Genomic DNA, 135285 nt, shown 5'->3' on the forward strand with positions numbered 1-135285 from the left:
CCCTCCGCTGCCCAGCGCCCCCGCGCCAACGCTCGGCGTGATTACGCGCGCCGGGAGGCCACCTGGGAGAGGATTCCCGGCGGGATGATCCCGGCGGGAGGGGCGGCGCTCCCTCATCAGGGAGTGGAACCCCGGGTCGGACCTCCTTCCCTCCCACCCACTCCCCCCTCCGCGAGGCGCCGCCATGGCGGCTCCCGGCGGCGCGCGCGGCGCGGCGCGCGGAGCATGGCGGGAGCGCCAAGATGGCCGCGCCCGTGTGAAGGAGCCGCCGGTGCCGGCCCGCCCGCGCGCCCGCCCCGGTGCCTGCGGGAGCCGCCGGAGCGTCCCCGGAAATAATGAGGATATCGGGGCCCCATGTCGGACCACTGTGACGAGAGGGCGACGATGATTGCGGCCGGCGACCTGCAGGAGTTCGCGCCGCGGGGCCGCGAGCAGAGCCGGCGGCACCCCAGCGCCCTGAGCCTGCAGCTGCGGCGGCTGCAGCCCGCGCCGGAGCTCTGCTCCTCCGACGGCGCCGCCGGGCTCGTGGGGTCCCTGCGGGAGGTCACCATCCACGACCGGCACCGGGTACGGCCCCGCCCGAGGCCGCGGGGAGCAGCCTGGGTGGGGAAGGGAGCTCGGAGCTCGCCCAGTGCCACCCCCGGCCGCGGGACGCTCCGGGCACCGCGTGGCTCCGAGCCCCGTCCGAGGGATGCGGCGGCCACTGCTCCTCTGGGCAACCTGTGCCGGGGCTTCACCGCCAGAATAGGGAAGAGTTCCTTCCCGATATCCCATCTGTCCCTGCCCTCTGGCAGTGGGAAGCCATTCCCCCTTGGCCTGTCCCTCCATCCCTTGTCCCACGTCCCCCTCCATCTCTCCCCTCTAGGCACTGGAAGGGGCTCTGAGGTCTCCCTGGAGCCTTCTCTTCTCCAAGTGAACACCCTCTGTGATGCAGACCGAGCCTAAGATTGGATCTATCCACACCCCAGCTGCTCTCTGAGAAGGAGTTTAGGAAAGAAGGGGATTCACTCTGAATGTCATGGCTCAACACAGGGTCTCTCTTATCTGTTCCTCCCTTTCATATCCTTGGCTTCCATAGAAATCACTCTAAATGGATTCTGATTGTCCCTTATCAGGAATCACAGATTGGCTTGGGCTTCAGGGACCTTAAAGCCCATCTAGTTCCAGCCCAGGTTGCTCCAAGCCCCATCCAGCCTGACCTTGGACACTCCCAGGGATGGAGCATCCGCAGCCTCTCCGGGCAGCCCGTGCCGGCTTCTCCTTACCGAGCCCCCATTTTCCAGGAAAGCTGGCAGCTGAGGAAGGGCGTCAGCGACGTGGGGGAGGAGGTGGACTACGACGAGGAGCTGTACGTGGCCAGCAACGTGGTCATCTGGAGCAAGGGCAGCAGGAGCCAAGCGTCCGCCGTGTACAAGGCGTTCACCGTCGACAGCCCCGTCCTGCAGGTGTGGGAACCCGGGAAGAGGGAGGCTGAGTGTGAATCCAGGTGGTGTTTTGGTTGGGGTTGTTTTGGGAGATAACCGGGAAGACGGTGTGGGGAGCGTCGGCTCGTTTGGGGTTAATTAATTGGTCTCTGCGTTGGGTTTCAGGCCCTGTGGTGCGACTTCACCGTCCCCCAGGAAAAATCCGAAAAGGCTGATGGTGAGTGTCCTGGGCAAATGCTTGGAATCGTGGAATTGCTTAGGTTGGAAAAGCCCTCCGAGGTCACCCAGTCTTACTGTTCCCCCAGCACTGCCAAGCCCACCACTGACCCATCCAGGTGGGTTTTAAACCCCTCCAGGGATGGGGACTCCACCACTGCCCTGGCAGCAGCAGTGCTGGGGCTGGACAGCCCTTTTGGGGAGGAATTTTCCCAATATCCAACCTAAACCCCCCCTGGCACAGCTTGAGGCCGTTTCCTCTCACCTGTCCCTTGTTCCCTGGGAGCAGAGCCCGACCCTCACCTGGCCCCACCCTCCTATCAGGGAGTTGGAGAGAGTGAGAAGGTCCCCCCTGAGCCTCCTTTTCTCCAGGCTGAGCCCCCCCAGCTCCCTCAGGGATTCCTTGTCCCCCAGACCCTTTCCCAGCTCCATTGTCCTCTTCCAGACACGCTCCAGGAGCTCATTCACCAAGCCTTGCTATGTTAAAAGCTTACTTCTTGTGTATGAGGGGTGTCTGAAAAAGGGAGGAACTTCACTGTGTAATTGTTTTTTCCTTTCTTTCCCCTCCCAGTTTCGGGTAGTGAGGAAACAGTAGAGAAGTGTATCTGCATTTTGCAGAATTCCTGTATAAACGTGCACAGCATGGAGGGGAAGGATTACATTGCAGCTTTGCCTTTCCAGGTGAGTTCTCTCCTACTTTTTGTCCACACAAATGCACCCTTTTGGTTCACAAATGGCTCTGATTTATGTTCTCCTGCTCTCAAGAAAAAACCCAAACATCTCATTTTGCTGTAAAATCCTCAAACGTAACCAATATAGAAAATACTTGATTTTTTTTTTTCTTAAATCTATTATTAAATCTAAATTCTTAAATCTATTTTTTTCATAAATCTATTTATCATCATTATTTTATAGGTTGCAAACGTCTGGCCAACAAAATATGGTTTGTTATTTGAGCGCAGCAGTTCTTCCCACGAGGTGCCTCCAAGCCCACCCAGGTATGGGATGAGGGGTCTGGGTTGTTTCCTGGTAGATAATCTAATTATTAATCTAATTATTCCTGTTGGATAATCTGATAAGGAGTGGATTTGTGAAAGGAGCTGTGTGTTTGTGATGGGAAAAGGTGGGATCAGGTGAAAAAAGAGGAAGCGGTGGCTGCTCCATCCCTGGAAGTGTTCAAGGCTGGATGGAGCTTGGAGCAACCTGGGGTAGTGGAAGGTGTCCCTGCCCTCCATGGCAAGGAGTGGAACTGGATCATCTTTAAGGTCCCTTCCAACCCAAACCATTCTGGGATGTTGATGTGATTCCTCCGGGCTTTTTATCCCATCCCAGCGATCCTGAGTGAGAACGCCCAAAATGGAGTGTTAAGAATTATTTGGGAGTGGGAATAGGATCTGGGAGGCACAAAATGGGTGTCACCGGCCTGATTTCATTAAGGTTCGTCCTGGGAATTGATTCCAGGCTGTGATGGTTGGGGAAGACTCACTGAGGGGTTGTCATTGAGACATTTTCTATCAGCTGCAGGATCCCAGTCCCTGTGGAAGCCCTCTGTGGATCCCAGAGCAAGCAGTTGGACTGTATGGGTTTTATGTGTCCATCCCAGGCACTTGAGATTCTGTAGTACCCAGCTGGGATTAGGAACAGAGGCCCTGAAAAGGTCGAATCTGCTCAGTTAAACCAACAAGCTTCTGGGAATGGAATAGATGTCCCTGCTGTCAGATTCCAGGCTCTGATCTGTTTGGTTTCTCCCTAGGGAGCCTTTGCCCACGATGTTCAGCATGCTGCACCCCTTGGATGAGATCACTCCTCTTGTCTGGAAGTCTGGAGGTATTTTCGCACCTTCAGGGGTGTCACTGGAGTCCCTCAGGGTGGGATCAAATCTCAGCGTGTGCCTTGAGCATTTTCTGTGTTAAAAAACATGGAAATAATCACCTCCAAGTGACAAGTTAAAGCTGCTTCATGGGCAGGGAAACTGTCAGGAACAAAGCCCGGATGGTGGAGGGAAGAGGGTGTGGAAAATGCTCGTGATACTGTTACAGAAACAATCCTTCTGCCCTGACCGGAGCTGACTCCTGTTTCCCAGGTGTGTTTGGATCTTCCAGGGTGCAGTACGTGGCTGACCACACCCTGAGGATCGTGTTCCTCAGCTCTGACCCTTCCATTGTGATGACCTACGACACTGTGCAGAGCTTACACACGGTCTGGGCTCTCCGGAGGGTGAAACCAGAGGTACCAATCCCACGTGGACTAAGTATCACTATAAAAACCCCTGTGTATTTCCATTTCCTGGGTGTAAGAAGCCCCTGGTACTTGTGATTTGTTTGATTTATAAGAGTAAGGTGTTTGTTGGGGATGGTTGTTTTATTTTTCAAGTAGTTTCTTGCGTGGGTTTGCCTGGAGCACAGCCAGGGAAGTCACATGATGGTGATGGTCATGGAACATGCAGTAATTAACATATTATTCCATACATTGGAAGGTTTGGACTCCAAACTGTTGTGTTCTGTAAGAAAAGTGGGAAATAACTTAGTGGGAAGTAACTTAGTGCCGTGAAAACTCATTACTATGAGGCTGGTGGGGTTGCCCAGAGAAGCTATGGCTGCCCCATCCCTGGAAGTATCCAAGGCCAGATTGGGCAGGGCTTGAAGCAACCTGGGCTAGTGGAAGGTGTCCCTGCCCATGGCAGGGGTTGAACTGGATGGGCTTTAAGGTCCCTTCCCACCCAAACCTCTCTGGGATTCTATGAAAACCATTGGAGCAGTTTCTGTGGGAGTGGGAGAGTGTCGTTGGCAGGAATAACTCTGTAGGCTGAGCACCTTCCTAGGCAGAAATTAACACCCAGCTGATGGAAAAAGCTCCTCCTGCCTGTTGGTTTGTGCCCCAGGAGCAGAGCATGGTGCTGAAGTTCCCGGAGCAGGTGGGCACTCCCCAGCACACGGCCACCAACAGCTCCCTGACTGCCCACCTCCGAAGCTTCTCCAAAGGAGACTCCCCTGGGGGCTCCCCTTTCCAGAACTACTCGTCCATCCACAGCCAGAGCAGATCCGGGTCCTCTCCCAGCCTGCAGTCCCGCTCCCCAACCATCTCCAACATGGCTGCCTTGAGGTGGGCACTGCACAGCACATCCCAAAGGATGGCAGCCAGGGAATTCCGCGCACATCTGGGTTTGCTGCTTGTCTTTCTCTACCCTTAGAAGTATGTCCTTCCGAGGTGCAGGTGCCTCTTGTGTTGCAGCACCTGAAAACCCTCTTGGAATCCTCTTGCTGTGCCATTATCCCGACAGCACAGCAGGATAATCCTGTGCAGGAGCCAGGGAGGCTGTTCTGTCACGACACAGCCGGTCTGTCAGGGAGTCAGGGAATATCTGCAGGTCCCAGGAGTGGGTTTGGGTCACTTTTCTAAAGAAAGCCACAATTGGAGGGAAGAGGTTGGGAGAGATTTTTCATGGAATGGACCATGCATTGAAAAAAGTTGGGTTTCTTCCTCCTGAAATCTCATCTGTTGGATTCTGGCAGGGATGACTGGAAATTAATTGGAGAAATAGTTTCACGTGCTGGGATGTGTGTTGGTAAAGGAATCTAACATTAAACTAGTTACTAGTTTAGGGTGGGATTTTGTTGCTTTTCAAAGTCAGGGTGTGAGCTCCCCGGGATTCTGCCCCTGATAGTAAAAATCCACTTTCCAGCCACGTCCTGTGTCTTTTGATCCTGTCCCTGATTTTGAAGGTCCTCTTTCCAGCCGTGTCCTGTGTCTTCCCCTTGCAGCCGCTCCCATTCCCCAGCCCTGGGAGTCCATTCCTTCTCGGGAGTGCAGAGGTTCAACTTTTCCAGCAGTGCCCAGTCCCCGAAGAGGCACAGCCTCCCCCACTCCCCAAACAGCGCTTCCAACGACTCCTTCCTCGTGCCAGAAACAGAGCCCATCGTTCCCGAGCTGTGCATCGACCACCTGTGGACAGAGACTGTCACAAACATGAGGTCAGGAGCTTGTGTTGGGATGGGAGGGATTCCCGTGGCGGGAAATGGGGAATAAAGGGAAATCACAGCTTGTTTCTGCAGGTGGAGCCTCCTTAGGGTAGATTTGTGGATTGTACTTCCTGATTTTTTTTGGGGAAATGATGCTCCCTACGTGCCTGGCTCCCTTCCAAAGAGAACTGGGCACTTGGAGCAGTTTTGCCTGGTTATTCCAGGCCCTCTGGATTGGTTTCCTGAGGTCTCTAAAACCAAGCAGGTTCTAAACTGGTCCTTGTGTCTCTTTTGACAGAGAGAAGAATTCCCAAGCATCCAAAGTGTTTATTTCCACTGACCTTTGTGGACAGAAGTTCTTGTGCTTTTTAGTGGAATCCCAGCTCCAGCTGCGGTGAGCATTCCGACCTCGGGGGCAGGGGGAGCACTCTGGGAATTACCAGCTGGAAGTACAGCAGGGCTTTTAATTGGACTAGAAAAGTAAAAACAAGCTGACTTATTTTTGGGCAAAGCAAGGGGAAAAGGAACCAGATATTCCACAAAAAACTAACTGCACTGTTTTAAATTCTGCGGTTTCTTTCTGTGACAGCACCCAGGACAATCTTTTTGTGTTTCCTGTTGTTTTCCCTGATCCTTAGGTGTGTAAAATTCCAAGAGAGCAACGATAAGTCGCAGCTGATCTTTGGGTCTGTTACCAACATTCCAGCAAAGGACGCGGCTCCGGTGCAGGTACGTCCCTCCCTGGGGACTGCTCCCCTTGGAATGTCCTGCTGTGACACTTGTCACCCAACTGGAGTGTCCCTAATTAAATATGAGAAGCTGAATATGCTGCTTGATTGTTCCAGGGCATCGACACACTCCTGGTCCTGGAAGGCAGTGGGAATCTGGTGCTTTATTCTGGAGTGGTTCGGGTGAGCCACAGTTTTCCCATCCCTAATTTGTGTGCAGTGCTGGAAAGGGAGTTCTGTAAAATCAGTGGCACCTTGTGGCATAATTAAATCATCTTTTGGGCTTATTTTCAGCAAAAAAAAATCAACTATTTCTTTTCCTTTTTCCCACCAAAAAAGGTGGGGAAGGTGTTTATTCCCGGGCTTCCTGCTCCGTCCCTGACGATGTCCAACCAAATGCCTCGGCCAAGCACTCCCTTGGACAGTGTCAGTACTCCATCCAAGCCTTTGAATAAGCACCTGGGGCCCCTGGAAGAGGTAAGGAGTAAGGAAATATTCCTTGGAAAGGATTTAGTTGTAACAGCTTCAAACGATTGGTTGATCTTTTAACTTTCAAGGAATCTCTTGGAGCTGAATCTTTTCTTCTCGTTCTGTAAATCCCCTGATTAAACTGTGTTTAAAGAAGATCTGTTTAGTGCTGTTTATTTATTTATGATTTCCATAAACCCAGTCATTTTTACCACTTTTCAGGGTGTGCTTTTGTCACCAGTTCCAGAGCTAAGGGATTCTTCCAAACTTCACGACTCGCCCTACGTCGAGGACTGTACTTTCCAGCAGCTTGGGACTTTCATTCAAGCTCTCAGAGATCCTGTCCACAACAGAATAACTCTAGTAGGTGTTTTCCTGTCATTCGAGGCCACACTTTGTTAGCAGAGATTATTTCAAGATAATTTCAGGCTCCATTCCAAGAGTTTCACGGAGCTGGCACCTGAGGTTGCAGATCTTCAGTGCAGCAAACAGCCAAGATTTGGGAATATCTTAACACAAAAACTGATTCTGAGTTCGTAGAAAAGGACTCTGCCTTTACTTGGTGCATTTCCCAATTTAGCTCTTCCCTTTGTTGATTTTTTTTTTTTTTTTTCAGGAGCTCAGCAATAACACCATGGTCCGGATCACTATCCCCGAAATTGCCACTTCGGAATTAGGTAGGACTCCAAAGCTTTGCTCTCTGCTATTGTGTGTTTTATTCCTGGGGAAGAGCTGAGATGCCAGTTCAGCAATGAGCAAAAAAAAAAGGAACATTTTCCCCTGGTTTTGTACCCCACCTCAGCACAGGAACAGCTGTTGGAGGCCGTGGGGCTTTCGCTGTGAGTTCCTAGAGAGTTAAAAGCAGGTCCAGTGAGAGGATTGATACATGACGGAACAAATTCCAGGAAAATGCAGCTGCTTTGTTATTTTCCCTCTTTTCCCGCAGTGAGGAGGTGCCTGCAGGGGCTCAAAGCCATCCTGCCCAAGGAGACAGCTGTGCAGGTGCTGGTCAAGTGGTACAACGCCTACAACGCCCCGGGAGGGCCCAGCTACCACTCCGAGTGGAACCTGTTTGTCACGTGCCTCATGAACATGATGGGATACAACACGGAGAGGCTCTCCTGGACACGGAATGTGAGCAGGTTCTTCTGGTTGGCATTGAAGCTGCTGGTAGCTCTTCAAGGTTCCAAATGGTTCGAGAGAGGTGCTGGAGGTTGTGCCTTGTCTTGAATCACAAAGTGCCCTGGAATCAATTCTGAAATGTTTCTGATTTTCGGGTCTGTTGTGCTCTGTAGATTTATAAGGGGCTTGTCTGACCGTGGCAGTTGGTTATAAAAATAAATGATGAATCACAGAATGGGTCAGGTTGGAAGGGACCACAGTGGGTCATCAGGCCCAACCTCCCTGCTCAAGCAGGAGCACATTACACAGGATTGTATCCAGATGGTTCTTCGAAATCTCCGGTGATGGAGACTCCACAGCCTCTCTGGATAATCTGTTCCAGTGCACAGTCACTGCCCAGCAAAGAAGTTCTTCCTCATGTTCAGGTAGAACTTCCTGTGCATCAGTTTCTGCCCATTGCCTCTTGTCCTGTTAGCTGGCACAGTCCAGCCCACACCCAACACCAATGCATTAAAGATTTGGTTCATCTAATCCACATTAAATTTACTCTCATTTTGAACACAGATCACAGCTCAGATTGTTGTTTCCTAAAGAGGATGTTGAATTCCAGTGTCTATGGGTTCTTTCCCAGCAAAGTCTAGAAGTACCTCGAGTTATGTCATGTTGTGCTTGGTTTGAATTCAGGTTTTATGATCAGTGATTCACTTAGGAAATCTTGGGAGTGTCACAGCTGAGCTGTTTTTGCTCCTTTTATTTCTTGCAGCTCGATTTTGAAGGATCACTTTCCCCAGTCATTGCTCCAAAGAAGGCAAGGCCCTCAGAAACGGGGTCAGATGAGGTAAGAAAAGGTTCTCTCTTACGAGTAGGGGGCAGTGGGGTTTGGTGTTGGCTTTTTTTAAAGGCAACACACTCTGCATGTGGAATTTCATCTGAGATGGAAATTTGGGGGAAAGAAAAGTTTTCCAAAGCTGCATCATGTGACCCTACTTGTCAGGGTTCTCACTTCCAGAGGGAATTAGGATGGACTAAGGAACGAAGGCTTTGATTCTTTTATGGGAAGGATGAACCTTAATCATTGAATCTCCTGTGCAGCACCTTTTCCATTCAACAGTCACATTGGGATCCGTTTTTTGGGGAGAAAACTCCTCTGTAGCAGTGCTTTGGCGTTACTTTGCTGGAATCTCTGCCTCTCTTCCCTGTTTCTTTGCTCCAGGACTGGGAATATCTCTTGAGCTCTGACTACCATAGGAATTTCGAGTCTCATCCCGTTGCCAAAGCTTTGCGACTGGACCCCCTGGAAGTTTCCCCTTCCAAGGATGACTTTCCCCAGAGCCTTAGTTTGGACTCCTCCACCCTCCTTTTCAGCCACATTCCTGCCATTTTCTTTGTCCTGCACCTCATCTACGAGGAGCTGAAGCTGAACAGCCTGATGGGAGAAGGGCTCCGCTCCCTCGTGGTTCTCCTGGTCCAGCTGGCCAGGTATGTCCACCTGGAAAACCACAGGGCTGTGCATCATGCTCTGGCTGTTCATTATCTACATGGGAGATCTGGGAATTGCACAGATTAGAACAGACTTCCCATGTACTAAAGAAGATGAATGTTGAAACCTTTTATTTTTCCTATGACTGATCCTTCCCCAGTAGCACCTACTCCCAAAGGATTCCCGTCCAGGAAGGTGGAGAGTTTTTTTGGTTTTTTTTTTTCCTCCCCCTCTGGGACTCACCTCTCTGTCATTCCAGGGATTTGAAACTGGAAGCTTACATAGATTATTACTACAGAGATTACCCAGCCCTGGTCAAAACCTCCAGACAGACCTGCATCATTGACCAAGGTGAGTTCAGGAGGATATTCAGTGATATTTGGATATTCCCTTTGGTTTTGATGGTCCCCTGGGGGTTCTGGACTGAAATTAGCCCACTATAGCCATGAGTTGGTGCTTCCAGTGTTTCGTGGGAACCTCCACAGAGCAATGAATGCTGGTTTCATCTTGGCAAAGTCCCAGCTCAGGCTGGCTGAGAAAATCTCTACCTGTGGGAAAAGCCTGGTAGTGAGAAGTACCTCTCTTGTGGAAAGTATTGCTGGGCTGGTGGGCTCTCGGTTTCGAGTTCAGAAGAACCAAATCAGAGCTAAACCCACAAAAAATTCACATTAAAATCAGGTCACACCTTGTCTGTGTGTCTGCTTGGTGTCCTGCCAGCTGGATTTTAGGGGTTGTGTAAGAAAAAACTTACCAAAAAAAAAATCTCCTGAAATTGCTCAGGCTTTGCTACTCAGGTTTGTGGACAAGGAAGGCAAAGAGGTTGTAGCTCAGTTTAGTGCTGTTAACTTCCAAGGCTGTTCCCTATGGCAGGAGGGAGAAATCTGTAAAGTTCTGAGGGAAATGCTGGATTTTTGTCACTCAGGGAAGTTCTGTAGGGCTTCCTTTGGGAATAATGGGGAATTATTGTGCCTTTACCCTGAACTCACTGGCCTTGCTGTTCATGTGGTTAAGTCCAAACAGGTTTCATGCTCCATCCCTCCTTTTTCTCTGCTGAGCCTCCAAGTATCTTCCAGTGGCTGAGTTCCTGCCTGAAGGGAGAAGGAGTTCAGCCTTATCCCTATTTACCTGGGATCTGTGAACGGAGCAAACTGGTGGTGCTGGTACGTACTGGGGCACAGTGTGCTCTGTTCTGTCAGCACAGCAGCTCTGTGGGCAGGGTTTGCTCCAGCTGGCAGGGAAATATCCTTCATGGAAGCTGAAGTGTTGATCCTGAGGAGAAAAACAAGGAGAAGAGACTCTTATTTTCTCCCTCCTCTACCTGACCTGCCTGTGCAGAGCTCAGAGTTGGAAGGTCTTCATCAAAAAAACCCCACATAATCTTTTTCTGAGTGTGATTTTTTTTTTTCCCCAGCTTCTCTTGTCTGGAAGCATTAAAAAGTAAATGGGGGGCTGATCCCTTGGATTTTGCTGGCTGGAAAGCTGGAGTGGGAACAGCTTTTCACTTGGAGCCTCCACAATATCCAAGATGTGGAGGAAACCAAACAGTGTCTATAATAATGTGTGTGTTCTGCAAGAGAAATTAAATGTGAGCAGGACGAGAAGGATGAGTGGGGACACGTTTCATCTCTTCACCTTTGCAGCAGTTATTAGGGAAAATTCAGGATGTCTTTTTTTTTCCCAAACTTTAAATATAAAGCCTCAAAGTTTCTTGTTTGTTTCAATTGTTTCAATCTCCTTTTGCTGACAATAAACTTGCCCTGCTGTGGAGGTTGTATTACAGTTATTTCCTGCCTGTTCTGCTGGGAAGCAAAGCAATACCAGCCCCCAAAATGACCTGTTTTGGTGTCTCTTCCCTGTCCAGAGCGTGGCTCTCTATATCCTTGGGGATGAGAGCGCCGTGGCAAACGAAGCCTCCCATTACTTGTACAAGATCACATCAGGTAAGGACGCCTTGATGCCATCCTAGGATTGTGCTGTGCTTGGAAAAACGTGGAATTAATGCAGCCTTGTCTTTCCTAGGCCAACGGAAGCAGCAGATGGAACAGGATGACAATCGGTACGAGGGGTTTTAGTGGTGTTTTGTTGAGTTCTTGGCTTTCTGCTGACTCCTGGATGAGCTTTATTGGCTCCTCCTTAACTCTCCTCCGTTTTCCAGGTGCAGTTTCAAGCACAGCTCATCCGTTTCCAGCCTGGCTGAAAAGTTAGTTCTTTGGATGACAAGTGTCGGTAAGAGCGGAATGAAAATAACATCATAACATGAGATACACTTGCTCCAGCTTTGATCACACAGTCTGTTTGGCTTCTTTTCCCCCTTAATTTTAAGGTTTCACATTGAGAGACCTGGAATCTCTTCCCTTTGGAGTGGCCCTTCCCATCAGGGATGCCATCTACCACTGCCGGGAGCAGCCGGCCTCGGACTGGCCGGAAGCTGTTTGTCTCCTCATCGGGCGCCAGGATTTGTCCAAACAGGCCTGTGAAGGGAACCTGCAGAAGGGAAAATCCGTGAGTGGGGCCACAGATGGGTTTCACAGTCCCGGGGCTTGGGCAGAGCAGCCGGTTCAGGAATTTCAGGGCATCCCAAGGTGTGGAATCGCAACGAGATCGAGGGTTTACACACACGAGGGTTTCGATATAAAGTCCAGGATCCAGCACAGGAATAGCTGTGGGAACTCAATATGAAACACATTTTGAACTTAATTCAGGCAAAAAAAAATTGCCTCCAAACAGATTTTTGCCAAAATATTTTGCCAAGACAATTTTTTTCCCTCTGGAAATTTTTTGCCTCCAGAGCTGTTTGATTCCTCCTCCTCCTCTTGTCCTGTGGTGCTTTGTCCAGAGGCTCTGCCATCAAACTGTGACAGAGGGAGGAGGAAGTGGGTGTTTCTCAGTCTGGCATCTCCCTCTCCTCTGGAAGAGCTGGATTGGGAAATACACCTGCCATATTTCGAGTTTTAGTTACTTTTATCCTGAGGTAAAATGATAAAAAAAAGCGTGTGGTGTTTTTCTCTTCGGCATTTTCTCCTCTTAGGTGGGAACCATCAGGATCACAGGGAATTTAGTCTCGTTTAAATGTCTTTTATTGGAAGCCGAAAATCTTGTTGAAAGCTGGCATAAAACCACTTCAGGCCAGCAAGTTGTCCATAACTTTTCCCAAAGTCAGGAAGAGGGATTTGTAATCTCAAATACATCTTGGGCGAGATCTTTTTTGCTGTCTTGGCTTTGAAAGGATATTAAAATAATTCCAGTTTTTATAACAGAGGGCTTCACTAATAATTTCACATTAAAAACCTCATTGATTTAGCAGAAAAGTAAATTAACCACGTGTCCAAACTCCCACGTTAAAAGCCCTTTTTGTTTTCTGCTGGTGACGTTCTGCCCAACCGAAACCCTCGCGGATCACAAAAATGATGATAAATTTGATTTTATCACTGACTTTATAACAATGCCTCGAATAGATGTTGCCTTAAAAGGGCAAAGTGCTCTTCAAACCCCAAATTGTTTGTCATTTCTCGGAAGGGCAGGGTGGAGTTTCCTGTTTCAGAACGGACACTGGGTGGTGCAGTTATGAATTGAGATTTACTGTGTATTTATCAGAAGAAATTGGGTTTCATTCATCTGCTCCACATTTATTTGCCTTCCTGGGGGTCATGTGTTCCCAGAGAGCCACGGGCAGCCGTTCTTTCTGGTCCCCTGCATCACTTGGGTGATGAGAAGGAACAGGAGAGCAGAGTTTTAAGAGAGGATTTCTTAAATCTTGCATGGGAAGAGGGTTTGCCAACAACTTTGGGGCTGTTCTAGTCATGTAGCTCTGATGGTGAAGCCCAGGTTGGCTGACAGCAACAAATATTTGGAGTTTTCTGCTGTACAGGCTGTTTGTTTTAATAGGTAACCTGCTTTCCCAAGGTTGCTGCAGAGAGAATCCAGATGGAAGCTCTGATTGATGAAAACATCCACGATTAGAAAAATAATGCAGGTTTCTTGGGCAGCACCTGCAGAACAGAAGATCTGACTGGGCTAATCCCAAAGTAGGCTAATCCCAAACTGGGCTGATTGTGGAGGGGAAAATTCTTTCCAGTTGCTCTGAGACAAGAAAGAGTTTGGAAAGAACAAGAACTATGTCCCATGTCACCTCCTCAAGCTCAGCCCGGTGGTCCTTGATGTATTTGAGGTGTCGCCTTCTCTTCTCCTGATAGTTCTTTATCCCATTTCCATGGGCAAAAGTACTTGATTTCCATGTTCAAAATTCCTCCTGGCCTTTGAATTCCTGTAAGGAGCACGTGATTGTGGGAGTATTTGAGGTGGCTCCAAGTTAAGTAGACCTGATCAATGCATTTGAGCCTGAACTGAGCATTAAGTTAAGCCTGAGTGCAGGACACAGAGAAAAGGGTTGGATTCCATAATCCAAAAGTGGTGTGGATGCTGCACAAGCCAGTCCCTTGTATTCACAGACCCATCTCGTGGTCGTGCTGGGGTGAGTTCAGCCCGTGGTGCTGGTATTTCCAGCCCTGGAATCATGTCCTTCCCTTTCCTTCCTTCCCCTCTCCCTCGCAGTCCATGGGCTCGGTGCTGTCCTCGGACATCCCCTCCGCGGCCGAGTCGGAGGAGGACGAGGACGGCATGAACGACATGAACGAGGAGGTGATGTCCCTGATCTGGAGCGAGGATCTGAGGGTGCAGGAGGTGAGGAGGCTCCTCCAGAGCGCCCGGCCCGTGCGGGTCAACGTGGTGCAGATGCCGGAAGCGAGCGACCACGAGTACATAGAGGAGAAGGAAAACCGGTAAAGGAGCGTGGAATCGTGGAATGCCTTGGGCTGGGAGGGACCTTAAAGCTCATCTCGTTCCATCCCGCTTCCACCAGACCAGGTTGCTCCAAGCCCTGTCCAGCCTGGCCTTGGAACTCTCTCTGTTTCCAGCTGTTTCTCATTAATTTGGCTCTGAAAAGATTGTCTGGGTGTTTTCAGTGGCTCAGAGTTAAGTGGATCTGAACAGGGCAATATTAGGACTCATAGAAAAGGGTTGGATTTCATAATCCAGGTCGTTGGAGCTCCATGAACATCAGAGCTCTGCTGTGTGTGAGTTGGAGGGCCCCTGGGATCAGCAGCAGATGGGAAAGACAGTGAGTCTCAAACCCAAACAGTTGGGATCAGTTGGGGGTTGAAAGCAGCTTGTAGCACTTTTTTTCCCACCTAAAAGATGTGATATATAAGCAGGACCTGCTCTGTGGAGAAGAAAACATCATCCATCCCCTGCCTAAAGCTGGAGAACACTTTGTTCAGGGCTGGTCTTGGCTCAGGGGACCTCGTTAATTCTGCACAAAACACACTCAGTGTCCCATCCCTCTGTCTTTTGAAACCTCCTGTGCCCAGTGGCCTTGTGATTGTCCCCCATCCTGCTTCTTTAATCACTAATTTTGGGGGTGTTAAAAGTATCTTCTTTAAAAAGAAAACAGAGAAAAAAAGCTAATTTCAGGACACAATTAGCAGGCAAAACCCTCTACAGGAGTAGGAATTTATCAAATTATTGTGTGAGCTACCAAGCTGAGTAATCTGACGAGTCTAGAAAGTGTTTCCAGAGTAAATCATAGAGAACTGTGGTCAGGGTTCTTGGAAGCACCTTATGAACTCTCTACGTGGGTTTTACACCAGTCATAGCAAGATCCCACCAGCTCTGGTTGGCTTTCTCCTGTCACCTCACCTCTGATATGGCTGGGAAATGTCCACAGCAGAGGTTGATTTAAGCAGCTTTAGGGCAAATTGGTGGCAAGTTTCAACGAGGTGTCAGTAAAATGTGTCTTTGAGATTAATCTTGTGAAGACCAGAGGGTGGGGTCAAAAGAAAGAGGGAAGACTCGGGGGGAAAAAGTGGTTTTGTCCCGTGCCTGTTGCCTGGAGGTCTGTTTTGTGCTGTGTAATTGGAAAAGTTCTCCGTGCTGAGCACTTGGCTTTGGTTTCATGTGCCCACCAGGTTGTTACAGCTGTGCCAGCGAACCATGGCACTCCCAGTGGGGCGAGGAATGTTCACCTTGTTCTCCTACCACCCCGTTCCAACGGAGCAGTTGCCCATCCCGAAGCTGAACCTCACCGGTACGTGGGTCAGTGGTTCCTTCCCGACCAATCCAGTGTTTCACAGATGGCTGGAGATTCTTTCAGTGGTTATCCCATTTCCTTCTGAACTTCTGAATTTTTGTAGCATCTCCTGTGCTTTTCTGCAGAGAGTTGCGTGGCCGAAGTGTGATTTTTGTGATGTGGCAGCTCTTGGGGTTTGAATCAGTGTTTTTTGTTACCAAACACTGAGACCTGACATCAGGTGCACTCTGAGAAACACAGGGAAGTGAAAAAATTAGTGCTGGAGCCACAAAGGACAGAGATCCTGGGAAGTTGCTGTTTGATCTGTGCTGTCCTGGCGTTCCTGAAGGCACCGGAGGGCGACTCTGATCGGAGCCGTTCCCTCCCTTGGCTGGTTTGGATGTTCCTGGTTGCTGTTAACTCCCTCTCTCCTCGGCAGGCCGTGCCCCTCCCAGGAACACCACCGTGGATCTGAACAGTGGGAATATCGATGTGCCTCCCAACATGGCTTGCTGGGCCAGCTTCCACAACGGGGTGGCCGCCGGCCTGAAGATCGCTCCCGCTTCCCAGATAGACTCCGCCTGGATCGTCTACAACAAGCCCAAAATTGCAGAGCTGGCCAACGAATACGCAGGATTCCTCATGGCCCTGGGCCTCAATGGGCACCTCACCAAACTGGCCACGCTCAACATCCACGACTACTTGACAAAGGTGAGGCCTTCTGGAGAAATCCCTGTGGGATTTGGGCCCTTCCAGCAGAACGAGAAGGAAAAACCAACAGGTTCCTCTTGAACCACTGGGGTAGAAGTTTTCCTGCTGTGGGAGGATAGCAGAGTGGCTGCATGTTAGTGGTTGTGGTGCAGGACTGAGGATGGTTTGGGCTGGAAGGACCCTTCCTCAACACGAGGAAGAACTTCTTTCCATGGGGGGAGCAGAGCACTGGGACAGCTGTCCAGGGAGGGTGTGGAATCCAAACCTACCTGGCCTCATTCCGGTGTCACCTGCTCCAGGTGGACTGGGTGATCTCCAGAGGTCCCTTCCAACCCTAAATATTCTGGGATTCCCTGAAATTAAGAAACTTCACTTCCACTCAGCCATTTTCAGCAATTCCATCACTAGGCCCTTCCCACGGTGCACAGCCCTTTGGGATATGGGAGTGGGTCCCTGGGACAGGCGTCTTCCCATCTCTGAAGGTTCCTGGCGTCCCTGTTCCCTCCCCCAGGGCCACGAGATGACCAGCATCGGGCTGCTGCTCGGCGTGTCCGCCGCCAAGCTGGGCACCATGGACATGGCCATCACCCGCCTGCTGAGCATCCACATCCCCGCCCTGCTGCCCCCCACCTCCACCGAGCTGGACGTGCCCCACAACGTGCAGGTGGCTGCTGTCATCGGGATAGGCCTGGTCTACCAGGGCACGGCCCACAGGCACACGGCCGAGGTGCTGCTGGCAGAGATAGGTGGGTTCCAGCATCGGGAAAAACGGGATGAGCGCCGGGAAGGGGCACCGGGGAGCTTGGAAGGATTGGTTTGTACCTCCTGCCTCTGGTTTTGCAAACCTGGTGGGCCTGTTTTCAGGGGAGCAGGAGCTCCTGTGAGCTGTTTGAGCGGCGTAAAACACTCATTAGGGTGTGGAATCCAAACCTACCTGGACTCATTCTGGTGTCACCTGCTCCAGGTGGCTCTGGACTGGGTGATCTCCAGAGGTCCCTTCCAACCCTAAATATTCTGGGATTCCCTGAAATTAAGAAACTTCACTTCTGCTCAGAGATTTTCAGCAGTTCCATCACTGGGCCCTTCCCGTGCATAGCCCGTTGGGATGTGCGCTTGGATCCCTGGGACAGGTGTTTTCCCATCTCTGGGAAAACCTGGGAATTTTGGTGTTCTGAGTTCCCCTGCTTGGAATTTTAAGGGTTTTTTAACCGCCAGTCTGGTTCTGAACAGCAGATTTGGGATCTCAGTTGCGTCCTCCTTCTGTGCACGTCCTGATTTTTATTTGTAATGGCCTTTATCCATGTTTTTATATGGAGCTTTACTGGGAGACTCTGTGGTTTATTAAATAGGGAATGGGATGAATTTTAAGGGTGGAATTGTTATGCTTTTGGTAATTAGGGATGTGCAGTCTCTTTTAGCAGCAGCATTTGGACAAGTCCAGGGATCTTAAAGCGTTGGCATACTCACCATGTCTCTGAACTCCAGCCACAACATTTAGGAGGGGGTTGCCATTTAGAGATGGATGGATGGATGAAGTGCCAGTTCCTTGGAATTCCACTGAGGGCTTTCTTGAGAAGGGGCAGATATTTTTTCCCTCCTCTCATTAGGAACGTAGCTCTTAATTAAACCACTGTTTGCTCAGCTGGAGTTTTAAAAGATGGATTTTGCCGGTTTGTTTTATCCAGGGCGTCCCCCCGGGCCAGAGATGGAATATTGCACCGACAGGGAGTCCTATTCCCTGGCATCTGGGCTGGCCCTGGGCATGGTGTGCCTCGGGGTAAGTCAACTGCAATTAGCAGAACGCTCGTTATCCATTGGGATGGGATTGTAGGAGCTGTTTCACCCCTGACTCCCGGCTGCCGTGGGCCAAGAGCAGGGGGTTTTCTCCTCGAGGAAGTCACTCCCATGTTTTTCCTTCTCCTCTCTGCTCCTCAGCACGGCAGTAACCTGATAGGGATGTCAGACCTCAACGTTCCCGAGCAGCTCTACCAGTACATGGTCGGGGGCCACCGGCGATTCCAGGCGGGAATGCACCGGGAGAAGCACAAGTCTCCCAGTTACCAAATCAAGGTGCGTGCTGCTGACTTTGGTGGAAGCCTGAGCAGTGTCTCAAGCCCTGGGTGACTTTGGGAGCGCACACACCCGGCTGGGGTCATTCCCTTCCCACCTGGAGGTGTTCCCTGTGTTTCCACAGGAAGGCGACACCATCAACGTGGACGTGACGTGTCCCGGTGCCACCCTGGCGCTTGCCATGATCTACCTGAAGACCAACAACAGGTATGGACCTTGGGATTGCTGCTCTTTGAACCGCTGTGGTGTTGGCTCTGCCCTTTGGGAATTGCTGGGGTGTGACCTGTTCCTTCGCCGTGCTCCGCAGATCCATCGCGGACTGGCTCAAAGCCCCGGACACCATGTACCTGTTGGACTTTGTAAAGCCAGAATTCCTTTTGCTGAGGGTAAGATTTCCTTTGGTTTCATTCCTCAGTCCATTTAACCGATGGGTTTATTTAACTCTAGCCCTTATTCCCATCGCCAAGAATCCCTGGGATCACTGGTCTCCCCTGTTACTCTCCAGCCCAACTCACCCCTTCCAACAATTTCTCCTTGTGCTAAGGCAGCTTCCTTGTCATCCAGCACAGAATTCAGGGAGAAATATTTGAAAGACACATTTTATGTGCAATGTTAAATTTTTGGGTGCATTTCTATAGCTTTTCCCAATGTTACAGATAAATGGAGTTAGAAGTACATAGGGAATTTTCATCTTGCCCTTGCAAGGATTTCTTCTGGGGTTTCTTTTTTCTGGAAGCAGAATTTGCACATCTTAAAATAAAAGCTGTTTTCTCATTTCTGAATGAGAAAACATTTTATTATTCATTATATGAATAATAAAAAAAAAACAAAGAAAAACAAAAACCTGTGGAGAACAGGCAGCTGGATTGTCTGGTTTTTGGGGATGGAGTAAGGACATGAAAAAATACCATTGTTGTTTGTGTGGTTGGGGTTTTCCTTCCCTATGTTTTGGCTTTCTCCCTTTTTTCAGACCTTGGCTCGGTGCCTGATTCTGTGGGATGACATCCTGCCCAACTCCAAGTGGGTCAACAGCAACGTGCCTCAAGTAGGTGTTTATTTATGTTTGGGGTCTTTTGCTTCCCAGTTTTCCACCTTCCCAGGGTTGTTCTGGGTGAGAGCAGCTCCATGGCCACGTGAGGTGCACAAGGAAATGTGCATTAACAGAGGTGCCATTGGATCCCTGGAGTGTTTGGGGAGTACTGGGGACTGGAAAGAAGGGGATTGAGGAGGGATGTGACTGTTCAGGACAGAAAGTGATGTCAGGGAAAGGAAGGGATTAAACTTTTCCCCACATTGCCCAGGAAAGAAGCCGAGTGCAAAACAGCTGCATTAGGAGTAACTTCTCAACAGTGAGATCAGTGATATTCCAAGATATTGAATGGAATTTTTAAGACCAAATTAGATCAATACCTCTGAGAAATATACAGGGTGCTGACCTGGGAAGAAAAACCCAACAGCTTTTACGTGCCTGTGCCACGGATTTGTTTTATATCACTTCGATGGGCCAGAATTTCAATTAAAAATAGGTTTTCCCAGGATGAATTTTTTTCCCCTTATGCTTTTTTACAGATCATAAGGGAGAACATTATCTCCCTTCACGCCACGGAGCTGCCTTCCTCCGAAGACCTGAGCTTGGAAACGCTGGCGTGAGTAACATCCAAAAAAAAACCCAAACCTGCAGCCTAATTCTTTTCCTGCAAAAAAAAAAAAAACCTTTTTATTTTTTACTGATGGAGGAGTCTGTGGCCCGTATTCCGAGGAGGAGAAGAGAGGGGTGTGTGGTCATTTCCTGTTTGTGTTGTTCCTTAGGCAAGCCCACGTCTACATCATCGCCGGAGCCTGTTTATCCCTGGGATTTCGCTTCGCCGGCTCGGAAAACCTGGCAGCATTTCAGTGCTTGGTAAGGGGAGGGGTTGTGTTTTCCCCTTCCACCTCCAGAGAGCTTTCACTTTTCTCCTTAGGATCTATATTTATATTTAGGATCTGTATTTAGGGTGCGTTTCTTTGCTTTCCAGTACAAGTACGCCACAGATTTCCTGAAGTGTTTGTCGGCTCCGACAGCATCCATAGTAAGTCCTTCCTGGTTTTCCTTGCTTTGTGTGGCACACTTTGATAACCCTCAGCAAAACCTGGATGCAAACAAACCCAGCCCTTTCACCCATTAATTATAGGATGGAAATTACAGGCTGGGAGTCATGTTGAAGGGCTTCACTGCTTCTCCCTTTGGCTGTGGGTTGTGGTTTCCAAGCTCTGAGGTGGAAAGCAGCAGATCAGCACGACCACAGGAGTAATAAAAGCTCTGCTCTGCTCCCAGACAGGTCACTATAACCTGGAGACGTGCCTGAGTGTCCTGCTCCTGGCTCTGGCCATGGTCATGGCCGGCTCTGGGAACCTCCAGGTCCTTCAGCTGTGCCGTTTCATGCACAAGAAGACGGGGGGAGAGATGAACTACGGCTTCCACCTGGCTCATCACATGGCTCTGGGGCTCCTCTTCCTGGGAGGAGGAAGGTGATTTGCCATTTCCAAAGGCAGGGCTCATCCCTTCTCCCAGTTTCCTTCATTTTCCTGGGTTTTTTTCCCCTACATACTGATGCATGAACACATCTTCTGTGGCAAAGGAAGTGCCACGGGAATGTTTCTGACTCATAAACTCCTTTCCTCATCCCTGGGACACCAAAGTGTTTTGAACTCCTGTGTTTTTTAGCAGGGAACCTAAAAGATAATGTTGTTTTCTCCCTACAGATACTCACTGAGCACTTCAAACTCTTCAATTGCTGCTCTCCTTTGTGCCCTGTACCCTCACTTCCCTGTCCACAGCACGGACAACCGGTAAGGCTTTGCTGGGGATCCCGTATCCTTAGGGATTCCTATTTCCCTAGGGATCATGTTTCCTTGAGCTAAACCATCTCCTTACAAAAGACAGATTGTGAGGTTTTACTTAAGTGGTCTGTAAATACATTTTTGGAGGTTTTCCACCAAAGGGAAGTGGAGAACAGAAGAAATGAGTGACAAGTGGTGATCCTTAATCAGAGAGGAAACACCAACAGGTTTCCTGAGGCTGTGCCCCTGTGACTTACCTTCCCACCTGGAAAGATTTTCCTGCAAGATCTCTCCATATATGACCCTTAATCTCTTCTAGTTCCAATCCATTAAGTCCCGGCCTGTCAGTTAACCCACACGTGTTAGAAAACGTAAACCGTGGCCACACATTTCCCTTTAGTTTCACCACCAGCTGGATTTGGTTGTGGAGCCAGGCGTGGTTTGGTGTTTGGGGGTCATTCCCTGCCTGTGCTGAGCTCCTGATTCCCACCCCCAGGTACCACCTCCAGGCCCTGCGTCACCTGTACGTGCTGGCGGCAGAGCCGAGGCTCCTCACTCCCGTGGACGTGGATTCCAACACTCCTTGCTATGCCCTCATAGAGGTGACCTACAAGGTAACGTGGCTGGGAGGCCTTGAGGAAGGCGAGGGAGATGCCTGGACACTGGGATTTACCCCAGTTTTCATCGGTGTGGCCTCCAGGGTTAGGTTGTTTCAAACTGTGGTAAAGGCGAGCTGGATTCCCTGCAAATAATGGAAGGGTTGGGCTCAACCCACTCCCACCTCACATGTGCTTTGATGGCAACTGGAGGGCAGAAGAGAAGTCACCACAGTGTCTTCAAACAGTCAGGGGGTGTCATGGCTGACCCAGGTTCTCCTCCCTTTAAAGAAGGACTTCCAAAAGCACAGGGGTGGCTGGAACCACCTGCTTGGGAAAGGATCAAAGGAAGGGTTCCTGGGATTTTCAGGTGGTTCTGGCAAAGAGTTCTCCACGTTCACAGCATACTTTACTTCCCAGACTTTCCCATTTCAGACTTGCCCACGGCTGGGTGTTGATCCATCCGTGGGAAATTGGCTTTGTTCATGTTTCCTGACATGAAGGGCAGTGCCGAGTTCCGAGTCCTGCATTTACTCAGGGCTCGGGAACAGAAACCCCCCCAAACTGCTGCCAGGGGAGTTGTTCCCCATAAGATGCCCTTTTTCTTCCCTTTTCCCATGACAATGAGCTCTCCTAACCTGGGAATCCTGTGGCATTTTGAAGGGCACCCAGTGGTACGCGGAGGCCACCGAGGAGCTGATGGCACCCACGCTTCTTCCAGAGCTTCACTTACTGAAACAGGTAAAGGAACTCTCCATTTTGATGGAAAACCACCCATTTTTGTGTCACAGAGAGTGCAGGAGCAGAGATTTAGGGATTTTTTGATTCCCTGCCCAACGCTGTCCTGTTGCAATGACTCCAGGGAGTTAAATTAAGCCACGTGCTTCTCTTTGGTCTTGACCAAGATCTTCCAAGATCTGATGGGACAGGGGAGTTCCCTGTGCCAGAAATTTCACTGCAGGAGACACAAAGCTCCTCCTCCTGAATTTTCTGGCTGAGCAGCAGAAAAAGGGCCCAGAAAAAAAAAAAACAAACTGTCAAAGCCCCTCTTAATTTAACGCTTCTGTTTCTATTTAATAAAAAAACCTGCTTCTGTTGACAGATCAGAGTGAAGGGACCACGGTACTGGGAATTATTAATAGATTTGAGCAAGGGAACCAATCACCTCCAGTAAGTATTTTTAATGCTTCACCGAATAACGAGCTTGTAGTAATTTTTACTGAATGTTTGGGTTGGTTTTTTTTTTTTTTTTTAACCCCTCCCACGGATTAGAAAGAAGCCTGGCTTTGCTCAGGTCTTGCTGCTGTGCATTTGGCAGCACTTTTTTTTTTTTTTTAAGGGGGGGGAGGTGGGTTTGAAGAAAGAAACTGCGTAGTTGGTTTCGCCTATTGATGTGAATAATTCATGCAAAAAAAACAGGGGGCAGGGGGAAAACCTGATAGTAAAAACCACAGAAATTGGGCAGCGGGATGGAGCAGCACCAGAAAGCAGCTTCGCACTCATGGTTTTGGTTTGGTTTTGAGTGGCTGTGATGTCACGTTTCCCAGACTGTTGGGGCTGTTACTGCTCTGTGAAAATGCTATTTTGCTCGCGGTGCAAAGCACTCACTGTGTTTTTGACACGCTCAGGAGGTGTTGGGCAGCTGTGGGAACCAGAGATTTTACCGGAATACAGGATTTGGGGTGAAATCAGTGTCAGCTTTGCACTTTAACATGGGTGGTAAAGGAAACCGGCTGCGCCTTTGCTCAGCCACGGGGCTCTTTTAGTTCGTCTGAAAGCCATTAATGAACAACTGAATCACATCCAACCTGCCCCTGAACACTTGCAGGAATGGGACTGGCAGGAATGCCCAGCTTCTCTGGGCAGGGTTTAAATACTTAGGACAAAGCCTGAAAGGGAATGTTATTGCCTGGGAGCTGTGGGAGCTCTGTTTGCTCTCCAGGCTGCCTGTCTGTGTCCATTTAAACAAGTCCCATTGTGCTGTTCCAGGTCGATCCTCTCCAAGGGTGGCATCCTGTACGTGAAGCTCAGGGCTGGGCAGCTCTCCTACAAGGAGGATCCCATGGGATGGCGCAGCCTCCTGGCACAGACCGTCACCCACCGCAACTCTGAAGCGCGGGCCTTCAAGGTATCCCTCCTGGAATGGCCTCCTGCCAGGGATACTTCTGTCCATGATGGGCGTGGTCATGGAATCATTTAGGCTGGAAAAGACCTCCAAGGTCATGGAGTCCAGCCTTTAGATCGTGGAGTCCAACTTTTAGATCAGGGATTCCAACCTTTAGATCACAAATCCAACTTTCAGATCAGGAATCCAACCTTTAGATCAGGAATCCAACCCTTAGATCATGAATTCCAACCTTTGGTGTGGGTTACAACCTTCTCACTCATGTTTTGGAAGGTTTGGTTATCGATTGCTGCTGCCTTTGTGCACCAAACCAAAAAAGTTCATTTTAAGGGTGTGTTTTAATCTCTTTTTTTTTTTTTTTTTTATTTCCCAGCCAGAAGCCATCTCTGCTTTCACTTCTGACCCCGCTCTCTTCTCCTTCGCCGACTATTTCTGCAAACCAACTGTGGACATGGGCCAGGTAGGGTGTGTTGGTGGGGACCAACACTTCTGGCGTGGATAAAAGGTAGGGAAAACCTTCACTAAACTCTGGAGCAGAGTCCAGCCCTCCAAGCAGCAGGAACAGGGAATATTCTACAGGATGTTTTGTAACACAAAGGTGTAAAGGGGTGGTGACCCTCTAATTTTTGTTGGTTTGGTATTGGGGTTTGTGTCCCATTCCTTGAGGAATGTGTTTAACAAATCCAAAGTGTCCTGAGGCATTTCGGGGAAGTCAGGGAGGGGTTTGGGTGTTTTGCTTGGAATTTCTTTGCACAGGGTGACTTAAGGGAGGGAATAAAACACAAGCTTAACAATCAAGCTGTGTGGCATCACTGACATCCCAGATTGCTGCGATGTCAGCAACGTGGGGCAACTTTAATGGAAGGAAACACGAGTAGGAACCTGAATAAACCACATCTGACACGTGTCCTTGATCAGAAACAGGAAATCCTGGACCTTTTCTCTTCCATCCTTTACGAGTGCGTCACCCAGGAGAACCCCGAGATGCTGCCCACGTACATCGCCATAGATCAGGTGCAGTCAGCTCACAGTTCTGCTTTAGGGAACGCTTTGGGCCACTTTTTTGGGGGGGACAGAGTGTTCACCTTGTGTTTCCCCCTCTCCCAGGCCGTGAGGAGGTTGGAAAGGGGGGAGATGTCGGAGACGTTCGAGCTGTGGCAGATCAAGCTGGTGCTGGAGTTCTTCAGCTCCCGGAGCCACCAGGAGAGGATGAGCAGGAACCCCAACCGAGGGCTCTTCATGAACTCGGAGTTCCTGCCCGTGATGAAGTGCACTATAGACAACACTCTGGATCAGTGGCTGCAAGGTAGGGAGGAGAGCTCTCCAATCCAGCTCTTCATGGAATTCCAGGCTGGTTTGGGTTGGAAGGGACCCTAAAGACCCTCTCATTCCATCCCCTGCCGTGGGCAGGCAGGGACACCTCCCACCAGACCAGGTTGCTCGCCTGGTTCTTGTCTTGCTGATCCAGGTTGGCAAGGGAAAGGTGGGCACTTGGATAAACCACCTTCTTTTCAGTTTGGTTGGAACCATTCCCTGAGGAATTGTGTTTGCCTGTAGCGGTGGGAGGTTTGGTTCACAATTTCCAGAGAAAATGCCTTCCTAATTCTACACTGGGAGAATTTTCTAGGAGGGGTGGCCACAGCAGGGAACAAGGTGTAGGGTGGCCATGGCAGAAGGAAGGAGGTTGGAAAACAACAAGCCCCCAGCCCACCTCCTGTAGGGAGATGGAGATTTTTCTGCAGAAACCCAGTTTCCTCCATGAAATGCTTCCTGAATTTCCCTGGTGTGCCTTGTGTCTCGCAGCTGGAGGGGATGTGTCCCTGCATTCCTACCTGAGCGGGCAGCCCCCAGAGGAATCCCAGCTGAGCATGCTGGCCTGCTTCCTGATCTACCACTCTGTGCCCACACCAACCCAGCTGGCAGCTGGAGGCTTGGAAGGTGAGTCTGGAGCTGGGATCCAGGGAAATCCTGGCCCCTTTCACTGGGCAGCTTTTCCTGCCTCAGCCCAGCCTGGGATACACCAGTGCTCTGCTCTCCTGAGGAAACTCAGCTGGTCTGCAACTTTGGGAGCTCTGTGCCCTGCTTAGGGCCGTGACAGGAATGTCACCCCCTCCGTGGGGAGAGGGATCTGGGGCTGGAGGCTTCCCAAGGAGTGCCCATCCCAGGAGTCCTGTGCTGGCCACAGCCCTGAGCATACACATTCCTGTGTCTGGGTTTGGATGATTCCAGTCAGATGCCTGCTACACACCTCTCCTCTGGGTGTTCTCTTCGCGTTCTTCTCCCTGATGGAATTTGGGATTTCTTACAGTTTTTATGTAAAAATTGATCTTATAACCAGCATTGCAACCTTGGGATCTCTGGGAAAATGCCTCCGGAGGCTCCACCAAGGGAGCTCTGCTCTATTTGGGGCAGAGCTCTGTTTGGGGCAAATCTGACCCCACTTTTACCTCATTTTCTTTGTCTTGGATGGTTTTTTTTTTTAGGGAGCGGGAGCTTCTCGGAGCTGCTGTTGAAGTTCAGGCGGCTGCACATCCCGGTGCGGGCGCTGCTCCGGCTCGCGCCGCTGCTCCTCGGGAACCCCCAGGCCATGGTGCTGTAGGACCACCCCAAACCCGCTTTATTTTGTACCTTCTCAACCACCAAACTCACCCCCAGCCGTGGCGACGGACAGGAGTTATTTATAAATAGTTACCACGAGTGGAAAAAAAAAAAAAAAATTATAAAAGTGAGGTCATAATAAATTTACTTTTGTAACGAAGGGTTGTTTACAAATATGTCTTTTTTTTTTTTTTTTTTTTTGTGGGGAATTCTGAGGGGACCTCGGCTGGGAGCTGTGCCTTGTCCTTGTTTTTGTAACCCCTGCGCTTGTGATGGATCTTAATCCGCTTCCACGAGGTCCTGGAGGGTGGAGGCAGCTTGGAAAACTTGCTTTCCCTGGAGCGCTGAACTCGGAGCGGGGCTGGTTCCGTGTTGGTTCTGGTGCTTAATTTGTCGTCAAACAGGTGGAATTCCTCCAAGAAAAGCAGCCAGAGGTTGAGTGATTCTTCAGCCAGAGCCAAGGGGTTGGATCCTGCCTTTTCTGGTTTCAAATTCAATCACATTCCATGGGGGGGTTGTCCTGCTCTCTCCCTTTTTTGTCCCAAACCCTCGAGGAGGGGAGCCAAGGGCTTTTGCAGATGGACAGAGGAAGACAACCAGGGGTCACTAAAAAGAGAACAAAAGTAGAAGAATTTTACAAACTGCATTACTATTACTGAGAATGTGTTTAATGTGTGTTAACTGAGGTTTTCCAGTTGCTTGAGACGTCCTAAAGGAAGCAGAGCCCGTGACAAGTTCCAACCCTCATCCCATTTTTTTTATGCTGTTCAGAAGTTCCATTAATTTAATTGTATTAATTTAATTTAACACACAGGCACCTTCTGTATGTGAGTTCAATAAACGCAGGAACAGAGGGAAAACCACAGGAACTGTGAGGTCTCACACTGTCACCCTGGATGTTCCTTCCCCTGGGAAGTGGGTGCAGCTTGTAGAAGTTGTTTTCTTCCTTCTAAATTGGGGAAAGGGGAAGCATGAAGTGCTCACTCCCCAAAGGGAATGAAATGGAATCCCAGACTGGCTGGGGTTGGAAGGGACCTTAAAGATGATCCAGTTCCATAGGCAGGGACACCTCCCACCAGACCAGGTAGCTCCAAGCCCCACCCAACACTTGCAGGCTTGGGGAATGGAATTTCCCCCTGACTTTTCCCAGGACAAATTTTTTTTTTTGCCTCCTCAAGCCCTTTCCCCAACCCTGGAATGAGCCTCCCGGGTTTATCTCAGCTGGAAAAAGGGGCAGAAAACACAAATGCTGGATTTGGGGTGAAAAGCTGGGAAAGCCGCAGGTGTCCTAAAGCCTCTGGCTCTCCTGAATGGATCCGTGGGGTTCATCCCACATTCCAAAGCACTTGGGGCGGGATGCTGCTGGGTCAACCCGGCAGCTGGAGGGTGAACATGCACTTGGCCACAAACAAGACGAAAAAAAGGTGAGTGAGCCGACAAAAAAAAAAAAAAAAGGTGAATAAAATGATGCAAACCAGCTTCAGCAAATCCCCACGAGGAGCTGGGGGTCGGGATGCTCCCGGCTCCCTCCGGAGGCCGGGAACACGCCATTCCCGGGGGGTTGGCGGTGGGAGGCGAACGCGTGGGCGCCGCGAGAGCCTCTGGTGCAGAGCTTTGGGGCTTCCTGTTTCCTTTTGAAGCTCGAGCAGAATTTGAAAGCAGCGGCTGCCGTGACCTGGACCAATGATCGGGGCAGAGCTCGGCGCAGTTTCGGCGCCCGTTACGAATGCCAGGGCTGCGCTTCCAGCCGCTCCGCTTCCAGAGGCTCCGCTCGCTCCCAGGCGGCTCCGCTCCCGGCGCCTTCGCATCCCGGCTCCACATGGAGTACCCCCCCTCCCCGTGTGCCCCCCGTCCCAGGGGGCTTCCCGCTCCTCGGCCCCCCCGGCACGCAGGGTAAGGTGATATTCCCTTTGCCAGCCTTTGGCTGCTGCCGGGAATTGCAAAAACCAGCCATGGAAGGGTTTGCAATTCCTTACGCCCCGTGCGCTGCTGGGTCCTGCTCGGGACAGTGGGAATATTTTGGATTTTGCGCTGGCTGCGGGGTGGGTTTGGGGTTTAGCTTGTCCCGCAGCTCCCCCGGAGCAGGAGCTGCCCTCAGGGCTGCTGGGGGGGCTCTGGATGCGATGGGATCTGGCAGGGATTGAGGGATGCCCTGGGAGCCGCAGGGCGGGAGCAGCTCTGCACAGGCACGGGGATGGGGGGAGATGGGATGTGGAGGTTCCTCCTCCCACCCCGGGGTCCTGCACCCGGATAACCGGATTCCCCATCCCTGGAAGTGTTCCTGGCCAGGCTGGACGGGGCTTGGAGCAACCTTGGATGGTGGAAGGTATCCCTGCCCGTGGCAGGGGTGGAACGGGATGAGCTTTGAAATCCCTTCCACCCAAACTATTCCGGGATTCCATGATAAATCCCGGCGGGAGCGGCACAGGCAAGGACGGCGCTCGGGCTCCACTGTTGTCACGCCTCGTACCCAGAGTGCTTAGTCACCTTGGGGGGGGATTTTCTGCTGCACCCACGAGCTGTTTCCGTGCTCTCCCCTGGGCTTAGGGGCTGGGAAAGGCAGCTGCGAGTTCTCCTCCTACCGCTCCATCCAGGACCCGCCAGCTTTTCCCCTGGGAAGCGAATACATCCATCTAACACCTCCCAACCCGCACTTGCTTTTGGGACCGCCCGTGTTCCCCCCCCCGCCCCCCCGGCTGTCCTGGAGCCATGTGGCTCCCTGAGGGGTCGAACAGCCCTGGGCCGCCTCCTTTCCCTGCCCTGGCTCGGCTTTCCGCCTCGGGGACATCCCGCGGGAGCGCATTCCCGGCCCTTTCCCTTCCTCCTCGTTATTTTTAATCCTTTAATCTCAGCTGCCCGGCACCTTGGGCGTCCCGCCGCGGCCGTGGGGGAGAGCACGGCTTCTCCAGCCCATCCTGTGGGTCACGATGGGATCTCCGGTGCATCCCCCGCAATTTTCCAGCTGATCCCCGCTCCTCGGAAGGCGGCTCCCGTTCAAACCCGGGCCCCATCGCCTCCTTCCCCCCACCAAGCCCCGAGTTCCTTTTTTTTTGGCTGGGACGCCCAAATTTTCGGCAACAGTGACCTCTGTCGGCATCGGCACGGGGCCCGACGGCAGCGGCCTGGCCCCGCTGTCCCCGCCGCCGGCACCCACCGCCGGCACCCACCGCCTCGCTCCTTATTCCACCGACGGGACTCGGTTTTTGGGAGCCCATCCTGCCCTCCCGGCTGCTCCAGAATCCCAGCTCCGGCGTTTCGGGAAGCGCCGGCGCCGGGAGGCGGCTGCCGGCTCTGCTCAGAACCGGTGACAAGTTACCGAAAGGTCTCCCGGGGACAACCCCAAAGCCGAGAAGACGAAAATTCGGGGTTTGAATCGGCGCGGCCAGACCTGCGTGACTCATGTCAACAGAGGCGCTGCCGCCGGTGACTAATCCCGGGAGCACTTTCTGGCCGTGCTTGGGCTCCAGCCACCTTTCAAACGAGGAGTTTTTTCACAATTCAATAGCGACAATAAAAAAAAAAATGCAGGTGAGAGCACAGCAGAGAGGGGAGAGGAGGCGCTTTGGGTGCCGCCGAGCGGGGGCCTGATAAGCCGGTTTTGGTGTGACCTCAGCTCCTCCATCCGCGCCTGCTGCGCGCTCAGAGCGGCTTTCCCTGCTGGAAAACGCTTCCAGCTGCCCTGGAGCAGCGCGAATTCCGAGCGCGGACCGGCAGCTCCCGGCCGGCTGCAGGTGGCGGCGAGTTCTGGGTGCTGTGGGGCCGTGGCGGCGGCCGGGGGAGTGACTCAGAGGCGCTTTGGGGCTCTGTGGTTTTGCTTTCATGGTTTTGCTGTGACTTAGCAACTTGTTTTTTCGCTCTGCGGGAAGGCAGGTGCCGGCATGCCCGGCAGAGCCGCCGGCCCCGCAGCATCCCGGCCATCCCGCGGCATCCCGGCCATCCCGCGCGATCCCGGCCGCCGCCGCGGGGGTTTGGGGTGCCGAGCGTGGATTCCTGCAGCCAAGCCCCGCGGGGGATGCGGGCGCTGGGGTGGAACGTGATCCCCTGGGACCTGCGTCCCCTGGGGCACCACCAGCAGCTCGAGATCCCGGCGGGAAAATCCGGCAGCAATGCCTGCCTCGAGTCTGGCCAGATGGATTTGGAAGCTGGGCCAGCAAACTGGGTTTTTTTTCCGGGGAAATGCTCATGACTGCCAGCACATTTTCCAGTTTTGTCACAATACTGGGGGGAAGAGAGGTGGGAAGGGAGCAGGTTGAGTGTTTTCTCACCACAGTGGGACATCCCTCCTCCGCCTCCTCTTTCTCCTTCCCACGAGATGTTTGTGAGGTGATTTCTTCCGCTGTCCTTCCAGGCAGGACATTTCCCACCAGCTTGTGCTCTGCTGGGCTGAGCTCCAGGGGTGTCCCTGGGAAGCACTGGACAAAGAGGAGCATCCATCCCCTTGATTTTTTGGAGGGATATCCAAGCATTAGGTGCCACTGTAGCTGGTGTTGGGCTCCAACACCCCCAGAGTTCTGCACCTCCTGGGTTCATCTGGGGACTCGTGATCCTTCACATCCCAACCAAGGGAGCGGCTGCCGGTGTCAGGGGTGGGAAATGAGTGAAAGCCACGGATGAGGGCACAGAGGGGAGAGCTTTTGGTGGTTTTCCCTGGCTCTCAGCTGAGCCAGAGCATCCATCACCCATCCCACAACAGCTCCCTCGGGCAGGGCCGGGACTGTCCCAGCGCTGTGGGTTGTCACCGACACGGCTGCGGCACAGCCAGGTCAGGAGCTGGAAGGGTTGAAGCCACCGGGTTGAGGGATTGAGGTTGGGATGCTCAGCTGGACCCAGGCACAGCCGTGGAGCACCCAGTGCCAAATGCCTCCGGATCTGAGCCATAAATCCAAGTTCCCCCGAGCCACCCGCTCCCAGCCCCCCCTTCCCGCTGTGTCAGCCCCTCCCGGGGCTGCTCGTGCCGACTGAGTCATCCCTGAACTCCAGCTGAATCCGGGAGCACGGACCTTCCCACAAGCCATGTGTGGGGCACACACTGTTTTCCCGAAACCCTGCTCCTCCAAAATCACGCTAAGCAGGAATTGAGTGGGAAAAACCTGGAGCGGGGACACAGGCAGGGTGACAACCACCCCCCTGCAGCGGGAAAGAGGGAAAGGGTCCCTCAGCTGGGAGGGAAAGGGCTTGGAGTGGGGTGAATATCTCGGATGCGCTTGCCGGAGCCGTTCCCTGGGGAATGGGGATGGTTTCCATTGCCCGTGTGCAGCCAGAGCCTTTCCCACGGGGTTTGCGGGGAGGTCACGGCCCCAAATAGATGGGGATGGGGGGGGAAACAGGGGGCTTCCCAGAGAACAGGCTGGAATAGCATCCAGGAGACCCAGAGCTTGGGGATGCATCACCTGGGTGAAAGAGAGGAGAGTGGGGGATCCCTCAGCAGAGCCTCCTGCCACCCCCAGCCCATTCCCAGCCCCCTCTGCCCCCGTTGTCCCCGTGGATTTGGCTCCAAGCCCTGGGAAATGAGACCTTTCCCAGCAAAGGCTCTTTCTGATGAGAAAAACTCCCTGATCCTTTCCCCTGTGGGTGTAACCCGGGGGAAGTGGGAGAGCCCATCAGCCATGGGAAAATCTCCTTCCCCGCATCCCAGAGGGGGGAACGGGGCCATATAAACCCCCGGCACATCCCGGGGCTGGGAGCTGCAGCAAGGAGAGGCCAGGTAGGATATGGGATGGGTTTGCTCTGGTCTGAGATCCACGGAGGGATCCCACTGCAGGGGATCTGTGGGTGGCTTTGGAATCTGGTGTGCATGGGGTTTTCTCTGGGATGCTGGGGGCTCTGAGCTGAGGGAATGCCAGAACCTGGTAAAACCAGACTCTGGAATCAGTGGCATTCCTACAATTTTCCCTGGCTGATGGATTTTTTATCCACCCTCACCCAATGTGGATCACTCCCACAGCCCAGGGAAGGACGCAGGAGCCAAGCTTCCCTCTGTCATCCCAACATTCTTCCCGTTATTCCCATTAATACTGAAGTGTTAATGACATTCCAGCGGAAAGTGTGCAGGTTGGGACTGAGGTTTTCCCGGGGAAGCTGATCCTAAACCCTTGCTATAAAATGCCTGTGGAATGGGAAGTGTGGGAAGCAGAGGGATGAATCCCTGTGGTGGAGCATCCCACTGGGATACAAGGTGGCACAAAGCCCTGGGCGATTCCCACCCTGTGGCACAAAACCCACCAGGACAAACCTGGAGCAAAGAGGCTCTTCTGCTCCTGACTCCGGAATTCCCAGTGCTGCTTCCTCCCTAGGTGATCCCCCTGTTCCTCCACAGGTGATTCCCTGGCCCAGCACCGGAACACAAGAAGCAGAAGAGGGTTTTTTTTAAGCAACATAAATTTTTAAAAAGTCCATTTTTCCTATTTTTTTCCCCAGGGAAGCCAACAGGGTGAGTCGGCAGGAGCACGGCTGTCCCGCTGGGATTACGGCTGGAAGGCAGGACCTTTTTCCCCCCCCTCCATCATTTCAGACACCACTTAACGGTGGGAAATAAGTGACATTTGTGCAGTCAGTTTTTCCCATGGAAACATACCCGGGCCTGACTCCTCCTCTCCCGTCGCTGCTCCGCGGGACGTGGGCTCCGGGTGAGTGTCTCCGTGGGATGGACGGCACGGCTTCGGGATGGGCTTCGGGAATGGCTTTGGGATGAGGTGCTCGGGGTGCAGAGCACCGAGCCGGGGGGACCCATCCCTGGGTGCCAGGGGGAGGCTGTGGGTGCCACTGGTGCCCCGAGTGTCACCAGCACCCCGAGTGTCACCGGCACCCCGAGTGTCACCAGCCCGGCTCCCTGGCTGCAAACTGGGGGTTGGGGAGGCTCAACAGCATTCCAGTAAGTGGAGGGGCCACGTCACGGGGCGGGGGGGGGGGTGATTCAGGGCCTCCTTGATGAGGAAGGAAAGGGAAAACCCCACGGAGCCACCGCGGGAGGGGCTGGAGCCCGGGGGCTCCCCCAGGATGAGTCAGCGGCGAGTGCTGCGGCTGCTGGGGCTACTGGGGGTGCTGCTGCTACTGGTTGTGCTGGTACTGGTTGTGCTGGTACTGGTTGTGCTGGTGCTGCTGGTACTGGTTGTTCTGGTGCTGCTGGTGCTGGTTGTGCTGGTGGTACTGGTGCTGCTGGTGGTACTGGTGCTGCTGGTACTGCTTGTGCTGGTGCTGGTTGTGCTGGTACTGGTTGTGCTGGTGCTGGTTGTGCTGGTGCTGGTTGTGCTGGTGCTGCTGGTGCTGGTTGTGGTATTGGTAGTCTTGGTGCTGGTGGTGCCAGTGGTATTGGCAGTACTGGTGGTACTGATGGTACTGGTGGAACTGGTGGTACTGGTGGTACTGGTGGTACTGGTGGTACTGGTGCCACTCCTCAGGGCCGTGAAGGATCGCAGGGTCCCCTCCCAGCAGCAGCCGGGAGCTCCTGTGCAGGGAAACAAAGTAGATCCGGGAATTCCATCCCATCATCCAGACCCTGCGGCCAGTCCCAAACCTCTCCAGAGCCCATGGAATTGCTCCTCCACGGACACCCAGTCCATGTTTGTTTTATGGGTCTGGGGCCTTCTAGGTATTCAAGATTTATGATCCTTTTGGTGAATTTGCCATTTGGGATCAAATCCTGGCACGAAGGTCCTCGCTGGGCTCTTCCACCCACTTTTCTGTGGCATTAAAATCAGGGAGGGCGATTAAAATCAGGATGGGGCAATTAAAATCCATCAGGGCAATTAAAATCAGGAAGGGAAATTAATCAAAATCTGGCAGCTCCAACCACTGCGCTGCTTTCTATAGTTAAATAAATACTATATTTGTATATGTATATTTATATATTTATAAACCTATTTTATATAAGAATACACTGTATATAATTCTGTAAATATTTACACACAGATAAATTTGTTTCCACTGAAATAAAGCTATTGAACTTATATTTACATATGTAAAACGTTTCTATTGAATTCTTCCTCTTATTCCTACTGAATGAACTGGTCATGAATAAATATGTAGAAATATAATTTATGTTCATTAAATAAAATGGAATAAGAGAATTGGATAGAATAATGGGATAGAATATGGGGGAATAGGATAATAGATTATATTTAATAAAATAGATATATTTTATTATACCATTTTTATATTAGTTATTATACCATATCTTATTATCATATTCTTAATTATAATTTATTATTTATTATTATTTATTATATGTGGGATAGTAAAATATTATATAATATAAAATAATATAATAAAATATAATAATATAATAAAAGGTAGTTGAGGGAGTTAATAAAAAAAAAAAAAAAGAAGGGGAATGGACTATTTTAATAATAAAATGAACAATAAAATACAGCCACTTTGGGTGTATTCCCAGGATGCTGGGGGTGTGGATGCAGCAGGAATGCCGGGATGTGGGATGGATGCTGGGGGGTGGGTTAGAGGCCACTGAGCTGCAGTTCCACCTCTGAGAGTTCTGGCATTTCAGGAGCAAAGAATTTGGTGTTTACAGACAAATACAGGCATTGCAAATAAATACAGGCACTGGAAAGAGACACAGGCTTTCGAAATAAAGGGCAAGGATCGGGAATAAATGCAAGGATTTGGAATAAATAAGATTAATTCTTAAAGGTAAATTCCCAACCCCTGGGAAAGGCCTGTCTGATTTGCCAGGTGGGTTTCTTGATATTAAATCTTCCAGATTAATTCTTAAAGGCAAATTCCCAACCCCTGGGAAAGGCCTGTCTGATTTTCCTGGTGGGTTTCTTGATGTTGAATTTTCCATCTTAATTCTTAGAGGCAAATTTCCCCACCCCTCCCTGTGAAATTCCTATAGGATTTTCCCGGCGGTTTTCTCGACACTTCATTTTCCAGACTAATTTTCAGAGGCAAATTCCCAACCCCTGGGAAAGGCCTGTCTGATTTTCCTGGTGGGTCTCTCGGTATTTAATTTTCCAGCTTAATTCCTAGAGGCAAATTCTGACCCCCGGGAAAATCCTGTTTAATTTTCCAGGGGGGGTTTCATTTCCAAACCAAGTGTTCCTTCCCATTTTTCCAGGGTGAAATCCATCCCTCCTCAGGCCGGAGTGATCCCCCCTCAAACACCAGCTGAAAACTTATGGCAGAGCAAAATCAGACTGATCACAAATTCCCTTTTCCCCCCCTCGTTTTCCATCCAGCTGCTCATGGAATGCTCAGGGAGCACCTTTGGCCACGGGGGCAACTACAGCCCTTGGATGCCCAGAAATGCTGGGAAATGCAATCACAAAATATCCCAAGTTGAAATGGAGCCACAAAGGAGCATCAAAATCCATCTCCTGGTCCTGAAATTGTCCAAAATTCCCGTTTCTTCACCCACGCTGGGTGCAGGGGGAGAAACCTGGAGATTTGGGGCACTCCCAGGGTTTCAATCCTTCCACACGAGTTCAAACCAAGTGAGGTTTATCTCGATTTTAGGTGTGGGCTGAACACTCCTCTCTGCCTGACAGCAAATATTCCCAGCATGTTCGATCCCCAAGCCCCCAAATTTATCAAACCTCTCACTTTTTTGCCCCCTTTTGACTCTGGTTTAATCGATGACGTGGAGGAGGAGGAGGAGGGGGGAGCGTTTGACTCAAACAGCAGCGAGACCAAAATAGCAAAGTGGAAATTCACCTCAGCTCGAGATTTGAAACGAAATAACAGCTCGAAATCAAAGAGTTCCTGCCTGGTTGAGGGAATTCCAGCCTGGCTCCATCCTCTGCCTGGGGAGGGGACAGTGTGGGAAAGGGGGCAGGGCCCTGGGGGTTTTTTTGGGGTGCTTTTGGTCATTATTTCTCTGCGCTAAATAGAGGAAGAATAAGTTTCAAGCGAAGCGTGTTTTGTTTTGTCACAGGAAGTGGAGAGAGCTTTGGGAGAGCCCTGACACATTGCCTTTAAAGTATAGATTTGAGTGTTTTCCTGGCCAAAACAATAGGATGGATTCGTGCCCGGCGTAAATAGGGGGATCATTTGGGGGGGGGGGAGTGGGGTGGTGGGACCCCCACGCTCAGGGATCCAAAAGGGAAGAGTTTTGGGGCTCTGGGGGGTCCGGGGGAGGAAGGCAGCCCTTCCTGGGGGAGCAGCCGGCCGTCATTCCCTGTGCCAGGGAGCCCGAAATTGTGGGGGGCGAGGGGCGAGGGCCGAGCGAGCCTGGGGCGCCCCGTCTTTGGGAAACCGTTTGAGCTGTTTTTCGGGCAGGCTTTTTGGGCTCCGGCGCCTCCGGCAGCGGCAGCCTCAGGAAAAGGAGCCGGGTTTCACAATGGCTCAGTCCTCCCCCAGCCGGGCTGCCCCCGCCGAGCCGCCTCATCCTCGGAAAAAACCCGAATTGGTTTTATTTCGGAGCCCGGGCGTTCGGCGGGGACGCGGCGCCGGCGCTTCTTCCCCTCTCTCCGGGCAGCCCGGAGAGCATCGCGGGGCTCCGCCGGCACCCAGCCCAGCCCGCCGGGGCCGCGGCTCCCAGCCTGTCCCCGCAGCCCCCCAAAAAAACACCCCCGTGTCACCCCCCCCCTGCTCCGCCGGGGCCGGCGGGGGGGCCAAAATCGCCTCCACGCCGAGCCCGCCGCGCGCTCGGCGACCTTCGCCGAAGTTTTACAACTAAATTGCAGAATTCCTCCTCGTCCCGCGGTATTAATTTGCTTTTTGGTTTCGTTATTAATATCGAATCGGTGCGAGGTCGGCGGCGTCGGCTTTCGGTGGTAATTCGCAGCTCGAGTGATTTAATCCACGTTACGCTCACAGAAGGAGGGCTCGGCCGGCGTGGCTGGGGTGGATCCCTGCTGCTGGATGGGGAGACGCGGTGGGAAATTAGCTGGGAAATTATTTGGGACCGGGAAAAATCCCACCGGGTCACGCAGGGGTGGGTTTGGCTTCTCCTCTGGTGGGGAGCTGGAAATAATTCCAGCTAAAGTGAGGATGCCCGGAGGGGTGGGCTGGGCTGGCTCGGGCTTGTCCATCACTGCCTTGGGACTCGTCCCTGCCTCGGGCATCCAAATTCGGCCAAAGAGGGATTTTGGGGTTAAATGTGCCCTTTTTCTCGTTGTGCTGCGGCTCTGCTCTGCCTGTCCTCGAGGCTGTACCCTCACTGAAAGGTTGCAAACAGTTTTGGGAACACGCTGTCTGCCTGAAACATGACAGAATCGGCCACAAATTGCAGATGAGACTGATAACAAAAGCCAACAACAGAAAATAGGTAGAAAAACAACACGATAAAGGCTGCGAGACCACTGAAGGGCTTTTTTGTGTGTTTTTTTAACCAGTTCTCTCACAATGGAAGTGAAAACACATGAAAAGAGAAATGTCTTTTGTTCTCCCACTCAAATTAAGATGCCCCAGCACCAAACCAGGCTTGAACCCAGTGGCCGGAGCTGCTGCCCAGCCCGGCGACTCTTAAACCAGCATTTTTGCAGCCAAAGTGGTTGGTTGTGTTTTTGGGGGGAGTTCTTATGTTTTTTGAACCTTAAATATCCTCCCCACGCAGCCCACTGGCAACTCAGTTTATTTTCTCGACCCAGCCTGTTGTACCTGAACGTCTCTTCTCGAATAAATCAGGCTCGAGCTCAGAAATTAGGATGAGGTTTTTGTTTTCGTTCTACTTATTTCATCTTTGTTTTTATAAATAAATACAAATCACTCAAACTGAAACTCGATGGCTTTGGTGATAATCAAAGAGCAGCCCTGGGGAAATTTTTCTTCATTACCATGTTCTTTCACAGCCCACACTCGGGGTTTCGGGAGGAAAACTGTTTAACCTTTGCAGCAGCACAGCCCCGACGCTTTTTTGAAGTCCCGTCACGCTCAAACTCGGGGTTCACATCGAGGAGCTGCCTTGGCATCGCCTGCATTTTAGGGGCCACAGGTCCAGAAGGAATCCTCTCATCCCCCAGCCCTTTCTCCCCTCGATTCACCCCTTCAGGATAACATAAAACCCCCAAGAAAACTTTCAAACCCACCCCCCCCCCCCCCCCACCACCACCACTGCTTCATTCTTGTTGTTGTTTTTTCGGTTCTGTGGGGCAGCTCTGTTCTCTACCAGCTTTGTACAACCTGTTTTAGTATTTGCAGCTCACTTCCTGTATGAGGTTAGTTTGTTTATCATAAAACCCCTATTTTTAAACCCATTTCTGCCAATAAGTCATTTGAATGTCAATGGCAGGCGCTCGTGACTGTCCCCGGGCTCGGGAGGGGACTCCGCTGCTGCTCTGGGCTCCGGGAGGGATGGATGCTGGAATCCCACTGGAATCCCACACAGGGTGAGGCCTGAGGGTCTCAGCGCCCCCACTACTCCTCCCTCGGCCCTCAGGAGGTTTATTTGCATGGTTCAGACCCGAAATCAACGGGATTTCTGGGAATCCCGGCTTTTTTAGCCCGGGATCCCACGCCGTGGCCGGGGCCGTGGTGAGGCAGAGCGGCGGCGCTGGGCACCCTTTCCCTCCCTCGGGAACGGCCCAGTCCTGCCACCTTCCAACTTTATTTCCCCCTAATTAATAGCCAAGGCAGCTGTGGGGATTGTCAGACAATTGTTTGCTCGGCCCACGACGTCCAGAATCGCACCGAGGTGGTTCAATTACCAGCCCGCGCGGCCGGGAAGCGCCGGCTCCGTGCGTGTCCTCCCGGGAAAAGGGACGGACGAGCCTGTCAAAAACCCAGCGAGGAGAAATCCATCAAACAGGGCAAGAAAAGGCCCCAAATCCCCACGAGGGCTGTGGGAGGTTCCCAAGGCTACACAGGACCGGCCTGTGCCGGCGCGGCGGTGTCACCGCCAGGGATAACCCGTTGCCTTCCTTCCCTGGGGATGGAGGCCTTGATTTTTTTTAAAATTCCACAGAAAAGAAGCCAGAATAGGCTTGGGATGCTCAGGAAAGGCAGCAGGAAGGTCCTCATGTTCCAACCATCCTTGGGCTTGTCTTACACCACATGAAAGCCCTGTTAGAGCATCTATAATGTTTCTTTACTGCTTTTAGGGGCCTCCCGGTATCCAGCTGCTTCCCATCCCTGTCTCCACGTGGGTTTGGCCCATCCAAGACCCCGCCAGAAACACGAGAAAACCCCACTGGAAACAGTGAGCTTTGTTGCAATATGAAAATCAAATGCAAAGCTCGGGGGGTATTTTTAGCTGTTTAGGGCCTGAACAGGTGTTTGAAAGGTCAGCAGCGAGTCATTGGAAAAAAAAATAAATATATATCTCTAGATACGTGGATGGTGAGGGCCTGGCAGTGCCCAGGGGTCACTCCCATGGCACCGGTTGGCCGCCATCTCATCCCGGGCTTTGGCTGCTCGGCATTCCCGAGGCTGGCAGGGGCTGAGGGATGTGGGAACATCCCGGCCTGGCACCTTGTGTGTCCTCAAAGCAGCCAATGGACATGAGGTGCTGTGACTTTTCCCGTGAATAAAATTCAGGGCGCGGTGTGTGTGTGTGTGTGGGTGGGTGTGGGTGTTCGCCTTTTCAAGGAATAAAGGAAGTTTGGCATCCTTAAGACAAAGTGGGTGTTTTAGTAGTTCCCAAAGGAAAAATCTGAGGGCACGGGAAGAGCTCTCGGGGAGGAGCTGGGCGGGGTGTGTGTGGTGGCCCTGGGCCGTGACCACCTTGGACTTGGCCATGGCCAAGGGAGATGGTGGCCAGCCTGGGCCATGGCCACCTTCCACTTGGCCAGGATCACCCTGGGCCATGACAACCTTCCACTTGTCCCTGACCATCTTGGATATGACAACCTTCCACTTGGCCATGAGCACCTTGGCCATGACCAACCTGGGCCATGACCACCTTGGACACGACCACAGCCAACCTAGACCTGGCCATGGCCAAGCACATGCCCAGAAGGAATCTGGTGGGAATCTCTCCTTGGTTCCCCTGGTGGGCATCTCTCCTTGGTTCCTCTTCCCAAGCTCACCAGGTTCGGGCAGATCACGAGCTCCTTCCAGTATTCCCGAGCTCCTTCCAATAAAAGTCACAGCGGGGTCACATCCCAGGTGTGACAACCCACGGGCTCCCAAATTCCATGGGGACCGGAGAGCCACAGGACCAGCTGCTGCCACAGCCTTGGCTGGGGCAATACAACCCTCTTTTTTTTTTTTTTTTTTGAGCTAAAGAAGCCCCCGAAATAGCACCTGAAACCAATAAACTTCCCTTTCAGGAACTTCTGTAATTTGAAACACACTCAAGAACAAAAAAAAAAAAAAAAAAATCCAGAATTTTTTTAGGTTGTTTATCAAGTAGGACTTTTTGGGGGGGGGGGTTGTGTTGTTTTTAAATCCCCTTCAGGTGCCTGGGCATGGAGGAGTAAGAAGAGCCGGAGGGATAAAAATAGGATGGAAGGTCAAGGCAGCAGGAGAGCGGGATGGGAATTTTTAGGAAGATTTTGCTTCTGCTTTAAAATGATAAAATAATAAAATAACCATGTGAAATAATAAAGGGAGAAAATGACACGGTAATGTTCCATTAAAAAAATATATCAAAATCCTGGTAATAACAGCACTAAATAATAAAAAGCATTAAATAATAAAACAGTAACAAACCAAAGCAAAAATAATAAAATAAACCCCCAAACTTTGTCAATACCCATGAAAACCAACTGGGGACAAGGAGTGCATGGGAGGTGCCCAGCAGTTGGGTTTGAGCCCATGAATGTGGGGAAAAGCAAAAAGATTCCAAGGAAACCCCAAAGCATTCCCAGAGGGGGCAGCTTTTGGGCTTGGGAACACTCGAGGCAACACTTTACAAAGGTGTTTTGTTCAACAGCTGCATTTTGGGGTCCCAGGAAAGTCTGAGGGAGATCTTGGGGAGAATGGGTGAAAAGTGGGGAGAACTGGTGATAAACAGGAAGATAAAGAACAAACATCCCCTTCCCAACCCTTGCCAGGTGCTCCTCAACCCCCTCCCCTCAAAAAAAAAACAACCTCCAGCACACGTGACAAATAGTTGAAAGTTTTTATTCATATAAAACTCATATTAAAGAACATAAAAGATCGCATCTGAAAAAACCAACAAAAACAAACCCCCCCCTCGAAAAAAAAAAAAAAACCAACCCCCCCCCCCCCAAAAAAAAAGGATCTGCGATTATTTACAGCAGTATTGCACAAGTAAAAAAAGTGGCAATTACCCTGTCCAAAATTCATCAGTGCAAAACACAAAGGAAGGGCAGGGAAATTGCAGTCAAAAATGCTACATCCGCTGGGTCCTGCGCCGCGACTTTAGAGTGACCTCACGGGATGGCTGCTCCCAGGTGGAGGAAAATCCGGATTGAACAGTCCCAGGGGCGTGGAGAAGCCAAATTCCCACTGGATTTTTTTCCACTAATGCTGAAGTCTTTGACGTGCCTAAATCCTGGGAAGTGGGGACTTAGGCACTTGGAGCAAAAGGATTCGTTAATCCACCCCCACGATGGCTTTTGGAAGGTGATCCAACACTTATGGCAGGGAGAGGAGAGAGAGAGACAGAGAGAGAGAGAGAGAGAGAGACAGAGAGAAAGGGGGAAACCAAATCTTCACAGGAACTTAAATAAGCAGAAAATAAATACACAACGTTTCTACAAGTTACAGCATTAAACAGTAGAGTGCATTAATTACACAGAAAATTTAAAAAAAAAAAAATTAAAAAAAAAAAAAAGGCCCTACAGTATTTACCAAGTTCAACTCTAAAAAAAAAAAAAGTTTAGGAAAAAAAAAACAGGGTTTTTTTAATAATTTTTTTTTTAATAATTTTTTTTTTAATAATTTTTTTTTTTAATGTATTTATAAGCTGTACAAAACTTACAGGAGAGAAAGGAGAGGGAGTACATTGCACACAGATATTTGGCTCAGATGATGAAAATACGGTGCCCTACTCTAATAAATATTTGGGTATTTACAGTTGGGGGGGAAAAGAGGAGAAGCGGGACCGGGAATAAATCCGGGAATAAATCTGGTTTCCCCACATCCAAGGAAAACTCTTCATCACATCCTTTTGGTGCAACACAGAGCACAGGTTATGCTTAAAACAGCCCAGAGCCAACATGGCTAAATGGGCATAATCCCTATTTTATAACATCACTCTTCTGGTTTGAGGCTTCTCGGGGGGGTAGGGGAGGAAGTTCCCCCTAAACCTGCTTTTTGGGGGTTAATTTTCCTATGCCTTTTGGTTGGGAATTCCTCCTGTGGAGAAGTCCCTGGGAGACTTTGCCAATGTTTGGAATTTTTTTTTTCCTTAAAACGAACCTATGTTTTTCGTCTCCATGGGAGGAGGGGGTAAAGTGCTCGGTGATTCTTTGGTGTATTCCAAGGGACACATTCCAGGATTCCATAAGGCTGGGAGACCCCAAAGCACCATTTCGTCCACCAGCAACGATGAAACTCAACTGGGAGAAAAGTCTCACTTGGGTTTCCCCCCCCTCTGCTGCCGAATTTTACTTATTTAATTTTATCAGCAGCCGTGGAATACCACATAGGTTCCCATGGGAAATCATGAGCCAAAGCCAGAGCCAAAATCCCATGGGATGAGGAGCAGGATCTGCCCCCGGCCCAGCTCACCGGTTATCGAACCCCTCGCTCTCCACCAGTGCAAAGGCTCCCCCTCACACACCCTCTCCAAAAAAAAAAAAAACCCTTCCTAAAACATTCCCTGCTCCCCCGACCGACGCCCACCTTAAAAAAAAAAAAAAAGAAAAAAAGGGAATAAAATTGGCAATCGAGGTTAAAACTCGCTCCGTGACCCTCCAGGAGCACAGGGGCAGGTCCCACTGCAGCCCATCCATAACCATCATCCATGGCACTCAGCAGCTGCTCCCTGTGGGCACAACCGCTCTCGGGGGGGGGGGGAGCCTGGGATTGGGGTTTCCTTCCTTTTCTTTTTTTCCTTTCCTTTTTTTTTCCTTTTCCTGTGGCGCCGGCAAAACCGATGAGACCAGAAAGGACCTCGCACGGTGTCGGGACGTGGGGGGTGGGACCACCTGCACCCTCCAGAGGGGAAGGGGCACGAGGTGGGTGGGTGGGTGGGGGGGTTGTGCATAGATACGGGGTGGCCGGAGCAGCCACTTCCCCCAAAAACATCCGAGGTCCACCGGAGGCAACGGGGCACACACCTGGGTCTTCCATGGCCGTGGCGTGTCCGGGCGGAAGGGGAGATCATTCCCTGCGAGGTGGGGACAGACCCCCCCGTGGCCAAGTCCTGCAGTGGATCCACGCCAGGCTGGCTCCTTCCAGCTGCATCCAGGGGGGGCTTCACGGCGCCCGCTCATCATCCCTCTGTGCCAACACAGAGAGGATCCCAGGAAAACACTGTCCAGCACCTTGGAAAAATCCCTCCTGCGGGCTTTGAGAACAACTCCGCTGTGGTGGGTCCTGGGAGCTGCTCCTCCTGCCTCCGGGATGTTTTATTGCTGAATTCCTCATCTCCCCCCCCACCTCCCCGCCTTCTATATATTATATTTTACACTAAGGAAGCGTTTTCACACGTTTTATAAGAAAGATTTTCTCTTAAAAAAAAAAAAAAAAAAAAAAAAGGCAACCTGGTGGATCGGGGTTTGTTGTTTGGTTGGTTGTGATGGTTTGGACCCTGGAGTTCGACAGCGAAGTCTTGAGAAAAATTCAGAGTGTATAAAAAAAAAAAAAAAAAAAAGAGAGATACAAAAACTACCAAAAAAAAAAATAAAAAATAAAAAATCATCAGTCAGCAGGAAATAGGCGATTTGCATGATGCAAATGAAGGTGGATCTGGAGTAGCATTAGGTATTTACAGGTAAAAGAAGTGCTGATTTAAAGCCCTCTGCCCTTCTTCCAGCCTTTTTTTTGTCGGGCAAATGCCCTGTAGGCAAAGGGAGAGGGGAGGAATCTCAGTCTCTCGCCCATCAGCTGGCTCAGGTTTCCCAGAGGGTTCCAGGAACGATGACAACAAATTGTCCCGTGTTTTCACTGAGACTCTTTGGGGGACAAAAAAAAAAAAAAAAGATGATAAAAAAAAAAAAAAAGTAATAAAAGTTGAAAGACTAAGTAAACACCACTCTGGGATAAAAACACTGCACCGGAGCCCGGCAGGTCGGCGTGGGATGAACACCCTCGTCCTGCCACGTGTCCTGGGGGAGAAGTAGGGTGGGAGTCCCACATCCATCCATCTGTCCAGTCCTTCCCGGGCTTTCCCAGCGAGGAAACAAAGTCCTGGAGCCTCTCGGGGCGCGCCGGGCGCTCACTGCAGCCTCCAGATGAGGCGGACGATGTAACGCAGCAGGCGCAGGATGACGACCTGGGGGTTTCCCACCTGGTGATCCCAGAAACCCTGAAACAAGAGAGGAAGGGAGGGGAAAAAGAACAACAACAAAAAAAAAAAAAAAAGGAAAGAAAAACCAAATAAACCAGTGAGTTTGATTTCCAGCAGGAAGGCCCTGTGTTATAAACACCTGGAAGATATTCCGGAGGTGCAAAAATCAAGCCTGTGGCAAAGAATGGGGATAAACCCAGTGACCTTTCGTGTTTTAACCCTCCTGCCTTTGACCAAAGGGTCAAAGCTGCCCTCTCCCAACCACAAATGTGGATTTTGGGATTGAGTGGCACCACCACAGTGCCACATGCATGTGGGCATGGGAGTCGTGCAACGTTGCCGGGAGGTTTGAAACATCCCAAAGGAGCCCTGTTGGGGCATTTAGGGAGGGTTAAAACCCCAGGGTAGAGGGAAAATATTCAAAATGAAATGAAAATCCCCCTCAGAAGAGAGAAAAGCAGGTCCAGGTCCTCCCCCACCAGCCCAAGGCTAAGCCCACCACACTGCCCAACCCTCAATATGACAGAGAGCAAGGAAAAAAAAACAAACAAAAACCCCATCAGGCTTAAATGATAGAAGCAAAATGATAAAATTAGGTTCTGCTGAATAAAGAGGTAGAGGAATAATTAGGGAGCTGAAACAAGGCCTTCAGGGTGGACATCCAGAAGAATTCCTTCACGGGAAGGATTGTTAAAGATGGGAAGGGGATGCCAAGGGAGCTGAAACAAGGCATTCAGGGCTGACATCCAGAAGAATTCCTTCATGGAAAGGATTGTTAAAGACGGGAAGGGGATGCCAAGGGAGCTGAAACAAGACATTCAGGGCTGACATCCAGAAGAATTCCCCCATGGAAAGGATTGTTAAAGACAGGAAGGGGCTGCCCAGGGAGGTGGTGGAGTCCCCATCCCTGGAGGTGTCCAAGGAAGTTCTGGACATGGGCTGGGGGATAAAGGTGGGCATGGGGCACAGGGTAAGCTCCATGGGTCTGGGAGGGCTTTTCCAACCTCAGGGATTCTGCGATTCCTTCATTTCCCACCCTCTGCCAGCAGAAGCCTTGGTCTGGTGGCCACTGGAGCACAAGCTGTGCGAGGCACAGAGGGGTCGGGGTGAGGAGCTGCCCCACTTCCCGCTGCCTCTCCTGAGCTGATCCCCGCGGGTGACGCACGGACGGGGAACGTGACGGGGGGAACGTGACGGGGAACGCGCGGCCCCAACCCGTCCGACAGCCCCGACCTGCCCGGCGAGTGCCGCTCTGGCACGGCCCCCAGTTCCCCATTTCTAACCTCAGCCTCGAAGGGCAGAGCCCAGCCGGGCAGGGCCCGGCAGGCACGAGCCGTTCCCACCTTCCCCTCCCACCCCCCAGGGGCTCCGGAGCGGCTGGAACGCTTCCAGGAGGAAGAGACACCTTCCCCACGAGGCAACAGCTCCGCGCCTCGGGGGGGATAATTCCGCAGCCGCCGCTGAAAGGCTCCGAAACCTCCCCGGTTCTGGGTGCAAGGGAGGGGAGAACTGGGCAGATGCTGACTAAGGCAGGTCCAGAGTGTTTGTAGGGTCGTCCCCTGCTCGTGCCATGGAGCGAGCAGGACGTGTCCTCGGCATTCCGCCTCTCTCCCCAGGGGCGGGGGGCTGGAATCTCAGGATATGCCTGGAGCGCATTTCCGGCAGCGAGGGGGGCTGGTCCCCACGGGATAACGTGGGCAGGACGCTGCTGTTCCTCACAAACCTGTTCACACGAGGTGCTCCTGTTCCTCACAAACCTGGTCACACAAGGTGCTCCTGTTCCTCACAAACCTGTTCACACGAGGTTTGCCAAACTTAAGGCACTGCTCTGGGAGGCAGGAGGGAGATGGGAGAAGGGATGAGGGCGGCTGGGCGCTGGCACAGGGTCCCCAGGGCAGTGGTCAGGGCCTCAAGGCTGGCAGAGCTCAAGGAGTGTTTGGACAGTGGTCTCAGGCACATGGTGGGATTGCTGGGGTGTCCGGGCAAGGCCAGGAGTTGGACTTCTTGATCCTTGTGGATCCCTCACAGCTGAGGATATTCCATGATATGGCAGGGCTTTCCACATTTCCACCAGTTCTTCTGGATCAGCTGACTACTACCGGGTGCCTCCAGCTTCCTGAACAGCCTGGTCCCTCCCTTTCCTTGGAAAGATGTCCTTTCTAACCCAAAAAGTGGCTTCTCCAGGGATAAGCCTGGAGGGGGGGGGAAGGTCAGAAGATGCACATTCTGGATTCAGGATAAAGCACAGCTCATCACAGTTTGTTGCAGGTCTGAAGAGCCAGAGCATTTGGAAGGAGAATGGAGCAGATGGAGACGATGCAAAAAGCTGGATCGTGGCAGCTGGACCCCCCTTTTGGGGGAAAGCCAACCCTCCGGACCCCGGGAGAGGTGAGGAAACACTGCAGGAGTGACTCAGGAGATGGGGAGGGCGGATAAGGATCCAGGCAGCCGGCATTCCGTCACCAACACTGCTCCCAAACTGCGCTCCCGGCTCCTCTTCCCACAGATCCACGGACCAGGAACCACAAGCACGGACACGCAGCCGTCGGGAACGCTCGGAGTCACCGCCGGCGAGGCTCCTCTGCAAACTCCTGTTGCTTCACCCCCCCAGGCTGGGTCGGTTTGGGGTTGGGTCCCTGCTTTTTTTTTTTGGCATTAGCGCATCGATTGCTGTTGCAACACTCCGAGGTGAGCCGGTTTATGGTCTTATAAACACCCGTCTTTCAAAACAGAGTCTTTGCAAGAAAAATAAGTTATCGGACCAAGTTTCCTCTTTGCAGCTTCCCAGCACGGCAGCAGCAGGGATTTGGGAGCTGGGATTAGAATCCCACTGGGCTCACTCCCTGAAAGCAACAGTGCCTGACGCTGACACCCCCAAACTTCCCCTGTCTAACTCTCAGAAGCCCGTTCCTCGCTACCATCAGGGTCCAGGCCCGAGCCACCGACACCGGCCCCGAAAAGCTCCTGCCAACTTCTCCCTGCAAAGGGCCTCCAGCCCCAACCTGAAGGTTATTTCTGATTGATTCGACACCGTGGCAGCCGCAGACGCCGGGCCGACACCGCCACCCGCGCAGCCCTTTCTCCATCTGAGCGCACCCGGCGCTCACCGCAGCAGTTTCCAGAGATGATTAAGCTTTTCCCTTTCAGAGAGAAATGTGTAAAAAGAAATGGAAAGTAGAGAGAAAGAGAGAGGGGAAAGTTACCCTTCGTGGACAATAGGAGGCATTGAACTCGTCCCCGATGCGCCGCAGCTCCTGCGCGATCCAGACCTCGGGCTGCACGTCCTCGGCCACCGAGTGCCACCGGGAAGCTGCACGGGGAAAAACGGGAGTGTTGGGAAGTGAGGAACAACGACACTTCACAGCGGGCCACCCAATCTTGCCGTTTTATTGCTGCTTTTTATTATGGCTGTGCCTTGATTCTTACATCCAGGTGCCAGGTGTTCGGCGGCACAAACGGGACTTGTCGTCACAAGCCAGGTTTTTATTCCCTATCATTCCCATTATTGTTATTATTATTATTATTATTAAGCATTTATTTACTTATTTATTCATTATTCCAGGCTTTCCCTGGGAGCACCTCCAAGCTTTGGTCCCCTCCTGAACAGGGAGAAAAGCCAGGATGCCACTCTCCTGTTTACTTCCCTCACCAAACCTCCTCTTCCCCCTCCTTTCTCAACTACTTTCTTTCCTTGCAGACACAGCAGCAGCTCCTTCCCTAACCTTAAAAACCCTCTGTCTGGATAGTTTCAGCCAATTATCACATTTCTGCTCCCAGTCATCCCGAAGTGCCCAACAAGGAAAGGAAAAGGGTTTGTCACAAGGAGGAGAAAGCCACAGTTGGATTTGTGTGTGGAGAAACCACATTCCCAGCAAAACCAAGTGCTGGCTTGTAAGTGGAAAAAGAGTTAATGTATTAACTATACTGTGTGATACATAATTATTTCAGTCTCCATCTTAAGAAGTTATTAAACACATGATAAATCCCTCAAACAGCCAGGGGAAAAAAGGAGGCAGGACCACGTACAGTACTGGCACCACCTAATCCCCCCTCCTGCAAGCCCAAGTGCAGGATCCTAGCAGGAATCACAGCCTTAAGGAAAATAATAATCAAAAAAAACCAACTAAAAAGAAAATAAACAAAAAAAATAAAACAACCCCACACAATCAAAAAAAAAAAAACCCAAACAAAAACAAACCCAAACCAAAAAAAACCTCCACTGCACAAAACAAAACAGTGTTTTGGCACGACAGCTTCGGAGGAATCACAAGGGAACAGGGGAACAGCTTCCAATCTCCGAATATTCAAAGGATTAGCGGGGCAGTAAAAAAAAAAAAAAAAAAAAAAATTAAATAAAAAGCCTGGCTCCGACCTGACTGGAAAATGTCTCTGGGAGCCAAGGCAGCGCCGCTTGGCTCGGGGACGTGTTTTGTTTTCACGCTGTAGTAGCGCAGGAGTAGCACCCGCCGCCTGCCCAGGGACGGCCCCGCAGCACTGCTGCTCCTCGCCGCTGAATGAAACACAGCCCTCGCGATATTCCAGCCTCTGGATCTCTCCGGGAAGGCAAACAGGGATTCCGGCCGGGGCGGAGCGACCATCCGAAATCCCACCGCCGTCAGCAGAGCCGGCCCAGCAAGGGAAACAAAAACACCACGGGCAGACACGGGACAAAAAGATGCGAGGAGATACGGGGATCTAGGAAAAACCACGCGGGGCAGAGGGTCTGCTCCCTCTCCATCCTTTCCCCTCCTTCTCCATCCTTTCCCCCGCACCCCCGCCCCAGCAAAGCGCCCACGAGCTCATCCGCCCCGAGAGGCGAAGCCTGGGGTTGGTGGCTGAGAGCGAAATCGGGCTGAGGTTTTCAGAAAGGACTTTCTGTGGCGCTGCGTCAAAAGGGTCCAGTCATAACTGGTCCCCAAACCAGTCAGAGGTGCTTTCGGGGGCGGGGGGGGGGGGTGACACAGTCATACCGCGACACACCGAGGGCGACACGGCCGCCCCGGGGACGGGGACAAACCCGGGGGCCACCACGTCTCACTCCAAACCCATGGGATGCTCCAGCACGGCGGCGCTGCAGTCCCGGCTCAGAAGGGCAAAAAAAAAAAAAAAAACAACCTCAGATTGCACCTCCAACCCCCGGGCTTAGTTATCCAACCCCCCTGGAGAAAACCTCCTCCGAGGAAATGGCAGCAGCAGCTCCACCGGACACCCCCACCAGCTTCCCGGCTTGAAGTTTTCCCCTTAAATCCACCTATTTCCAGGGGGAAGATCTCCTTAGTGGGCAACAAGAGGTTCATGATGCTTCTCTTCCCATGGGAAAATTATCAGGATCAGAGCAGCCCATTTACAGAGCACTTGCTCCAAACACATTCCCAAAAGCCACGCAGATGGAAAACCCAACGGAAGGACATGATCCTCTCCCACCGGGACACAAAACATCAGGCAAAGAGTCTCCCAACCTCCCCCCAAAAGGTGAGTTTCTTGTCTTTGGGTGATTTATGCTCCCAGTAGGGCACCCACCAACCCTCCCAACCTCATCCCCAAAAAGCAGGATCATCATCCTTTTCCCCTGCACCTCCCCTGGCACAACCAAATCGACTCATCCCTGCTCCTCTCCTACCCATCCCCAAAAGCATCTTCCTGGACATGCCAAGCCAACAACACAACCCTTCCTGCCTCCCATCCCAGAATCCCAGAACCTCCCCTCGCTGTCTTATTTCCAAAATAAAAAAAAAAAGACTTTGGAGGCATCCACCACCTCCCCACCAAGGATGACTCCTCACACAACACGAGGCATCCCGGCATTCCCAAGGGCTGCCTCCACCTTTTTTTTTTTTGCCCCCACCATAAACTTTGGGGAAGGTTTTTGTGAGGTTTAGAAGAGGGAGTTTTGGGGCAGAGCACGAGCTTGCTGTGCTGGAGCAGCCTTGGAGCAATTCCCTGCTGCCCACGGGAGAGGCTGGGAGCATCCGTCGCTCCTGCTCGCAGGAAGCGCCTGTTTATTATTATTATTATTATTATTGTTATTATTAGAGGCCACTTGCTTGTGCTTCTGAGAGAAACTCTCCACCTCACGGCCTCTGCTCACCACAGATAAAAATCAGTACATAAAAGCACAACAAAAATATACCCTTTGCTTCCTTCCCGAGGGACTGACCCACTTCCATGCGGAAAACTTAACGGCACGCATCCGGCGGGACACTGCCAAGGCAAAGGGACTGAGGGAGAGGTGTGCAGGGCAAAGCCAGGGATATCTCTCAGGGAGAGCTGCCTGGGAAGTCACAGCCTGGGAGTTGTGGTCCCAGACAGGGATAAAACAGCTCCACACCTACACATTCCCAGTTTAATCGCGTTTGGGAACATCCAAGGGTCCCGGTCAGCCAGTGCCAAGAATTTTCCATTTGCTTGTAGTTGTTTAGGATGATGCCCCTGGCAACACTAACAGAGCACAGGCTCCACTAAAACAGTTGATGAGAATGCAGGAACTTGGGAAGAAAAAAAAAATAAATAAAAAAATCAGGGAAAACATCCATTTCTTCCCGGGAAAAAGAACCTGAAGCTGTGGAACTCCGGGAGCATCCTCGCCCCGGCCGTGCCAACGTGAGGTTGTGAAACTGCATTAAGCTGTAATTACTGCAATAATGTCCCAAAATCTTTCCTAAGGGCACGTTCCAGCGAGGCCTCTGCAGCCATAACCACAGCCCGGAGCCGGGAGGAAGCAAAAACACCGCCGACAAAAAAAAGACGGTGTTTTGATCCCAGAAAGCTGGGAGTCGGTGTTTGTCGTCCCCCCCACCTCGTCCTGGTTTCACCCGGTGGAAGTCAAAAGGTTTCTCCCAGCTAAGGGGAATTAATCAGGAGAGGAGAATGCTGGACACGTGGGCAGGTTTTCCCCGCCCGAGAGGCTTTACCTGGCAAAGCCACATGTAAACACCCCCCCCCCGCCCGCCTCCACGCCGCTTCCCAGTGGGATTTTGGGTTCCGTGACCCCTTCGCCTCCAACACTGAGAGCCCAGAGAGAACCAGGAGCGACGCACGAGCCAGAAGCCACTTGCTTGGCAAAACAGCCCTGGAAGAGCAAGCCCAGAGTAGGAAGCTGGACTCGACTCTGTCCCCTCCTCCCTTGGCAGGGACTGACCCAAGCCCGGAAAAGAATAAACATCATAGTAATCAAAACCCCGGCGCTGGACACGCGGGAGTTCCCCGGCACAGGGTTTGCTCGGCGGGCCCGGCCAGCTCCCACAAATCCCAGAGTGCCGGGCCAGCGGCCAGCCCACGGCCAGCTCGGGACAGCCAGGCTTCCAAAATCCAGAGGGTGGGATGCGGGAGGTGCTGCTGCAGGTGTGTCACACAACCGGGAGAACCCGCGGCTTCCATCGTGCCAGGGGAAGCCGAGGTGGGTGAGGAGCAGGACCCCTCGTGCACTTATGACCCCCTGGCACTGTGTACTCACACCTTACACACCCCTCTGGCACTCACACCTGTACACAACCCCCTGGCACTGTGTACTCACACCTTACACACCCCTCTGGCACTCACACCTGTACACAACCCCCTGGCACTGCGCAGTCACGTCCTTGCACACCCCTACAGGAACCCGTGTTTCTCCATCATTCCGAGGAAAACCAAGCCAGGCGAGGAGCAAAAGGTGAGGGAAGCCAAGGCAGGCGAGGAGCAGGACCTCTCATGCACTTCCAACCCCCCTTGCACAGAGTATTCACATCTCTACGTATTTCTCCTTGCACTGTGCACTCGCACCTTTGCAGACCCCTACGAGAACCTGCCTTTTCCATGATTCTTAAGGAAGAGAAGCCCGGCCAGGTGAGGAGGGGAAGGGAAGAGAAGCCCGGCCAGGTGAGGAGGGGAAGGGAAGAGAAGCCCGGCCAGGTGAGGAGGGGAAGGGAAGAGAAGCCCGGCCAGGTGAGGAGGGGAAGGGAAGAGAAGCCCGGCCAGGTGAGGAGGGGAAGGGAAGAGAAGCCCGGCCAGGTGAGGAGGGGAAGGGAAGAGAAGCCCGGCCAGGTGAGGAGGGGAAGGGAAGGGAAGCCCGGCCAGGTGAGGAGGGGAAGGGAAGGGATCCCGGCCAGGCGCGGAGGGAGGCAGAGGATGCGGAGCCCGGCCGCAGCCCTTACCCATGGCGCTGAGGCAGTGGCTGAGCGCCTGGCAGGGCGGGCTGGGGGTCTGCGTGGCCTTGTCGCAGCACAGGGGCCCGGGGCTGCGCTCGGCGTCGAAGGAGAAGTACCCGCTGGAGGAGCGCGGCAGCAGCGGCGACCTCCGCACGAAGATGAAGAGCGGCGAGCGGGTGGCGAAGGGGCCGGGGCTGGCGGGCGGGCCCCGCGCCGCGGCCGCGCCGGAGCCGTTCCCGTTCCCGTTCCCGCTGCCGGCCCCGGGCAGGGCGGCGGGAGCGCCGGGGCGCAGCTGCGCGCCCGGGCCCGGCCCCCCCTCGGCCGCCGGCAGCCGCCCGCCCTCGCCGTCGCGTCGCGCCTTCACCTCGGGGGGCTGCTTGGCCATCGGGGCTGCCTGCGGGGAGCGCAGCGCGGGGAGCGCCGTCAGCGGGGCCGGCCCGGCCCTCCGCCCGCCCGCCCCATTGTTCTGCCGAGCGCCCAGCCCAGCCCGGCCCCGGCCCCCGTCCTGCCCCGCCGCGGCCCCCCTTCCCCCCCGAGCCCCGCGCTCCCCCGGCCCCCCGCTCACGGTGCTGCCGCCGCTGGAGCGGCCCCGGCCGCCGCTGCGCTCGGGTGTGCGCGGGAACGGCGCCGGCCACGACCCCGCTCCGCCCCGTGTTTACAGCCCCAGCACCGCCCCGGCCTCCCCCGGCCCCCCGGCACCGCCCCGGCCACGGCACCGCCCCCGAGACGGGCCACGGCACCGCCCCGGCTGCGGCTCCGGCACCGCCCCGGGGACCGCCCCGCAGTGCCGGCACCGCCCGCGGGGACCGCCCGGCGGCCGCCGCGATGCCCCGGGCACTGCGAGCCCTGCACACGCACTGTGAGCGCACGTGTGTGTGTGTGTGTACGAGGTTGTGAGTGCACACGCGTGTGTGTGAGCCTGTGAGCGCACACATGTGCGCTCACAGGCTCACACACACGCGTGTGCGCTCACAGGCTCACACACACGCGTGTGCGCTCACAGCCCCCCTTGCGCTGCGTACCCACACCTTTACGCGCTTCTCTTGCACTCACGCCCTTACACACGCGCTCCTTTCACTGTTTACACACACTTTATCCACACCTTTACACACTCCTCTTGCATTCACACCTGTGCACAACCCCCTTGCACTATACACACACCTTTACGTATCCACCCTTGTCCTGTGCACTCACACCCTCAGATACCCCTCGTGCACTCAGCTTACACACACACACACTCCTTGCACTGTGCACACACCCCTCATGTACCACAGGCTCACCCCTTATTTGCAACACTTCCTCTGTACGTGCACAACTTGCACACTCCATGGAGAGAAAGGACTTCCACGTGAGGAAGGACCACGGAGAGGAAGAAGCACTGTGGAGAGGAGGAAGGACAATGGAGAGGAAGGATGATGGAGGGGAAGGACCACGCAGAGGAAGAACCCAGCACAGCCGCTGCAGGGGCTGAGCGCTGCTGACGGAGACGATGCTGGGGACCCCGTCCCACCCAGGATTCCCCCAACACATCCATGAGAGTCCAGGGTGGTCCCGCACACTACTGGAGCACCCCTGACCGCCACCCTGGCTCTGTTCCCGCCCCCTTCACTTTGTTCCAACGGGATGGAAAGGAAAACGGGGTGCAGGTGTTTGGGGGGAGGCAAAAATAATTTGGGAAGTTCATTAGGAAAACTCATTAGGTAAAAATTTGAAGGCAGGGACAAGCAGTAGAAGGGAAAGGCTCGAGGGTCCCTCCAGCCAGTTTGGCCGCACCGTCACCTTTCCACACAGGGAAAGTGAGGGAGAGGCAGGGCTGGAAATCAGGCTTGTGCCTCCTTTCCCAGCCCTCCGGCAGCGGTGCCCGCGGCACGGAGCCGGAGGGGCTCCGTGAGGGATCCCTGCTTCCCTCCGCTTCCCTTGGATCCGGGAGCCACTGGAGGCGGAGCGCGGGGGTCGCTCCGCAGGCACCGGGGCTGTCGGGACCAGCCGGCAGATGCTGCGTCTGTTTTCTGCTCCTGGCTCGGTTTGGTTTCTGTGTGGGCGGCTCATGCGAGCAGAAGGTGATGGGGAACAGCCAGTCCTTCTCAACCCCCAAACTGAGCCGGCCCTTCTCGCGGGGCTCATCCTGCCCTCGGGTTTTTGGAGAGCCACCGGCGTCCCCCCTCCCCTTTCTCTGAGCGCATTTTCCCCCCGTGAATCACAGCACCAGCCTCCTGGAACAAATCCGTTTCGACGGTGTCCTCGTTCCTGTTGTTGTGAGCCATCTCGGAGGTATTTGCACCGAAGCCACAATCCCAAAGGTCATGGATTTTCGGCAGCCTGGCACCGTGCCCGTCTGCGGGCACGGAGGGAGAGAGGGGGCCTTGAAACCTGCCCCTCGCCGCTGCCTCGGGCTCTGCAGCATCCACTGCCCAGCTCCCTGGGGATGCTCTTTTGGAGATGCCACATCCCAGCTCTCCTCCTGCAGCACCGACAGCTGCTGGTGGCCTTTAGCAAAGCTCCCCTGGACCCATCAGCATCTGTGTTGTAGGGGGGCTGTCCTGTCTCCCACATGGAAATAAGAAGAGAGAAAGGAGAGGGGAGGTGGAGAGGGATGGAGAATGGGAATAGTGGGGATCCCATGTTGCTGCAGCTTCCTGGTCTCCACCATGGCATCTCTCAGCCCTCCCTCTGTGCTGTCATGGAATCATTTAGGTTGGAAAAGACTTTCAAGATCAACCTGTCCAGCCCAATGCCAGCAGGCTGTCCCTGACACTGGGAAGCAGGCAGGGAGGAGGATGGAGGAAAGAAGAGTGTGTCTGGCGAAAACCCACAGTATCACAGGGAAAACCCCCCCTAACAACCCCCCTCCTTCACCCGGCAGCTGCTCACCAAACGCATTTTGAAGTGAACAACACAGCAACGGAAAAAAAAAAAAAGATGCCTTGTTCTCCTCCTTCTCCTCCAACCATCGTGACAAATGGTATTTCACTCAGGCGCTGGCAGATAAAATCAGGTTTAAGCCACACACCTCAAACACGAGGCTTTATCTGAGCCGGGCTTGGAGCCTGACCTTTACCACGGCGCGGTGCCGCCGGCTCGCAGCCGCGGGAAGGCGGGAGCTGCCGCGGCGCCCGGGGCTCCTCCGAGGTGGTCCAGGAGCCAGGGGAGAAGGGAGAGGAGGGAGAGGAGGAGGTTTTCCCGATCGGGGAGAGGAGGGAGAGCAGGGAGACTCAGGGATGCTCAGCGGAGCGGGACAGCACGTGGGTTACAGAGCTGGGCACAGATGTGGGGACAGCAGCCGTGGGACGTGCACCGAGCTGCCACCAGGCTCAGGCACCTGTGGGTGACATCACCAGCACCAAAAAAACCCCCAAACCTGCCCCCCCAGCCCCTCTCCCATCCAGAGGGAGTTACCAGGCATTACTTTCCCTGCACTGTGGCTCCGTATCCCCCGTGTCAGGCAGGGAGCAAACCTGGGTTTTTCCCATCCCAAGTGAGCAGTGAGGAGCTGAATTTAAAATAAACCAACCCCAAATCAAGCCTTTGCTCCCTCATCAGCGTGTTCTGTGTCCCCAGGGGCTACTGTAAACAGCAAAGTTTGGCTACAGATAAAAATACGTTGATTTTGTTAAATAGATGAATATTTTTGTTAAAGAAACACCTAAACCCTCATGTAGGGTGTCACTGCTTCCATCCATCTGCAAGATGATGTGGTGACAGACCAAGGGACAGAAGAATGGTCCTGTCATGACCCAAGTGGCCCCCGGAATGGATTCACTGCTGCCCCAATTGAATTTGGTACCTGTTAACACATATTTGAAGTCATTTGTTGTTCCTAATGGAATGAGTGACATCGCCTTGGGTGGCTTTAATGCCTCACCCGGATGGGAACCAGGACCACTGCTTCATTAGCGTGAGTCTGACTAATTAGTGAGGTACCTGCAGCTTTTAACAACCTCTCACTACTTTTTTTTTTTTTTTTCCATGCATTGAAAGCCATAATTTGGAAATCTGTCCGGGAACTGAGGGGAGATGCTGACAGCAGAAAGGTCTTGGCCGGGGCTAACCAGTTGCCACCAGCAAGGGATGGAGGAGCTGGGAGAGAGCCCCAGACCCCAGTGGGGGGCCCCGGGCTCGGTGGCAGAGGGTGAAAAATGAGCAAACTTGGGTTTTCTGCAGAAGAAAAAAAGCAGAGCCACCCACGCGCCAGGAAATCTCTCCTCTCCGTGTGGGTGGCGGAGGCCCCAAGATGAGTTATCTCTAAAGGGCGACTCTGGGGATACCTCGAGATCTTCACCGGCGTGGATCCGGCGCGTGCCAGGGAGGAAATATCACCCGGGGCCAGCTGGGGCTTTGCCTCCTGGCTCCTGGTTTTGCAGCAGCTTGGTTTTTAAAATCAGCCAGAAAACGGGAGCCTCCATCCCCCCCTCCCCAACGCGTCGCTCCGTGGATCCGTTTTCGCGCCGCGCGACCCCTCACGAGGTGGTTTTACCCCCTTTGTCCTTCCTGCTTCCCATGGGATGATCACTGGGGAAGGAGGGTGCCCAGGGACAGATGGCTGGTGCAGGGAGTTCATTTTAAGGGTGTTTAATGGAAAATGGCAGCGTTTATGAGGGGAAAAGAAGCAAGTTAAAGCTCCATCGTGCTCGTAAGGCTCCGCACTTTTCGGAGCAGCCTCTGCGTTAGGAGGAACTAAAAATGCAGAATTTACAGTATAGATCTAAAAACTTGAGCCTGGCAGAGATTTTGGCCTGGCCAGAGAACAGCTGGCTCCGGTTCAGCTCGTAAAAAAGTTAAACTGGGGAAGAGAGGGAACAAAAAAGCCACCCCAGCATTGAATGTTTATGTTTCCAGCAGCTCCGAGGTCGCTCCAGCTGATCTGCCTCTCCCTGTGCAACTTGCTCCGGCTGAGTCAGGAACCAGCTGCTTCGGATCAAAGCCGAAGGCTTTTCCATATGCCACAGAAAGCCTGACAAGAGGGAAAGCAGGCTGCTTCCAAGGGGAATCCGAGGGGTTTTGCCACAAAGGCAGGGAAGAGGAGCCCCAGCTGCAGGAGAACAGCAAAACCCTCTGAGAACCAACACATGGCTCCGTGCTGGATCCCAGAATCCCTGCTCTTCCTCACTAGCCCTGGCTGTCCCAGCTGGGCTGGGCTTAGCTCACCTTGGTTTTCCAGTTGAACAAACTTGAAAGATACCCCTGAAATAGAGGCAGAGGGAGGGAGATTTAGGAAAGGCCGTTGTCTCCCTCCTGTGGGGAGATGCACAAATGAAATTAATGCCCTCTCCTCCCCCCCCCGCGTTGTGTTGATAAAATATTCCTTTTAAAGGAGCACTTTTCCTGTCACTTTCCCGGTGTGTTTTCCCAACATTCTGCCACAGCAAAGGCAAAAAAAGAGGCCCTTTCCTCTTGGTTTTCCCCCCGAGCCTCAATAATGACATTGTGGGAGGTCAGAAGTGAGAGTGTCCAGGGTGAGTTCAGCCCTGTCCAACCTAAATCTGACCTGCAAACCTCTATTTCTTCCATCCCAGAAGTTCCTAAGAACAGGTAGAGCAGGAGTAGCCTTTACTCAAAGTCTCCCAAACCCGGGTGAGCTAAACAACCCATTTTAGTGTATTTTTTCTGCTTAAAGCACAAAGAGGTGCAAGTCACCACTGCTGAAGTCAACGCCAAAACCATTTATTTGAAATCAAGTTATCATAGAAACATCTCGCCGCCCTAAAACACTGAGCCCTCGGTAACTGTGCAAAACAAAAACAGACCCTCATTTTCGGGAGCGTTTGTTTTCGATGAGCAGCACAACCAGCCTGTTCCGAAGGAACCTTATTTCCTTTTTGTAGGATGTGCAGAACAAGTCCCTCAGCTTCTGGCGCAGGGCTCCGAGCGAGGGCAGGCTGTGGCAGCTGGGGATGTTCAGCAAGGTCTCAAAGAACTCCTTCCACAGTTCAGCGTTGGCAAGCCTGTGAAAGGAGCACCAAAAAAAAGAAAAAAGCTAAATTAAACTGTTAAAATAGGAATTTACCTCCCCCAGTCAGAGCTGTGATAGAATCAACAAAGCAAGCCGGGGCTGACAACAGGTCTTTCTAGGCAAAGGTTTGGGAAGGGTTTTTGACACTGACCTCCTGAAGGTTCCCTCAGGCTTCCAGACTCCATTTTCATTCTTTATTTGCATGTAGGTGCCGAAGATCATGCAATAAATCGTGGCTGCGATGCCAAAGTAGTCTGTCTAAACGAAGAACACGCCGGCTTCACGTTAAAAATACACCAAGGCCACTAAAAACGAGCTGGAAAACCCCTGTGGGCGGGACAAGCTCTGCAAAAGGAGAGCTCGGGAGCGTGCTGAAGGCACAACTCTTGCAGTTAAAAGTCTAATATTCTGAGTGGGAGGCTCCAGGGAATCCCCTACCTGGTAGTTCCAGGGTTTCCGCGTCAGCATTTCCACGCACTGGAACCCAGACGTCTCGCAGCGGGCGGTGAACGCCGTCCCCTCGGGGAAGAGCTTCATGTCAACGCTCTGTCCAAAGTCAATGAGGGTCAGGCCATGGGACAGCCCGTCTATGTCGCAGGTGTCATTGTCCAGGAACCTGCAGGCACGACAAGAACCAACCCACGTTAAGTCGAGGCTCCGGCGCCGCCCCTCGCGCGGGGTGAGGAACACTCGCCTTTCCCCGAGGATGAAGTTGTCGGGTTTGATGTCCCCGTGGATGATCCGGCAGCTGTGGAGCTCCTCCACCATGTGGAGGATTTTCACGGCGAAGTAGATCACCAGGGCTTGGGGCATCACCTTCTCGGGAATCCTCTTGTAGAGGTTGATGGCGTTCTGTAAACCCAGAGGACACAACAGGGGTGACTTGATATGGGTTAAAGGCCTGAGGGGATGGACAGAGATGCTCTCCAGAGCAGAAGCTGATGCCACTCACCAGCAACGTTCCGTAGCTGTGGAGTTCACCCACCAAAATGCTCCCATTTCGGAAGAAATGAGCGGAATAAAAGTGGGCGTAGAGGTGCTGCAGGCTGGGGTCCAGCCTTTCCACCAGCTGGGTTGCAACGTAGAACTCCCAAGGGTTGGCAGGTTTCTGGACCTGGAAGTAAGAAGCGGATTTACTGGGAAAATCTGTGAGCGTTGAAAGCAGAAGTTCCTCTCAGGCTGGGTTTTTTAGTGGGAGATTTGGCATCTTCCCTTCCCAAATAAATATATATGATAGGATCATGGGATCCTGGTTTGGGTTGGAAGGGACCTTAAAGATGAGCCTATTCCAACCCCCTGCCATGGGCAGGGACACCTTCCACTATCCCAGGTTGCTCCAAGCCCCGTCCAACCTGGCCTTGGACACTTCCAGGAATCGGGCAGCCACAGCTTCCCTGGGAAAACTGTGACAGAGCCTCACTCCCCTCACAGAAATTAACCTCAGCTCAATATACTTGATGATCAATCCTGTCCTATCAGGAATCCAATTCCATGCCACAATCCCATTCTGGCCACACACTTTGGTGTATCCCTGATGCTTGAAAGAAAGAGTAAATCACCTTTTTATCCCCAAAAGATCTCACATAAGGTGTTAACACAAAGAAGGCTTTTTCCTGAAAGCCCAAATGCTGATGAGAAGATCCACAAAAAGGTCCCAAGGACAGATCTGAAGTGGGAAGGCCAAGGGGAGGTGTCAGTACTGTAAGACTCCAGAATTATTCCAGGGGAGCATTCCTGGCCCAATCCCACTGACCTTGAACACCACTTTCTGGTTGTTCCGAGGGTTATTGGCATCGAGGAGGGAAGCCTGATAGACTTGGGCAAAAGCTCCCTCTCCGACCAAGCAATCCACATGGAATGAGCTGGAACCTTAAAGAGATGAACAACATCAAATCCTGCTTGCAGACTCCAGGAGGAGAATCACTACACAGGGAAAAAAAAGGAGAGCACCAGCCTACATGGATTATTTAAGCCCCGAGCAGTTTTCTTCCTTACAAGTCATCCCTTCCCTAGGAGAAAGCCTGGACTCAACTCCTGAAACCAGGAGTGCTGGAAGTGCCACATGCTAAAAAACCAGCGTTTCTATTTTTGGTCTGACCCCCCTGGAAGGGATCAAATTCCAAAGGCCGTGTCCTCGAGAGTAAACACCAATGTTTGAGTCCCACAAGGGTGTTGCAATCCTCGTCCCTACAGCTTTTGTTGACACGGGACCGCTGCTGCTCCACACAAGGCTCGAGGGTTGTGTCCCAGATTATAAGGAAAACCAGGAAAACGACCACTCAAGAGCCCTGCATCCAAAAGGCTCATGCTACAAAAGACAAACAAACCAACCCCTGGTCTGACCCCACAGCTGAGGTTGGGATAACCTGGAAGGCATCCGGATATGTGCACAAGGAAGCTGAATTCCAAAACATTTCCCGAGAATTTTTCCCAGAAAAAAACACTGAGAAATGCTTGCAAATGGAATGCCTGAAGGAGCTCTTACCCAGTGGGAGCTCAGCCTTCACTGTGATCAATGGAAGGAGAGATTTCCACTCGAAGTAGTTGGTGTAGGTGTGGAGGGGTTTGGGAAGCTCCGACAAGAACTTGGCAATCAATGCCTTATCCCAAGGGTTCTCCACAAGGACTTCATGGAAAAAAAAAAAAAAAAAGAGAAGTATTTAAGCAACAAATGTCATTTCAAAGAGGTCACACAAGGTTGCACTTGAATGAGCATCACTGATTCGAAGGAAATATTACAAAACATAAACCCCAAGAGGGATAAGTTAAACATCCCTCCGTTTGGACATTCCAGGTGTTACACCTAATAAAGATGCCCAGAAAGCTGGATTTTTCCAAAGCATTTGGGCCCTGATGAGCGCAGAACCTGCGAGTACTCCAAGTATTCCTGCACTTTGGAATATCTTTGGCATCATCCAAACACAGGTACAACCCACAGCTGTCCCTCCTCACATCCCTTGCAGGTGATATTCCCTGCTCCAGTCTTGGAATATATAGCACAAAAAAACCAGGGAATGCTCCATGCCTGCAGCTCCCACTCTCTGGGCTGTGCCACCTCCACACAACTTCTCCTGGGAAGTTCTCTCCAGCCCTGCACAGGAAGATTCAGCTCTGCTCGTGGTTCTTTGCTCATGTTGTTGTTGAGAAGCAGCTCCAACAACTCCCTGAATGCCATTCCCACGTTTCAGGATGTTTTCCTGGAGCTCCCTTGGCTCTGTGGCGTGTTCCAGAGCGAGGCTGTAGGGATTGAAACCAAAATATCATTAGCTGACCCTTCTGCCATGGGGGTTTGGCACCTTCAGGAAGCAAAAAACTTCCACACTCACAACCTTAGCTGACACTGAGATGAATAAAATGGTTTTCTTAAGATAATAATATTTGGTCAAGTCCCATTCCCTGATATCTAATAATTTTTTCAAGTTCATCAGCCAACAGGGAAGAAAGCAGTGGATTTTTGGAAAGGTAATTTTTGATTGAAATGTGGCAAAACTTGAATCCTGGAAGCATTTTTTGGGGTGTTGTCGCCCAACCCAGGTTCATTTATCCCCAGAGTGCTGAGAAATATCCTAAGCAGAGCCAGGCTCACACAAATACCTCAGAATTCCTTGGAAAACTTGCATTGGGATGTCCTGAAATCGCAGCAAGTCACGACATACCTTAATTTCTTGGTTTTTGTCTGTTTGTGCACTTCTCCAGAGAACTCCAAATCCATCTGTGGCAGGTCATCCCCACAGGCTGCACACAGGGAGCAGCAACAAGAGCAAATCAATGTTCATTTTCCCCAAAGACAGGAACATTTAGAGAATTCCCACCCACAGCTCCCCACAAAAACTAGAACTCCACACTCTAATTTAAAACATGTGAGTAAAGATCAGGGCTGGATTTCTCCAGGGGGTGTATTCCAAGACTAAGGAGGGGCAGAGCAGCATAAAGGTGGTGCTGGGATTCAGCCACTGTTTTGATCTTCACAACCCCTTGGAATTGGTTGGACACACCCATTGTCTTATCCCTTAAATCTCTCATCCCTCCAATTAGAAATCCTTGGAGAGCTGATGTGCTGGGCCAGCTCCCAGCTGGTTTTCCCACAGGCCATGTGGGCTCAGGAATGGCAGCAGTGGGAGGATTTGGCCAAATCCTATCCCCTGGGTAGGATGTGGCCAAAACTGGAGTCACGAAGCACCAAATTCAAACGCCCTCATCCCAAAATATTCCTCATTTCACCTCTGTCCCCCAAAGGTTGTAGGGAACGAGCTGCCAGGTAGTTGAAGGGCGTCGAGACGAGCTGGGCAGCTCGTGCAAAGTCTCTGGTGTTGTTTGGACTGGCAGCCAAGGTTTTGTTGCTGCACTGGATGTTCCACACCGTGTAGTCATCCCTCAGGAATTCCGTGGTCCCCGTCTCTTCCTACACGGGAGAAAAGAGATAAAAGATCTAAAATTAAACCATCAAATTGTCTGCATTGGAACCTCCAGCAGCCTAATGGTGAGTCAACTTGTAATATTAGAAAAATAAAGGGTTATTAGGAAAATACAGGAATGGCAACATAAAGGTTGCATCCCAGGTTTCCATAGTTTTGGACCAGACCTGAATGTTGACAATAATCAGCAGCAGAGAACAAAAAAAATTGCCATGAGAGCCTGGAAGAACCAATCTTATGATGATACAGGAATCACTTATATCCAAGCATGGATATAAGTGAGGTTTTATGCATCTCCTTGGCTATGGAATCTGTGAGGCTGGAAGGTGAAATGCCTCTTCCTGCCCCCCAACTGATGCTGAATCCACGCAGGAACTGCAGCTGGATTCATTCCAGGGGAGGAGGTCTCCACTCTCAAGCTCCCAGAAGTTTTATGAGAATTAACAATCCAAAAAAAAAAAAGCTCATCCCATTGGCAGGGAATGGGAAAGGGCATCCAGACTTCAGCCTGGCAGCCTTCCCAAGAATATTGTGGGACTGGGAGAGGACAAAAGGTAAATCTGATAACCCCCACAACTCCATAACCCACTTCCAAAACCAATCCTTGCAGGATCACCACTCACTTCTGCTGCACAGTCAGTCAAGTGTTGTTGTCCAAGACTTCTGGGCTCCTCTGGCTTGTTCTTGTGCTGTGGGATGCTGAAAAACAGGAATTTTAGAACTCCTCTCCCCGGGAGCTTTCCCAGGCACGCTGATCAAAGCACACTTGTTCGGTTTTAACTTCGATTTTTTTATATTTCTTTTCTTAAGAGTCCCGTTTGCAGCTCCTTGGAGAAGCTGCAGCAGCTCAAAGAAACGAGTCATCCCCAAATTCCCCAGAAAATGAAGCCTCCCAAGCACTGTCCAAACAGGGAAGTTGGGCAATTCCAGGGTAGCAACTACAGCTTTTCTCGTGCCACTCTCCACACAGCTCCTACCAGTTGTATCCAAGCCAATCCCGACTGGAATCACAGCCATGGCAAAGTTCTATGGAATGGAATCAATCCCGCATGGAATTTTTCACGAGCTCAGCTCAGCTGTTCCTTTTTCCCTCCTTACCTGCTGTTCTCCTTCTCATTCTCATCCTGAAAGATGGAAAATGCAGGAGTGGCAGGGACAGCACCATTAGTTTTCAAACACCCATCAGGCTCTGGAAAATAAGAGATAACCAATGTTATCTTCACCCAACAAAGATTATTTAAACAGCTCCATTTCCCCCCCATCCAGGTCCCTCCACCTGCAGAATTCCCATTCAAATCCCCTTTCCAATAAATGCTTGGAAATCAGATTTTTCCAGCCCAAAGCCAGTTGGGAAACCTCTCTGTGTTCACTCCTGTAAAACCTTGGGTGTCAGCCTGTCCTAACTCTTACAACAAGGACTGATGGGAGGTAGAAATGGGAAATAAAGGATGGAATAGCATGGATTGGGAAAATAAATAGCACACACCATTTTTCCTGAAAAAAGCTTCTAGTTCTTCGTTGCTGTTTTCCAGGGGTGATGGTTCAGGTAAGATGGGTGTTTGAAACACATCCATGAGAAAGCCTAATAAATGAAGAAAAATGGAAGGGAAAATGAAGGGAAAATAAAGAATAAATGAAGAAAAAAAAAAGTAAAGGAAAAAAAACTCCCCACAGGAATAACATTCCCAGCAAAAGAAATTTTCAGAGCTTCTTCCATTGTGTTGTAGACAAATCAAATGCCAATTAATTATAACAGCATTAAAAGGTAATTAATTATAATGGTCTTATAATTTATCAAATGCCAGTAACAATTGTTCCTCCCAGATACATTTAAACCGCCCCCCAGACAACTGAACAGACACAGGGAGGTCCAGTTTGGCCACCACACACCTTCCAAGGCCTCCCAAGGGGGCAAATTCTCCTTTAATTTCCAAGATTTTTGGAAAACTTGGATATTTGGAAAACTAAAGAACACCACAAGTTTTGGGGGTTTATTTTTTATTTTTCTTTTCAGGGAGATTTATTCAGCTCAGCATCAACCAGAGCTGGCAACTTCCAAATTGATCTGCTGCCTACAAACAGGAGTCCCTGACAGCAGTGACAAGAGCAGCTCAGGGACTCCCCAAAGAAGCCTGGCAGGGACTTCTCCAGGAATTTATGGGATGTGGCAGCTGGGATGCTGTTAAAGCACCTCTTTTTGGCCCAAAGTTCTGGGTCATCCAAGTCCCGACAGAAGGTTGATGGTTTAATATTTTCCTCGTTGACTGAACGGTGAACTTGCCCACCACTAAAGAACTTCCTTGGCTAGTGGAACACTCAGATTTCCAGGCCAGATCCCACTAACTCCAGAGGAAGTAGGATGTTATTCTAAAGATCTTACCCAAGGCTTCCTTCGTGTGCACCGTGGGCGACGGCTGCACTTTGAAGGGCGTCGCCTGCGTCCCTCCTGCCAGAGAGGTGTTCGGGGTGGCCTGGGAAGCATTTCCAGAGGCAAAGGAGGAATTTCCACCTCTGGAGGCTGAAAAAGACAACAGGGAGATCAGATCATTCCTGAAGGAGCCTGGGATTGTTTACGGACATTCCAGCGGCAAGAAAAATGTTAGCGAGGAGAAGTAAACAAGGAGAGTGGAGGAATGACGGCGTGGGATTTTGGGAGGGATTTCTGGCTTGTTTACAGACCTGCAGGGCAGATTCCCAAGGGGAAACCACCCTGAGAGACAAGAGGGACCTGGGACAGCTGGGTGGCCCCTGAGGAACCTGCCTGCAATTCACAGGAATGATCTATCCCAGCAAGGACAAACAGGGATCTCCCGACTGCACTGGGAAAGGAACTGCATGGAAGGTGGGAACAGGGGCTGGATGCGTGGAAGGGAGGGAGAGACCTTGCCCAGACACACAGGGATGGAGTCAGGGAAGTCAAAAAGCTTTGCTAGGGTTGGAACCAGTGTCCACATGCAATTATTGATCCCCAGCCAGGAACAGTCACACCAATAGCATCAGCGTCCATCCAAACTAGGCTCCTCACCTTCCCTCACATCCACAGTAGGAGTCAATCCAGTGGATCTCTTAGGGTGCCTTCAGAGGAAAGAGTGACAACATCAGCTTGGAATAAAAACTGTTTAAATCCCATTTTAATCCCTATTTAAATGAAGTGAGAAGTCCTTTAGAATATTATTAAATATCAACCTCTGGAAGATCCTCCTACAGCTGCCAGTGAATATGAAACCTGGAAGGTAGCAGAGTCCTTTAGAAAGGTTAAAATGCATTCAACACTCCTGGGACAGTTTGCCTCCAAGGAATTCCGTGATATGAGTGAATAACTGATTCCAACTTGGCCAAGCCTACTCAGCCACCCTCCCTTTGCCAGCCTGAGTTTCTCCCTCTGCCCCCCAATTTTGCATCCTCTATTGGCCCAGTCCCACAGCAGAAGTGCAGGAGAAAAACACCAACAATTTTATCCTTCTCTGGAGACCTCGGGGTGGGATCTGCACGACCAAGGCATTCCTGGTGTTTATTCCAGGGACAGCCAGGCAGTTACACACCCAATTCCCTCTTATCATAATTAAACCACAGCGGGTTAAAGGAATTAAACACTGCAGCGAGGACTAAGTTTGCTCCGTGCCTAACAAACACCAGTTTCCATAGGCGACTTCAGGTGGGTGGGTTTGTTTTTTTCTTTCCAGAAGGGGTAGAAAGACTCCTTTTTAGTTCATTCCCAGCCGGTGTAGGCGCTGAGGACACAAATTGAAGGAGCCTGTTCATACTCACTGTTGCAGAGCTGAGTCGGGATGTGCCCGTTCCTCAGCTGAGGCACCACTGAAGGGAGGGTGTACCAGACTCTTCTGGAGCTCCCCAAGCTCTGGCTGAGCTCCGTCTCTGTCCTTCTCCTCCCTTCCTTCCCACAAGGAGGCCGATGGCACCCGGCAGCCGAGGGGCTTGGCTGGCAGCAGGGTGGGAGCAGGGGCTGGGCCAACACTGGGCTGGGGCTGCTCTGGCACCTCGGGCACACCTGAGGTTGGAGCGGGTGCCACACGGTTCCCTGGTAGGGCTGTGCTGGGCCTGGCACGCGGGAGCACCTTTAGGGGTGAGAAATGACGCTCAGACATCCCACAAAGTCCGGCCGAGAAACGTCCCTCAACACCCAAACACCCCCCAGGCACAGCCACTGCCATTTGCCCTTCAGTTCTGCACAACTAGAGCAGCTTTTCACACTTTGGAGAACTTTCTAAGACTAGATTCTAGAGATGCAAACCCAAACTTTGGGGTGCAACCACTGAAATCTGAGTATTCCAAGTTGCTCCAGGTGTCTGTGTTAGTATTGCAGCCAGAACTTCCAGATTTGGTTAACAATCCACTCTGGTTCCTCAAGCATGGTTAAATTTTGTGGGACAAATCCCCTGCCCATCCCAGGACACACTCACCACCCTCTGGATTGGTTCAGCTCCTGGTTTCAGCCTGGTTTCCTCCAGGCTTTTGCTGAGCTGGGTGAGCTCTTCCAGCCTCTTCTGCAGGGCCTGGAGTTCCAGCATAGCAGACTCCTTTTTCCTCATGGTCTCTCTCTCCTCTTCCTCTAAGGATTAAGCAACGATATTCAATGGAACAATTCATCCTGGGTTCCTCAATGTGGTCGTTACAAGCTGCTTGTATTTATAATATAGATATATTTGGTCTGCACCACAATATTTAGCACTAATTGCTCACTGTTCCCCTCAGCAGAAACACCACCAGGACAACCCGGGCTCGAAAAGACCGACCCAGGGGATGAGCTGAACCGGGAAGGAGTTGTTTGGAGAGGTGGAAAAAAAGAGGGATACCCAGTTGTTTCTGCCTCCTGAGGCGCTCGTATCTCCTGAAGTATCTCTTGGCCCTCAGCTCCTCGAAGGAGAGCTCGGAGCCCTCACACAGCAGCAGGTCCTTGGCGTACATCGGGACCTGCTTACGCTCAGCAGCACCAGGAGAAGGTGGCTTGGGAAGCACCTCGGATCTGGAGATGTAGGTGATGTACCTCCTGGCAGGAAAAAAAGCAGGAAAGGGTCAGGTTTGCTGGATTTTATCCTCGGGGCGAGTTCGCTCTCACACGGCGTGGCTTTAAAAAAACCCCACCCAGACACTTACACTTCTTCCTTTCCAGCAGGACAGGGCTGAGAAACAGCAGCATCAGGACCCTAAAGCAGAGCAAGGGGGGATAAAACATCCAACTGAAAAAGGAAATAAAATCCAAGCAGCACGACTGGCACAGAATCCATTGATAATATTATGCCTTCCAAGAATAATGACACATTCCTATGGAGATGTGGTGCAGCAGGAAAACATCAGGAACAGCTTTAAGACACACCACACTCCTGTATTTTATCTTTCTTTTTCAGCCAAGCTCCTCAATCCAAAGACTTTTTATGAAGCATCTTTCCCCCAATGCCCAAATTCTTCATAATTTACCTGATTTTTGCAGGGATTAACATCTGAACCCTCTTTTTGAGGAGCCATTTGATTCACATTATTGGAAGTCTGAAGTGGTTTTATGACAGCAACACCTGGGACAGGAAAACACAATATAAATATTTCTACTCACTAAATGAGCAGAAATCATTTGCTCACTGATGCATTTTTGTTGACTGGAAGCATTGGAAAATTAGTAACTTGTTTTGAATACAGTCTCCTCAAGAATTTTTAGTATGGTCAGGAAAACAGGGGGAAAACGAAGCAGAAAACTTGTTTTCTTCAACGGCAAAACTGATTGAGCTAAAGGTTCATTTAGTGGAGTTACAACTCAGACAGGTGTTTTCAGCCTCACCTTGCAAAGGATGATTCCCAGGGTTGGAACTCTGCAACCAGCTAAATTGCAAAAAAAAAATGCCAGTTATTACCATGAAATCCTCTGCCTCCCTCTCCTCCCACCTCCCAGGAATCTTGGATTTCCTGGTGCCATCGTGCCCTGAAATGTAACAGTGACAACCAGGATTTTTATTCTACATGGACATCTCCTGTTCCCTCCACAGCTACAAAACTAAAAAGGGCTGCAAAGGGCAGCAGGAAGAGAAACTGGGGGGTTTGCTTTACATTTTACATTACATTTTACATGGTTTCTTGCATTTAGCTCCTCCCAGTTAAATGCTGAAAACTCCAAGACTCTGAGCTCAGGGATTTGCTTTCTGGGCCCTATTTCACTGAAGACACTCTGGGGCAGTTTTTCTCCATACACCTTCCAAAACACCCAACAAATATTGAACAGCAGAGAAGTATTTCATTAATATTTAGTAAAAACAACCATCAATCTGCCTCTGCTACAGCACAGAAAATAACCAGCCGCATGCCATGTCTGGTTAATTAGGAGTAATAATGAGCATTATGGGTGAGGAAAAGAGGTCTCAGAGTTACCAGTGGAGCTGCTGCAGCTTCTCCTGGGGCTCTGCCTGGTTGTGGAGCCCTTTCTGAAGCACAGCTCCTGCCCCCTCCATGTTGCCTTCGCTCACCAGCTGCTGAGCCCAAGCCACGTAGAAATCCGAGGACTTCGCTCCAATTCCCTGCCCGTGGAGGTACTCAAAGTACTGGCCAGGGGGAGAGATGAACTCTGCCTGCACAGGAGAAGGTGCACAAGCCGTAAGAACTTCCAAAAAAAACCACCCAAGGCAAAAAAAAAAAAGAAAAAGCAACAATTTCTTAGTTTTCGTCGTAGGGAGGTGTAACGTTTTAAGGATAAAAGCAGCTAAAATTCCTCTCTCAAGATACAATGAGGCAGCTTAAAAACACACTGTCCCTTCAGCAAGACTCAGGTTCTGCAGGGAATTTCAATTCCATGACCTTTCCCGAGCCCTCCCTCTCCTCCCACAGCCCTTTGCAGCCCCAGAACTGCTCCATTAATACTTTAGGACGGTTTAATTCCCGAAAAATGTAGCTTTACCCACCAGCTTGATGCAGTACTTGACAAACCGCGGGTCCTGCTGGTACCTCGTGTCATCCAGGAATGTCTTCACCAGCTCCTCCAGGAGCCTGGGCCACAGGGATTGCTTCTCCTGGAGCGGGAGACATCCCTCTGCCCACTGAGCGTACCTGGAAACGTCCCGGGGTCAGCACCGAGCCAGGGAACTACCCGAGAGAGGGATGGGGTAGCTCCGGAGTCAGGGATGGGGGCAATTCCTGAACCAGGGCAACTTTAGAGTCAGGGGTGGGGCAATACCTGGACAGGGGCAATTCCTGAGCCAGGGCAATTCCTGAGCCAGGGTGGGGGCAATTCCTGAGTCAGGGATGGGGCAATTCTTGAACCGGGGCAACTCCTTAGTCAGGGATGGGGCAATACCTGGACCGGGGCAATTCCTGAGCCAGGGTGGGGGCAATTTCTGAGCCAGGACAATTCCTGAGCCAGGGTGGGTGCAATTCCTGAGCCAGGACAATTCCTGAGCCAGGGTGGGTGCAATTCCTGAGCCAGGACAATTCCTGAGCCAGGGTGGGGGCAAATCCTGAGCCAGGACAATTCCTGAGCCAGGGTGGGTGCAATTCCCGAGCCAGGACAATTCCTGAGCCAGGGTGGGTGCAATTCCCGAGCCAGGACAATTCCTGAGCCAGGGTGGGGGCAATTCCCGAGCCGGGACAATTCCTGAGCCAGGGTGGGGGCAATTCCCGAGCCGGGACAATTCCTGAGCCAGGGTGGGGGCAATTCCCAAGCCAGGACAATTCCTGAGCTAGGAATGGGCAACACCAGGGCCGGACCCGCGCTTACCTGTCCCAGGGCTCCAGAGGGTCTGGACCTTGGTAATTCCGAATCTGAGCCTCGTAGTTCCTGCAGGGAAAAGGGCAGGTCGGGTTGGGATCGTGGAGGAGCGGGAAGAGCCCGAGGGGGACCAAGCCCCGTGAGCCCCCAGCACAGCTCCGTTGGCCGCGGCACCCTCCCGGTCTCGTTATCCCGATCCCGACCCCATTAATCCCGCTGTCCCTCTCACCGCCCGTTCGCAGCCATCTCTCTCCAACCGCTCCCGCGATTCAAACTGGCCGCGCAAACGCGCGGCGCCTGCCCATTGGCTGCCCTGATCTGCGCACCGCTCTCCCATTGGTCACCGCGCGGCTCGTCCCGCCCCCCATCGGCAGTACCATGTCCCATTGGCTGGATCGCCTGTCAATCTCGCTCGGTCTCCAGGGGACCCGCCGGCGTGAAGCCCGAAACGTGAAATAGAATGAAAAAAATAAAATAAAATAAAATAAAATAAAATAAAATAAAATAAAATAAAATAAAATGAAATAAAATAAAATAAAATAAAATAAAATAAAACAAAATAAAATAAAATAAAATAAAATAAATGGAAAATAAAATAAAATAAAAAAAATGAAAAATAAATACAAAAATAAGCAAAGAAATAGGAAAATAAAATTAAAGAGAACAATGAAACAAAAAATTAAAAAGAAAGAAAAATTAGGTAAAAGTCAAATATAAAAAGTAAAAAAAAATAAATTAAAAATTAAAAACTAACTATCCCGCGTCCTGCAGCCTCCCCCGGGGGATGTCCCTGCAGCAGGGAGGAGACATCTCCTGGCACTGGCTGGAGTGCAGGAACCCCACTGACTCCCATCTGGAGCATTCATTAACAGTTATTAATAATAGTTATGAATAATAGTATTTAATAATAAGACGACATAATTATTATATTATCATCCAATAATAATTATTTAATAGCAATACAACATATATGAATGCAATATATAGTAAAATAATATTTATTAATAGTTATTAATAATAGCTATTTATGAGGTATGGTGCGAATTAGGAATTAATTATGCGAATTGGGGAGGGGGGCATTTTTCAGCCGCCAGCCCCTAAGCAATCCCGAACTCCTGCGCCAAAAAGAAGTGCAACAAAATGAAAAAAAAAAAAAGAAAAAAAAAAGAAAAAAATAACCGCAAAGCGAAATTTGAAGAAAAAAATAAAATAAACCGATGAGTCCTCCAAGACCATAGAGACTAAACCGGAACCACCGAGTCCGAAATCGGAAGTGGTGGCTCTTTTCCCCCCAACATGGCGGTGTCCCACCCTGGGAGTCGCGGCTGCTGCTGGTGCGACAGAGAATCGCCGTGGGAGCTGCTCTGCGACCCAGAACTCTGTGGATTTCCGCAGGTAAGAGCGGAACTGGTGCTCCCAGTGAGGAACTGGGGGTCCTGACCAGGGAAGGGGAGCTTCTCCTGCCCTGATTGCCCGCAAGCGTCCGCGGGTGCCACGCGAGGAGCCAGATCCTGGTCTGAAGAGCACGGTCTGCAGGGCGCAGCAGCCCAAAGCCGCGCTCCGGGCCGTGTCCCTGCAGCTCAGGGAACCCCTGTTTGCCGCACCTTGAAGTCCTGTGCGCTCAGCACCTCTTCCTGGGGGGTTTTACGCAGATTTTGGGATCCGTGAGTTGTCCCAACCAGGGAGCTTTTTGGTGACCTAAATGTAGCTTTTTAAACCTCAGCCCCGCAGGGTTTGCAGTGTTTTACAAGAACAGAGTGAGCCAGGTTGGATTCTCCTGCTCAGCTGGGCCAGCACTTGTTGTTGTGAGTTCTCCTCTGTCAGAGGAGGAAAAACCACTTTACTGTCCCTTGTAGGGCTGAGTGAGGCTGTGGATTGCACTGCAGAGCATCTGCAGGCTCCTGGTGCTTGGGGCTGTGGTGTTTGGTGTGCAGGAAACACCCCAGTGTGTCTGACCTGTGGGTGGATGTGCATTCCAGGAGCAACTCGGGTTGGGAAAGGCCAAGCGTGGGGTGGGAAGGGCTTTTTCCCAGGCCCGGGCGCTCTCAAGGCTGGGATGGTTTTAAGTGTTTCTTGTGTTTTGCTTTCCCAGCCCGGAGCAGAGTTGGTATTCCCTGAGTTGGATGTGGAGTGTGGAGGTCTCTGTTGGAGGGGAGAGAAATGTCCCTGCTGGGTGATGTGTCCTTGGTGAGCAGAGAACTCTGCCCTTGGCATTGTGGGTTTGTGGATATGGACTCAAAGCAGGGGTGGCAGTGGTTCAGGGCAGAGGGAGCAGGGCCTGACAGACAGTGGCACTGGAGGTTTGGTTGTGGTTGGGAACGAGCAGCTGGATCTCTCCCAAGGCTGTGCTGTGGATTTGGGTCCTGTCTACCCACAGGTCTGTGCAGCAGCTGGAGACTGGGAGGGTTTGGGGGCTGTGCTGTCTCAGCCTCCTATTTTATTGTCACTGGGAAGTGGCACCTGCATCCCACTGGAAGGAGAAACTGGGGAGAGACTGGCAGGAGGGAGGACCATTTCTAGATGTGCCCTTGGATTCCCGTTCCTCCTGGTGGGCCTCTGCTGCCTCAAGTACAAAGGAAGGAAATCTTGGAGTGGCTGTTTGTTCACCTGTTGGGCTTGGACATGAAATTCCAGGGAAGCTGCACTTGCTGGAGTGGCTGGAGTGAGAAGCAGCTGAAGGTGTTTGCTCTGTGCTCCTTCCCCACCTTCCCCTCAGTTCCCTGAGATCCAGGTACTCACACCTCACCTTTGCATTTTCCAAGGGAAAAGCCCTTGGAAGGGTCTCTAAGTGTGGCACTGAGGTTTTCTGCAGTTGGAATTTATGGGGAGGATCCAATCACCAAGGATAGACCCCAAATGTCCTGCCCTGGCTCCGTAAGGTGAGAGGATGGTGTTCCTCCAAGCCCAGATGCAGTTTGGGTGGTCCTGTGTGCACCTCTTGCTGTGAATGTATTTGTGTTGCAGGTCAATAAAGTCCATTTCAGTGGTGATTGTGTGTGATTTTTGTGTGCAATAAAAGCCCCTGCCCATTCCTCTTGACTCTTCCCCCTCCTTTTTAACCCTCAAACCTTGCCCTTCCAGCCCACTACTGATTCCCTGGTTTTTAACACAAACTGTTCATTCTCTCCTCTAGAGATTCCCTCAGATTTAACCCCCAAAGCTTTCCCTACCTCTCCAGGGGGGGAATGGCCACATACTGCTGTGACCAGGGGAGAGAATGAGCACTGAGAGGTGACGTGGGGCAGTCAGCAATGGGCATGCAGGGAGAGTTCTGAGAGTGAAGTTGCAATAGTCAAATTTGGTATCAAGGAGGTGACTGGATGTGGAGAGGTAGGGAAAGTTTGGGGGTTAAAATCTGGGGCAATCTATAGCAGAGAGAATGAAAATACTGTGTTAAAATAGAGGTAATCAGGGGATGAAATAGGAGATAGAATCCATGGCAGAGAATGAAGATTTGGAGGTAAACCTGAGGTAATCAGCTGTGGACAGGCAGGGAAAATTTTGGGATAAAATGTGGGTCAGTGTGTAGCAGAGAGAAGGAAGATTTTGGGGTAAACTGAGGCCGTCAGTAGTGGGCAGGTAAGGAAAGTTGTGGTGGTAAAACTTGAGAAAATGAACCTTTGGAGGTAAAAAAAGAGTTAATCAGTAGTGTGCAGGTAGGGAAAACTGTGGGGGTTAAATGTGAGGTGATCTGTGGGGGAGAGAATGAAGATCTTGTGTTAAAAATGAGGTGTCCAGTTGTCCGCTGAAAGGGCAAGTTCTGGGCCTTATAAACGAGATTGATTCTCTGCAGGGAGTGAATGAACCTGTTGAGGTAAACTGAGGTGATCAGTGGTGGGCAGGTCTGGCAAATGTGGGGTGTTAAAGTTCAGGTACTGTGTTGGGCAGAGACTGAGTGTTTGGAGGTGAATTGAGGTTCTCAGCCGTGGGCAGGAGGGGCTGATTTTGGGGTGTCCCTTGAGTTGGTGCTTTGCCTTGCAGGTGCAGCGAGGCCGAGCCCTGTCCCTGCTTTGTCAGGCAGGGCCCATGTTTGGGGCTGTGTGTCAGGGATGGCAGGGGGGCTGTGGAGGTGTGAGGGAGGGCAGGGGGGCTGTGGAGGTGTCCGGGAGGGCAGGGGGGCTGTGGAGGTGTCGGGGAGGGCAGTGGGGCTGTGGAGGGGGCGCGGGGGGTCCTTTGCAGCGGCGGCGGTGTCGGGGCTGCAGTACCGGCTGTGTCCGCCAGGCGGAGACTGCGGGGGCCCAGCGGGACACGGCCCGGGGTGGGACCCGCTGCCGGGGGTGGGAATGGTGCCGCTGGAATGGGGGCTTCGGGGAAAGAGGTTTTCTCCTGTGCAGGTCAGTCCTTGGGCTGGAATGGAACTTAGGAAATGGGCTGGTCTGGCCCCAGAGAGCGTCACTGAAGTCGGCATTAATGACCTGACCTGTGCCCACTGCTCGTTATTCACCCAACAGAAACCCAGAGCAAGTGTTGGTTTGGTTTGAAGAACTTGAATAACTATCAAACAATATAAATCAGCCTTTTCTTCTTCTTGTTTCCTTTTAGATGGTGGAATTGCCTCTCTGTCCGTGTGCTGAGCTCCAGCTGCAGGGACTGTCAGACATTGTTGGCTGTGAGTTTGTGTTCTTCTCCCTTGGAAACTGGAAGTAATTATCACTTAGGTTGCAGAAATATTTTCAGAATCCTTTGCCTTTTCTCTGCCTTTGGCTGATAGACAGGTAGGGAAAATTTTGGAGTAAAATGTGGGTCAGTTTGTAGCAGAGAGAAGGAAGATTTTGGGGTAAAGTGAGGCTGTCAGTAGTGGGCAGGTAAGGAACGTTGGGGGGGTAAATCTTGAGAAAATGAACCTTTGGAGGTAAAACAGAGTTAATCAGTAGTGTGCAGGTCGGGAAAACTGCAGGAGTTAAATGAAGATCTTGTGTTAAAAATGAGGTGATCAATCGTGGGCTGAAAGGGCAAGTTCTGGGGCTTAAAAAGGTGGTTGATTCTCTGCAGGGAGTGACTGAACCTGTTGAGGTCAACTGAGATGCTCAGTGGTGGGCAGGTCTGGCAAATTGGGGTGTTAAAGTTCAGGTACTGTGTTGGGCAGAGACTGAGTGTTTGGAGGTGAATTGAGTTTCTCAGCCGTGGGCAGGAGGGGCTGATTTTGGGGTGTCCCTTGAGCTGGTGCTTTGCCTTGCAGGTGCAGCGAGGCCGAGCCCTGTCCCTGCTTTGTCAGGCAGGGCCCGTGTTTGGGTCTGTGTGTCCGGGAGGGCAGGGGGGCTGTGGAGGTGTGAGGGAGGGCAGGGGGGCTGTGGAGGTGTCCGGGAGGGCAGGGGGGCTGTGGAGGTGTCAGGGAGGGCAGGGGGGCTGTGGAGGTGTCCGGGAGGGCAGTGGGGCTGTGGAGGTGTCCGGGAGGGCAGGGGGGCTGTGGAGGTGTCCGGGAGGGCAGTGGGGCTGTGGAGGTGTCAGGGAGGGCAGGGGGGCTGTGGAGGTGTCAGGGAGGGCAGGGGGGCTGTGGAGGTGTCCGGGAGGGCAGGGGGGCTGTGGAGGGGGCGCGGGGGGTCCTTTGCAGCGGCGGCGGTGTCGGGGCTGCAGTACCGGCCGTGTCCGCCAGGCGGAGACTGCGGGGCACAGCCGAGGGTGCCCCGGGCACGGGCCAGAGCCGGGCAGGGCCGGGAGGGTTTGGGAGTCCCGGCGGGGAAAGGACCGAGGGATGGATGGGCTGGATGGAGCCACAGAGCCGGGCAGGGCCGGGAGGGTTTGGGAGTCCCGGCGGGGAAAGGACCGAGGGATGGATGGGCTGGATGGAGCCACAGAGCCGGGCAGGGCCGGGAGGGTTTGGGAGTCCCGGCGGGGAAAGGACCGAGGGATGGATGGGCTGGATGGAGCCCCGGGCGTGTGCTCATGGGAACACACTTGTCCAGGGCACCGGGATCCGGGTCAGGCTCCAGTTGCCCTCGTGTCCAGGGCTGCAGGGTCTGAGGGATTGGATTTCCCTGGGGGTTTGCAGGAGAGCAGGAATGAGAGGAAAGGCGGTGCCAGAGCTGTGTCCCAGCGGGCTGTGTGTGCCTGGGAGGACAGAGAGCCTGTGGGCTGAGATTGCTGGGAGTGTTGGGATGAGCATTCCAGGGAACGGGGAGCTGGGAATTCCAGGAGCTGATGGAACCATCACCTCAGGTGTGTTCAGTTTGTGTCTGCAGGAGCTGGGACTGGGGCTGGAGAGCTGTTGCTGGGAACAGGGGGTGGAGTAGAGCTGTTCCATGGATGTGTAAGGAAGGAGAGAGTAGCAGGGAAGGGGAGTGTTTCTAAACTGTTCCCAGGATTCCCTTGGTAGCTGAATCCCCCTCCAGCTGCAGCAATCAGGGGAAGGTCCTTCCCTGTCCAGCCCAGTGCCTTGTGCTCAGCCTGGCCCAGGCTTGGGCAGGTTGTCCTGCAGCAACTCCTTAATTTCTCCCGGAGAAAACCAAGTGGCAGAGGCTGTTATCAAGAAGCCCATAAGTGTGTTTGGAGAAGAGAGTGCTGAGAGCTCCGTGTGCCTGTGTCCAGCCTGGCACCATCCCCAGGGAACAGGCTGGGCAGGTGTTGTGGCATGGAACAAACCCTATTCTTGGAAGAGGTTTTCTCCTGTGCCAATCAGCCCTTGGGCAGGAACTGAACTTGGGAACTCAGTTGGTTTTGCCCCAGAAAGCATCATTTTCATCAGCATTAACAGCCTGCCTGCCGCTCATTATTCACCCAGCAAAACTCCAGAGCAAGTGTTGATATGGTTTAAGGAACTTCCAATAAATTTAAAGCAAAATAATTCACCATTTCCTTCTTCTTTTTTCCTTTTAGATGGTGGAATTGCCTCTGTCCATGTGCTGAGCTCTGGCTGCAGGGGACTGTCAGGCTGTGAGTTTGTGTTCTTCTCCCTGGGAAATTGGAAATAATTACCAGTCAGGTTTCAGAAATGTTTTCAGAAGCCTTTACCCTTTTCTCTGCCTTTGGCTGATAGATCTCTTTGTGCCTTTGGGTTTGCAGCTGTTCCCCCTGGAAAGGGTCAGGAGGGACCTCCCTGTGTGCCCAGGGCCCTGCAGGGGACAGGATGGACACTCTGGGGTCACACCTGTGTTTTTACATGGGGGCCAGCATGAAGAGTTTTGGGTAAAAATGAGGGAATCAGTAGTGGATGGGTGGGAAAAATATTGGCCCTAAATCTTGAGGTGGTCTGAAGAGGCCAGGAAACATTTGGGAGGGAAATCTGTTGTTCCCTTGTGCTGTGCTCTGTCCTCATTCCTGGGTCAGCTCCAGAAATGTCCCGGGGAGCTACAAAAATGATGTCTGGGCTGCTGAAAAATGGGAAAATCCCGCTGGCAAAATGCAGAGGAACAGGTCTTGTGAACCTCCCCTGGATGTGACAGAGCAAAGCTGGTAATGCCAGCTCTGTCTTGGAAACTGTCTGACCATAAGGTTTTGCAGGAGAAGAGAAACAAGGAGAGAGCTGAGGGAATGTGCTTCCAATGAATAAGGATTTGGTGGGTGCTGGAGTGATTCCTGTATGTTTTCCACTTCCCTTTTTCTTCCTGGAATCATCTTAAAATGATTCCTTTAACCAAGCACCCAAATTTGAGAATTTGAATTGGAGAGGAAGTGATGGACAATAAATGCAGAGGGAAGTGGTGGAATGGTGGTGGAATCCTGGAATGTTTTGGGTTGGAAGGGACCTTAAAGGTCCTCCAGTGCCACTCCCTGGGCAGGGACACCTTCCACTGGCCCAGGTGGATCTGGAAGTGCTGGAGGTGTTTAGGGAATGCTGAGAGTTCCCCCCCCCCCCGCCCTCTGGTCATTGGAAAGACTAATTAACTTCTTCCCACAGGGAAAAGCCCTGGAGCAAGAGGTGCCCGAAAGCACTGGAGTGTGTGCCCAGCGAAAGCTGCGAGTGTCGAGCTTCAAACCCCCGCGGACTGTCCCCGGCGCGACTCGCCCGGAGCGCTGCCCTCGGCCGGGAGCGTCCGATCCCGCCGGGAATGCGGGAGCGGAGCCTCGGCGGGACGTCGGCAACTGGGAGCGGGAGGGGCGGGACTGGGATGAGCGACAGCGGGAGGGGCGGGACGGTGCCCATAGAAGGAGTGTGGGGCGGGGCCGTGTCCATAAAAGGGGATTGTAGGGCGGGGCGATGCCATAAAAAGAGCCTGTGGGGTGGGGCGATGCCCATAAAATGACCGGGTAAGGCGGGGCGATGCCCATAAAAGGAGCGTTTGGGGCGGGACGGTGCCCATACATGGTTTTGTGTGGCGGGGTTGTGTCCATACAACGAGCGTGTAGGGCGTGGCGATTCCCATACAAGGAATAATGGGGCGGGGCTTTGTCCATAAAAGGAGTGCCGGGGCGGGACGATACCTATACAGGAGCGTGTGGGGCGTGGCGATGCCCATAAAAGGAGCATATGGGGCGGGGCGATGCCCATACAAGGAGTGCCGGGGTCGGACAATATCCATACAAGGAGCATATGGGGTGGGGTGATGCCCATACAAGGAGTGCCGGGGTCGGACAATATCCATACAAGGAGCGTTTGGGGCGGGGCGATGCCCATACAAGGAGTTTGTGGGGCAGGACCAGGCGCTGCCGTCCCGTCTCGCTGAGCGCGGCTCTTCCGGGCCGGGCGTTCTCCTTGTTCTCGTCGCTGCCGCTGCTGTCACTGTCATTGCTGTTGTGGATCGTCATTAATGTTCAATTAGTCTTGTTTTCTCCCTTATTAAACTGTTCTGACCCCACGAGCTGCATTTTTGTCTCTGATCTCTCCCTGGAGGGGGGGGTAAGCGAGTGGCTGCTGGTCCCGTATTCCACCTGGGACACTTTCGGGGGCTCAGAACCAGATCGACTCACTCGGGCTCGCAAAGAGAGACCCGGAGCTGCCTTTTGGGGACTCAGAGCCGGACTCGCTCGGTCAGTTTTTGGGCTGACAAAGACAGACCGAGCGCTGCATTTTGGGGGCTCAAAAACCGGGCTCAGAGCAAGACTAAATCCTGCATTTGGCAGTCTTGAAACCGGGCTCATGTGGCCCATTTGGGTGCTTAGAAACAGCCACTGGGTGCTGCTTTCAGGGCTTGAGGCAGACACTGAGTCCTGCGTGTTTGGTCTCACCCAGGGAGACCAAGTGCTGCACTTTGGGGGCTCGAGAACCAGTGACTAAGTCCCGTGTCCTGGGCCCTTGAAAGCAGGGTCACTCAGCCAGCATTTGGGCTCCACAAAAGGGACCAAGTGCTGCATTTTTTGGGGCTTAAGGCAGAGACCGAGTGCTGTGTGTTTGGGCTCAGAGATGGAGACCAAGTGCTCCAAACTGGTCTCATTTGGCCAAGGTCAGAAACAGACCCCACGTTGTGTTTTGGGGCTTCAAACCAGGGTCACCCGGGAGGCATTTGGGATCACAAAGAGAGCAGGTCCTGTATTTTGGGATGCTGAAAGCAGAGTCAGCCAGCCAGCGACTGGGCTTCACAGAGACGGAGTGCTGTGTTCTGGGGGGTTGAAGTAAAGCCCAAATCCCGTGTTTTGGAGCTCCAATCGGGCTCCTTTGGGCAGCGGGAGCCTCTGTTTCTCAGCTCTAAGCCCTGCCCTCGGCACAGCCCAAACCCGGGCTCCCCCGGCCCCATTTCGAGCTCAGCACCAGCGACTCGGCGCCGCATTTGGGGCCGGGGGCAGAGCCCCGGTGCCGAGTTTTGGGGATGCAACGGGGCACCCGGGGCGGTTTTGGGGCTCGGAGCAGAGCCCGAGTGCCGCGTTCGGGGGCTGGAAGCAGAGCCCAGCCCCGCCCGTCGGGCTCGGCCCGGGAGCGGCACCGGCCGGGCTGGGGTGACCTCGGTGCCGATGCCAGCCCCGATCCCGCCTCGCTCGTCCCGCCCCGCGCCCCGAGCGATGGTCCCGCAGCTCCCGGAGGAGCGGCCGCCGCAGGGGCGGGGACGGGGCGGGCCGGGGCCGGGCCAGGTGAGCGGGGAGGGACCCGCACAGGTGCGGGGGGCCCCAGGGCGGCTGCGCGGGGCGGGACCGAGGTGATTTGAGCCCCGGGAAGTGCTGCCGGCGCCATTTGCTCCCGGAGTGCCCGGGGAGGGCGGTGGGCAGCCTTGGGCTCCCAGCTCTGCCCCGCTACCTCTCCTTCTTTCCCCGCTACCTCTTCTTTCCCCGCTACCTCTGCTTTCCCCGCTACCTCTCTTTTCCCCGCTACCTCTCCTTCTTTCCCCGCTACCTCTCCTTTCCCCGCTACCTCTCCTTCTTTCCCCGCTACCTCTCCTTTCCCCGCTACCTCTCCTTTCCCCGCTACCTCTCCTTTCCCCGCTACCTCTCCTTTCCCCGCTACCTGTCCTTTCTACCTCCCCTTCTTTCCTCGCTACCTCTCCTTCTTCCCCCTCTACTTCTCCTTCTTCCCCCCCTCTACCTCTTCTTCCTCACTCCAAACCTGTCTCCTTCCCCTCCCACTCTATCCCCCTTTCCCCCCCCCCCCACTTCCCACTCTCCCCCTTCCCTCCCTCTCTCCCTGCTGACACCCCCCTGAACCCCACCAACCCCTCCTTCCTCCCCTGTCCCTTCCCCACTGTCCAGCCCGACCCCCCGCCTCTGTTCCCCCTCTGTCCTTTCTCCGGCCACCCTCCCTCTCCTCCACCACCCTCTCTCACCTTTCCAACCCCCCCCCTGCTCCCCCTGCCTACCCCGATCCCCCTCTATTCTTCCTTCCTCCCCTCTCCTCCCTCCACCCCATCTGTCACTCCAGACCCGGCTTCCCCCTCCCCTCCCCGCTCCCTCGTGCCCCCCGATCCCCCTCCCGACCTCTCCACGTACCCCCCTATCCCCCTCTCTCCCCCTGCTCTCCCGTCCCTCCCCCCTCCGTCCCCCTGTCCCCGCAGCCGCGGGTTTGGGGGCGCCGGTTTTAATAAAGCCGCTCAGGCCGGACCCGGCGCCCCCCTGGATCCCCCTTTCCACGGGGCCGGTCCCGCTCGGCGGGTCCCCCCCCTGCAGTTCACAAGCACCGCCCGACACCGCCGGGGCTCCGGCCCGTCCCGACATCACACGGGGGGCTCCGCGGGTGGGGGGACAACGGCTGCGGGTTCGATCTCGGGAATAGACCTCGGCGTCTATTCCCGGGACCGAACCCAGGAGCCGTTTTGCGGCGGGGGGAGGCGGGGGGGCAGGGGGGGGGGGAGGCGGGGAGGGGGGAGGAGGGTGGGGGTAGGGGGACCCCCCTCCAGAGGAGTGGGGTCCCGGGGTGGGAGGGGAGGAGGGGGGAGTTCCCCCCTCCGATCCCTCTCAGCCCGGGACCCCCTCCCCTGGAGGGCGGTCGGGGGCGGGGCCCCCTCCGGAGGAGGGGGTCCCGGGGAGGGGGGGGTTGGGGAGGGCTCCCCCCGGAGGGGGGGGGTCCGGGGAGGGGGGGGGGGGGGGTTGGGGGGAGGGGGGGGGAATTCCCCCCCCCTCCCCTCAAACTCCCTCCCCTCCCCGGGCCCCTTCCTCCGGGTGGGGCTCCCCCCCGACCCCTCCTCCTCGGGACCCCCTCCTCCGGACAGGGGCTCCGCGGGGGGGGGGGGGGGGGGGGGGGGCAGCAGGAGGGGTCACGTCACTCTGCAGCGTGATCAGAATTCACAGCAGCGCACTCCCCCTCGCGTCACCCCCCCCCCCCCCCCCCCCCACCCCCCCCCCCCCCCCCGCGGGGCCCCTGTCCGGAGGAGGGGGTCCCGAGGAGGAGGGGTCGGGGGGAGCCCCACCCGGAGGAAGGGGCCCGGGGAGGGGAGGGAGTTTGAGGGGAGGGGGGGGAATTCCCCCCCCTCCCCCCAACCCCCCCCCCCCCTCCCCGGACCCCCCCCCTCCGGGGGGAGCCCTCCCCAACCCCCCCTCCCCGGGACCCCCTCCTCCGGAGGGGGCCCCGCCCCCGACCGCCCTCCAGGGGAGGGGGTCCCGGGCTGAGAGGGATCGGAGGGGGGAACTCCCCCCTCCTCCCCCTCCCACCCCGGGACCCCACTCCTCTGGAGGGGGGTCCCCCTACCCCCACCCTCCTCCCCCCTCCCCGCCTCCCCCCCCCCCCTGCCCCCCCGCCTCCCCCCGCCCCAAACGGCTCCTGGGTTCGGTCCCGGGAATAGACGCCGAGGTCTATTCCCGAGATCGAACCCGCAGCCGTTGTCCCCCCACCCGCGGAGCCCCCCGTGTGATGTCGGGACGGGCCGGAGCCCCGGCGGTGTCGGGCGGTGCTTGTGAACTGCAGGGGGAGACCCGCCGAGCGGGACCGGCCCCGTGGAAAGGGGGATCCAGGGGGGGCGCCGGGTCCGGCCTGAGCGGCTTTATTAAAACCGGCGCCCCCAAACCCGCGGCTGCGGGGACACGGCCCGGGGGACAGGGGGACGGAGGGGGGACGGGGGATCGGAGTGTGCAGCGGAGCAGGGAAGGGGGAGCAGGGGGAGAGAGGGGGATAGGGGGGTACGTGGAGAGGTCGGGAGGGGGATCGGGGGGCACGAGGGAGCGGGGAGGGGAGGGGGAAGCCGGGTCTGGAGTGACAGATGGGGTGGAGGGAGGAGAGGGGAGGAAGGAAGAATAGAGGGGGATCGGGGTAGGCAGGGGAGCAGGGGGGGTTGGAAAGGTGAGAGAGGGTGGTGGAGGAGAGGGAGGGTGGCCGGAGAAAGGACAGAGGGGGGAACAGAGGCGGGGGGTCGGGCTGGACAGTGGGGAAGGGACAGGGGAGGGAGGAGGGGTTGGTGGGGTTCAGGGGGTGTCAGCAGGGAGAGAGGGAGGGAAGGGGGAGAGTGGGAAGTGGGGAGGGAAGGGGGATAGGGTGGGAGGGGAAGGAGACAGGTTTGGAGTAAGGAAGAAGAGGTAGAGGGGGGAAGAAGGAGAAGTAGAGGGGGAAGAAGGAGAGGTAGCGAGGAAAGAAGGGGAGGTAGCGGGGAAAGGAGAGGTAGCGGGGAAAGGAGAGGTAGCGGGGAAAGGAGAGGTAGCGGGGAAAGGAGAGGTAGCGGGGAAAGAAGGAGAGGTAGCGGGGAAAAGAGAGGTAGCGGGGAAAGCAGAGGTAGCGGGGAAAGAAGAGGTAGCGGGGAAAGAAGGAGAGGTAGTGGGGCAGAGAGCTGGGAGCCCAAGGCTGCCCACCGCCCTCCCCGGGCACTCCGGGAGCAAATGGCGCCGGCAGCACTTCCCGGGGCTCAAATCACCTCGGTCCCGCCCCGCGCAGCCGCCCTGGGGCCCCCCGTACCTGTGCGGGTCCCTCCCCGCTCACCTGGCCCGGCCCCGCCCCGCCCCGTCCCCGCCCCTGCGGCGGCCGCTCCTCCGGGAGCTGCGGGACCATCGCTCGGGGCGCGGGGCGGGACGAGCGAGGCGGGATCGGGGCTGGCATCGGCACCGGGGTCACCCCAGCCCGGCCGGTGCCGCTCCCGGGCCGAGCCCGACGGGCGGGGCTGGGCTCTGCTTCCAGCCCCCGAACGCGGCACTCGGGCTCTGCTCCGAGCCCCAAAACCGCCCCGGGTGCCCCGTTGCATCCCCAAAACTCGGCACCGGGGCTCTGCCCCCGGCCCCAAATGCGGCGCCGAGTCGCTGGTGCTGAGCTCGAAATGGGGCCGGGGGGAGCCCGGGTTTGGGCTGTGCCGAGGGCAGGGCTTAGAGCTGAGAAACAGAGGCTCCCACTGCCCAAAGGAGACCGATTGGAGCTCCAAAACACGGGATTTGGGCTTTACTTCAACCCCCCAGAACACAGCACTCCGTCTTTGTGAAGCCCAGTCGCTGGCTGGCTGACTCTGCTTTCAGCATCCCAAAATACAGGACCTGCTCTCTTTGTGATCCCAAATGCCTCCCGGGTGACCCTGGTTTGAAGCCCCAAAACACAACGTGGGGTCTGTTTCTGACCTTGGCCAAATGAGACCAGTTTGGAGCACTTGGTCTCCATCTCTGAGCCCAAACACACAGCACTCGGTCTCTGCCTTAAGCCCCAAAAAATGCAGCACTTGGTCCCTTTTGTGGAGCCCAAATGCTGGCTGAGTGACCCTGCTTTCAAGGGCCCAGGACACGGGACTTAGTCACTGGTTCTCGAGCCCCCAAAGTGCAGCACTTGGTCTCCCTGGGTGAGACCAAACACGCAGGACTCAGTGTCTGCCTCAAGCCCTGAAAGCAGCACCCAGTGGCTGTTTCTAAGCACCCAAATGGGCCACATGAGCCCGGTTTCAAGACTGCCAAATGCAGGATTTAGTCTTGCTCTGAGCCCGGTTTTTGAGCCCCCAAAATGCAGCACTCGGTCTGTTTTGTCAGCCCAAAAACTGACCGAGCGAGTCCGGCTCTGAGTCCCCAAAAGGCAGCTCCGGGTCTCTCTTTGCGAGCCCGAGTGAGTCGATCTGGTTCTGAGCCCCCAAAAGTGTCCCAGGTGGAATACGGGACCAGCAGCCACTCGCTTACCCCCCCTCCAGGGAGAGATCAGAGACAAAAATGCAGCTCGTGGGGTCAGAACAGTTTAATAAGGGAGAAAACAAGACTAATTTAACATTAATGACGAACAATAACAGCAATGACACAGGTCCCTCCTGCCCCTTTCCAGGGGAGGAACAGCTGCAAACCCAAAGGCACATAGAGGAGATCTATCAGCCAAAGGCAGAGAAAAGGGCAAAGGCTTCTGAAAACATTTCTGAAATCTGACTGGTAATTATTTCCAATTTCCCAGGGAGAAGAACACAAACTCACAGCCTGACAGTCCCCTGCAGCCAGAGCTCAGCACATGGACAGAGGCAATTCCACCACCTAAAAGGAAACAAGAAGAAGAACAGGCTGATTTATATTGTTTGATAGTTATTGAAGGTCTTCAAACCAAACTAAGGAATTGCTGCAGGACAACCTGCCCCAGCCTGGGCCAGGCTGAGCACAAGGCACTGGGCTGGACAGGGAAGGACCTTCCCCTGATTGCTGCAGCTGGAGGGGGATCCAGCTACCAAGGGAATCCTGGGAAGTTTAGAAACACTCCCCTTCCCTGCTACTCACTCCTTCCTTACACATCCATGGAACAGCTCTACTCCACCCCCTGTTCCCAGCAACAGCTCTCCAGCCCCAGTCCCAGCTCCTGCAGACACAAACTGAACACACCTGAGGTGATGGTTCCATCAGCACCTGGAATTCCCAGCTCCCCGTTCCCTGGCATGCTCATCCCAACACTCCCAGCAATCTCAGCCCACAGGCTCTCTGTCCTCCCAGGCACACACAGCCCGCTGGGACACAGCTCTGGCACCGCCTTTCCTCTCATTCCTGGTGTCCTGCAAACCCCCAGGGAAATCCAGTCCCTCAGACCCTGCAGCCCTGGACACGAGGGCAACTGGAGCCTGACCCGGATCCCGGTGCCCTGGACAAGTGTGTTCCCACGAGCACACGCCCGGGGCTCCATCCAGCCCATCCATCCCTCGGTCCTTTCCCCGCCGGGACTCCCAAACCCTCCCGGCCCTGCCCGGCTCTGTGGCTCCATCCAGCCCATCCATCCCTCGGTCCTTTCCCCGCCGGGACTCCCAAACCCTCCCGGCCCTGCCCGGCTCTGGCCCGTGCCCGGGGCACCCTCGGCTGTGCCCCGCAGTCTCCGCCTGGCGGACACGGCCGGTACTGCAGCCCCGACACCGCCGCCGCTGCAAAGGACCCCCCGCGCCCCCTCCACAGCCCCCCTGCCCTCCCGGACACCTCCACAGCCCCCCTGCCCTCCCGGACACCTCCACAGACCCCCTGCCCTCCCGGACACCTCCACAGCCCCCCTGCCATCCCTGACACACAGACCCAAACACGGGCCCTGCCTGACAAAACAGGGACAGGGCTCGGCCTCGCTGCACCTGCGGGGCAAAGCACCAACTCAAGGGACACCCCAAAATTAGTCCTGCCCAAGGAGTGACACTGGAGGAGCTTTAAGGTCCCTTCCAACCAAACCCAGCCCAGGAATCCATCACCATTCCACCATTTCTCTCTGCATTTATTGTCCATCACTTCCTCTCCAAATTCTCAAATTTGGGGGCTTTGTTAAAGGATTAATTTTAAGATGATTCCAGGAAGAAAAAGGGGAGTGGAAAACACACAGGAATCACTCCAGCACCCACCGAATCCTTATTCATTGGAAGCACATTCCCTCGGCTCTCTCCTTGTTTCTTTTCTCCTGCAAAACCTTATGGTCAGACAGTTTCCAAGACAGAGCTGGCATTACCAGCTTTGCTCTGTCACATCCAGGGGAGGTTCACAAGACCTGTTCCTCTGCATTTTGCCAGCGGGATTTTCCCATTTTTCAGCAGCCCAGACATCATTTTTGTAGCTCCCCGGGACATTTGTGGAGCTGACCCAGGACTGAGGACAGAGCACAGCACAGGGGAACAACAGATTTCCCTCCCAAATATTTCCTGTCCTCTCCAGACCACCTCAAGATTTAGGGCCAATATTTTTCCCACCCGTCCACTACTGATTCCCTCATTTTTACCCAAAACTCTTCATGCTGGCCCCTAAATACTAACACAGAGGTGACCCCAGAGTGTCCATCCTGTCCCCTGCAGGGTCCTGGGCACACAGGGAGGTCCCTCCTGACCCTTTCCAGGGGGAACAGCTGCAAACCCAAAGGCACAAAGAGATCTATCAGCCAAAGGCAGAGAAAAGGGTAAAGGCTTCTGAAAACATTTCTGAAACCTGACTGGTAATTATTTCCAATTTCCCAGGGAGAAGAACACAAACTCACAGCCTGACAGTCCCCTGCAGCCAGAGCTCAGCACATGGACAGAGGCAATTCCACCACCTAAAAGGAAAAAAGAAGAAGGAAATGGTGATTTATTTTGCTTTCAAGTTAGTTGAAGTTCCTTAAACCATATCAACACTTGCTCTGGACTTTTGCTGGGTGAATAATGAGCAGCAGGAAGGTTGTTAATGCTGATGAAAATGATGCTTTCTGGGGCAAAACCAACTGAGTTCCCCAAGTTCAGTTCCTGCCCAAGGGCTGATTGGCACAGGAGAAAACCTCTTCCAAGAAAAGGGTTTGTTCCATGCCACAACACCTGCCCAGCCTGTTCCCTGGGAATGGTGCCAGGCTGGGCACAGGCACACGGAGCTCTCAGCACTCTCTTCTCCAAACACACTTATGGGCTTCTTGCAAACTGCCTCTGCCACTTGGTTTTCTCCAGGAGAAATTAAGGAGTTGCTGCAGAACATCCTGCCCCAGCCCCAGTCTGGGCCAGCCTGAGCACAAGGCACTGGGCTGGACAGGGAAGGACCTTCCCCTGATTGCTGCAGCTGGAGGGGGATCCAGCTACCAAGGGAATCCTGGGAACAGTTTAGAAACACTCCCCTTCCCTGCTACTCACTCCTTCCTTACACATCCATGGAACAGTTCTACTCCACCCCCTGTTCCCAACAACAGCTCTCCAGCCCCAATCCCAGCTCCTGCAGACACAAACTGAACACACCTGAGGTGATGGTTCCATCAGCTCCTGGAATTCCCAGCTCCCTGTTCCCTGGCATGCTCATCCCAACACTCCCAGCAATCTCAGCCCACAGGCTCTCTGTCCTCCCAGGCACACACAGCCCGCTGGGACACAGCTCTGGCACCGCCTTTCCTCTCATTCCTGGTGTCCTGCAAACCCCCAGGGAAATCCAATCCCTCAGACCCTGCAGCCCTGGACACGAGGGCAACTGGAGCCCGACCCGGATCCCGGTGCCCTGGACAAGTGTGTTCCCACGAGCACACGCCCGGGGCTCCATCCAGCCCATCCATCCCTCGGTCCTTTCCCCGCCGGGACTCCCGAACCCTCCCGGCCCTGCCCGGCTCTGTGGCTCCATCCAGCCCATCCATCCCTCGGTCCTTTCCCCGCCGGGACTCCCGAACCCTCCCGGCCCTGCCCGGCTCTGTGGCTCCATCCAGCCCATCCATCCCTCGGTCCTTTCCCCGCCGGGACTCCCAAACCCTCCCGGCCCTGCCCGGCTCTGGCCCGTGCCCGGGGCACCCTCGGCTGTGCCCCGCAGTCTCCGCCTGGCGGACACGGCCGGTACTGCAGCCCCGACACCGCCGCCGCTGCAAAGGACCCCCCGCGCCCCCTCCACAGCCCCCCTGCCCTCCCGGACACCTCCACAGCCCCCCTGCCCTCCCGGACACCTCCACAGACCCCCTGCCCTCCCGGACACCTCCACAGCCCCCCTGCCATCCCTGACACACAGACCGAAACACGGGCCCTGACTGACAAAGCAGGGACAGGGCTCGGCCTCGCTGCACCTGCAAGGCAAAGCACCAACTCAAGGGACACCCCAAAATTAACCCCTCCTGCCCACGGCTGAGAAACTCAATTCACCTCCAAACACTCAGTCTCTGCCCACCACAGTACCTGAACTTTAACACCCCAATTTGCCAGACCTGCCCACCACTGAGCATCTCAGTTGACCTCAACAGGTTCATTCACTCCCTGCAGAGAATCAACCTCCTTTATAAGCCCCAAAACCTGCCCTTCCAGCCCACAACTGGTCACCTTGTTTTTAACACAAGATCTTCATTCTCTCCCCCACAGATCACCTCCCATTTAACCCCCACACTTTTCTCTACCTGCACACTACTGATTAACTCTGTTTTACCTCCAGTTGTTCATTTCCTACCCTGGAGATTTTCTCAAGTTTGACCCCCACAACTTTCCTTACCTGCCCACTACTGATGGCCTCAGTTTACCACAAAATCTCCTTTCTCTCTGCTACACCCTGACCCACATTTTATCCCAAAATTTTCCCTGCCTGCTGATTATCTCAGGTTTACCTCCAAATCTTCATTCTCTGCCATGGATACTATCTCCTATTTCACTCCCACAACTTTCCCTTCCAGCACACTCCTGATTACCTCTCTTTTAGCACAACATTTAATTCTCTCTGCTACAGGTTGCCCCAGATTTTAACCCCAAAGATTTCCCTACCTCTCCACATCTCATCACCTCCTTGATCCTAAATTTGTTCAATCTCTACCCTAAAGACTATTGCAACTTCACTCTCAGAACTCTCCCTGCATGCCCACTGCTGACTGCCCCAGGTCACCTCTCAATGCTCATTCTCTCCCCTGGTCACAGCAGTATGTGGCCATTCCCCCCCTGGAGAGGTAGGGAAAGCTTTGGGGGTTAAATCTGAGGGAATCTCTAGAGGAGAGAATGAACAGTTTGTGTTAAAAACCAGGGAATCAGTAGTGGGCTGGAAGGGAAAGGTTTGAGGGTTAAAAATGAGGGGGAAGAGTCGAGAGGAATGGGCAGGGGCTTTTACTGCACACAAAAATCACACACAATCACCACTGAAATGGACTTTATTGACCTGCAACACAAATACATTCACAGCAAGAGGTGCACACAGGACCACCCAAACTGCAGCTGGGCTTGGAGGAACACCATCCTCTCACCTTACGGAGCCAGGGCAGGACATTTGGGGTCTATCCTTGGTGACTGGATCCTCCCCATAAATTCCAGCTACAGAAAATCTCAGTGCCACACTTAGAGACCCTTCCAAGGGCTTTTCCCTCGGAAAATGCAAAGGTGAGGTGTGAGTACACTTATGGGCTTCTTGCAAACTGCCTCTGCCACTTGGTTTTCTCCAGGAGAAATTAAGGAATTGCTGCAGGACAACCTGCCCCAGCCCCAGTCTGGGCCACGCTTAGCACAAGGCACTGGGCTGGACAGGGAAGGACCTTCCCCAGATTGCTGCAGCTGGAGGGGATCCAGCTACCAATGGAACTCTGGGAACAGTTTAGAAACACTCCCCTTCCCTGCTACTCACTCCTTCCTTACACATCCATGGAGGAGCTCTACTGTACCCTTTGTTCCCAATAACAGCTCTCCAGCCCCAGTCCCAGCTCCTGCAGACACAAACTGAACACACCTGAGGTGATGGTTCCATCAGCAAATGGAATTCCCAGCTCCCCGTTCCCTGGCATGCTCATCCCAACACTTCCAGCAATCTCAGCCCACAGGCTCTCTGTCCTCCCAGGCACACACAGCCCGCTGGGACACAGCTCTGGCACCGCCTTTCCTCTCATTCCTGCTCTCCTGCAAACCCCCAGGGAAATCCAATCCCTCAGACCCTGCAGCCCTGGACACGAGGGCAACTGGAGCCTGACCCGGATCCCGGTGCCCTGGACAAGTGTGTTCCCATGAGCACACGCCCGGGGCTCCATCCAGCCCATCCATCCCTCGGTCCTTTCCCCGCCGGGACTCCCAAACCCTCCCGGCCCTGCCCGGCTCTGTGGCTCCATCCAGCCCATCCATCCCTCGGTCCTTTCCCCGCCGGGACTCCCAAACCCTCCCGGCCCTGCCCGGCTCTGTGGCTCCATCCAGCCCATCCATCCCTCGGTCCTTTCCCCGCCGGGACTCCCAAACCCTCCCGGCCCTGCCCGGCTCTGGCCCGTGCCCGGGGCACCCTCGGCTGTGCCCCGCAGTCTCCGCCTGGCGGACACGGCCGGTACTGCAGCCCCGACACCGCCGCCGCTGCAAAGGACCCCCCGCGCCCCCTCCACAGCCCCCCTGCCCTCCCGGACACCTCCACAGCCCCCCTGCCCTCCCGGACACCTCCACAGACCCCCTGCCCTCCCGGACACCTCCACAGCCCCCCTGCCATCCCTGACACACAGACCCAAACACGGGCCCTGCCTGACAAAACAGGGACAGGGCTCGGCCTCGCTGCACCTGCGGGGCAAAGCACCAACTCAAGGGACACCCCAAAATTAGTCCTGCCCAGGGAGTGACACTGGAGGAGCTTTAAGGTCCCTTCCAACCAAACCCAGCCCAGGAATCCATCACCATTCCACCATTTCTCTCTGCATTTATTGTCCATCACTTCCTCTCCAAATTCTCAAATTTGGGGGCTTTGTTAAAGGATTAATTTTAAGATGATTCCAGGAAGAAAAAGGGGAGTGGAAAACACACAGGAATCACTCCAGCACCCACCGAATCCTTATTCATTGGAAGCACATTCCCTCGGCTCTCTCCTTGTTTCTTTTCTCCTGCAAAACCTTATGGTCAGACAGTTTCCAAGACAGAGCTGGCATTACCAGCTTTGCTCTGTCACATCCAGGGGAGGTTCACAAGACCTGTTCCTCTGCATTTTGCCAGCGGGATTTTCCCATTTTTCAGCAGCCCAGACATCATTTTTTTTGCTCCCCGGGACATTTGTGGAGCTGACCCAGGACTGAGGACAGAGCACAGCACAGGGGAACAACAGATTTCCCTCCCAAATATTTCCTGTCCTCTCCAGACCACCTCAAGATTTAGGGCCAATATTTTTCCCACCCGTCCACTACTGATTCCCTCATTTTTACCCAAAAATCTTCATGCTGGCCCCTAAATACTAACACAGAGGTGACCCCAGAGTGTCCATCCTGTCCCCTGCAGGGTCCTGGGCACACAGGGAGGTCCCTCCTGACCCTTTCCAGGGGGAACAGCTGCAAACCCAAAGGCACAAAGAGATCTATCAGCCAAAGGCAGAGAAAAGGGTAAAGGCTTCTGAAAACATTTCTGAAACCTGACTGGTAATTATTTCCAATTTCCCAGGGAGAAGAACACAAACTCACAGCCTGACAGTCCCCTGCAGCCAGAGCTCAGCACATGGACAGAGGCAATTCCACCACCTAAAAGGAAAAAAGAAGAAGGAAATGGTGATTTATTTTGCTTTCAAGTTAGTTGAAGTTCCTTAAACCATATCAACACTTGCTCTGGACTTTTGCTGGGTGAATAATGAGCAGCAGGAAGGTTGTTAATGCTGATGAAAATGATGCTTTCTGGGGCAAAACCAACTGAGTTCCCCAAGTTCAGTTCCTGCCCAAGGGCTGATTGGCACAGGAGAAAACCTCTTCCAAGAAAAGGGTTTGTTCCATGCCACAACATCTGCCCAGCCTGTTCCCTGGGGATGGTGCCAGGCTGGGCACAGGCACACGGAGCTCTCAGCACTCTCTTCTCCAAACACACTTATGGGCTTCTTGCAAACTGCCTCTGCCACTTGGTTTTCTCCAGGAGAAATTAAGGAATTGCTGCAGAACATCCTGCCCCAGCCCCAGTCTGGGCCAGCCTGAGCACAAGGCACTGGGCTGGACAGGGAAGGACCTTCCCCTGATTGCTGCAGCTGGAGGGGGATCCAGCTACCAAGGGAATCCTGGGAACAGTTTAGAAACACTCCCCTTCCCTGCTACTCACTCCTTCCTTACACATCCATGGAACAGTTCTACTCCACCCCCTGTTCCCAACAACAGCTCTCCAGCCCCAGTCCCAGCTCCTGCAGACACAAACTGAACACACCTGAGGTGATGGTTCCATCAGCTCCTGGAATTCCCAGCTCCCCGTTCCCTGGAATGCTCATCCCAACACTCCCAGCAATCTCAGCCCACAGGCTCTCTGTCCTCCCAGGCACACACAGCCCGCTGGGACACAGCTCTGGCACCGCCTTTCCTCTCATTCCTGGTGTCCTGCAAACCCCCAGGGAAATCCAATCCCTCAGACCCTGCAGCCCTGGACACGAGGGCAACTGGAGCCCGACCCGGATCCCGGTGCCCTGGACAAGTGTGTTCCCATGAGCACACGCCCGGGGCTCCATCCAGCCCATCCATCCCTCGGTCCTTTCCCCGCCGGGACTCCCGAACCCTCCCGGCCCTGCCCGGCTCTGTGGCTCCATCCAGCCCATCCATCCCTCGGTCCTTTCCCCGCCGGGACTCCCAAACCCTCCCGGCCCTGCCCGGCTCTGGCCCGTGCCCGGGGCACCCTCGGCTGTGCCCCGCAGTCTCCGCCTGGCGGACACGGCCGGTACTGCAGCCCCGACACCGCCGCCGCTGCAAAGGACCCCCCGCGCCCCCTCCACAGCCCCCCTGCCCTCCCTGACACCTCCACAGCCCCCCTGCCCTCCCGGACACCTCCACAGACCCCCTGCCCTCCCGGACACCTTCACAGAGCCCCTGCCCTCTCGGACACCTCCACAGCCCCCCTGCCATCCCTGACACCTCCACAGCCCCCCTGCCATCCCGGACACACAGACCCAAACACGGGCCCTGCCTGACAAAGCAGGGACAGGGCTCGGCCTCGCTGCACCTGCAAGGCAAAGCACCAGCTCAAGGGACACCCCAAAATCAGCCCCTCCTGCCCACGGCTGAGAAACTCAATGCACCTCCAAACACTCAGTCTCTGCCCAACACAGTACCTGAACTTTAACACCCCACATTTGCCAGACCTGCCCACCACTGATCACCTCAGTTTACCTCAACAGGTTCATTCACTCCCTGCAGAGAATCAACCTCCTTTTTAAGCCCCAGAACTTGCCCTTTCAGCCCACAATTGATCACCTCATTTTTAACTCCTGCAGTTTTCCCTACCTGCACACTACTGATTAACTCTGTTTTACCTCCAAAGGTTCATTTTCTCAAGTTTTACCCCCACAACTTTCCTTACCTGCCCACTACTGATGGCCTCAGTTTACCACAAAATCTTCCTTCTCTCTGCTACACACTGACCCACATTTTATCCCAAAATTTTCCCTGCCTCTTTTCTGCTGATTACCTCAGGTTTACCTTCAAATCTTCATTCTCTGCCATGGATACTATCTCCTATTTCACTCCCACAACTTTCCCTTCCAGCACACTCCTGATTACCTCTCTTTTAGCACAACATTTAATTCTCTCTGCTACAGGTTGCCCCAGATTTTAACCCCAAAGATTTCCCTACCTCTCCACATCTCATCACCTCCTTGATCCTAAATTTGTTCAATCTCTACCCTAAAGACTATTGCAACTTCACTCTCAGAACTCTCCCTGCATGCCCACTGCTGACTGCCCCAGGTCACCTCTCAATGCTCATTCTCTCCCCTGGTCACAGCAGTATGTGGCCATTCCCCCCCTGGAGAGGTAGGGAAAGCTTTGGGGGTTAAATCTGAGGGAATCTCTAGAGGAGAGAATGAACAGTTTCTGTTAAAAACCAGGGAATCAGTAGTGGACTGGAAGGGCAAGGTTTGGGGGTTAAAAAGGAGGGGGAAGAGTCGAGAGGAATGGGCAGGGGCTTTTACTGCACACAAAAATCACACACAATCACCACTGAAATGGACTTTATTGACCTGCAACACAAATACATTCCCAGCAAGAGGTGCACACAGGACCACCCAAACTGCAGCTGGGCTTGGAGGAACACCATCCTCTCACCTTACGGAGCCAGGGCAGGACATTTGGGGTCTATCCTTGGTGACTGGATCCTCCCCATAAATTCCAGCTACAGAAAATCTCAGTGCCACACTTAGAGACCCTTCAAAGGGCTTTTCCCTTGGAAAATGCAAAGGTGAGGTGTGAGTACACTTATGGGCTTCTTGCAAACTGCCTCTGCCACTTGGTTTTCTCCAGGAGAAATTAAGGAATTGCTGCAGGACAACCTGCCCCAGCCCCAGTCTGGGCCACGCTTAGCACAAGGCACTGGGCTGGACAGGGAAGGACCTTCCCCAGATTGCTGCAGCTGGAGGGGATCCAGCTACCAATGGAACTCTGGGAACAGTTTAGAAACACTCCCCTTCCCTGCTACTCACTCCTTCCTTACACATCCATGGAGGAGCTCTACTGTACCCTTTGTTCCCAATAACAGCTCTCCAGCCCCAGTCCCAGCTCCTGCAGACACAAACTGAACACACCTGAGGTGATGGTTCCATCAGCAAATGGAATTCCCAGCTCCCCGTTCCCTGGCATGCTCATCCCAACACTTCCAGCAACCTCAGCCCACAGGCTCTCTGTCCTCCCAGGCACACACAGCCCGCTGGGACACAGCTCTGGCACCGCCTTTCCTCTCATTCCTGCTCTCCTGCAAACCCCCAGGGAAATCCAATCCCTCAGACCCTGCAGCCCTGGACACGAGGGCAACTGGAGCCTGACCCGGATCCCGGTGCCCTGGACAAGTGTGTTCCCATGAGCACACGCCCGGGGCTCCATCCAGCCCATCCATCCCTCGGTCCTTTCCCCGCCGGGACTCCCAAACCCTCCCGGCCCTGCCCGGCTCTGTGGCTCCATCCAGCCCATCCATCCCTCGGTCCTTTCCCCGCCGGGACTCCCAAACCCTCCCGGCCCTGCCCGGCTCTGGCCCGTGCCCGGGGCACCCTCGGCTGTGCCCCGCAGTCTCCGCCTGGCGGACACGGCCGGTACTGCAGCCCCGCCACCGCCGCCGCTGCAAAGGACCCCCCGCGCCCCCTCCACAGCCCCCCTGCCCTCCCTGACACCTCCACAGCCCCCCTGCCCTCCCGGACACCTCCACAGCCCCCCTGCCCTCCCGGACACCTTCACAGAGCCCCTGCCCTCTCGGACACCTTCACAGCCCCCCTGCCCTCCCTGACACCTCCACAGCCCCCCCTGCCATCCCTGACACACAGCCCCCGCTGTTCTTAGCATGTTCTTAGCACATTGTGATTTTTCACGTTAGCATCTTCTTGGCATGACGTTAGCCTGTTCTTATCATAAGTTTTTGCGTGTTCTTGGCTTGTTCTTGGCATGACGGGATTTTTCACATGTTCTTAGCATGTTCTTGGCATTGATGGGAAAACCCGGGCTGGATTCCCCGGACTATGGAATGGATTGGAAAATCCGGACTGGATTTTCCCGGAGTACGGAATGCATGGGAAACGCGGACTAGATTAAAAAAAAAATAATAATAAAAATAAAATGAAGGGCCCCAGCTCGGGGCCGCCCCCCGGGGCTGCAGCGCCGCTGCCGCCGCCGTCCTCCCTCCCGCCGCCGGGGGAGCTCCCGGCACAGCCCCACAGCCTGGGCGTGCGGCTCAGGAGCTCCCTTTCGGATTGGCCTGTCTTTGATTTTCTTCTCTCGTGGTTTTTGGGGGGAATTTGTACTTGATTTCACTTCGCATTTTAGAAAGCCCGCCCGGACTCACTGAGAGCGCCGGAGGTTTGGCTGCCGGGATAGACCGAGGCGGCGCAAAGCCTTCTGGGATACACCGAGGCTTGGCAAGGGCTGCCGCGACTGTTGTGGAGTTTAATACACTTTTTTTTTTTTTTTTGTATTTTTAAATTTTAATTCATCGTCAAATGTTTTTATTATTTTCTTTGAAGCCCGTGGAAAGTGGCCACCCCCCGCCCCCGGCCGGTCGCCGCGCCTGCCCCGTCCGGCAAGCGCAAGCCGCCATTTTGTTGTACGGAATACACAAGGGGAGCACCACGTTACGTTACGATCGTGGCGGCCGCCGTTTTGTTGTACGGCGATTCTGGGGGGGCGGGCGCTTGGATTTCAGCGAACGGGGGGCCACCGGCATCAGGGAGACGAAAACCGACACCGGGGAGAAGGGAGCCGGCACGGGGGAGACGGGAAGTGGCAGCCGGTGCACCCCGCCGAGCCCCGAGCGGGAGAGTGCAGAGCACGGAGGGAGGGGGCACAGAAGTTCAGCAACGCCCGCCGCCTCCTCATTGGCTGCCGTGAACCCGGCATCGCTCTCTGGTTGGTCACTGCGCGGCTCGCACCGCCTCCCTCACGGTTCCATTGGCTGCTCGCTCTGTCAGTCCCGGCAGGACCCAAGGGGTTGACTTGTGAAAAGCCTGACAGAAACATTGGACAACTGTCTCCAACGTTCCTTACCACGGGAAGGATTAAGGAGGTTGTAAAACCCACTCTTTTCGTTTGATCGAGAAAACCCAGACCGAACTAAAGAAACCCCAACCACCTGACACGGGTCACAAGTTAGGAAAGAGACTCAGAGCCACGGGAGGAAAGCTAAAGAACAGGTGAAGTTCCAAGGAAATCCCAAGTCTTCCAGCATCCTGCTCACGTTGCCTTCGCTACTCCCTGCATATGAAACCTCCACACTGCACATCTAATTCAGGGCACACCAACTCTGCTCCAGGCTGGGAAACGAGAGAGTGACAACAAACATTTTTAAGTCATTCCAGCCTCAAAAGTGCCCTGGCCTGGGAGGAAGCCCTTCCTATCAGCCCCTTGGAGTTTTTTTCCCTGGCACTTGCCTTGCTCCGAGCTTTGAAAAGTTTGTCTTGGGCCAAAAAAAAAAAAAAACACAGGAGAAAACCAAGCCCAAACCCAGTCCCATTTGGATTTCTCCCAGCCCTGGGTCAGGCTATGCACTCAGCAGCATCAGAGTGAGGAGCAGCCCCCCCTCCTGCCCCCATTCCAGGATTGTTCCCAGGACCCCAAGCCCTCTCCCACCAGTAACTCCAAGACACTCCATTGTTTTTGCACACTGCTGGATTTACTGTGCTCCAGAGCCTCTTCCTTCAGTGTACACTGCTCCAGAGCTGCATAGGAAAGTGCTGCCATACAGAGTTCCAGTTACAAAAGTACTTATCCCATAACATCCTGACTCCGGCACAGCCAGATCCCCCGACCCCCCTCTGCCTTCCAATCCCAGCATTTATACACTGGACATGGGATAAAGCTCCTTTACATGACGGAGCTGGTTTTGGGGCACCAGCTGCCCCTTCCACTGCGTGACCCGGGCCCCCCACACGTGAACAGCCAGGGAACAAAACTCCAGGGACCCGGAGAGCCGGGAATCGGCTCCTCCTTCCCAATCCGCCCCTCACGCCGCGCTCTCGGAATTAGGATTCCTGGGAATGGCAGCGCTGGGGGACAAGTTCAGGATCTCTTCCAAGGAAGGGCCTTCGTCCTCCAGGGGAATCTCTGCCTCAAACATGCGCTGGAGCAGAGCATCCACCGTCCTGTATCCTGGGGGGACAAGAAAATCCCCCAGATTACATTCCAAGGGATATATACTTCATATATATATATATATATATATATATATATATAAAAAGTATATAAATACTTATATTTCTACTTTGTAAATATTTAGAAATACTTATAAAAATAGTTACGTATATTTATAAATACTTATATTTATACTTTAAGCACTGTGGCTGCTCATCAAGGATAAAACCATTATTTAGGATTGTGAGCCCCCCCTATTCCCACACATAAGACCACTATTTAGGATTTTGACCCCTTCTATTCCCTCACAATGGACACCTGATCCCAGCCAGCCAAGAGGGATCTTGGGGAGCTGCTGAGGAACAGCAAGAGAGCTAGGAGAAGAAGGAAAAATAGTAGCAGAAAGGAGGATATAGTCACCCCGTGATCCAAGCCAGGAGGAATGCAAAGTCCATAGAGGAAGGAGAAAGGAAAGCAGGATTCTTGGCAATGCAGGAACTACTCAGCCACCAAGGCAGTGTCTTCAGAGGGTGGTTAAATGAGGACAAGGAACACAGAAGGGCCGACGCAGGAGAGGAAAAGGTGCTACAGAAATAAAAAGAAACAGCAAACAAACATTAGTGTCTGCGTTTCTCCCAAAGCCTCCAGGGGGGTTTTAGCTGCTTTTATAGCCCAAAAGGAGCGGGAAGGCTTGGGAGATTCCCCAAGAGGCCTGGACACACCGGAGGGACACACTTACTTTTGGAGGCAATTTTAAACACGAGCCCTTTGGGCTGTGGCTTCGTCCCACCTTCCCCCTCGAGTTCGTGCTCATCACTCTCCATGTTATCAAGGAGCTGTTCATCCTGGAGCTCATCCCTGCACAGGAAAGGCTGGAAGTTACCCTGGGAAGGGGGGCACACCCTATCCCAGGGTCCCACGTGATCCCAGCAGTGATGGGTTCTCCAGGGCAGGGAGAACACCAGCCATGGGGTTCATGCCCAGCACGTCTCCTGTCCTCTGGGCAGGAACCCTGGGCTGGAAATGCCAAGGGAGGACAATGCCCATGGGCTGCACGGCTGAGGAGCCACAACTTTGTAACAAGGAAGAGGAGGCTCAGCTCACACCTCAACACAGAGAGTGGTTCTTCCCTCCAGTCCCACAGCCCCCGTCAGCCACACCCAGCACTACCCATTTTAGGGGGTACTTACTCTTGAACTCCCATTCCCAGCTCCTGGATTTTCTGCTCGATGGCAGTTTCCACTTCGCTCTTCTCCAGGGAGTACTCCACAAAGAAAGCTTCCAAGATGAAGGACACAAAGATGCTGAAAGAAGTGAGGAGCAGAATTACACGGCAGCATTTCCTTACTGGCACCACCAACTGTCTCAGCATTCCCATGCTCGCTTCCCAGCACTCCATCTGTTGGAGATGGGGAGCTCTAAGACAGAGCAGCACGCAGTGAGGACAAGGATGTAGCAGATCCCTCTGAACATGTCCCACCCATCTCAGGGACGGCACAGCAGGGGTGACCCTGGGACCACCAGCAGTGCCCTGGCAGGGGAATGGGCCCCTCTTTCCTCCAAAGTGGGTGAAACCAACCCAAGACTCACTTGACAATGATTATCACCATCACAATGTGGAAGGCAATGAAGTACAGCTTGGCAGGCTGAACCGTCACGTTGGCAAATCCGTTGGCAAAGAGTGCGGTGGGAGTTAAGGACGAGAGGGCAGGAGGAGGACAAGGCACTGAAGGGGAAACCAGGAAAGACCACCCAAAAAAACCCCACACAGCACAGACCACTTCCTCATTGTCTGTCCGTGTGTAGCACCGGTGGAAAAGCAGAGCACGGATTCCAGGATAACCCGAGTTGGAAAGGGCCCACAAGGATCACCGAGTCCTGCTCCCCAAGCTCCAGGTGGGACCCCCAAAGGATATCGTGCCACTGGTTGACCACGGTGAGCTCCATGAGGACGATGAAGGACGAGGCGAAGTCGTTGAAGTTGTTCTTGCAGTACTTCCCCCGGGCAAACAGGGAATCCTTCAGAGCCGGGTTCCCGCACTCCAGGGCGTGAGGAGCGTTCGAGTCGGCAGGGAAGAACTGGATCTTCCCATGGAATAGCTCCATGCCAATGACAGCAAACACACAGTACACAACCTGGGAAGAGAAACCCCGTCACCTGCTTTCTCCAGCAAGCAGCAAGCTCCAGGGCAAGCTGAGCATCCCAGCAGGTTTCCCGGTTTCCACAGGCACAGCGAGGTGCTGGGGAGCAGCACAGAGTCCAAGAGACCCAAGCCACCCCACAGCAGCCACCAGGCAGGAATGATAAGCCAGGAACTATAAATACACGGAAAGGAAGCGTTCCCAAATCACAACAGAAGCCGCTTCTCGGAAATCGTTTGAGAACCAGGTTTCTCATTCAGCCTCTTGCCCAAACCAGGTTTGATTCCTTCTGATGCAAAGCCAGAACACCTTCACTGCCCCATGGATCTAAAGAAGATCCTGATCCAGCAGGAACCCAGCCCCTCTGCACACATTTGCCTAAGCAATGACCATGGATCAAACGGACACTTACAGTTCCAAGGGCCTGCCATCCAGGGATTTGCATTTATCCCCTTGGAAACAGCACAAGTGGGAGAGTTAAGACACATTCCTGTCAAACTGGAGTGCCTTGAGCTGAGAGACCAGGATTTCTTACCAGAGTCAGCCCACCAAAAGTCAGCATTGTCGGGACGATGTTTATCAGGGTGTTCATGATGACCCGGAACCTGCAGTGAACGAGTCACGACACCTGCTGTGGGGAGGCTCTTTGCCATTTTTATTGTCACACCCCAGCCACCAAATGCTCCCCACACGAATAAACCAAGTCTCCAGAGAGGTTGCAGCAACTGGGCTCATCCCAGGCATGCTGGGACAAGGCCTTGGGAGGCTTTGTGGAGTGGCCACAAAGGGGCCATGCAGGGCACTCAAGGCACTGTCTCAGCCAGCTTCTGGCACAGAGCACCCCCTCCCCAAAAACCACCTCCCCACCCTGTTCTCTGCGTTACCTCTGAATGCTGTCAACAATCCGGATCAGCCGGAGGACACGGAGGATGAACACAATGTCCAGGATCTGCTGGCTGTTGTACTTCGTGGCTGAGAAAAGAAACAACAACAAAAAAAAAGACATGTTCATTATAAAAAATAAGCAGGGAAGCGTTAAGATAAAGCTCATCATTTCATTGCTATTATGTCCTTGTTAAACACTGTAACAGGGAGCTACAAAAAAAAAAAAAAAAAAAAAAGAAAAAGGGAAAGAGAAAGATCGTGTTAGTTCTTAGAAACCCTCCAGGAAATTCCTTGTCCTGTCCAAAAGCCACCCAAGCCCGAGGTGATGGCAGAAGGCTGATGGAGACCACCAGGATGCCCAGGCATGCAGGCTGCTAAAGCTGCACTTACTCGACTTCAGGGTGGCATTGAGAATCGTTGCAGTCAGGGCAGCAAAGATGATGAGAGTGTCAAACCTGGCACGAGGGAAGGCAGCGCTGTTAGATTTGGGGTGATGAGGAAGGGCCTGAAACAAGGAGTGACCCCTCTTCCTCACATCTGTGCCAGGCAGCCCTGTGCCACCTCAGACCGTGGGGCAGATGGGGAAGTTTTGTTTAGTAAAACTCCTTCCCTCGCCCACCATCTTCACGTGCTGCAGAGTCCCCGTGGTCAGGGCAGAGAACAGCAGTGCAGAGCCAGGAAAGAGCACAACATCCTCTGACTCACATCGCCACAACACCCCCCGGCACGGGAGTGGGGCAGCCCATCTCTCCAGGAGCCGCTCAGTCCTCGAGGAGCTGAACACAAGAGACCTCACCACACCTCACAGCACCTTCAGCACGAACCCCGTCCCGCCCCACTCACCAGTTCCAGAACTGGGTTTTCCCGAAGAAGGCCCTCGGTTCGTACGTGTACACCTTCAGGAGGATCTCGGTGACGTACAGAGCCAGGAACACCCACTCGGCGTAGGAGATGTAAGGGGTCTCCTCATCCAGAGCAATGAAGATGGCATTTATCAGGATGATCGCATCGTAAGTCCAAACAAAAGCCCTGCAAGGAGAGAGAGAGATCAGCTTGTCACTCCCAAGAAGGTCAAAGTTACACAGTCACTTCTGAAGTTCTTTGCCTCCTCTCTCAAACATTCTTCACCCATCAGTTCTCCCCTACTCTCCTGAGGAGTTTAGTTAACAAGTTAACAGTTATGTTAACAGTAATGTTAACAAGTCCAGGGAAGTGATTTTTCCCATCTGCTCAGTACTGGAGTGCTGTGTCAGCTGGGCTGCCCAGTACAAGAGAGACCTGAACACACTGGAACTAGTGCATCCAAGGGTCACAAATCCAATGGAAGGACAGGACAGTCTGACACACAGGATATGCTGGGAGAGCTGGGGTTGTCCAGCCTGACAAGGAGAAGGGTCGGGAGCAGCTCAGTATGTCTAAATACCTGATGGGAAGGTGTAGGGAAGATGGAGCCAGACTCTTCCCAGTGGTGTCCAGTGAAAGCATGAGAGGCAAAGGGCACAAGTTGAAATACAGGAACTTCCATTTCAACAAAAAAGGTTTGTTTTTGTTTTGGTTTTTTTTTAATGGAAGGTGGTCAAACACTGGAATGGGTTGCAGAGAAATTATGGAGTCTCCATCCTTGGAGATACTCTGGATCCAACTAGACATAGCCCTCGATATTCTACTGCAGCTGACCTTGCTTTGAGCAGGGGAGTCACACCAGACTCTCTCCAGATGTTCCTTCCAACCTCAGCAATTTTGGAATTCTGGGAAGACCCTGAGATGAAACAGGGAATTATAGCTCATTGTAAGAGCTGATGAGGCAGCACAAGGCAGCTTTGCTGCAGAGACTGCTGAGGTCAGCTCAGCTTTCCGTGAAGGTCTTAGTCTGGTCCTTCAAGGCAAGCCACAAACCCTGTTACACCCAGCACCTGCACCAGAGCTGAACAAGTGGGACTGGACGAGGCGTGGACTCGCCAGCAGTCCGCTGAAGGCAGGCAGAGAGCAGAGCTGTGCACAGAAGCCCAGCCTAAACCCTGTGTGCAACCTCCAGGTGAGCCTTGGGCCATGGGAGCCTCACCTGTGCCTGACCAGGCCGCGCAGGAGCCGACTGGCCGCCGAGCCGTACACGCGGGGCACCCACCGCGCCAGGGGGTGGCTGCGCAGCTTCAGCGTCACCACCTGGATGTTGAGCAGGTCTGCCAGCTGCACGAAGCTCTTCTTGTCTGCAGCAGGGGAGAGCATCACACGTCAGTCTGCTGGTGTTAAACAAGAACACGGTGTCTGGCAAAGGCAGATCTGCTCGCAGCAGCAGCGATGCCCGTGCCCCGAGTGGTGTCCGCAACAGGCTGAACGTGGCACTCAAACAGCTCCTCCAGCCCATCCCGGGGGGATTGGCTCAAACCACAGGGCAACAACCACCACAGAATGATCCCACACGAGGAGACTGACCCATCCCTCCTGATATTCCCACACCAGCAGCAGCAGAGCGAGAGGATCTGGAGGACTGCGTGGGGAGCCACTGCTCGAAGGAACCTGATTATTAGGGAGGTTTTCCTTGTCCTGTGCTGGGAACAGGAGGTCCCACACACCAGGGAGAGCTTGGCCTGATGTCAAACGGCCATGAAGAGCCACCCACAGTGTGCACGACATGGGCTACAGCACGGGCAGCAAGGATAACCTTTCAGGACTTCAGGAATCTGGAGGGAAAGAGAAAGAAGGGTCTGGAGTTGCCATCCCTGGAGGTGCTCAAGGAATGACCAGACACGGCACTCAGCGCTCTGAGCCAGTTGACAAGGTGGGACTGAAGGATCCTGGAGGTCTTTTCCATTTAAAATGATCCTGTTATTCCAAACCATTAGAGACCACAAGTCCCAGTCCCTAACCCCTTGAAGGATCAGGCTCCCGGCCCCAGCTCCTCCCCACTCCCTCGGGCACATGCTCACCTACGAACCCCTTCTGCTCATTGTCCGAGATGCGGAGCAGCAGCTCCCGGTGGGAGTTGCTGATATCAGGAGCCACCAGCTTGACCAGCTGCTTCCAGCGGGCTTCTCGAACCACCAGCTGCTCTCCCTCCTCTTCCTTCAGGAGGTTGAAGGCCTCGATCATCTTGCGGCGCTTCATGTAGGCGAGTTTGCGGATCTCGTTCTAGGGAGAGCGTTGAGATTCAGGAAGTTCCAGTCACCCATTCCCCCCTCCTTTTTCCACAAATAATCTTATTTTCACAACACAAAAGGGAGAAGAGACTCAGGGGAACATGCTGGGAGTGATGTTAGATACAAAGTACAGCACAGGGAGTGAGGGTGATGAGGAATGGGTGTTTGACAGGCAGTGCTCTGGAAGGATCAACAGATTTCTGGATGCTGGGAGAGCACTGAAAAACCGGAAGGAAAGACAAAGGGAAGCATCAAACAGGAAGGAGGTGACAGATCACGGGATCTGCACGGTCACAGAAGCAAAGAGGATGTGTCCACACGTGCTGGACACATCCATAAGTGAATACTGCTGAGGTCAGGGTGGAGATCCTCTTCTCCAAGGAACTATGAGCAGGTTAAAGAACCTGGAACCCTGGGAACACCCAGACTGCTTCCTGAGAAACAGTCAGTCCTCTTGTGGGAGCACCCAGGAATTTCCAGCTCTCTCTCTGATCACAAATCCCAGACTGCCCCTCCCCAGTTTGGGTAGGACAAGAATTCTGCTTTACTCAGACTTCCCATTTCCAGTTCCTTTGCTTTAAGAGCACATGCAGTGGCAGAACAAGTGTGCTGTGCACTTAAAAAACATCTGAGAACAGTTCCCTGCGTGGAGGCAGCATTTCTGAGCTAGGACTAAGCCTCCAAGATATTGCAGAGACATCTGCTTCCTGTCTGTTGGGTTCAAAGCACCACAGAATAGTTCATTGTTCAATTCCAACAGCAGAACTCACAGCAATCCCCCCCAGTATGAGATTTCCAAGGGAAAGCCAGAGGTTTCCCTACCAGGTTACAGAGCACAGCAGGCCATTCCCCCTCCAAGCATTACCTTGAGGTGTTTTTTGTAGTTGTTGTACACCACAGCCAGGAAGAGAGACATGAAGATGTAGGTGTTGACGATGACGAAGGCGATGAAGAACAGGGCGTACCAGGAGCTGAAGTCAAATGCTGGCATCCTAGAGAAAGGGGAGAGGGATTGCTGCTTGCTAGGTTGACACACAGGGAAAGAGAATCCACGAGGAAACAGATTCCCAGCTGGATTTCTAAGTGCTGCTGTGATAGCCAGGCAACACCCAAGCTAAAAACTGCATTAGTTCAGCTAGAGAACAGTTTTCTTCTGCTGGGTTTTCATCCTGGTTTGTCTGACTGAAGTGATGCAGGACAAAGAGCACAGAGATTAATCTTCTGTCAGTGTGGCCACATTTAAGTGCAGAGACTTGAGGCGATGCCTCAGTCATAAGCTGGTTTTTGCCCTCAGACCCTCACTACACTCATACCTCCTTTTTTTCCTTGCTCTCAGAGGATGAGCAGCATTTTATTCCTGTTTAAATTCCCAGGGTTCCTGTACCATCCCAGTTGTGCTCAGTCCATCTCCAGCACGCAAACAAACGTGCCATTCCTCCCTGTCCTGCTCTTTGATGGCACCTTCCCAGTGCCAACCAAAATGGGAACCCAGTTAGAGCAGGTGAGGATGGGAAGCCCAACCTCACAGAATTTTAACAGTGCTGTGCAAATTAAAGAAGGCTGCACAGCAGTATAAACTATTGGCATGAATACATTATATATGTGTGGAAATATCATGGGAGAAAGACCCCTGATGGTACAGACATGACATACATGACATCTGGGCTGTTCGCTGTCGTCACCAGCACGTAGAGGTCAAACACAATTTCCAGGTAGTTCCTGAAATATGGCAAACCTTCTGCTGTCCGGAGATTCCTAGGAGGAAAAGGACAGTCTGGAGTTAAGCACTGAGGGAGCTGCACACACCAGCAGTGCTTGCATTCCCTAATAATCGTTGGGAGTCACCGGGCTCCCTCCTGCCCAAAGGATCCCACACGTTCTCCCCACCCAGCTCTGAGCAAAAGAAGCGTTCACACCTCTCTCCAAAGAGCTTCAGGGCCATGAGGGAGAACATGAGCAGGCTGAACATGAAGAGCAGGAAGACGTAGGTGATCTCTGGCAGCGTGTTGCGGATGCTGCGGAAGGCTCTCCGGATCTGCCAGGGGGGAAGGGAAGCGTTTAGAACCCAAGTGGGACCCCTTTTCCGCTCACCTGCATCAAACCCACACACAGGGACAGGTAGGCAAAGTGGGGCACAGGTACCAGATGTGCCAGCTCTGTTCTGATAAAACCTGTGCAGGACTCCCAGGCCTCTCCCTGTCGTTCTCCAGGGGAGATCCCAGAAGGAGAGACCCCACCCACATGGCACCACAAACTCAGCAAACCAGACAGGCACTGCTGAGATGCCCTTGCTGCAGGTGACCAGTGAGGGACTGAAATCCATCACTCCAGGCCACAAAACACATGCTCTGAGTCCTAAAGCTCAACTGCTCCCTCCCCCAGGCCCCCACACAACAGTTTACTCATTTGTAAGTGAGAAGCAGAGCGATCTCGGGCAGGAGGGCAAAGATCTCCCCGTGATGAGAGGAATCAGAGTCCAAATCACCAAGTTTGACAATAGCATGACACTTGTTTACCCAGGAGACTTCCAGGAATAAGTAACCTGGCCCCTGACTCAGGGAAGAACAGGTTTGAAGCCTGAGGTGGTGTGAATCCACCTTTTTGTCCATCTCAGCCCACCTCTGAGAGAAACCTTCACTCACAGGACCCCAAATTCTGCCTTTTCTGCACAAAAACCTTTCTGCTACATTCCCTGGATGCCAGAAAGCAGCAGGCTGTCCGAAAGACAGGCCCCTGGACATCCCAGCAGGCCTTCACCTGGCGACTCTCCGCAAAGTTGATCAGGAAGATGGGCCTCACAATTCTCGACCACCGGATGCTCCTCACGCCGTACACCCTGAGGACTCCATATATGGCCAAGTCTGTCAGGGATAACTGCAGGAAAAAGAAGGAAAAACCCCAGAAGGAATGATGGAAACATGTCTGGATGGTGAAGAAAATAGTGTGTGCTGACACAAGGCGGGTGCACGCACGACAGGTTTGTGAGAGCTGTTTGGTTTAGCTATGGATCTCGTCAGGTCTGCGATACCAGGAGAGCAATAGGAGGGAAAAAACCACATCCACATTGGCCACTTGGACCTCAGAGGCTCCCCCTGGGCCCAACTCACCAGGATTGCCACCATGATGCAGATGTTCTTGGTGTCCTTCCAGAACACGCTGTGCAGGGTGACCGTGGCAAAATGTGCCAGGCGGCCGAGGAACACCAGCAGGCACAACACCTCCAGCACGGATGTGACCTGCAAAGGGACAGGAGGGGCTCAGTCAGCACAACCAGGGGCAGCACTACCCCTTCCTGCACAGATGAGGGTGTTCAGGCACAGAAACAACAAGCAGAGGCCGCACAAAGGAGGGGTTTGCTGTCAGCTGTTTTGCACACTCACCTACCTGGCACCGAGCAATAGTTCCAGGCTTCCTTTTGTGGGATTCCCTGCCACAGGCAGGTTAAAGGCAGCAAATTTGGGTTTGCTTAGGATTCAAGGAGCACACCTGTCACAATCACACTGGTGCAGAACAAATAAAGGCTGCAGAGAAGTCAGGCCTAAGAGCAACATTTGTCTTCTACTTTCATACATGAGGGTGGGACTGGAATCGCTCCAAAGGCTGGAATTGTTCTCTGAGATGGAGAACAGCAACATGACTTTGTCCATAGTCATACTGGCCTTTGCTGATGGCTACAATGGCTCCTACAGTCCCTGTCCAACTCCTGTACCCCTTTTTTGTCCCCATTTCAACATATCACAGAATCTCGGAATAGTTTGGGTTGGAAGGTGCTGGAATGTGTAAAGTTCATCCAGTGCCACCCCCTGCCATGGGCAGGGACACCTTCCACTAGCCCAGGTTGCTCCAAGCCCCATCCAACCTGGCCCTGGACACTTCCAGGGATGGGGCAGCCACAGCTTCTCTGGGCAACCTCTGCCAGGGCCCCATCACCCTCACAGCCAAGAATTTCTTCCCAGCATCCAATTTAAACCTGCTCTCTGGCAGTTTGAAGCCATTCCCCCTCATCCTGTCCCTCCAGGCCCTTGTAAGCAGCCTCTCTCCATCCATTATCTCTTGATACCTCTGACAGCTCCTCTCCAGTAGGAAACCCTTGCTGCCTCCACCCCAAAAACTCACCAGGAAGGGGAGCGGGTACACAGCAGGCTCTTCAAACATGGCCAGGGACAGGTTGAGAAAGATGAAGAAGTAGGTGGCTGTTCTCATCATCCAGTGGTTGTAGAGATAATAAAGCCTGGAGAAAGAGGGCAGAGGTACCATAAACAAAGGCTTCAGGGCACATCCCCAGGGGCTCACCAAATGCATCCCAAACAAATATGTTTTGCCAGCCAGGATGTTGGCAATTTGCTTCCAATTATATTATTATACTCCCTTTATATTCCAATTATATTACTATACTCCCTTTCAAGGAAAAGTGATACGATATATAATAAGTATTACATTCTTTAATATTTATCATGTTATACAAATAGATTATTTGACCTCCTTATAAGTATTATTTAATATTATAATATCAGGGTTATAACAACCTGCTTTCAGGTTACGCTTCTAATAACACCATCCAGAGGTGACAATGCAAAACCTGATTGTTTAATCCTTCAGGTGTCAGGACCAAATCACGTGAAACACTGTTTTCCCAAAGCAGGGAGGCATTACAGCTCCACAGCAGCTCACACCTCCTCAAAGCCTTTGGGACAAACACACTGACCCCCTCTCGGTCTCCCAGGAAAAGGAGTGACTTCAGCATGCCTGGAGCTGCTCAGCCTCTCCCCGGCACCTCAAAAGGGAGTCACCATCACAGGGAAAACTGTTCTTGGCTCAGGGAATTTCACGTATCACAATTAAGGTAATATTTTAATTACTGCTCCCCCCAGCAGCTACAGCTCTTTCTGGAGCACACCTGAGCAATGGTGCCACACTCTCCGTGGGTTACCTGAACTTTTGGGGTGTGATGGGATGGTGTCACCCGTTCCAAGCCAACAAGTGCCAGGTGTGCCCACCTGGCACAGGCTTCTTCCACGCAGGGCAACTGTGACCCCCCTGCTACCAAACCCTGCCACTTCCATGCCACTGAGGGGGCCAGCCAAGCCTCCAAAAAACTCTCCATCCCCGCAGAGGCTCGGGAGACTTTATGTTGTTTTTATTCCTCCGGCAAGACACAAGTTTTTAATTCCCTTTCCCACCCTCAACACGCAGATGCGGCTGAGCTCCGTTTTAAGCATCTCAGCTTAAGACCAGCTTCTGGCAGCCCACGCACCCACCCTCCTCAGCACCCTGCTTTTTTGGCAGCTCCCTCGCGATGGGGGGGGACACACACAGAGCCCTCCTTACCTGACCGCCTCGGGGGACGTCTTGAAGGGAATATTCCTGTTGTACTGCGCGTCGGAGACGAACGCTGCTGCCAGCAGCAGGTCCTGCGGGAAGGGAGGGAAAACACGGGAGAGACGGTCAGGAGGTGTGTGTGTGTGGGGGGGTGAGAGTAAGCTCTGAGAAGTTACCGGAGGGAGGAAGAAGGGGGGAGAAGGGGGCAAGAAGGGGGCAAGAAGGGGGCGAGAAAGGGGGCGAGAAAGGGGGCGAGAAAGGGGGCGAGAAAGGGGGCGAGAAAGGGGGCGAGAAAGGGGGCGAGAAAGGGGGCGAGAAAGGGGGCGAGAAAGGGGGCGAGAAAGGGGGCGAGAAGGGGGCGAGAAGGGGGCGAGAAGGGGGCGAGAAGGGGGCGAGAAGGGGGCGAGGGACCCCCGGGGCGAACCTGCGCGGGCGGCTCGGCCATGGCGGGGGCAGACGCGGCACCTCCCCGGCCCCGCCGCCTTTAACGGGGCCGGTCCCGCCCCCCGGCGCGGCGGAAGCGGGAGGCGGTGCCGGGGCCGGGATCGGGATCCCGGGGCCGGGGATGGTGCTGGAGGCGCTGCGGCCTCGGGCCGTGCGCTGGGCGCTGCTCGCCGCCTTCGCGGCCGGCGTGGCCGTGGGCTGGCAGGCGGGACGGCTCCGCCGCCGCTTCCTCCGCTGGAGGCAGCGCTACCTCCAGCGCCGCCTCGCCGCTGCCCAGGAAAAGCTGGACGCGGCCTGAGATCCGGGAAAACGGGAGCCGGGCTCACCCCCCCCCCCCCACACACACACCCCGCCGGTGGTGGAGGCGGCGTGGGAGCGCTGCTGGGGAAGGATAACACGCGTGGAACGGCGGGGATGCTGGAAAAGGGCGGGATCCGTGGAACAGCGGGGCTGTGAAAGGACGGCAACCGTGGAATGGCAGGGCTGCTGGTAAAGGACGGCATTCATGGAATAGCAGGGCTGCTGGAAAAGGACAGCGTCCATGGAATAGCAGGGCTGCTGGTAAAGGACGGCATTCATGGAATACCAGGGCTGCTGGAAAAGGACAGCGTCCATGGAATAGCAGGGCTGCTGGAAAAGGACAGCGTCCACGGAATAGCAGGGCTGCTGGAAAAGGACAGCGTCCATGGAATACCAGGGCTGCTGGAAAAGGACAGCGTCCATGGAATAGCAGGGCTGCTGGAGAGGGACAGCATCCGTGGAATACCAGGGTTACTCTTCCACCCTTCAGAAGGCGGGATCCCAAACTGTGTCCGACAGGCCTAACAAAATACTGAGGATACAGGAGCAATGATACCAGACCTGGAAAGGGCTGCCCAGGGAGGTGGTGGAGTCTCCCCATCCCTGGAGGTGTCCAAGGAACACTTGGATGTGACACTCGGTGCTCTAGGCTGGGTGACAACGTGGGGATCCAGCACAGGTTGGACTCGATGATCCTGGAGGTGTTTTCCAACCCAAATGATTCTGTGGTTCTGTGATTGCCCCATTCCAAAGGTAGTCTGCACTTGTCCAGCTCTGAGCCTGCTGCTCTGCCCTTGCCAGGAAGCACTGCTGACACAATAAAGTGGCCAAAATCATGACATGGTGTTCCTGGCTGTGTTTTTTTCTGAAATGAATATGAAAACGTGCCTTATGGAGGTGCGTGGGGACAATTAGGTGGTGAAATAGCTCGTGTGCTGGCAGGGTGAGCCTGTAAATTAAATGTAGGATGTTGGCTTTGGAGGCAGAATTCCTCCTGGCACTTTGGATAAGGAATTGTGGAGAAGGCTGTAGTATGTTCCTTCTTCCCTTCCCATAGTTAAGGAGTTCCAGGAGAGCATTTGTTTGAGTCTGGGAGGTGCCAGGGGATTCACTGCACGTTGCAGGCCGCTGGTTTTCAACTGTATTAATGAAGTTTTAAAAGTTCTGGGGTGGGGGGAAAAGCGCCTCTGGAGGGTTGGCCTTGATGATCTCAGAGCTCTTTCCCAATCTTATCGATCCCGTGATTAAGATCACAAAACGCCTAATAATTTGTGGCCAAATAAATGCTCCCGGGGCTCTTCAGTACGAAGGTGGTTTTGGAGCTTGGGGAGCTCCCGTAGTGGCAGGGCCGGGGTGCGGTACCGAGCCCCGAGACCGGGTGAATCCCTGGACCGGCTGAGTCCCGGGATCGGGTGAATCCCAGAATCCACTGAGCCCCGGGATCGGGTGAGTCCCTGCCCGGGCTGATCCTCGGGATCTGGTGAATCCCTAAACCGTCTGAGCCCCGGGATACGGGGAATCCCTGCCCGGGCTGAGCCCCAGGATCGGGTGAATCCCTGCCCGATCTGAGCCCCGGGATGGGATGAACCCCTGGACCCGCTGAGCCCCGGGACCGGGTGAATCCCTAGTCCCCGGGATCGGGTGAATCCCTGCCCGGGCTGAGCTCCGGGATCGGGTGAGTCCGTGGACCGGCTGAGCCCCCGGATCGGGTGAGTCCCTGCCCGAGCTGTGTCCCGGGATCGGGTGAATCCCTGCACCCCGGGATCGGGTGAATCCCTGCATCCCGGGATGGGCGAACCCCCGCCCGCCCCGCCCCGGTCCGTCATCGGGCGGCGCCGGCCCCGCTCCCGTTGCCCGGTGACGATGTCGGAGCGGCGGGCGCGGGGGCCGCTCCAGCGGGTGCAGCGCCGGAGCCGGGAGCTGCGGGAGCAGGTACCGGGCCGGACCGGGGCTATACCGGGGGGACACGGCCCGACCCGGCCCCTGACCGCCCCCGTTTCCCCCTGTCCCCGTTCCAGGTGGATGCGCTGCGGGCGGAGAGCGCGGCCGCCACCCCCGGGCAGCGGGAGGCCCTTCGGCAGAGGTGAGGGGGGTCCCGAGTCCCATCCCAAACCCCGACCCTCGCTCCCTTGTCTTACGCTCATCCAGGAGTCGCCCGGCTCTGCTCCGTGTGTGGGAAGAGATCCCTCCGTTCCCATCACTCTGCATCAGAAGGAGCAAAGAGTTCCCTCTCCGCCTTTCCCTTCTTCTCCCGGTTGTCCAGATGTCTCCCTGCTCCTCCTTTGCAGGCTGGTTGCTGCCCAGCCCGCCGGGGCTGAGGAAAGTCTAGAGAACGCCAAGAAGGAATCTCATAAATCCATACAAATATCTCCAAGGGGTGTCAGAGGAGGGGGCCAAACTCTGTTCAGTGGTGCCCAGTGACGGGATGAGGAGCAATGGCCATAAAGTAAACCACAAATTCCACCTCAACATGAGGAACGACTTCTTTCCATGGAGGGATCAGAGCACTGGTAGAGCTGCCCAGGGAGGGTGTGGGGTCTCCTCTCTGGAGACATTCCAAACCCACCTGGACACGTGCCACCTGCCTTGGTGACCCTGCCTTGGCACTGGAGGATCTCCAGAGGTACCTTCCAACCCCAGCTACGCTGGGATTCTGCCAAATGCAAGTGGGAGGTTGCACCTCGCAGGGAATAATCAGCCAAGCTGCTGTTTGGGCTTGGAATTCTCAATCTGCCCGGACACACAGCACCTAAAATGACTCCTTTCAGTCAGCAGGGACAGTTTGGGGCAGAATTTTAAGAAAATACCATCTGTCTGTCTTGCTTTCCGTGCAGATGTATCCAGCTGAAGAAACTGGTGGAGGAGAATACAAGTGCTCTCCATGCTTTGAAAAAAGTGAGTGTGGAGATGAATTTGTTTGTGGTTTCCTCCAGAATTCACCACGGAAAGCATTTAAAGACCACCAACCTTCCATTTGAGATGCACCTCAGGACAAGAGCAGTGCCCAGCACAGCACAGTCCCTGCTTGGCTTCTCTCCAATTTATATTATTTATATCAATTTATGTTATTTTAATGCTTTGTTGTGTCCAAGTCCTGTACATAAAATGTTTTATCAGCCCAATGCATTCTTTGGAAGCAGAGAGTGCAATTCAAAATTTAATGTGGCAGAGTTTGAAAGGGCAAGGAAAATGTCACTAAAGAAGGAGCAAGAGCAGCCCAGGGAGGGGAAAGCTTGTAAGGCATGTCTGGAAAACTAAATTTATAGGGGAACTTTGATTCCTTGGGCAATTTGTTGTGTTCTTTGTCAGGCTGACGAGCCCGCACCGGTGGGGAATTACAGCCAGAGGAAGGAAGAAGAGGAGAAGCTGCTGCTAAAACTCTCCCAGCAGCTGCAGAAACTCCTCCTTGTCTTGGGTCAGGATAACGTGACAAAGTATTACAGAGTGTGAGTAGCTCAAACACACAGCCTGTGGTTTTATAGAATGGTTGGAAAGGACCCTGAAAAGCTGTTAGTTCATCCCTTTTATTATCTGAAAAATAGAAAGAAAGAAAAAGAAGTGCTTGCAAGATCAGTGATTTCTGGCTCACTGGGTGTTGGATAATGTTTGGAGGAGAGGGAGGGAGGAAGCACCGCTGGGATTTTGGAGTTTCTTCAGGGCAGAGAGCAAAACACAGGACTGAAAACGCTGTGTCTGACAGCACTTTCAAAACGTTTGGTGAAAAGGAGAATAAAAACAGTCTGATTGGTTTTGGGTAGGGATGAGGAACATCAGAAAGGTCGTCATGGAGAAGATGGAAATGAAGAAGAGGAGGAGAGTGAAGATGAAGAAAGTAGTGAGGAGGAAGACAGTGAAGAAGAAGAAGAAGATGAGGAGAAGTTGTTGGATGATCCAAACGTTAAAGAATGTGTTGCTGTTGGAAACTTTGAGGCACAGCAGGAAGGGGATCTCACATTTGAGGTAAATACTCTCTGTAAAGGGCTTTTACTGCAGATCAGTCTATATTAAGCAATAACTATAACTAAAGCCTATGGTTTTGGGAGCCACACAGTTCCTTGTGGGATCTGGGGGGAAATGGAGTTTTCTTGGAGCCCAGTGTCCTTTTGCCACCCTCTGTCGTGGCAGCGTCTGGGATCTCTGTTGTAGGAAAAAAAATCAAGGGTTTGTGGGGTTTTAATGTAAATATTTGGTTGTCTTTTGTCTCTGTCTCTCCTTCCAATGCCAAAGAAAGGTGAAATCCTGCATATCCACGACAAGAAGGTGGATGGCTGGTGGGTGGCTGAAAATTCCAAGGGGGAGAGAGGCCTCGTTCCCAGGACCTACCTTGCGGTTGGTGTGCTGCGACCTCTGTCCTATCTCACCTCTGGGCTTTCAATGATCATACAGCTGCATAAAATTGGGCACAGTGCTCATGTGGGGAGTGTGTTGTTTGGAAATAATGCCAGTTGTTTGGAAATAATGCCGGTTGTTTGGAAATAATGCCAGTTGTTTGGAAATAATGCCAGTTTTTGGGAAATAACGCCGTGTTTTTATCCAACGGGGGTGGAGATGTCCATCAAAAGCAGCATTTTTGTGCCTTGTGAGGATGTGGCCGAGAAGTTTCTTGACTATAGAAGTCATCACCTTTGTCACTGAAGATCAGCTCTGATGACTGCAAGCTGCTATGGATTAATTTGGGCTTTTTAATGATTTATCTGCAAAGTGAGTCCATGTAAATGTTGGGCAGTTTTCTGCAGCTGCAGTGATGCCTCACAGACAGAATTTCTCCTTTTCTAAGCTATTAATGTGGACTGTGGTTGGAGAGGGCACTTTTAAGGACAGAACTGGGAAGAAATCAAGCCCTCTGCCCTTTTGAATCTGAACTGCAGGTTCCCAAGAAAGAGGAAGAAAGCCAGGAGGAGAGGGAGGAACACATAGAAGTGGTGGATGAAACAGCAGATGGGACTGAAATTAAAAGAAGGTAAAAGGAGTGATGTGAAAGCAAATAAGTATAAAATTATTCTTCCTCCTCCTCAAACCTGGCAGTAGATTTCTTACCTCACAGAGGTCTTTGGTTCTTTCCAGTACAAGAGCCACGTGCTTTTTTTTTTCTCTTGAGAGGGTTTGTTGGGGAGTTCTGAGGTGTTAGATACGGTCAGGAAGCTGCTGCTGTTTGAAAACAGACCCATATTTAGTGTTTAAATTTTTGTCCACACAAGTCTATGTTCTAAAAACCCCCGTTTTTCTTCCAGGACAGACTCTCACTGGAGTGCTGTACGAGCCATCACAGAGGTGGGTGCACCTCTTACACCTCTCATAATGTTGATTATTCTGCAGATAAGCTTTGCCCTTTTACCAAACACGATGTCTCATATTACAGATTGTTCTTTTTAATTAGCATCTCTATTTTTGGGGGGGGAGTGTGGTGTTTGGTAGCAAGAAATGCCACAGAAATGCTTCAGATGAGGTGGCTCATGCACCAGATCTCTGGTTTAAACAGAGTTCTAAATTAGCTGTTGAATTATGGCAGGAACACTGATACAATTTTGGTTTTAACAGCATGACACAGTGCAGGTACTGACCACCATAGGAGCAGTTCCCACAGGATTCCGCCCATCCACGCTTTTCCAGCTCCTAGAGAAAGGTAAGGATTTCTTCTGATAGTTCCAGTGCAGGATTCTCAGGGGTCTGTGGTGAGTTCCTCACCCTGGTCACCAGCCTGTTGGAGTACAACCAGTATTGCTTAATTATAATTGGCTATATTTGACCCATCAAATACTGTATAACGGGCTTTCCCCCCCCCCCCCTTCAATTAGGTTTTAATTTATCTGTGTGAAATCCTGACAAACTTCCTCACAATTTCAAAGATTTTTCTCTTTGGAAGATCCTGTTGACGTTGGAGGAAATGATGATTTTTTTAAAATTTTATTTCAATCTTCCCTTTTCCTTGGGGAAGATGATTACACATCTCATGTTTTAGTTATCTTTTAGTTTAAAACATTTCAGCTCATTTTGTTCATTAAATGATTGTGCTCCTGGGATGAAACACTGCAGAACACTTACAAATGGTAACCAGTGCTCATAGAAAACACCTGCATAGTTTTGTTTGGTCAAATATTCAGCTGGACCTGAGTTTTGGGTGTTGTTCATTTTGTGGCACTAAAGATCATTTAAAAAAATGAAGGATTTTCAAACTCACCCTTGTTGTAGGCAATGAGTTTCGAGCGAGTTCCTACTTGCAGCCTGAGCTGACTCCATCCCAGCTGGCTTTCAAAGACCTGGTGTGGAACTCTGAAAAAAACACTGTGAGTATCACTGGTAAGGGAGCCTCGATGCCTGTGGGTTGGGGAAGTGATGGGATCTCCAGGTGGGAACTGGTGGCAGGATTTCCCATTGGTGGGTGAATGAGAGATTGCCATGTCCACCCAGACTCCTTAGGCAGGAGATGTTACCACATCCTGCTCTCCACTGGGCAAAAAGTCAGTATAAATTGTCAAGTTGGGTATCTTTTAAGAGCCATTTAAGTCTGTGGATTCCCTCCCTGTCTGGGGTGAAGCAGTGGGTGACTGGTGTGAAGTTTTAAACCACAAGCCCTGTGAAATCACAAACTGAATTTGTCTTCTTTCCTACTGGCTAACGATCATGTCTTCATCTGCACCGTTTTTGGAATATTTCTCCTGCTAGGACTTTGTCTGTCCCACTAAAACACCCGTAGCAATCTCCTCAGGGGAGAACTAAAGGCTCATGAAGGAGTTCGTGGCTGGGAGAATCCCTGCGGTGACCACCTCACTCAGTCACCAAACACAAAACCACATGGGCAGGGGGGCCCTGGAGGTTTAACCCTTCCTTGTGCTGTATTCCAGATCCATCCCAGAGCAACCAGAGTGTCCCAGGTTGTGAGTCTGTGCAGCTGCAAGATGATCCCTGTGCCAGGAGCCAACGTGCAGGTGCTGAGCAGGCACGTCCGACTCTGCCTGTTCGACGGCACGCGGGTGAGCGAGGGCTCTTTCCGTGGCAGGGGTGACCCGAGGGGCTGTGGAGCCCCCAGGATCTTTGGGTTCTCTGCTAGCCAGCTCCTCCAGTTGTCTCACTCACACAATCTGCCTCCCCAGGCTGCTCGACTCACGCTCAGATTGCTCTGGTTTGAGCCCATCCACCCAGAAAAACAGTTCTGAATGGGTTTAATGAGCAAACAGGACAGGCTGCACTGACAGGCACCAGGCATGGCCAAACTTGCACACTTACCCTGTGTCCCACCCTTGTTACTCCACAGAGCACCTCCATCCCTCCCTTTTTCTGCCTTGGTTTCTCCCCATTACTACTTCCATTCCACAGTAAGCCAGGGGCAGTCCCAAAGTGCCCTTCCCCTGCCCTCTCCTCCCCTGGGCAGTGTGAGGTGCCCCAGGGAGCTGCTCCTGACTCACAGTGACAGTCACACCCTGCCCCTGGGGCTGAGGGCTGGGCTGGGCTGCCCTGGGAGGGGCTGGGGCAGGAGTTTCTCTGAGCCCATAATTTCGGTCCCCCCAGCTGCCCTTGTGCCTCGTGGCTCGTTGGTGTCTGTGGGGATGAGTGGGGTTGGGCTGATCTCTCTCCTGGGGTGGGCCTGGGAGTAGCTGGGTCAGGGTCAGGGTCAGATTCCCCCCTGCCCTCAGTCCTCTGCCCCTTTTTGTGTTATGTGCAGAGCAGCTTTTTATACCCACATCCAGCAGTTTTCTTCCAGTTGTCTTTGCTTTGTGCATTGTTGGATTAACCTGGGATAATCTGCACTTTGTTACAGCAGCAGAGCTTTCCAGAAAAACTTTGCCTTAGCTTTTTCCCCCCCACTGTCATGTTTAGGTGCTGAGTAACATCCACACGGTGAGAGCCACGTGGCTGCCTAAAAATCCTCAGACATGGACCTTTTCTCCAAGGGTAGGTGACATAGCTACTGAATAACTAGTTATTTAAGCTTCTTGCTTGTCACTAAGAAGTCTCTTTCTTTTTAGTGTGCTAAAACTCTATGGAGTTTCAGTGTGCTCCACAGCTGTGCTCCATGGAAAGAAAAAAGAATAAGGTTTAGACTGAAACTGGTTCTCTTCTCATTTTTATCTGCAGTGGGATTGGGTCTGAGGTCTCGTGTGAGTGAGGGATGTGCTTGATGGCCTTTAAAAATGAAGATTTGTTTCAAATAGTTACATTAACTTCTTTGTTTCCCCTCCCTCTCTCTGTCTCAGGTGATGGGCCTCTTACCCAGCTTGCTGGATGGTGACTGTTTTGTCAGGTCCAACTCTCTGTCATCAGACATTGGGATATTGTTTGAGCTTGGCATCACTTACACGTGCAACGTGAGTGTGTGAAGGTGCAGCATAAATCCCTCCAAGTGCAGGTTTTTGGAGGGATTCTATGGGCAGACAATGCCCCTAACTAGAGAATAAAAGCTTTCTGACTAATGGCCATGAGCAGACCTGTGGTTACACTGAAAAAACTTGTTCCAAACACCCCCTGTCGTGGCATCACGAAGGACCAGTTCTCTCTTCACTCCTGCAGGTTTTCTCTCCCTGTGATTTGTTTCAGACTGATGGGCTGTACAGTTTGGAAACTAAAATTTTAACTGTTCCAACAGCATGAATGAACAGTGGTTTCTAACTCCAGTTTGCCCAGATGCAGCCTGTCCATCTGGGATGGGTGTGCTGCTGAGAAGTACGACAGGTTCTAGCACAAGAGATGGCAAAGGCCAGAAAAACTACCCTAAGGGAAGGCAGGTTGTGATTTTCAACACACAGGGGTGAAAGAGGAAAAGGGGAGGGGGGTCACCACAACGATTTTGATGGGGTGATTATAATTAACTGTGCTTTGCTCAGCTGCTCAAAGCATTTATGCTTCTCTTTTTTTTCCTAGTCAACAGGTGTAAGGGGAGAGCTGAGCTGTGGCTGGGCATTCCTGAAGCTTTTCACTTCTAATGGGATCCCCGTCCCTTCCAAGTGAGTTTGACACGTTTTCCTGCTCTCTCTGTCCTCACATCCCCATGTACATACACCTGTTTTACACTGTGAGTAAAGCTCACCTCCCATACTGCTCATCCAGACCAGTCCTCTGGGATTCTGCCTCTTCTTTGTGTGTGCACTTTGCTGCTTATCCCTTTCCCAGGTAAAAATTTGGAGACTGGTTTCCAAGACCTGGAATCAGATGAGAGTTGTTGTGAGTGAATCTCTCTTGGAGAGTGTGGAGAGTCTTGTATTTTGCAGCTGAGTTATGATTAGTTTCTGGGCCCACTGATCTAAAAGAATAATAAAGTGTATAACTTTCTATTTTGTTAAGTGTAGAAAAGCTTTCTGTCTATTTACAGAAATGATTCATCATAGCTTAGACTTGCAAGACTTGTTTTTTTAGCAAATATTGGTATATATATATATATATATATTCTGAATTTATCTGAATCACAGGGCAAAAAAAATACCCACTGTTCTCTAAGTCTCTAAATCTCTTCTAAATCCCATTTCTAATTTTGTTTTACTATTTCATTAAGTTAAACGTGGTATCTACACATTAAATTTCATGCTTGCTTCGAGAGAACTGAGATTACATTATTCTTTAAGGAATTTTACATATGGAAGATCTAAAACATTGCAGTGATGACTCCTCAAAAACATTTCAGTGAAACAGCTGCTAAATTTCATACAAGAAAAATATTGGAGCTGTGGAAAAGAAACAATGCTGCTGGTTGCTTTTAAAATAATTAACTTCCCAGTACAAGAAATTCCCCAAATAATTCACTTCCCAGTATAAGACAGGTTTCAAATTTATCACCTGGGGTTTGGCTGCTTAGCTGGGTGCAGTCACTGCATCCAAAACACTGCTTATAACATGGAGGGGTGTGTCAGGTTTTGAGAGAGCGGGTTTTCCTTTCTCAGAAAGTGGTTGGGCTGTTCTCTCATGTCCTTAAATATTTTCTTTTAACTGTGCTGCTCTTTTCTGACAGGATGTACGAGCTGCTGCTGAGTGGTGGGACTCCCTACGAGAGAGGTGTCGAGGTGGACCCTTCAATATCAAGAAGAGGTGTGTGGTTTCTCCTAAATGTGATTTAAATAAAACGCCGTGGCAAATGCTGTGCCTCTTTTACAACAGCCTGCTTTGGGTCGGTGTGTTCTCATTTTGCATTGATTTCATGATTCCTTTACCTGCACTTCCCTTGGCTGTGGAGTGCTGGGTGGCAAAGAGTTCCCATGAGGCTGTTGGGATGTAATTCTGGCCGTTCTTTCCACCTGGCTGATTCCATTCCCGGGGGTTTGTTCCCGCAGCAGCTGGTGGGGTTTTCCATCAGTTCCTGGCACTCAGGAAACAGCCTGTGCTGCTGGTGAAGCTGAGGTCACCGAGTGTGCAGTCCAGAGATGTCCTGAAGTAAGTACAAGAGACATCCTGAAGTAAGTACAAAGCGAGAAAGAATTCCAGACAGCCCGGGATGGTCCCAGAGATCAGCGTTCCCCTCCCACGGAACACTGGCTGCGGAAAAACCCGAGGCTCGTGTCACCTGCATGTTGTACTCCATGTCTTGGAGTTATTTTGGAGATGCTTGGGGTTATTTTGTTGGAAATAAAGTCTTAATTTAAGTTTAGATAAGATGGAAAACTGCAACAGCAGGAGTTGGGCCCTTGGAGCTGGATCTGTGTCTGGAAGCGGTGATGGATTCATGGTGATGCCATGAATAAACAACCTCCATGGAGCTGTCCTTTCCCTCAGGTTTTGGTGGATGATGCTCTGTAGGAGCAGTTCTCAATAATGTCTCAACTGCTGTTCTTTGTTTGCCCAACAGTTTTCTGCCAGAAACGTTAATTGGGAGCACGAGCTACGTCCATCTCTTGGCGTTTTATCGGCAAATCCTCGGAGACGCCCTCCTGAGGGACAGGACGAGCATGCAGAGCACAGGTGAGAGCCAAAGAAAGCTCAGGTTCTTCCAGAGAATCACCCTCTCTGTTCATCTCTCCGAGGTGTTTCTGTCATTGAGGTAAATCATCCTCTTTATTTTTATTTTTTAATTACTATTTACTCACTGACTAATGCAGGGAGAGACAGAAGTGGAAGAGTTCTGGCTTTAGAACTCAGGGGCTTGCCCTGATTTTGCAACTCTGTACCTTATTCAACAAAACTAATAACAGTTTATAGCCTTCCCCATTTTAAAATCCATTTGAAATATGGAAAATTTACATTTCTTAACTGTACTACAGGTGAATTTATACTGGTACCAAAAGTGATTTTCTTGTGTTTTCTCCCATCTCGTCTCCAGACTGAATTATGAATCATCTGTTCCTATGCAAATAAATTCCCTTGTGCAGTTGCTGACATTTTTAACTTAGAATCTTTATCATACTTAAGCACCTGAATCACAGTTTCATCTGTCAGAGGTGCTTAACTCCCTTCCTGATTTTCTTCAGCTTTAACATACATCCTGCCTGTACTGATTTCAGTAGGTGAAAATAAATTAATGCTTTAATTAATAAACTCACAGAGAGAAACCGAAGTGCTTAGTTTTAAAGACGAGGTGAGAACTGCCACACTTACCTGATTTGATCTTCATAACTTGGCACAGCAGATCAGGCTCTCCTGGGATTAAATTGCACCCCTTTGGATCCAGACCTCATTTGAAATGACTGAAAGGTGTTTCAGAAGTTCTCCTGGCTGTGTGTCACTAAGGAAGATTTCTGTTATTACAAAATCACCCATCACTTCAGAAACAGGCAGTTTAAAATGCCTGCTCTGTCTCACAGGAGGCATCAGTTCTGGCCTGCAGCCTTTAAATGTTTTGGTTCAGTAAAACCTTCGTGTTTACTAAACTTTCCATCAGCTTCAAGAGGAAGAAACGACAGTGTATATTAAATATTTGAACTCACGAGAGAAAGGAAAGACTTCAACCAAAATTCTGCCCTCTGTCACTTGTAATCTTATCCACAATCTCATCAATGAAGATAAGGACAGGAGCAGAGCACTTTCTTTAGGAGAGGCAGCCCAAAAAGCACCAGGACCCCTGTGCAGTGGGATTTACCCCACTTGGTAAATTCTCTGTGCCACTTGGTACCTGCTTCTCTTAAAATGCCACACAAGACAGGCCAGGTCGAGGTAGAACCCAAGTGTGTTTATCCATAACATCCCAACCAAGCAGCACAGTTGCAGCTGTGTGTAAAAAAAAAGGCAGGTGCAGGAATGAAGGAAAACCCCTCAGGCAGGTAAATGAGGAATATTTAAAAGGAATATATGCTTGCTGGTGCTCCCAGTAAACCAGGAGCTGGTTTTTGTGTGTCTGCTCTCCTGGTGTGTCTCCCAGCCACTGAGAGCTGGCTACAGTCAGAGAACTCAGTTGTTAGGGAGCTCTCCTGCCTTCCCTGCCCTCAGGAGAACTGTTACAGCTCATTTTCCCTTTGGAATAATCCGAGGGGAAGGGATGTGCTGAGTACCCGGATGTGCTCTGTACTTAGCCTTGTGAATGTGCTTGTTTTCTGTTTCAGATTTAATCTGTAATCCTATTTTAGCAACTTTCCCTCAGCTCGTGGATCAGCCAGACCTGATGGATGCGCTTCGGGTACGTTACCTTGTCAGGATTTCCAGACAAAATTTGAGGGTGTTTTTGTCCTGTGAAAAGATAAAGTTCTCCACAGCCTTTGTCTGATTTTACGTTTCATTTTTAGAGTGCTTGGGCAGACAGAGAAAGAACGCTGAAGAGAACTGAGAAGGTAACAAACTATTGGTTTTTCTTTCCATGTATTCAGTGGAGTCTGAACTAGCTGCTCCCTGTCAGTGTTATTGCTGCTCAGCTTTTCCTCTCACTTACCTAAAAAATACAGACATGTTAAATAGAGTTCTTAACACTTCTTACTCTGATTTATAACAGTAAACCAGGAGGAGGAGGATAATTAAATTAACTTGTAACTGTTTGTCTCAGTGTTGTTGGGGGAGAACCTGTTACTTCCATGGATACAAAAGAGGCTGTGCATGCCCACAAAATCATCTGCCTTCCTCCAACCTCTAAGCTCAGGTCTGCCTGGGAAAAGGCCCCCCGATTCCTCCCATCTCCCCACCCCAGACAGTTTTAATCCCATGTTTTGGTGTGGAGGCAGCTGGAGAACTGACCCGGCTGTCACCAGGCTCGCCCTCACCCTGCCCTACCTCCTGTCCTCTGCCCGGAGAGCAGCTGCAGGGAACTCCATGGGGAAACCACTGGCTCTCCATCCAGGACTTCCTGGGAGCAGCAGTGGGATGTTTCCTTCCCCGTGCACAAGGATTGCTCCCTGTTTACACAAACCCTTGAGTCAGAATGGCTTTTTCAGGGCCATTCATCCAAAAGGAGAGGGGAGCTGCTCACGGAATCGGTGACTCCCCGGGATCCCAGAACCATCCAGTTTTACCTGACTGGCATGTGCCCCTCCCAGGGCAGGACTGCTGCCTGCAGGGTGCTCACCCCTCATGGCTCTGTGACTCTGAGCTGCCACATCTCCCGCTGAGCCGTGAAGTGCTCGATGCCGGGCACGGCCCTCGCAGCTCTGGAACGCTCCGTGCTCCAGGAGTTTTCCTGCTGGCAGCAGTCAGGATCCTTCCTGTGTGTTTGATAATTGACCAGGCTGATCCTTAAGTCTCTGGGTTTTCCAGACTGGCCTCTACAGGGGAACACATAATTCTCACCTTGGAGCACCCAGGGGCAGCCTCACCTCCTGCTCCGAGGAGCGCGGGATCAGAGCTCCTGGTTCTCCTTCTCTCCACCTCAGGAAAATGAGCAGAGTTTCATCCTCCCAGGGCAGGGAGGATGTGGCACTAGTTTTAAGAAGGAATATAAATACCCCACAAGCAAATCTCAGTGCCTGTGGTTTGTGGGAGCACTGGCAGGGCTTTGGAGAGCAGATTTGTTGATCTATGGTTTGTATTCTTTAGGCTTATCCAAGACAATGGATATTTGTTTAGGAAGGTCAAATCTCTTCCCATTGTTATCCTGGTACTGGGGGTTACTTGTTTGGTTGGGTCTTCTCCCTGTGCACAATCCTTTGGAGAAGTGCTTGGCAGCACCACGAGTTTGCACTAAAGTATTTTCTTCCCTGCAGAGAGATCAAGAATTCCTGAAGTCTGTGTTTGTCCTGGTGTACCACGACTCTGTCTTCCCTCTCCTCCAGTCCACGTTCCTCCCCAGCTACAAGTGGGCTGAGGAAGAGGCAGAAATGTCCCGCTGGAAGGCGATCCATGACTTCTTGAGGAAGAGCCGGGAGAACGACGGCGCTCTGCAGTACCTGCTGTCCTCAGAAACCACCCACAAAGCCTTTGACATCTCAGAGCTGGCTTATGATTTCTTAGGAGAAGTGAGGAAAAATCCTGGAGAATTAATGGATTAAAGAACAATTCAGGCTCTCTAAGGACGGGGTGACAACACAAATAAATTCTTACCAAAGGGACCGTACTATTGAATCGTAATGAGTATTTTAACAAATTTACGTTTTGGGAGAGACTGGAATTATTTTATCAGTGTAACTTCAATTTTTGACAAACGTTGGACAAGGCTCTGCTTGTAGTCTGTCACTACCTGTTGTAGCCACTTCAAGTGCCGTATTTTGCTGAAGCTGAGGCTCCACTTCTCAGCACTTTCCTCCTCTAGTGCAGCTTCTTCCAATTAATTCCCAGTGTTGTTTTAATCAGGGTGAACAAAAGGCCCTTTGTCCCTGTCCCCCAGCAGGCTGGGAGCAGGGAAGGGGAACAGCAGAGATCCTTAAGAATGCTGCTGAGCAAGGGCAGCCAGGTGAGGGGAAAAAATCCTCTCTTGCCCAACCCGTGGACAGCACGTTCCTCCATTTTTAGACTGTTTGTCTGCTTTTCTCCCCCACTCAGGAGAAGGCTGGGCCATTCACAGGAATGTGCCTGACCTAACACACCTAACAGCTGGTGGGAATTCAGGGCACTGGCTCCCCTGGGATGGCTCCCTCCGTGCTGACCCCTGTGCCAGCTGCTTTTCCCCGAGCGCCTTGTGACCGCAGTCTCCGTGTGCTGCCTCTTCCCAGGGGGAAGTTACTAATCCGGTTTCCCTTTAGTGCTGGAGCATCTGGATGCTTCCTGCAGCGTGATGGGGACATTGCCACTGTGTCTGATGGACTTCAGCCCAGGCCAGGCAGTTTTGCCAGGTGGGAAATGATTTAAGACAAGATCTTTTCAAGCATAGTGCACAGAGCCCCAGAGCAGCTCCCACGGGAGCACCTGTGCCCTGGAGCCTCCAGAAATGCCACAGAGCGCTTCCCCTGGCCTAGGAAGGGCTCAGACAGGAAACATGGATTTGATCTTTGGTCTGTGTCACACAAGGCTTGGCAGTTCCTGGGGCATCACCTGACTCTCCTAACACAGATGGGATATCTTACCGGGACAGTGTCCTCCTGCTGGAGCACATTGCCCCAGTTAGTGAGGTGATTCTGTCCCCTCTGGGTCACCTTCAGCCTTCCATCCCATCAGCTACTGGGGAGTTCTGGGGCCAGGCAGAGTCTGCTGGATGAAGCAGCGAGTGCCTCCCGAATCCAAAGTGCATCCATCAGGATGCAGAAATCCCAGCAACTCTCTCTCAAACCTTTCAGGGCACTTGGGAGCACAGGGGCAAACCCTCCCGGCTTGTTCCAGAGTGTTGCCTGTCGAAATCATCTGCCAGCCACTTCTGGAAGGCTGGATGTGCCTGCAGGGCGTGGAGGGGTCTGATGTGAACACAGAGCAGAAACCTGAACAGAAAGGGGAGGAGGCAACAACACTGGAAGGGAAAATATTTCAGGCTTGGAAGCGTGCCAAGGACAGCAACTGTTTGCAGGAAACATTTCTGCCCCGGTGTGTAGGAAGTTTTCTCCTCTCCCCTCTGGGTAATGACCTTGAACCGACTGTGTGGCAGGGCCGGGGTCCCGCTGCCCTCCCAGCCCTGGCAGAGGGGCGTGTGGAGCCGCAGTGCCGGGCGGGTGCCGAGGGCTCCCGGGCCGGCGCAGTGCCAGCCTGGGCTGGTTCCTGTGATTACGTCCCGCGGGTGTGTCCCTTAAAACCCGGTGCAGGCGAGGGTGAGCCGAGTGATCCTGGTGTCAGCTGAGGAGACATGGCCTCGGTGGGTCCCTCCATGGCCTCCACACAGACCGCCCTGCCCTCCGGACCCGCCGTCTTCAAAACCATCCCCTACGCCTTCATCCTGCCCGAGATCGTGAGTATCCCGAGCTCCGCTGCATTACGGCACCTGGCTCACGGCTAAATTCCTGGGAGCAGCCCCCAAATGATCCTGGACACAGCAGTTGTGGGAAGTAACATCTTGTCTTTGAGCCTGTGCTGGACAGGTGGTCTTCGTGATGGGGTTTTTTGGAACAGCTTGAGGACAAGGTACACTCCAGCTCCATCCCAGGGTCACCGGCTGCCATAGGGCTGGGAGAGGCTGAAGAGCTGCTGGCTCCTCAGGGCACAAGCAGCTCTTGTTAGCACCTAGAAACTGCTTGAAAATCAAGGGAATTTCGCTCTCTGTATCAAGCCTGTCTGTGTCTATCCTGTATCGAGTCTTCCCAGGGGTTGAAGGCAATTGGGCGTCTTCTGATGTGTGACATTCCACGATTCTTTCAAGTGCTCGTGGGTCCAGAGGGCACCCAGTGCGACTGGCTGCAATAATAGCTGGTGTACTTTGACACTGGGCTGGAGACCCACACCCCGCTGCTCCACAGGCACAATCCCTGCAGTGCCAGTGGGCTCAGCTCCCCGCAGCAGTTCCGGGCTTCGCCCACCGGAGATGGGGTGGCACAGGGCAGCACGGGCTCATCCCGACAAACCCCTGGTGCTGTTTGTGCACAGTAAACCTGTTGGGTGGATCCAGAGCGAGCTACTGGCTCGGGGCTGGTGTGGGGAGCTGTGAGGAGGCCTCCTCGTGCTGGATTTCAAGCCCTGGGAATTAACGAGCGGGGCAGGGCCGGGCAACGCTGTGGCTGTGGCCATTCACCTTTCCCAGATAAAAGCCCAATTTTCTGCTCAAGCACCAAACGCCTCAGGGTGAGACATTTCCTTGCGTGGAAGGCAGCAGCAAACCTCTCCCTTTCGTAGGAACACTCACTTCCCTTGAGTGTTCAAGGAAACCAGTGCCGCTGTCGTGCCGGGATGCTCCGGGAAGGATGCAGGGCTTCCGCTGGCTGCTGGGGCCAGCCCAGGAGGGACTTGGAGGGCAGGAGTTTTCCTCATCCCGTGCTCACCCGAGGCGCCTGTTTGTCCCCGGCAGCTCTGCGGGACCTGGGTGTGGATCCTCGTCGCCGCTACCTCCGTGTCCCTCCCGCTGCTGCAGGGATGGGTGATGTACGTGTCCCTCACCTCCTGCCTCATCTCCCTGCTGCTCCTCCTCAGCTACCTCCTGGGCTTCCACAGGAACAGCGAGAACTGGAAAGTGCTGGTAAGGAGGGGCCGGGACGCCGGCAGCTGTCGGCAGGGAGGGTCCATCCCAGCCCTGTCCGGCTGTGTGTCCCTCTGGAGCACTCACCCGAGCCTTGCTTTGCAGGACAGTTTGTACCACGGTGCCACGGCCATCGTGTACATGAGCGCCGCTGTCCTGCAGGCCAACGCCACCATCAACTCTGAGTTCAGCCCCAACTCACCTCTCTACTACCAACTCAACAGTGCTGCCTCGGTGAGTGGGCCCGGAGCACCCCGGGCAGGCTGGAGAACCACAATTCCCCCTGGGAGAGGCAGCAGCAAACATTAAAGCCATGGCAGAGCCACCCAGAGCCCGGCAGCGTCTCACCGGGCAGAGCTTCAGCTCCTCACCTTGGCTGTGCTGTGCAGCCACCATGAGCTTCCAGGGTCCACCTTGCAGGGCTGGCTCCTGGGAAAAGTTGGGAACTTTGCCTCTTCTTTGAGGCCTGGGGAGAGCTCTAGGTTGGGAGGCTTCACTGGGAGGAGGTGGGGTTGGACCCTCCCGGCTCACCCCAGCTTGTGCTCTTCTTCCTCCTGTGCAGTTCTTCGCCTTCCTCACGGCCTTCCTGTACATCCTCCACGCCTTCAGCATCTACTACCAGTGAGCCCAGTGCTCCCAGCAGCTTCTCCTCTGCAGGACGAGGGCTTTCCCAGCGAGGGACCCCGCTGTGCTCCCCGAGATGTCCCTGCCCGGCCATGAGGACGGAGGGTCCTTTTTCACTTCACCAGAGGAGGAATTTTTGTTGGCACACGGTGGTGCCCGTGGGGACATTCCCTGCCTTGCCCCGGGCTGAGCAAGGGGAGGGACTGGGCGCAGGCTCCAAGCCTCCAGCTCCGACATTCTGCCAAATGTTGATGACCAAGGGAAGGGGAAAAAAAAAAGAGAACCACTGTTCCTTCAGCAAACAATTTCCTTTCTTATGTTATTTGCCTTTCTCTGGTTCAGCTACATTCCTCCCCAACACATAAATTGGCAATAATGATGCAATACTGTGTTCCCTGACTGTCAGGTTGTGCCATTTGGTAAACGCTGTATTTGGAATAAAGCGTCCACTGACAGATTTTGACCACTCTGTAAGCTGTGTTCATTGAACAAGCTCATTTTACCCCCTGAGTTAGAAAAAAAAAACCCAACAAAACCAGAAAATGTTCGCTTCGAAAGCTACAACAGGCTTTTTAAACAATAAATCATGGAAGTCGTAGCAAAGTTATAGACGTAGTATAAAACTACAGCTTGAAAAGAATTCTTACAGCGGGTATTTACAGTCGTGTCTCCCAATTCCCGTTACAAAACCTGCAGAGTTCAGGCACTGGTGTTGCTGGTGTCGCTCCTCCCTGCATCCTCAGCCACGGAGGGAGCGGTGGGAGGAGCTACCTGCTCTCCCTGCCCCGGGGAATCCTCCAGGTCTGGGATAGCGTTGACCCGCAGCACGTCCAGGTAGAGCAGGTATTCCTGGAGGCAAACCGGCAGCGGCAATTCCCGGATGGCGCGCTCCGAGCGCAGCCGGTCGCTCCTCAGCAAGGACCGGATCTCCAGCCGGCACAGGTGAGACAGGGGCGGAATGAAGGCTGGAAAATTGAACCCCGAGTCAATCAGGGACACTGTGGGACCGCCTGCAGTTCCCTGGATCCCACCCCGGGCTCTGGCAGGTAACGAGCGGAAGTGAAGGGATTTGCCAGTCCTTGAATTCTTCTGTTCCCTTTCCTTTGCCCCCCCAGCTCCCTTTCCCTCTCCATCTGTGGTTACTGGGTGCTCTTACAACACAAATATATTTACTAATAGCAAAGGAAACAAAGAGGGAACTTCACCTCAATTTCCCCAAATAAACCGCTGTGGTTTTCTTTTAGCTCCAAAAACATCCTTTTGGCCTCAAACATTCCAAAGGAAGCATTATTAAATAACATTATCACCTACACATTTCAGAAATCATTACAGATCTTTTAAATAAGAACTGGCTTTGAAAGGAGTCACTAACAGACACCTGAGCACAATTTTTCGGTCACACCTGTGTGTTAAAGCCGCTTTTCTGAAGGGTGAACTGCCAAAAATTCCTGGGCAACCAATTGAATATTTTGGCTGACCACATTTTTGAGCAGATTTGATTTTTTTATGGTTTGTATTTTAATTACTGTCCAAAGCTTTGGACAGAACAGGACAGACACTCCACTGGAAATACAAATCAAATTAAAAAAATAATTTGGAATATCAAATAAAAAAATAACTTGGAAGCTGGTATACACACAGACTTTTTTTTCTCCTGCCTCTTCTGCTTACCAAAGTGGCTCTTGGGAGTCCAGGTGAACTTCTCCTTGTATTGGGAAAGGTATTCCTCCACACCTCGAGGAAGTCTGCTCCAGTTCATGAACTCCAGGACAAAGTTAAGGACGTTTTCACTCGCAGAGAAAATCCTGCGTGACAAAAACTCCCCTAAAATACCATTTTACACAACAGCATAAATAGAATAATGAGAACAACACAGAGAGAGAGCTTTTCTGACAAATCCTTAACAACCTCCATCCCAAGCCTAGAAACAGGAAGCCACTACAGAGAAATCCCAAGTAATTCTACAGCACAAGTCTTTACTGATGTAATTTTATTTCCCTCCGTTTCCTTCCAAAACTAAGTTATTTTTCTAGATGACGGTGTGATGGGTGTTATATTAAAAAGTGGGTGTTTAAACAGAGGAAGTAATTGCTATAAAAAGTATTTGTGGGTTAGGGAGTAAAATATCAAAAAGCACCATGTGTGATATGCAAGGACAGTGAGATTTGTTCAGTCACTGAGTTGCAACCTTGTAGGGTGTTTACTACAGCCAGCAGAAAACACAAATATTTCAGAACTTTAAACAGGAGTTGAATTCTGTAGTGCCCAACTAAATATATTTGTACGTGGGAAAACTTAAATTTAAAAAAAAAAAAACAAACGAAAAAAATAAAGCCCAGACTGGAACATTTGCCACATTGTTTTGTTTAACAATCTTGAACCGCATCCGTTTCCTCTCCTCCCAGCCCTGGCCCGGTTTCACTTCCCATTTGCTTCCCATCCCATCTCTCCTGACCTATTTCTCCCATTTGAAATTCTTCTTACCATTGCTGCATTACAGTATTTACACACACCTACAAAATCTGAGCTAAATTTGGGGGCTATAAAGAGATGTTCTATATAAAAGTCGGGCAGTGATGCCTTTCTCCGGGGGAGTGATATAAAGCAACCTCCCTCCAGTCTGGCTTTCTTCCTACACCGAATTTTTTTCCCGGCTCCAGACGTGGTGGCGTGCGAATGATTTATCTCAGACTTTCCACAGCCCCTCCCATTCCTGATCGTGGCAACTGATTATCAAGGCCCATCCTGGGAAAGCCCAGGTTATAAACCAAGCTTTGCCCGTGGTATTTAGCAAGTAGGGGAGAGGGGCTCTGCTCACCAGAGGGCACACATGAAATTCAGGGGGTCAAAGCCAGCCAGGAGCAGGGAGGGCAGCCACTGCTTGTATTCCTTGTGCACCGTGTTGCTGTAGTGGATAAAATCCGTTAATTCCTCCCCGGAGGGCAGGGAACAGCCCAGCCTCAGGAAGCGCCGAAACAAAGGGAACTTCTTATGGCACAGGCAGTGTCCCAAGTTAACGGCCCGGAGGGTGATCCCGTGCTTCAGGAGAACGTCGATGAAGTGAAAATACCTGGGAACAGGGAGGAGGAACAGGGGCATCCCGTTAAGTTTTCCCCTCAGAAAGCATCTCCCACTTTCAGCATCCAGCCGTATTCGCAGGGAGCTCCGGTTTTAAAAATAAAACCATTTCACTGCAATCCTTTTGTCGTTATCCATCACAACAAGGTGATGACGTGATAACGGTGTGATAACGACTGAGATTATGACCGATAATTAGCGCGCTGCTTTTTAGCTTAGTTAATGATTAGAGGGCACATCTCTTCAGGAAAGTGGTGATATATGTTACCTGTCTCATTCACAGGACATTTAAGTAATTACCTGCTCTGCATCCCTTCCTAAATTATTTAAATTATTTATTGTTTAAGCAACACCAGGACAGAAGGGGGGGAAAAAACAACATGCAAGGATTTTTAAAGACAACTTCCTAGGAGCATGCCATGGACTAAATTCCCCACTAATGAACCTCTAATGAATTTAAAGGCAGCACCTAAGCCATCAATTTTGATCCACACAAGTGAAACGCTCTGTTAGAATCTGGGTTTAAAGAAGATTTAAAAGCCTTTATTGAAGATGTTTTCCCTAATGCAGCACACAGCGGGACTTGGCATTAATATTCCCAAGGAGGAGTGTCTGCAAAGGGGGAACTAAACAGAATTCTGGAAAAAATGCTAAATGACAGGCAACAACTGAGGGAGGAAGGCGGGAAAGTGCACGTTTGAAGTTAAATAAAAGGTGATATAAGCACGAATAGTTTCAAAACAGAAGAGGTTTCCTTACTCTTTTTGGAAGATCATGCACATGGGGGATCTGCAGTCGAAGTCAAGGCACTCCTGAGCATCTGGGCTGAAGCCCTGTTTGAGCAGCATTTCCAGACACGCCCCGTCCCCTCCGTATATGGCGGAATACACAGGGCTCAGTTTGCCCTTGCCCTTGTCACAGATCCGGTCAGTAACTGGGATCAGCAGCTCCAGGATCCTGTAAATATTTCAAACCACTGGTTTCTGATCTCGTGCCATGATTCATTTTAAACACACAGCCAATTTTCACACGGTTTGGAAGAAAATCCTGATTTTTCACTCCCGAGCCTGCACAGAACAACCTTGATAACTCCATACACAGGTCCTTGGCAAACACTGTGCTTTGGCATGGATTTAGGCTGGAAATAAATATTTTAATCCAAACCAGGGACAGCTCTTTCCTATTATCTCCCACTCCTTTTTAGAGCTGCACATTAAATCCAGACTTTTCTGAAGTCTGGAATCAAACTGGAAACGTGAGTTGCAAATAAAAATTAATATTTAGTGGAACAGAAAAATCTTTCTGTTCATAGCTCACAGCTCCAGGCTACATCACATTAGTGACAAACACCAGTTCCTTTACTACTGGAACTTACTGGTGCTGCTTAGGGGTCACCAGTTACGTGCAAATATACATGCAAATCATGGAGTTCCTGAGAGCTCCTTCTCCCCAGTGTCCTGCTACTCCAGAAACTTCCTTCCACTCTTGGCTTTCTGCAGTGGAACTGACTTGTATCACTCAAACTGGCCAAAGCTACAAATGCATTTCTGGAAGGGTTAAAGGGACTGTTTTGTGGCTTTGATTTTTCTGCCTGGTTCAGCTAACTTAATATTTGCACCTAATTACTTCTGCTACTTACTGGTTAGGAATATAATTCTAATTAGCAGCTGTTCAAGCCATGTATAAAGCCATGTCATTTATATTTTATAATGGAGAGTAAAATGGCCATGAAGTGAATTGGTATCTGGTTCAGCACTGTGGAAAACCCTCTAAACTCATTAGAATGTGGATCAAACCCAGGTTAGATGCTGAATTAAAAATTATACAACCAAAGAATGGTTGAGGTTGGAAGGGACCTTAAAGATGATCCAGTTCCACCCCCTGCCATGGGACACCTTCCACTAGCCCAGGTGGCTCCAAGCCCCCTCCAACCTGCCCTTGGACACTCCCAGGGATGGGGCAGCCACAGCTTCTCTGGACAACCTGTGCCAGGGCCTCCCTACCCTCACAGGGAAGGATTTTTTCCCAATATCCCATCTAAACCTACTCTCTGTCAGTTTGAAAGAGACTACTAACAGACATTTAAAATGTGAAAAGAATTAAGACTTCTAAACCACAAATCAGTTTGAACACTCATTTTTCTTCCTTTTAGGCCCGAACTTCCTCCCTGGGGATTATATTTGTGTCACCAGAATCTTCTGGACGCCTTTTCCACCACCTACTTTGCATGGCCCATTTCGGCCGCGGCGTGAATCGGTAACTGCCACTGGTCCTCGTTGCAGTAGAGGTTTGGGTCTGCCCCTGCTGCCAAGAGCAGCTCCACACATTCCAAGTGTCCCTCCTGTGCAGCAATCAGCAGGGGGGTGGCTCTGTCCTTGGCCTGGCAGTTGAGGTCTGCACCTGACACAAAACAAAACCAAAGTCACGTTGGCCGGTGATTATTTTTCCCCGGCGCGACTCCAAACTCAACGAGTTTTCCACAGCAATAAGGAAAGAAAAAAAACACCCCAACCTAAAATTTCAGATTACGTGCAAGAGCAGAACTAAAATTGTGTTTAGTGACAGCTGATGAAGGTTCAAAAAGGGAAATGAAGGCTCGTTATTACCGTGGGACACCAGCAGCCGCAAACTCTCCAGCTGGCCATACTGAGCAGCGACAAACAGGGGGGTAATTCCAAAGTCATCCCTACAGTTCTTGCTTGCCCCTTTCTCCAGGAGGATTTCCATTATCTCAGTGGAACCCTGAAATAAGTATTTTTACTCTCAACCAACGGAAAAGCAAGGAAATTACATCATCTGTTTTCCCCACACACACTCCAAACTGAAATAAGACACAATATGTCAATATTCTAAAGATGCATTGAATAATTAATGGTCAAATAAATCAGACAAGTTTCAATTAATTTATCACATTTGCTCATTTATGTGATAAGTACAAATGGTAATTAAATGAGTTTATTAGCACCATTAAGCCACCATATTTGTAAGTACAACCTTATGACTGCTTAGGTTGGTTAGGAAAATGTATCCAATAAAAATGCAATAAAATAAATAAATTATCACTCAGAACACACCAGTGACATGGAAATTACAGGATGTGCTTAAAGGTTACCTGAAAAGAAGCTTGGTGCAAAGAATTCCATCCAGACCAACAATGAGGACCTTCAATATTTGCTCCGTGTTGGAGCAGAAACTTTATGACCTCTGTGTGTTTATTTTCAACAGCTTCAATAGAACAGTAATAAAAAAAAAAAAAGGAAAAATAATAATTATTAAAGAACTTTCAAAAGAAAGAATTTAAATATTTGGATTTACGAACTCGCTGAAAAACTCAAAAGGTCTCACTGCCAACTTCCTGACATAATAATCAGAATTATTTTAAATTTGTCTTATTTCTTCTTACTGTCTTTTGTGTTTACACCCCAAAACCGTGTTGGAGAATGGAAATTATCCACGAAATTTTTAGTTAAACTTGTTAAAATTCCACCTCCACTGTGTTAAGACAGATAACAAAAGCAAGTTTCTCTCCTCCCTCTTTCCCATGGAACATGGAGACAGTTCCACAG

The 135285-nt window shown here is 52.5% G+C and overlaps 9 protein-coding genes and 3 long non-coding RNA genes across 26 annotated transcripts in view; 7 read left to right on the plus strand and 5 right to left on the minus strand.

Moving 5' to 3' along the window:
* Window positions 1-212: 212 nt before the first annotated feature.
* Window positions 213-26541, plus strand: ANAPC1 (anaphase promoting complex subunit 1). 3 transcript variants are annotated; one of them, XM_051792662.1, is made up of 47 exons: window positions 214-567; window positions 1284-1445; window positions 1590-1641; window positions 2212-2321; window positions 2556-2638; window positions 3394-3467; window positions 3724-3869; window positions 4522-4742; window positions 5402-5611; window positions 5898-5993; window positions 6238-6328; window positions 6445-6510; window positions 6667-6804; window positions 7018-7158; window positions 7412-7472; window positions 7742-7929; window positions 8681-8755; window positions 9131-9396; window positions 9657-9748; window positions 10409-10557; window positions 11259-11337; window positions 11417-11453; window positions 11553-11623; window positions 11721-11899; window positions 13949-14175; window positions 15361-15479; window positions 15901-16172; window positions 16684-16918; window positions 17858-17949; window positions 18108-18242; window positions 18367-18449; window positions 18550-18628; window positions 19213-19287; window positions 19812-19888; window positions 20052-20142; window positions 20258-20311; window positions 20557-20750; window positions 20985-21071; window positions 21559-21676; window positions 22322-22399; window positions 22761-22828; window positions 23648-23786; window positions 24157-24243; window positions 24702-24797; window positions 24891-25089; window positions 25587-25721; window positions 26267-26541. In XM_051792662.1, the coding sequence occupies exons 1-47, from the start codon at window positions 355-357 to the stop codon at window positions 26380-26382; spliced, it is 5856 nt and encodes a 1951-aa protein (XP_051648622.1). In that variant the 5' UTR covers window positions 214-354; the 3' UTR covers window positions 26383-26541. The 3 variants fall into 3 exon arrangements, with proteins under 3 accessions (XP_051648621.1, XP_051648622.1, XP_051648623.1); XM_051792661.1 differs by lacking the exon at window positions 26267-26541 and having other exon boundaries at window positions 213-567; window positions 25587-26230; XM_051792663.1 differs by lacking the exons at window positions 214-567; window positions 26267-26541 and having other exon boundaries at window positions 1415-1486; window positions 25587-26229.
* Window positions 26542-32818: 6277 nt separating this feature from the next.
* On the plus strand, window positions 32819-48996 carry LOC127473252 (uncharacterized). Its single transcript, XR_007905333.1, has 3 exons — window positions 32819-33007; window positions 46906-47025; window positions 47144-48996. It is a non-coding gene; the product is annotated as an uncharacterized LOC127473252 (long non-coding RNA).
* Window positions 41446-53486, minus strand: BCL2L11 (BCL2 like 11). The gene is made up of 4 exons (XM_051792665.1): window positions 53326-53486; window positions 52767-53154; window positions 47841-47947; window positions 41446-44655 (listed from the first exon to the last, which is right to left on the minus strand). Exons 2-4 carry the CDS (start codon window positions 53143-53145, stop codon window positions 44566-44568), a joined length of 576 nt encoding a protein of 191 aa, XP_051648625.1. The 5' UTR covers window positions 53146-53154; window positions 53326-53486; the 3' UTR covers window positions 41446-44565.
* LOC127473253 (uncharacterized) lies at window positions 52067-52834 on the plus strand. Its single transcript, XR_007905334.1, has 3 exons — window positions 52067-52285; window positions 52404-52590; window positions 52690-52834. It is a non-coding gene; the product is annotated as an uncharacterized LOC127473253 (long non-coding RNA).
* Window positions 53487-58402: 4916 nt separating the features above from the next.
* Window positions 58403-71099, minus strand: BUB1 (BUB1 mitotic checkpoint serine/threonine kinase). The gene is made up of 25 exons (XM_051792765.1): window positions 71060-71099; window positions 70840-70899; window positions 70028-70172; window positions 69501-69697; window positions 68917-68957; window positions 68562-68656; window positions 68241-68290; window positions 67940-68133; window positions 67547-67695; window positions 66894-67201; window positions 66151-66200; window positions 65506-65643; window positions 64612-64707; window positions 64224-64314; window positions 63749-63824; window positions 62932-63112; window positions 62367-62445; window positions 61736-61947; window positions 61196-61336; window positions 60464-60579; window positions 59663-59824; window positions 59405-59562; window positions 59149-59326; window positions 58862-58968; window positions 58403-58702 (listed from the first exon to the last, which is right to left on the minus strand). Exons 1-25 carry the CDS (start codon window positions 71074-71076, stop codon window positions 58507-58509), a joined length of 3237 nt encoding a protein of 1078 aa, XP_051648725.1. The 5' UTR covers window positions 71077-71099; the 3' UTR covers window positions 58403-58506.
* Window positions 71100-72123: 1024 nt separating this feature from the next.
* On the plus strand, window positions 72124-79562 carry LOC127473319 (uncharacterized). 2 transcript variants are annotated; one of them, XM_051792766.1, is made up of 4 exons: window positions 72124-72225; window positions 75373-75473; window positions 77644-77700; window positions 78665-79562. In XM_051792766.1, the coding sequence occupies exons 1-4, from the start codon at window positions 72127-72129 to the stop codon at window positions 79008-79010; spliced, it is 603 nt and encodes a 200-aa protein (XP_051648726.1). In that variant the 5' UTR covers window positions 72124-72126; the 3' UTR covers window positions 79011-79562. The 2 variants fall into 2 exon arrangements, with proteins under 2 accessions (XP_051648726.1, XP_051648728.1); XM_051792768.1 differs by having other exon boundaries at window positions 75373-75439.
* An 18386-nt stretch (window positions 79563-97948) lies between these two features.
* On the minus strand, window positions 97949-110460 carry LOC127473311 (uncharacterized). 8 transcript variants are annotated; one of them, XR_007905363.1, is made up of 20 exons: window positions 110336-110460; window positions 109921-110003; window positions 108709-108823; window positions 107700-107828; window positions 107350-107466; window positions 106509-106627; window positions 106246-106347; window positions 105458-105584; window positions 104383-104584; window positions 103518-103662; window positions 102299-102484; window positions 101846-101910; window positions 101455-101542; window positions 101106-101175; window positions 100345-100564; window positions 100019-100109; window positions 99619-99732; window positions 99168-99286; window positions 98849-99013; window positions 98317-98446 (listed from the first exon to the last, which is right to left on the minus strand). XR_007905363.1 is itself a non-coding variant. In XM_051792739.1 (19 exons), exons 1-19 carry the CDS (start codon window positions 110354-110356, stop codon window positions 98301-98303), a joined length of 2259 nt encoding a protein of 752 aa, XP_051648699.1. In that variant the 5' UTR covers window positions 110357-110460; the 3' UTR covers window positions 97949-98300. The 8 variants fall into 8 exon arrangements, 5 of the variants coding, with proteins under 5 accessions (XP_051648699.1, XP_051648700.1, XP_051648703.1 ...); XR_007905365.1 differs by lacking the exon at window positions 98849-99013 and adding an exon at window positions 100983-101022 and having other exon boundaries at window positions 98428-98446; XR_007905364.1 differs by lacking the exon at window positions 98317-98446 and adding an exon at window positions 100983-101022 and having other exon boundaries at window positions 98994-99013.
* Window positions 110385-111494, plus strand: MTLN (mitoregulin). The gene has a single exon (XM_051792744.1). It carries the CDS (start codon window positions 110477-110479, stop codon window positions 110651-110653), a length of 177 nt encoding a protein of 58 aa, XP_051648704.1. The 5' UTR covers window positions 110385-110476; the 3' UTR covers window positions 110654-111494.
* A 970-nt stretch (window positions 111495-112464) lies between these two features.
* Window positions 112465-125177, plus strand: NPHP1 (nephrocystin 1). Of its 3 annotated transcripts, none has more exons than XM_051792839.1 (20): window positions 112465-112587; window positions 112674-112738; window positions 113490-113550; window positions 113965-114101; window positions 114414-114615; window positions 114883-114984; window positions 115524-115615; window positions 115887-115926; window positions 116194-116278; window positions 116845-116939; window positions 117498-117626; window positions 118471-118545; window positions 118848-118958; window positions 119512-119594; window positions 120593-120669; window positions 120912-121011; window positions 121424-121536; window positions 123111-123184; window positions 123291-123335; window positions 124695-125177. In XM_051792839.1, exons 1-20 carry the CDS (start codon window positions 112519-112521, stop codon window positions 124977-124979), a joined length of 2040 nt encoding a protein of 679 aa, XP_051648799.1. In that variant the 5' UTR covers window positions 112465-112518; the 3' UTR covers window positions 124980-125177. The 3 variants fall into 3 exon arrangements, with proteins under 3 accessions (XP_051648799.1, XP_051648801.1, XP_051648802.1); XM_051792841.1 differs by having other exon boundaries at window positions 124764-125177; XM_051792842.1 differs by lacking the exon at window positions 114883-114984.
* LOC127473348 (uncharacterized) lies at window positions 112810-123995 on the minus strand. 2 transcript variants are annotated; one of them, XR_007905374.1, is made up of 8 exons: window positions 123194-123995; window positions 122170-122296; window positions 120792-121006; window positions 119678-119789; window positions 116834-116925; window positions 116217-116353; window positions 115693-115803; window positions 112810-112980 (listed from the first exon to the last, which is right to left on the minus strand). It is a non-coding gene; the product is annotated as an uncharacterized LOC127473348 (long non-coding RNA). The 2 variants fall into 2 exon arrangements; XR_007905373.1 differs by having other exon boundaries at window positions 122170-123995.
* A 1454-nt stretch (window positions 125178-126631) lies between the features above and the next one.
* MALL (mal, T cell differentiation protein like) lies at window positions 126632-129099 on the plus strand. Its single transcript, XM_051792849.1, has 4 exons — window positions 126632-126799; window positions 127850-128017; window positions 128123-128251; window positions 128580-129099. Exons 1-4 carry the CDS (start codon window positions 126698-126700, stop codon window positions 128640-128642), a joined length of 462 nt encoding a protein of 153 aa, XP_051648809.1. The 5' UTR covers window positions 126632-126697; the 3' UTR covers window positions 128643-129099.
* The window catches only part of ASB3 (ankyrin repeat and SOCS box containing 3), a 16731-nt gene continuing 10380 nt past the window's right edge, over window positions 128935-135285 (minus strand). For both annotated transcript variants that reach the window (XM_051792845.1, XM_051792844.1), the window contains 7 exons: window positions 134832-134944; window positions 134326-134461; window positions 133942-134119; window positions 132479-132676; window positions 131460-131711; window positions 130313-130446; window positions 128935-129606 (listed from right to left, as the gene is read on the minus strand). In XM_051792845.1, coding sequence (XP_051648805.1) covers window positions 129341-129606; window positions 130313-130446; window positions 131460-131711; window positions 132479-132676; window positions 133942-134119; window positions 134326-134461; window positions 134832-134944 — 1277 coding nt within the window. In that variant the 3' untranslated portion in view covers window positions 128935-129340. The remainder of the gene's footprint in view (window positions 129607-130312; window positions 130447-131459; window positions 131712-132478; window positions 132677-133941; window positions 134120-134325; window positions 134462-134831; window positions 134945-135285) is intronic.

Source organism: Manacus candei, unplaced genomic scaffold, assembly GCF_025592945.1.
Source record: "Manacus candei isolate 608988 ecotype Guabito, Panama unplaced genomic scaffold, ASM2559294v1 h1tg000035l, whole genome shotgun sequence".
Classification (NCBI taxonomy): Eukaryota; Metazoa; Chordata; class Aves; order Passeriformes; family Pipridae; genus Manacus; species Manacus candei.

Bases quoted from the DNA above. Each gene is read 5' to 3' on its own strand.
- LOC127473311 (XM_051792739.1), bottom strand. From the start codon at position 110,356: ATGGCCGAGCCGCCCGCGCAG. The intron at 106,348-106,508 runs GTGTGAACGCTT...TTTTCCTCCTAG, and splicing joins CTGAAGCTCTTTGGAGAGAG to GAATCTCCGGACAGCAGAAG. The intron at 99,733-100,018 runs GTGAGTCTTGGG...CACTTCTTTCAG, and splicing joins ATGGTGATAATCATTGTCAA to CATCTTTGTGTCCTTCATCT.
- BUB1 (XM_051792765.1), bottom strand. The intron at 67,202-67,546 runs GTGAGTGTGTCC...TCACCCCTAAAG, and splicing joins CTGAACCAATCCAGAGGGTG to GTGCTCCCGCGTGCCAGGCC. The intron at 64,708-65,505 runs GTAAGATCTTTA...TTCATTTATTAG, and splicing joins GCACACGAAGGAAGCCTTGG to GCTTTCTCATGGATGTGTTT.
- MALL (XM_051792849.1), top strand. From the start codon at position 126,698: ATGGCCTCGGTGGGTCCCTCCATGGCCTCCACACAGACCGCCCTGCCC. The intron at 128,018-128,122 runs GTAAGGAGGGGC...CTTGCTTTGCAG, and splicing joins GCGAGAACTGGAAAGTGCTG to GACAGTTTGTACCACGGTGC. The intron at 128,252-128,579 runs GTGAGTGGGCCC...CCTCCTGTGCAG, and splicing joins AACTCAACAGTGCTGCCTCG to TTCTTCGCCTTCCTCACGGC.
- LOC127473319 (XM_051792766.1), top strand. From the start codon at position 72,127: ATGGCGGTGTCCCACCCTGGGAGTCGCGGCTGCTGCTGGTGCGACAGA. The intron at 72,226-75,372 runs GTAAGAGCGGAA...GTTTCCTTTTAG, and splicing joins AACTCTGTGGATTTCCGCAG to ATGGTGGAATTGCCTCTCTG. The intron at 75,474-77,643 runs GTAATTATCACT...TTTTCCTTTTAG, and splicing joins TTCTCCCTTGGAAACTGGAA to ATGGTGGAATTGCCTCTGTC.
- NPHP1 (XM_051792839.1), top strand. From the start codon at position 112,519: ATGTCGGAGCGGCGGGCGCGGGGGCCGCTCCAGCGGGTGCAGCGCCGG. The intron at 112,588-112,673 runs GTACCGGGCCGG...TCCCCGTTCCAG, and splicing joins GCCGGGAGCTGCGGGAGCAG to GTGGATGCGCTGCGGGCGGA. The intron at 123,185-123,290 runs GTACGTTACCTT...TTTCATTTTTAG, and splicing joins ACCTGATGGATGCGCTTCGG to AGTGCTTGGGCAGACAGAGA.
- MTLN (XM_051792744.1), top strand. From the start codon at position 110,477: ATGGTGCTGGAGGCGCTGCGGCCTCGGGCCGTGCGCTGGGCGCTGCTC.
- ANAPC1 (XM_051792661.1), top strand. From the start codon at position 355: ATGTCGGACCACTGTGACGAGAGGGCGACGATGATTGCGGCCGGCGAC. The intron at 2,322-2,555 runs GTGAGTTCTCTC...ATTATTTTATAG, and splicing joins TTGCAGCTTTGCCTTTCCAG to GTTGCAAACGTCTGGCCAAC. The intron at 5,994-6,237 runs GTGAGCATTCCG...CCTGATCCTTAG, and splicing joins GAATCCCAGCTCCAGCTGCG to GTGTGTAAAATTCCAAGAGA.
- BCL2L11 (XM_051792665.1), bottom strand. From the start codon at position 53,145: ATGGCCAAGCAGCCCCCCGAGGTGAAGGCGCGACGCGACGGCGAGGGC. The intron at 47,948-52,766 runs GTAAGGGCTGCG...TTCCCCGTGCAG, and splicing joins CCACTGCCTCAGCGCCATGG to CTTCCCGGTGGCACTCGGTG. The intron at 44,656-47,840 runs GTAACTTTCCCC...CTCTTGTTTCAG, and splicing joins CCTCCTATTGTCCACGAAGG to GGTTTCTGGGATCACCAGGT.